Genomic DNA, 144,179 nt, shown 5'->3' on the forward strand with positions numbered 1-144,179 from the left:
GTATTTTGAACAAGAGACTAGCACAAATTAGTGCGTTAGAAGTATAGGCTGGGAATATGATGGAGATAATGGTGTTTCAGTAGGAGAGGAATCCTGAAGGAGAAATGAAGTATTAATCTGACTGCTAGCTGAACGTCAAATACAAATAGAAACGAGTTCGACTGCCGGTCGGAGAGAGGGTGATGGGTTGAAGGGGTTAGGAAACAAGATAAATGCATAAAAAGGCCAAATACAATTCGCTTCGAATGGCCTGGAGCAGAGGTGCTCAGATGAGTGCCCGTTGAGGCTAGCTCAGTGCGACCGGGCTGGCCTGACGTAAATGCGGGCAGCTCACGTAGCAAGTATACCTCACCATAAAGGGAGAAAATGACCACACTTTACAGGGATGAGAGCAGTAACGTTCGATTGTGACAACGAAGCTCTGCTCCATTACTCAGCGAAATGCTGATTGGGGTACAGTACTTAAAATAAGCTACAGTCGCAAGAAAACCGACCTTCCAAGATATTCCAGTATGATTTATACTGCGCTCAATATAAACAGTCAGTTTAATTTTGTCATATTTATACATTCAAAGAAAACTAACACATTATAATATTTGTGTTACTATTTTGATGGTACGATTTACAATTTCTTGGATTTGATTCCATTTGTATGAAAGTAAAATCCCTGTTATTCATTCAGAAAAATGTAATATTTTTACCTAATTCAACACGTTTATTGCTTGATTTTGCTCAGTGTTGTAGTGTTCGTGTTCACTGAATTTCCGGAAGTAGTATTTAAAACGTATTAGGCGTCCGATGATAATAACTAGCCTTTCAATGGCGAGAGAGTTTGATCAAGACTGAGGACATAGATATTTACTATCTAAGATTAAAGTACAACAACAGAGTAAATGTATCAACCAAATACATATACAGTATGCCTTGAAATAAATAATCTAACTGGTGTTATTCCCGGCAAGCATGATCCAATCATCGCCTGCCTGCCCGCCCGAGGGACGAAATGCCGAGCGTGAGCACCTCTGGCCTACAGTAATTCTGGTATGCCTACCGAAAATAATGACAGAATTTGTTTTCTCCCCTCGATGCTGCCATGCAAGCACTCGATGGACAACTATGGTAATTTAGAACCGAATTCATCGGCGTGAAGATGATACGACGTCACTCGTCATTAGTCTATATTTTCTGTCTACGGTACTACTCCAAAATCTGCACTCTCTGCTCAGGTGTCAACGGCAGCATAAGTATGGGTCGGTGAGCCCATAACCCAGCTGATACTAATTTCCAACAAAGTAAATGAAATGGCGTATGGCTTTAAGTGCCAGAAGTGTCCGAGGACATGTTCGGCTCGCCAGGTGCAGGTCTTTTGATTTGACTCCCGTAGGTGACCTTCGCGTCGTGATGAGGATGAAATGATGATGAAGACGATACATACACCCAGCCCCCGTGCCAGCGAAATTAGCCAATGATGGTTAAAATTCCCGACCCTGCCGGAAATCGAACCCGGGACCCCTGTGGCCGAAGGTCAGCACACTAATCATTTAGCCACGGAGCCGGACTCCAACACAGTAACCATTCTGATGACAACGCACGGTAGTGCTTTTTGCACAATGTGGCGATTCTCCTTTGATTTGTTCTGTCTTGATCGAGCGGAACCTTCAGGGCGTGATTGGGTGACCACAGGTACACATTACTAATCTGACATCCGAATACCCTACCATCGCAAGATACGATCACTTGACCGCATGGAGACCCAAATCGTGTTCCCTCTCCCTTAGGTAGGTGCTATGCACGTTGCATTACCTAGTTACACAGTGACTCCGCACACGATCACAATTTCGCCAGGACTGCTCTAGAATAGTAATATGGGGAGTCATTGGCTAGACTTCAGTTCATCTTTTGTAGTGACTTAGGGGATCCTGATGGTACAGCAGTGCTTAAGTAACATCCTGCTGCCTCATGACTTACTCCGTCATCAAGACAGCGTTCGTTCACACCCGCCGTGTGTCATGATGAGGCATTCCCATGGCCGGTAAGTTCCCTTGATCTGTCCCTAATAAAACACGTGTGGGATCAACACATACGTCAATCAGATCCAGCGCTGAAGATAGAATGAAATGGCTCCAAGACTCCTTTAAAAACTGAATACTTCCAAACGGATGCTTCATTCCACTAACATAGGATTATCAGTTTGCCCTATGCCATTTCCGTTGAATGTCTAATCTATGTATGTTGGGTATTCAGCCCGAAGACTGGTTTGATCATCTGCAGCTCCGCCAACAGCTGTCATAAATAGCCTAGGCGGCACTGAAGAGGCGTACTAGGGAAATGAGGAGTGAGGTAGTTTCCCGTTGCTTTCCTCACCGAGCCAGCCGCTGCTATTACATATCAGTCTGCCAAGCCCACTGAAATGCATGCACCAACCGACCCTATGAGCGATATCTTCACACCATTCAAAACAGGGACTGGCTGCATAAGCAATGGTATTACTAGCATCACTCATACCTCAGTCACTTTCATATTGTCCAAGCCAAGGATGAGACTGAGACAGGTCAATGAAAGTAACAAATTTGATATAGCCAATACCAGAAGACATAGTGCACTGTAAACACTACATTTCGCCAGCAAAGGCATATGTTTGATCTAATAGTTCAATAATTGCAATACAGTTACATAACCTTTCAGCATGTGCAATTCCATTTCATTTCCGCATCTTATCGTATGTAATTACATTTTTTAGACAGAGAGTGTATTTGCAAATTATGTTACTTTGTTCAAAACTTGTAGTTTGAAATCGCACCTAGTCGGGCAGGTTCCTTGGTGATGATGCAATTGAAAAGGGGGAGGAATGGGAAGGAATCAACCATGGCCTTAATTAAGGCATAGTCACAGAATTATCCCTGTATGAAAATGGGAAATCACCGAAAATCATCTTCACGGCTGCCTACAGTAGATTTCGAACCCACCGTCTCCAGAATTCAATCGCACAGCCAAACTTGCTCGGTTTTGTTCAAAGCATCTCTCAAATGTATGACAAGAAAAGAAATCAAAACTAAATTTTCAACTGTTTCCTGTCGCTGCATCAGTTTTGTACCTACCGAGCTCGATAGCTGCAGTCGCTTAAGTGCAGCCAGTATCCAGTATTCGGGAGATAGTAGGTTAGAACCCCACTGTCGGCAGCCCTGAAAATGGTTTTCCGTGGATTCCCATTTTCACACCAGGCAAATGCTGGGGCTGTACCTTAATTAAGGCCACGGCCGCTTCCTTCGCACTCCTAGCCCTTCCCTGTTCCATCGTCGGCATAAGACCTATCTGTGTCGGTGCGACGTAAAGCAACTAGTAATAAAAAGAAAGTTTTGTACCGCCTACGTCCGCATTAACTGAAATGTGCTAAGTAACAAAATTGTGATAATCTCACTGATAAGTCAATAAAAGCATTTTTTTGTGAAGTGGAACAAAAACAGTATGTAAAGGACTGTGGTCTCCACCAAAGCTACTGGTACTTATTCGATTTGTAAGTGGAACCTTCACTGGCTTCCCAAGACAACCATGCTTCGAAACCATGCCAATCCATGTGAGACTTTTGAAATAATAAGTTACGTGCCTATGAATCAGATTCCACGTAAAACTCGAAGTACAATGCCAATAACTGCTTAGAACTGCAAGCTTGCTCTGGTATTGAAACCTATTTCACTAAAATTGTATGAGAAATTGCTGCTGAAATATTACATAGCTCGTTTATGGAAGATGTCAATAATTAAGATGGGGTCCATGAGACGCTAATCTTATCACAGCTTGCCCTCGTTAATTACTTGAGTTATCTCATCTGTCGCATGCCATCATATATTAATGTGACGATGCATAATTAGTCGAGCTTGCCATCTTATACCCTTTTACGGCCCTGTAAGATCCCTTTATCTCGGAGTGGTCTGCATTGTTAAGAATGACAAGAAAACAATCTGAAGGCTCCGCTATTCAAGAAAATGAGTATACCAGTTATTGTAAGGAATATTTGTGTACAGTGCTTCAAATGAGAAAATTATAAGCGCGTTCTTAGATGAGGTCACCCTTATTAGCAACCTTTAGTTCTTTTAAGAAAATGATGGCCATTTATTAAGAAAAAATGTGAGCTTTTGTATCTGAATCAGTGCTACTTAAACAAATTCAGTAACCAAATTTTAAACTAAAGCAAATACTGTAAGCCAAATAATAAATAAATAAATAAATAAATAAATAAATAAATAAATAAATAAGTATCCAGCCATAAATGTTGAAATATCAATGCCACCAAAAGACAAGTTTTCGTATAGTGATGTATATTCAATTCTCAGCCCGAAGGCTGGTTGGATCCTCAACAGCTCCACCATTAGATGTCATAGATGGCCTAGGCATCACTGAAGAGACGTGCTAGGGAAACTAAGAATGGAGTAGTTTCCCCGTTGCTTTCTTCACTGAGTCCGAAGTTGCTATTACATACCAGCCTGCCAATCCCCCTGAAATGCATGCATCAAATGACTCTATGAGCAACATTTTCACACCATTCACAGCAGGAATTGGCTGAATAAGGAATGAGCATCGCTCACAACTCAGTCGTTTTCATATTGTCAAGGCCAAGGATAAGACTGAGACAGATCAATGAAAGTAACAAATTTACTCTAGCCCATACCAGAAAACACAGTGCACTGTAAACACTAGATCTCGCTAGCAAAGGCATAGTATAGTAGATTTAGTGGTTAAAATTACGTAAGATCATTCAAATGGTGCGAATGCAAATCAGTCGGTAAACAATAAAATTCATGTGCGTTTGTGTAAGGGCGTCAGATAGATTGATAGACCAATCTATCAGCTAAACTCTATTAAGTACTAGTATTTCCATTCAGTTGTAAACTGCTTAATATTCAATACACTACAAACTAACTAAACTTGGGTAATATTATTCTATGAAGTATTGCAGGTTTCATAGACTAACTCTGCAAGTATATTTTTAATAAGCTTGTGAATCTATTTTTAAGCAATATTGGGGACAGTTAAATATATTGAGAGCTGCGTATTTGGCAGTATTTCACTATGAAATTCACAGTCTTTGCCTTTTATTTGCTTTGCATCGATAATCGTTTTCATTGGTAAATGACACCATTTTTATATGTATACACATTTTTGCTAAAATAGGATTGTATTACGTTGCCCATGTATTTAAGTCATTAGTTGCTTCGCTCGTGTGTGTGTGTGTGTGTGTGTGTGTGTGTGTGTGTTCCTTTCAGCACCGGTCGCCAGAAGACAGTTAGTATAGAGTTAATGGTTTCACTGCTAGTTGTGGTAGACACAGTATTGACTACAATGATTAAATTACATGACAGAAATAATCACGAAACTTGTGATGCACGTTGTCCAGGTAGATTCAGCCCAATACACTTGCTTTTTTTAAAGCCCGAATAGATATTTTTTATTTAATGCTCCCTTGACTAGTTAGATTTAAAGTCATATCCATACAGGTCAGGAAGAAAGTTGAGGGGAAAGACAGGGTGAAAGTTTCAACTACCTATAGGTGGCACCAGGTGGAACAGTGTAGCTGGCTATATATCCAGCCACCTGCGTTCCAAGGGGCTCTTTCCTTTTTTCGCTTTTGATTGATCTTCACAGTAACACATGAAAGTTGGTTTCCGTGAATTTGGGATGCAGGACCTGAATGTAGGGTACCTACCCTGGACTTAATTAAGGGGCACATACAGCTTAAACCTATCTAAAATAGGTAATATTCAATTTCAATTTTTACAGCTCCCACAGGACCTTCTTAATTAAACTTTTGCATGCATGACTACAAGATCCTTATAAATCTAAATATTTATCAATATTTATAAAATTAAAATTTTTAAAGATGTTTTCGTACATTTCAAATTGTGCAACTTTTTTCACACAAGAGTAGCCTTTCCCTCATATCACCCACAATTACTGATTATAATAATTTTCGATTTTATATAGCCTATTCCTAAATAATTGAGGAACAAACTAAATTAACTTCTCTAAAACATTTTGTATTTAAGTTGTATTTTTAAAGCAATACTTCTTCTCATTAAATTTAGGTAATTTTTTCAAGAAATATTTTTTAAAAAAAGGTCTGGCCATGACATTACTACAAAATTAATTCACGTTTTAGAACTATAGAAAGTGATGTAAAGTACAAACTTTCGTGCTCATATCTTGAAAAATGTTCATGTTATAAGGAAAAACGTTTTGAAAAATTCAAGTTGCGGTAAATGAGCATTAAAGTTACAACTGAAATGAATGAACTATAGAACATCCCTGATGCATACATGATTCCCTCTTGTGAGTTTCTCCGAGATGCTTCTTCCATCCTTAGTCTTCTCCTTACTTTCCTTTCCTCCTTTGTCGATTGTTGAGCTCTTTTAAGGCTGTAAGTGACTCGTTGAGCACTGATATAGCTGAAAGCCTGGAGGCAATACTCTCCAGGAACAAGTTGTAGCTCTTCAAGAACTTTCAATCTACTCTGCATACCATCATTGAAGGTCATAACAGCATCATTTACTGCTATACCTACCACTTTATGCCCTGAAAAACCATTTTTTTTGGCAAATTCTCCAAATTTTGGAGTGTAAGGATTCATAATTGTTCTGGGTGTGGCTTCCTACGCACCTCTTCAGGAGATCTGTTTTAACTAAATCTTTAAACACAGGTTTGACAATCTCCATTATAGAAAGGGGTATGTTATTTTTGTGTTTGTAAGCCTGAACTTGTCCTTCCAATACGGCATTTTGGTAAGAGCACCAAGAATTAGATCCCTTTGGGCAGAAATAATGGTATGGCTTGCCATCTGAGGATGCTTTGTGGTACCATACAGCCCAAATAGCCTTCCTCCTCATCTCATTTACAGAATTGAAGTTTTCCCTGATAGCATTTCCATAGTAAACAGTCAAGGTATTTATTCTAGCATCTGTCAGACGATTCCTTCCTGAAAGGGGCTTCCCATCATTCAAATTTTCCCCCTTCCAATCCTGCTGAATGAGCCTGTAACAAGAGTTTGAAACCAGAAGAAAACAATATGAAAGAGACAAATGCTGATAATACGAAATGGGATACAATCAGTAGTGGAGGAAATCTTGGAAAAACAAACAACTCAAACCGCACACACCATGGATAAAGAAAGAAATATTGGATCGTATAATGGAAAGAAACAAATATAGGTGCATAAATTCAGAACAAGAGAATAAACAATCTAATCACACATAAGTCCAGAGAAGCAAAAGGTCAATGCACGGATAATGTTTGCCAAGAAACAGATGCTTATCTGAGAAATTAATAGTAGGACGGAAAGAGCCTACAGACATATTAATTTTCTGCAGTTCACAATTTAAGAACAAAGTCGAACATGATAAACAGTAGAGAAGGAAATATTTTGACTGATAACAATCAAGTGGGTGACAGATGGAAAGAAAGCGTCGGGAGACGAGTGGGTTTGAAATCCACTGTCGGCTGTCCTTAGAATGGTTTTCTGTGGTTTCCCATTTTCACTTCCAGCCAAATAACGTGACAGTTCACCCAATATTCTTCATCATCATTCAACCGGGCGAGTTGGCCTTGCGGTTAGGAGCGCGCGGCTGTGAGCTTGCATCCGGGAGATAGTGGGTTCGAATCCCCCTGTTGGCAGCCCTGAAGATAGTTTTCCGTGTTTTCCCATTTTCACACCAGGCAAATGCTGGGGCTGTACCTTAATTAAGGCCACAGCCGCTTCCTTCCAACGCATAGACCTTTACTATCCCATCGTCGCCATAAGACCTATCTATGTAGGTGCGACGTAAAGCCAATAGCATCATCATTCATTTCATCTTCCATCAACTCCTCATCTGAGATTGGAGTCAGGAAGGGCATCCGACTGTAAAAAGACATGCCATAAAATTTCATCTCACCTCACCACCGACTTCGTATCAGGAAAAGAAGACTAACGGGTAGACATAATAACTGGCTCAAAAATTGATTGTTCTTGGGCGGAGGAATGAGCGTCAAACATTGACCATAAATCTCCTTGTGTTAACTATCCAGAGCCCGCCTCGCAGTTTAAGGGTAGCAAGCCTACCTGTTACCAGGAGACCCCGGATGCGATTTCCGGCCAGATATTACTTTCACTCGGATTGGAGGTGGTGGTGATTACGGTTTAAAGAGGAAGTAAAGTTGACCATGCTCCCTTAACTCTAAACGGAAGGAAAATCGAAGAGGTGCGACACTTTATTCTTCGAAGTTATAAGCAAAAGGAGGAAAATGGCCTTGAAGGTCGTGAAAATTTAAGACTAGCTAGTCCTCGTAAAACTAGTAACCAACCATTGAGGTCGGAAGACAACAAGAATTGGCCAAGGGGGTTCTGATAGGAATGATCAAATTGACACAATTAAGTGAAAACAATTTCAAGGAAAAATGGGGTTGCCTGCCCACAGTTCCAAGCTGAAAGGCTCTGGCTCCCCTTCAAGTCACCTCTTACGACAAACAGGGAATACCGTGGGTGTATTCTACCGTCCGAATCCACAGGAGAATTGTATCTGAGGGCTGGTTCGAAATTTACTCAGCGTACGTGATAACAGTAGATGGACTATTGGCAGAGAGGTAGTGGCCCCGGACTAAAAAGCCAATAATAACGAACGAGATTATACGTCACGCTGAACATATGTCACCTCGTAATCTGCAGGCCTTCGGGCTGAGCAGCGGTCGCTTGATAGACCATGGCCATCAGGACCATACCACCCTGGGATTTGCTTTTTATACAGCCAAAAATCTCTGTGATTATGTTCTGCTCTCCTTCGGTAATTGTAAAGTTAAAATGCCTTACCTGGTTCATTTTTGAGTGTTTTATGAATAATATTATTAATAATAATGCTATTTATTTTAGGTCACACTAACAGATTTTATGCTTTGTGATGGCGTCGGATTTTTGCCCCGCAAAAGTTATTTTACTTGCCGGTAAATATACCGATATGTGGGCGGTATATTTGAGTACTCACTTCAGCAGGTATATCAAACTCAGCATGTGTATAGGGCCCATTCGGCTGATAAATTTAGCTCCAAGGACTGCACAGCAAAATGAGAAGACTAAATATTAGAGTTTTCTGTATTTCTTTACTGGACATAAACATTGGATAATTTTTTGTTTTGATTTTCAAATTGAGCCTCCGTGGACTGAGTGTTTACAACCAATCTCATTTTCAGTGTCTGTGTCTTGTTCGTCTGCCGGCTTTGACATCCTGCCAATATCTCTTGAGCCCATCGATCAGCGCTTTCTTCCGCTCCTATGATAGAAGGCTTCTACGTCTCCTGGGTTCTGTCTCCACCATAAAAACTGATAGCTTTTTACCATCCTTCTGAATCTATCCCTGTAATTGATGTTATCCTCAATGGATATTTAATTTATTATATGGATAAACATTTTCGCACAGTAGGAATAAAATATTACAGTTACATAATTATCACAATTCCTCTCTAAAGAACCAGAGAAACAAGGAAATGGCCGTGAAATCCTGACATTCACCTCCCCGCGGTAGAGAGGGGGCAACGACTGCATATAAAATAATATTTTATATGCAGGCGGCTAACGAATGAAGGGACCGATTATCTCCCGGTATAAGGAGATCCCCTATACCAAGTGCCAACAGTCTCTTTGAGAGTGGATGAGCGGGTATGGGTAAGGGCACTCTATTGTCCTGGGGACAAGAAATTGTTCCCAAAGGTGGAGGAACCAGTTTGGTCAACGGCATTATGATGCAGAAGGCAACGGGAAACCACTGCATTTAAAGATCCTGAGAGATATTCCAATAAAGTCACATGGCATGGCTGCAACGTTAAGATCAGAGCTGGCCGTGTGGATCGTCTACCTCCATTTGGAGACGACGTCGTAAGAAGAAGAATTATAATAATGATTATAAGGAGGACATGACATGCAGACTAGCACAAGCAAGGAAGGTCATTCCAAAGAAAAGAAATTTGCTTGCTTCGAAAATTGCTATAGGAATTAGAAATATGTTTTTAAGACTTTCATCTGGACTGTGGCATTGCATGGAAGTGAAACGTGGAAGATAACTAGCTCAGAAAGAAAGAAAATAGAAGCTTTTGAAATGTGGCGTTACAGTAGAATGCGGAAGCTGGGATGGGTAGATTGAATTACGAATGAAAAGCTACTGAATCGAATTGGTGAATGGAGATCGATGTGGCTAAATTTGACGAGAAGATACTTGCTTGTTGTTTAAAGGGGCCTAACATCTAGGTCGTCTGCCCTTGACGAGAAGAGCAAGTTGCTTTACGTCGCACCGACAATGGCGACAATGGGACAGGAAAGGGATAGAAGTGGGAAGGAAGCGGCTGTGGCCTTAATTGCCTGGTGTGAAAATGGGAAACCACGGAAAACCATATTCAGCGCTGACGACAGTGGGGTTCGAACCCACTATCTCCCGAATACTATATAGTGGCCGCAATTAAGCGACTGTAGCTTTCGAGCTCGGTTTCAACGAGAAGAAGAGATAGAATGGTAGAATACATCTTAAGACACCCAGGATTTGTTCAGTTGGTTTTTGAGGGAAGTGTAGTGGGTAAGAACGGTAGGGGTAGACCAATGTATGAATATGATAAGCAGATTAGAGCAGATGTAGGATGTAGTAGTTACGTGGAAATGAAAAGATTAGCACAATATAGGGAAGCATGGAGAGCTCCATCAAACTAGTCTATAGACTGATAACACAAACATAACAATTTCACTATAGACCTATAACAAACTACACATTGTATATAAATATGAATAGCCCGGATGACAGAGTAAACACTATTTGTTACTCTATACTTGAGATTTGACTTTTTTTTTTTTTTTTTTGCTAGGAACCCTAGTTTCAATGTCAGCCACTTGATTTTGTGATGATGCCACTTTCAGGGTGGAGGATAAATGTGTTCTGCTGTCAGTCATGAATAATGGACAGTTTTGTTTGACTTCATAAGTAAAAGTAACTATTCACAGAGATACGTAGATCCAAACACTGCTAGTATTCTCGCTGCGAACTTATCCATTTAAAGATATTGGCTTGGCGAATAAGAACAAAACATAGGGATCCCAACTTCAGTAAACTTGTTTTTCAAAACGGTGTCACACTAGTTGGTGCCGGTCCCGTGGTGTATGGGTAGCCTGCCTGCCTCTTAGCCGGAGGTCCTGGATTCGATTTCCGGCCAGGACAGAGATGTTTACCTGGACCGAGGGCTGGTCCGAGTTCCACTCAGCCTACGTCTAGGTCTAGGAAGCCAAAAATACTTACCGAGAGGATTCGTCGTGCTGACCACACGACACATCATAATCTGCTGGCCTTCGGGCTGGGCAGCTGTCGCTTGGTAGGCCATGGCCCTTCGGGGCTATTATGCCATGGGGTTGGGTTTGGTTTAGTTTAGTTTAGTTTAGTTTGGTTTGGTTTGGTTTGGTCACAGTACTTGTAAGTTCCGTTTGGATGTTACTATAGGTCTTGCGAACATCAACGGAAAATGGATCACTGAGAAAGAGAAACCATCTTCAGAAATTTTGAAATCTACAAACCTACTTTCAATCTTGTTAATTAGTTCCTTCATAAGTATAATGACTGATATAAAGAAGAGCTACGGGACCTTTTGAAATGGTGACAGGTATGAAAATAAAGTAAATTGTCACTTTTAATTTGCCCATTCCAAAGCTATAGCTTTAAATTAAAAGCCATAATATGGTCATACATTGAAAATGCTTATCTTTTAACTTTAGATTCATGACTTCAATTGTATTTCGTGGTAAGAAATGTTTCTGAAAGTTTGAACTTTATCGTCACACATAATGTCTGCATTTTTCACAACACACTGCTTTCAAAATTCACAGTCACTAAATTATTTTGGGATATTTTGCTATCACATTATTCACTTGAACAGCGGCTTCACTGTCCCTTTTAGAAAGCAGACTGTTGCTTACAAAGTAAAGCCTCCAAGGCTCGTAATTTATCTTCTCTTGATTTTCTTGTTACCGATCATATTTTTAGCAACGGGTTTCTAAGTGGTTTCCCTAGACCTTTTCCTTTGGGGCTTGTATAATTTGATATAAAATCAACACATGATTTAAACTCCAATTTCAGAGCAGAAGTAAGCAAGTTCCCATCTTTCTTGCGATGCCCAGTGCTTTCTTGTAAAGAGAACGAATACCTAGTTCCTGAGCCACGGAATGGTGACCTGGACGATGATCGCTCAGTGGTTTAAACTTAGCTGATATCACTGCGATTTTACGATACTGATACATACAATAATCAGTATCCTTGACTTCAATCAAGCTAGAAAATCCTCCCTCGCTACTGGCATGAGTCTCCTCTTCTTCTTCTTCTTCTTCTTCTTCTTCTTCTTATTCTTCTCCTTCGTCTTCTTCTTCTTCTTCCAGCCCAACTTCGCAGGTTCGATCCTGGCTCAGTCAAGTGGTATTTTAAGGCCTTGTGTCGGTAGATTTACTGCCACGTAAAAGAACTGCGAAATTAATTCCGGCACCTCGGCGTCTCCGAAAACCGTAAAAGAGTAGTTAGTGGGACGTAAAGCCAATAACATTATTATTATTATTATTATTATTATTATTATTATTATTATTATTATTATTATTATTATTATTATTATTATTATTATTATTCTACTACCACTTTTCCCACTTCGGGAGTCGCATATGCGAATTGTGTTGCACACGTGCATTTGGCCCTATTTAACGGGTGGATGTCATTTCGGACGCCAAATCTGTCTGGTAGAAATTTATTCACTATTTCATGTTTCTGTTGTGCTGGGTAGTGTGGTATGTTATGTGAATATGAAGATCACGGACAAACGATCATAAACCCAGTCTCCGAGCCAGAGGAATTAACCAGACGCAATTAAAATCTCTGACCCCCACGAATCGAACCCGAGACCCTCTGAACCGAAACCTCAACGCTGGATATTCAGGCAAGGGCACCGAGTCACTTATTATCCACTATACCAATCGAAGATGATGGAAAAAATAAATAATAAGCATCATCATTAGCAGCATCTTTGTCTTACATCCCACTAACTACTTTTATGGTTTTCGGAGACGCCAAGGTGCTAGATTTTTTCCTGCAGAAAATATTTTACGTGCTAGTAAATCTACCGATACAAGGCTGATGTATCTGAGCACTTTCAAATACCACAGGAACGAGTCTAAATCGAAGCCGCTAACTTGTAGCATCTGAGCTACTCGTCTCAACACCAACTGAAGGGAAATTAAATAAATAAAGCTACATTAATCGGAGTTAAAATGTATAGTAGAAAATCTTTTACATTCCCTAACGCTCCTCTGATACTTTCCTCGAATCTACACGCACTACTTGCGTGCCCACTCTACTACATACTGTACAGTTTCTCTTTGTAGAAGTCAAGTGTTAGCACTGAAACAATTAGCCACCGATCAAACAATGTCCCTAGAGTTGACTCACCGTATGATTTATCTTTCCTAGGGAATTAGTCCCGTATTTGCTCATTAAAATTTTGCAGAATGTACTCAGGAGTTCTCATTTCTTTGCCATTGATAATTCCTCGCTAAAAGTGCACATAATACGAAGACAGAAAGATGAAGTCTTACCTATTCAAATCTCTAGAGAACTCTTTATGGAACTGTACGACCCTTGATGTGTGTATTAGGCAGTGCTGGTGTCAAAGCTAAAGGTACGATACGAGGTTTGTTCAAAAAGCAACACATACTGCCTTTGGTTCTTGAAAACTATTATTTCACACGATTTAAATTCATATACATGTTTTCTTTACTCACATCATTGTTGAACACAGGTCTCCATTAATTTCTACAGTCAATTGTCAAATTGAAATTAATCCGTTGTCACTACTTCTGTTGATATACAGTAACCATGATCTTACTGCGTTAATAATGGCATCCCTACATCCGAACTTTGTCACAGCACTACTGTTACTACCTTTCCTTCCCTGGTCATTTACCCTATTACCTGGGGGCGTCAGTAATGTGGATTAAGCCCAATTTTATGGCAGGATACCCTTCCGGACGCCAACGCTACATGGAGGAATGTGTTTACTACTGCGCATTTTGGAGTGGTTAATAATGTCCTGTGTTGTATATGGACGAAGAGATGTGTATTAAGACGCTGGCAATACCAAGGCCCGGAACAAGTCAAATTAACGAAACTCAGCTGAAGTTCCTGACCCGGTTTGGAAAAGAACCCAGGTACTATCAGCCGAAAACCGCAACGCTCACCATGCGGCCAAAGAGGCGGAATAGTATTAGCGTTAAATGTGACCCGAAATTGATTTAAATCCGGAGAAAGTAAATCAATATTTTAGGGCGGATGGTTAAGCCCAATGTTATAGCAGGATACCCTTCTGGACGCTAACGCTGTATGAAGGAGTGTGTTTAATACTGCGCATTTTTGAAGTGGTTAGTAATGTCAACTACTTCCTTACTGTTCCTTATTGTATGTACTTCACAAGTGTATTGTTTTTCGCTTAGTATTAAAATCGTATGGAATAGAATTAAACTTATTTCCGTTTTTAGAAATGTACTCTGATTTACAGAGGTGTCAGAAGGTTCTGGTGTGAATGGGTTGACAAAGGAAAGATCGGAGCATAAGTTAAAAACACTAAATTTTATTTCTTTATCTTAGTTACCCCATAGCAAGTTGAGCGGAAATTAATAGACGGTGAACACTCCTAATTCCCTAAATTACATATTTCCCAGCAGGGACTTGAACACAGTTTTTAGTCTTGCCGAAAATTTACATTTAAATGGTGATATTAAACTTAAGAATTTTACATTAAGAAAGAAGTTTGAAACCTTCCCTTCAATTTAACTGCCTGGAGCGATTACATGTTAAGAGACGTCTGCCATTACCTTGAGTTGTTGGGCCTTCCGACGACAGCAAGGCTGCCCCTGCCTCTTATTACGCCGTGCACACACTTTAGACAGGACCAATGAAGATGACAATGAGGCCCTAAAGCGCCCAGCTTTTATAGCAACTCAGAGGGTAAAGTTTCAGAACTCTCTTGACCTAGGCAGGATGCCTGTACAACACCCCCCCCCCCCCCATTGTAACTGGCTAGAGAAATATACACAAAAATTCCTGATTGGTTAATAACTTAAGGGTGAAGGAAGCCGTAGAAGTGCACATAAAATAAACTATCTACAAACACTTAAGGTTTACCAATATTGAAACTTGAAAATTCTATTAAAAATTAATTGTCCGTCCTCTATTGGGCACATAGGCCGATAATAGAGACATCTAAAGATTAAAGGTCCAAGTATCTTCAGATACATAATTTAGGATTCCCAGCACGATGGGCTTCTACAAGGCGCGCAGTTCAACTGGACGGACGGAGAAGGCACACGCCGGTTCACTCCTCATTGACCAGTTCATTTTCAATGCGAGCTTTTTTTTTACTAGGGCCATAATAAAGCATAGTAAAAAAGTAGGCCTTCCTTTCATCATTAATGTTGTCAAACCACATTTTATCGCAATAAAGTTTCTGTTTATACTCCTTTGACATCGCGTAGACATTTTGACAAGGAACGTCAGTAGTGGGAGACTCTCCGCCTACTGTAAAAAGATTTAGGTTAAAAAAACAGTATCGATATTGCCTCTTTCAAAAGATGTTTAAGGAACACTATACAACAGCATAATACTACCATATATTTGTGTCATACCAAACTATCGACACCAACGCGTGACAACGTTCAGCATGTCTCTGAGACGTGGTCTGACTCTTCGGTCTGGGCGGCTGATCACGTCTCTGAGACGATATTAGATGGCAATGGGTTAAAACTGATAGTGGAGCTCAGATGTGACGCAGGCTCCATTTAATTATCAAGAAGGCATGGAATAGGTTGGTGGTGGTTCCGTAATTATGTGGGAGGTGTTTACATGGCATGAGTTGATTCAGCTGCTCCACCTGAATAGGTCGTTGACCGGTGACAACTACGTTGAAGAGCTTGATGACAATTTGCAGACTTTCATGGACTTCACACATCCAACGAGGATGGGATAGTCCAGCAGGACTGTGTTATTGGGCCCAAGTTGCCCAGAATTTTACTAGGAGTGTTCTGGAGAGTTTCAGCAACTGCTTTGACTACCTCCCTCGCCCGATATGAATCTCATCGAGCTTTTATAGAATGTGGTGAAGAGGTCCATTTGCACCCCTTATTTTGTACTTAGAGATAGCGGAGAGCTGTGGGTAGCTTTCCACATGGCACGGGACAACATCTCCCTCCTTTCTTTTGCTACTTCCTTCACGTCGCGCCGACACAGATAGGTCTTATGGCGACGATGGAATGGGAAAGGCCTAGGAGTTGGAAGGAAGAGACTGTGGCCTTAATTAAGGTACATCCCCAGCATTTGCCTGGTGTTAAAATGGGAAACTACGGAAAACCATCTTCAAGGCTGCCGACAGTGGGATGCGAACCCACTATCTCCCGGATGTAAGCTCACAGCCGCGTGCCCCTAACCGCACGGCCAACTCGCCCGGTCAACATCTCTCCACGTATGCCTTGTCCACTTGTGAAATCGGTGCCACAATGTGTTGCTGCGGCAGAATAGAGGTGGCCCTACACTATAATAGATACCCATTCCGTGACATTTGGCACGCGAGTGTGCTGTTGAAATAAAATTTCAGGCTGTAGTTATGGTTATTTAAGCAATAATCATTTTAAAATTGTAGCTTTTGTACCAGGTATTAACTCTCTATTGCTCCTATTCTCTTACTCGTGTTTTGGACGTTAGGACACTTGGCGTTAATGTTGTTTCTCCTAAGTCACCACGTTGAAACCTTGTTAGAGCGCGAAAGAAATGACAATAGACAAACGTTTATGCTGCAAAGAAATGAGCTTCTAAATAACGAGAATGAAATCCGAGCCACTGTTCTGCTTTCTGCCGGAGATCTTCAAGCTCAAATAAGGCCTAGGAGTGGGAGGGAAGCGGCCGTGTCCTTAATAAAGATACAGCCCCAGCTTTGCCTGGTGTGAAAATGGGGAAACAACGGAAAATCACCTTCAGTGTTGCCGACAGTAGGGTCCGAACCCACTATCTCCCGGATGCATGCTTACAGCTGCGCGCCCCTAACCGCAAGGCCAACTCGCCCGGTGATTGCAGGAAGAGTCAGGAATACAAATATGCCTAATCTATGAACTGAGTTGTGTTTGACATGCGTATATGATAAACTATGAACCACTTGAAGAAGGAAAAGAAAAACACTGTATATTATCCATACTTAAACGAGAATCGTAACAGTCACTGCGTGTCACTGCAACTGAAGAACGGGCTACTCATGTTTGACTTCCTCCTAATTTAAACATAATTATGTAGCTAATCGAACCTGCCATCATCCAAATCGAAGATACTACCAACGGCGGTACATATAAAAATGGACGTATGTACTGTATGTGTGTGTGTAAATGACACATCTCCTTCTAAACCACTGGAGTATTAAAATAATAAAAAATAGTGTCGAATCCATAGTTTTCGGGGTCGCTGAGGTTAATAGTGACAGTTCATTTTTTTTAAAAACTCCCCCTTTGTGGTGGAGGGCGAGGGAGCAGTGAGATATAAAAATAATCGGAAATAGTGTCGAATCCATACTTTTCGGGGTCGCTGAGATGAATAGTGACACTCCGGAATTTTTATAGCCCAAGTTTAGCCCCCTTCGGGATGTGGGGCGATGGGAGAGTGATATATAACAATAATCGAAAATAGTGTCGAATCCATAGTTTTTGGGGTCGCCGAGGTGAATTGTACACTCCAGACATTTGTAAGACACCCCAAGAACCCTTAGGGGCGGGGGACTGAGGGGGGTGAGATATAAACATCATCTAAAGTAGTGTCGAATCCATACTTTTCGGGCACGCTGAAATGAATAGTGACACTTCGGAAATTTTTTATGTCCACGTTCAGCCCCCTTCGGGGTGGGATCGATGGGGGTGCAATATATAAAAATAATAGAAAGTAGTTCCCAATCCATAGTTTACGCAGTCGCTGAGAAGAAAAGTGATACTCCGGATTTTCAGTATCAGGAGACAAACCATATCGGGGTAATACACCCAAGGTACCCTTAGGGGGGCGAGGAGGCTGAGATATAAAAATCATCGAAAGTTGTGTCGAATCCATAGCTTTCAGGGTCGCTGAGATGAATAGTGACACTCCAGAATTTTTTAATGTCCAAGTTCAGCCCCCTTCGGGGTGTGGGGCGATGGGAGAGTGATATATAACAATAATATAAAACAATAATCGAAAATAGTGTCAAATCCATAGTTTTCGGGGTCGCTGAGATAAACAGTGAGACTCCGGATATTTCATAAGTCCAAGTTCATCCCCCTTTGGGGGTGGGGGCGACGGAGAGTGATTTATAAAATTAATCGAAAATAGTGTCGAATAGGTAGTTTTGAGGGTCGCCGAGGTGAATTGTATACTACGGATTTTTAGTATCTGGAGACAAACCACGTGGGGTTAAGACACACCAGGATCTCTTAGGGGGGAGTGGAGAGGGGGTGAGATATAAAAATCATCGAAAGTAGTGTCGAATCCATTCTTTTTGGGGTCGCTGAGATGAATAATGACACTCCGGAATAAATTTTAAAGTATGTTCAGCCCCTTTCGGGGTGGGGAGCGATGAGAGAGTGAGACATAACAATAATCGAAAATAGTGTCGAATCCATAGTTTTTGGGATCGCTGAGATGAATAGTGACTATCCGGATATTTTATAATTCCACGTTCATTCCCCTTTGGGGTGGGGGGCGAGGGGGGGTTGATACATAAAAATAATCGAAAATAGTGTCGAATCCATAGTTTCCCTGGTCGCTGAGATGAATAGTAACATTTCGGAATAGTAACATTTGGCATAAGGGCTGAGAAAGGCTGAAAAAATAAATTGTCAACAATGACCGAGGTAATGGACATGTGTATGTTACAGTATGACTTACAAGTATGACTTACTACCTGAAAAATATACTGTGGGAGTAACAAGCCCCTAGAACCACTAGGGAAGGGGGTTAAATGTAATCCATATTAATAAATGGATGTCAGTATGTAGCGATCTATATATACTGTATATATATAATATTATAAAAGAAAGTGTCTGTCTGTCTGTCTGTCTGTCTGTCTGTCTGTCTGTCTGTCTGTCTGTCTGTCTGTCTGTCTGTCTGTCTGTCTGTCTGTCTGTCTGTCTGTCTGTCTGTCTGTCTGTCTGTCTGTCTGTCTGTCTGTCTGTCTGTCTGTCTGTCTGTCTGTCTGTCTGTCTGTCTGTCTGTCTGTCTGTCTGTCTGTCTGTCTGTCTGTCTGTCTGTCTGTCTGTCTGTCTGTCTGTCTGTCTGTCTGTCTGTCTGTCTGTCTGTCTGTCTGTCTGTCTGACTGTCTGTCTGTCTGTCTGTCTGTCTGTCTGTCTGTCTGTCTGTCTGTCTGTCTGTCTGTCTGTCTGTCTGTCTGTCTGTCTGTCTGTCTGTCTGTCTGTCTGTCTGTCTGTCTGTCTGTCTGTCTGTCTGTCTGTCTGTCTGTCTGTCTGTCTGTCTGTCTGTCTGTCTGTCTGTCTGTCTGTCTGTCTGTCTGTCTGTCTGTCTGTCTGTCTGTCTGTCTGTCTGTCTGTCTGTCTGTCTGTCTGTCTGTCTGTCTGTCTGTCTGTCTGTCTGTCTGTCTGTCTGTCTGTCTGTCTGTCTGTCTGTCTGTCTGTCTGTCTGTCTGTCTGTCTGTCTGTCTGTCTGTCTGTCTGTCTGTCTGTCTGTCTGTCTGTCTGTCTGTCTGTCTGTCTGTCTGTCTGTCTGTCTGTCTGTCTGTCTGTCTGTCTGTCTGTCTGTCTGTCTGTCTGTCTGTCTGTCTGTCTGTCTGTCTGTCTGTCTGTCTGTCTGTCTGTCTGTCTGTCTGTCTGTCTGTCTGTCTGTCTGTCTGTCTGTCTGTCTGTCTGTCTGTCTGTCTGTCTGTCTGTCTGTCTGTCTGTCTGTCTGTCTGTCTGTCTGTCTGTCTGTCTGTCTGTCTGTCTGTCTGTCTGTCTGTCTGTCTGTCTGTCTGTCTGTCTGTCTGTCTGTCTGTCTGTCTGTCTGTCTGTCTGTCTGTCTGTCTGTCTGTCTGTCTGTCTGTCTGTCTGTCTGTCTGTGAGCGATGCCCAGCAAAATCTACAGCACGCAGAGATCTGAAATTTTGAACATAGGTAGATGGAAAGGGGTCCGAATGCACCTCGAAGCCGGAATTTTCATTTTCGCTTTCGTTGGTGAGTTATGAACGAAAAACCATCGGAAAACGTGCATTGGGATATGACAATCCAACGTGCTGTCACCAAGATTACATGCATCGAGTCGCTGTCGCTAGGCAACGTACATAAGATAGGTAGAGAACACAATATTCAAGGAGCCATTTTACGTCCAGGGCGTAGGAAGCTGTTTTTGGTCTTATATGGTGTGAGGGCATATGACGGTGTTGATGATGATTCGTCCGTCGGATCAGGACGTTAAATTTTGAGCTATTCGAGAGGAGTGGCATATGTGCCGGCGCCGGGTTTCATCCTCTTTATTCTTGCTATCATATATCATGACATTCTTTTCTTTCAAAAAGCAACTTTTACAAGAATTACCCGATGTTCTACACATTTACAAGTCAATCGACTACACGGCAGAGCTTCGAAAGACTTGGAGTCACCTGGAGTACCCTCGAACATCTTAGAGCGGACGATTGTGGCACCAATTATCCTTCTTAAGAATAAAAATCCTGCCCTCTGCAATGAACACGACTCTGAAACTGATGACTAATATTATTAAAGCCATTCTCATGATTGGGCATGCCGCGAGCGAAGTATTATTCATTCCTCGGATTCGAATAATTTCTTCGGATATACAGTTTAAGTTTAGATCTCTGCAGTGTTCAAAATAAAATATCTCTGTGTAATAATAAAGCAAGCATAATCTTATTCTTCTACTTACTAAATATAAAAATGGATGTATGCATGTGTGTGTGTGTGTGTGTGTGTGTGTGTGTGTGTGTGTGTGTGTGTGTGTGTGTGTGTGTAAATGACACATCTCCTCCTAAACCACTGGAGCAATTTCATCCAAACTTGGTACACTTATGACTTTTTATCTGGAGACGAACACTGTGGGGGTAAGCCATCCGTAGCTCCCTTAGGGGTGGGGGATCAGGGGGGGCAAGGTATAAAAATAATCGAAAAAAGTGCCGAATCCACAGTTTTCGGGGTCGCTGAGATGAACAGTGACACTCCCCATTTTTCAAATGTCAAAGTTCAGCTCCCTTTCGCATGGGGGCGGGGGGGAGTGATATATAAAATTAAACGAAAATAGTGTCGAATACATAGTTTTCGGGGTCGCCGAGGAGAATTGTACACTGCGGATTTTTAGTATCAGGAGACAAACCACGTGGGGGTAAGACAGCCCAAGAACCCTTAGGCGCAGGGGGGGGGGGCGAGGGGCTGAGATATAAAAATCATCGAAAATAGTGTCGAATCCATACTTTTCGGGGTCGCTGAGATGAACAGTGACACTCCGGAATTTTTTAAAGCCCAAGTTCAGCTCCCTTTCGCATGGGGGCGAGGGGGAGTGATATATAAAATTAAACGAAAATAGTGTCGAATACATAGTTTTCGGGGTCGCCGAGGTGAATTGTACACTCCGGATTTTTAGTATTACGAGACAAACCACGTGGGGTAAGACAGCCCAGGAACCCTTAGGGGCAGGGGGGGGGGGGCGAGGGGCTGAGATATAAAAATCATCGAAAATAGTGTCGAATCCATACTTTTCGGGGTCGCTGAGATGAACAGTGACACTCCGGAATTTTTTTAAGTCCAATTTCAGCCCCCTTCGTGGTGGGGGGCGTTGGGAGAGTTATATATAGAAATAATAATGATATATAGAAATAATAGTGTCGGATACATAGTCGCTGAGATGAATAGTAACATTCCGATTTTTTTAAAACTCAAAGTTTAGCCCCCTTTAGTGTAGGGGAAGAGGGAGTGAGATATAATAGTAATCGAATATACTGCCGAATCCATAGTTTCCCGGGTCGTTGAGATGAATAGTAACATTCCGGATGTTTAAAGTCTAACTTCAGCCCCCTTTGGCATAGGGGGTGAGAAAGGGTGAAAAAATAAATTGTTAGAAATGACCGAGATAATGGACGTGTGTATGTTCCAGTATGACTTTCAAGTATGACTTACTACCTGGAAAACGTACTGTGGGAGTAAGACGCCCCTAGAACCACTAGGGAAGCGGGTAAAATATTATCCACACTAATAAATGGAAGTCTGTTTGGCGCGATCTATATATACTGTACTATATATATATATATATACATAAATTAAGGCATAAAAATGAAACCAGACGTAAATTAGTGAGACCATTCTAGGCATCTTAGAAATTTAAAACTTGGTACCAGACAATCTGATGACTTCAGGATCCCTAGAAAAATCTCAAATTCTCATAATTCTCTGAGGGGTACATGCTGGGAGTTTCAAACCTGCATAAGAACACAGTCGGTGATATTTATCCAGAACCTACAGGTTTCATGGGCTTAAAAGCTTCCTTAAAGTCCTGATTTTTAACCCACTCCCCCATATCAAGATAGCAGCACAATCTCCCAGACAAGTTAGAAAATTGAAATTTGGCAAAATTATAGCTTTTAGCATGTAACCGACGGAAAATTTACGAGATGTTTAAAAATTTTATTTTTTACCCCCGAAAAAATTTCGAAATATGGAGGCAATTTTAATGACGGTGCAGTCCTTTCTTTCGATGTATTTCGTGGCTAAGTGGTAAGTCGTATCACAAAACGGATGGCACAATCTTCGTTCAATTTAGAGTGAACTACAACTTCGGTCCTAGGACCTTTTGTCGTATGTCTATCCCTTATACATTAAATTTTTCTCTATTTCTGGATTTACCGAAATTTTGCACTTTGTACACGTACAACTGATGGCTTGATTCACTTATAGGAAACATGGGATCATCAAATTGTACACGAATATTGGCCCACCCAGTAGCCATATGTGAGCCAAATTCTATGTTTGAAGCTGTCGCATAAGTATCTGAAAAGTAATGCACTGTGTGAAAATCTTACACAAATTTCACCCTATTCAACGTTTCTAAAACATAATGAATTGTGGTAGACAAGTGCACCTGTCCTTATCATCACAACTCCACAACTCGCACTTCACATTGGAAACATCGTCTGCGGACCTCCTTATGCTTTTTCTCGGATAACGCCAATTTACATGCAATTTATAAATTATTATTCACTTCATGTACAGTAATTTACTTCGATATCCGTATACAATCTGGAATACCGTAGCGAAGCACCGGTACAATTGCTAGTATATATATATATATATATATATATAGACTATGGCATGAAAATGAAAATAGACGTGAATTAATGAGAAACTTCAGGCATCATAGAAACTTAATACATAGTACTTGGTACCAGACAAGCTGATTACTTCAGAATCCCTAGAAAAATCGTCAATTCTCAGCATTCTCTGAGGGGGCACGCTGGGAGTTTCAAATTTACATAAGAACACAGCCAGATATAGTTATCCAAAACAATAAGTTATAGGTTTCATGGGCTCAAACGTTTCCTGAAAGTCATAATTTTAACCCCCTCCCCCATTTCAAGAAGGCGGCACAATCTGCCAGGTGAGCTAGAAAATTGAAATTTGGCAGAATTATATCGTTTAGCCTGTAACCGACGGGAAATTTACGAGATGTTTAAAAATTTTATTTTTAACCTCGATAAATATCGAAATATGGAGGCAATTTTAATGACGGTGCAGACCTTCCTTTTGAGGTATTTGGTGGCTAAACCTTAAGTCGTATGACAAACCTGATGGCACAATCTCGGTTCAATTTGGAGTGATCTACAACTTTGGTCCTATGACATTTTGTAATATCTCTATCCCTTTTACGTTAAATTTGGCTCTATTTCTGGATTTAACTAAATTTTGCACTTTGTACACGTATAATTGGTGGTTTGCATCACTTATAGGAAAGGTAGGATCATAAAATTCTACACGAATATTGGCCCACCCAGTAGCCATGTGTGAGCCTAATTTTATGTTTGAAGCTGTCACATAAGTATCTGAAAAGTAAATCAATATCTGAACACTTTACACAAATTTCACCCTATTCAACGTTTCTAAAACAATCTTACCTTTAAGTAGGTGAGATACGAAGAAATATCATAGGACCAGCCATTTAGATCGCCAAATGAGGTCAGAGGCGTCTTATCGTACAATCCGTATTTCGATATGATGCATCGTTTAGCAGCAGTTATTCTGTAAATGAAGGTGAACATTCATATACTTCCATATGTCGATCTATATTTATTCAATGAAGTCGATTTATAGCGATCTAGAAGGAGTTTGCCTGCCATTGCAATTAATAATTTACAAATCAATAGTGACTGTCAGCAGGAGGGCGTAGCTATTGTAATCAGTACCTTCCATATCGACAGTAGGAAGTAGGAAAGGGGTCCTCCTCCAACTCCTGTGTTCCATTGTAATGAATAATTCCCCTCTCAATTCGATTACCAGAAGGCAAGGGCACGTGCAATGTTTTTCAAAACTACTTCACCGATTCTGTTTGTCAGTAGGCAAAGGTGCTCCCTTGCAAGGGTACCCGAATTATAAACAAATTTACCCGTCCAAAGTGACTGACGTTACGCATAGTGAACTGCAGTGTACAAGTGGACCTGTAGTTATTATCACAACTCCGCAACTCGCACTTTACATTGGAAATAACGTCTGCAGACCTCCCGATGCTGTTTCTCGGATAACGCCAAGAGGCAGGCAATTTAAAAAATCTTATTTACTTCGTGTACAGTAATTTACTTCGATATCTGTATACAATGTAGAATACTGTAACGAAGCACGGGTCCATTTGCTAGTTCAGTTATAAAATATTTCTAATTCGTGAGTTCGTCAGCTACATGAAATTATTTACCCTACACTTAACATCAATTATGAGTAGTGAGAGGAAAACACACAACGTCGGTGAGGTCACGAATTGGAATAACGGAACTGCATGTCCGTTTAACGATGCTTTTTATAGCCCTTGTATCTTCGTAACCGTCTGCTCTCCAGTCCAGAATGCCCATTAGATGAAATAATTCCAACTCCCTCGTGTATTTTATCCCGAGCCAGATGACCCTTTATTGTATTCAAACTTGATGACTAATAAAGTATATGTATTATGTAGTTTTCTCCCAAGTCAGAAAAGTATTCCTTTGTCCTACGATGTGCATTTGACACAAAATAGTCCATTTAATTGCATTTTTATTTTACAGGAATTAGCATATGAGGATATTCAGTGATATAATAACTGTTCGTTATATTTCTTTTCCAGTGCCATAATACTCCGAAAGCATGAAGATTTTCTCCCTTTTTTAGTCCTTTCAGAGATACGGAGGGATGATAAACCTCGTTGTATTTTCTTTGAAAACCATATCATTAAAAACAATGTAGAACCTTACTGCATACTAGCTTCAAATAGTTACCGTAATCTACTGTATACTGTTAATAAAAATAAGATGATGTTTGTTTGTTTGGTTTTTGTTTGTTTGTTTGTTTGTTTGTTTGTTTGTTTGCTTGTTTGCTTGCTTGTATGTTTGCTCCGGATAGATTCAAAAAGTACTTGACCGACTGAGCTGAAATTGGTAAGGAGTTGAAATCCCTAGTCATGCAATGGATTGTTTTAATTTTGAAGTATTTCACAGTTTCGAATTAATGGGAAATTTTGCAAGGGTAGAGGGTGTTTATGGGTTGTAGTAAGTATGTAAAGGAGAGGGCATATAAGTCTCTGGTAATACCCCAACTATAGTATGGATCCACTGTATGGGTCCCTCACCAGGATTACTTGATTCAAGAACTGGAAAAAATCCAAAGAAAAGCAGCTCGATTTGTTCTGTGTGATTTCCGACAAAAGAGTAGCGTTACAAAAATGTTGGAAATTTTGGGCTGGGAAGAACTGAGAGAAAGAAGACGAGCTGTTCGACTAAGTGCTTTGTTCCGAGCTGTCAGCGGGGAAATGGCGTGGATGTGACATTAGTAGACGAATAAGTTTGACTGTCGTCTTTAAAAGTAGGAAAGAACACAATATGAAGGTAATGGAATTCAAGAGGACAAATTGGCGTAAATATTCATTTATAGGAAGGGAAGTTAGGGATTGGAATAACTTACCAAGGGAGATGTTTAATAAATTTCCATTGTCATTAAAATAATTTAAGAAAAATCTAGGAAGACAACAGATAGGGAAAATGCCACCTGGGCGACTGCCCTAAATGCAGATCAGGATTGATTGATTGATTGATTGATTGATTGAAAATAGGGAAATTTGGAAATTTTTGCTGTACATCAACTAAAATAACAGGTAAACGGTTGTCTCTGTCGAAAAGTGAAGTGTACCTTGTGGTCCTGAAATGACGTTTTCTAAAATGAACGCATTTTATTTGTAGCAATAACGGTTTTCGAGAACATTCAGCTTTATTGTGTTTTTGTCTGGGTTGAGTTCAGTAATCAATAGGCTACTCATTTCGTGCGTACGTAGGTGTCACGTGAAAACATGTTTGATACATTCGTGTTAAGTCTTCGGCCCTTTGTTAAAAGGCCAGCTGAAGAATGAGCGCACAATTCTGGGGAAAGCATTTGGAGGCTACAGTTGTACTGTTGAGTGTGTTAAGCGTGCTTAGCCATATTTGAGAACAGCTGTGGGCTGCGGTTTATTTATTAAATCATTTTGTTACCACCGTCATCGTACTATATGTATATTCCGTGCTTTTGTCTTTTAAATAACGTGTAGGGTTAGAATTCACATTTAGTAAGTTTGATGATGATGATGGTGATGATGATGAACATGTTTGTTGTTTAAAGGAGCCTATCAGCTAGGTCATCGTCCCCTTATGTTACGAGGTGCAACGAAATGAAACGATAATTAAAAAACTTCAAAATGTATCCACTGACTAAAATATAAAACGAATAATGATGAAAAAATGACCATGAATCCAAAACAATCAGTGGATACAGTTCAAAATACCTTCTTTTCTGATATGATGCTTCTTATAAAAAGTGGTCTAAAATCCAGGTCTCCGGTCCCTCAAATAGTACTAATCACTGGTAAAGCAGAACCATGGTATTCCTCTTATAGTGGTAACTAATCACAGGTAACGTAAACTCACAAATTCAAAAATTCCACCCAAAGAACCAAAAGAAGCCTGTGATAGGCTGAAAAATAATTATAGAAAATTAGTGATTGGTCACATTCAAAGACTGCGGAATGAGAGGGAAGTGTTGCAAATCTTGAAATATATATAAAAAAATAAATGAAAGTTGATTTACTTGAGAAAACCTATAAACACAAAATTTCTTTCAATAACAAATAGCTCTTCCTTGCACCAGAGTGCGTGACCTTAGTTTTTGTACTGCCATCTATGGAGAAAAGTTCAACTACTTGAAGTAAACAAACACAAGGCGAATAAATTCTGTCAGTTTAGGCAGCTTCACAATAACACAATTACGCAATACTTGAATGGTGACATTGAATGAGCGGGGTTGAGGTGTACCTCCCGGTACAATTATTATTATTATTATTATTATTATTATTATTATTATTATTATTATTATTATTATTATTATTATTATTTCTTGTCCCAAATCCACAAGATATTTTATAACAAGAAGTAAATAACTTTTAACCTTTTCGATCAGTAACATTATAACGTATTTAGTTAAATCACTTCGACCTAGTGAGGTCATATATGATAGATGACAGTGAGGAGCCTGGCACAAGTAAGTGGAAGCAATGTCAGGACTCAGGTCCGGGCCCCGTGGTCGCCAACACACGCTCCAGAGTTCAGAGGCCCTGGGGCCTCTCTTAGTCACCTCTTACGACAGGCAGGGTGAACCGTGGGTGTTATTCTACCGCTCCCACCCACAGGGGTCACTGCTCCCTAGTCCGATAAAATTTAGAGATTTTCATCAAGGGACAATATGTGCTGTAAGTTCATGTTCAGAAAATATAAGAGTAAATCAGAGAATACCTCCAAATAAAACGTAACTCGTTAGACTCGTAATATGTGGCTGCGAAGTCTGTATCCATACTGTGTCTCAAAGGATGAAGGCAGCATGATTCAAGTTTGAGATAATTTTAGTATCACTGTGACTATTTAGCTTATGTCTATCGCCACATGTATATCGTTTTCGTGTTACCACTTCCAATATATAGTACCAACGTGTGCTTGTTTTTACATAACATCATTAGAATAGCGCGATAATTCATTTGACCATAGGAAGCACTATTTAGCTTATGTCTATCGCCACATGTATATCGTTTTCGTGTTACCACTTCCAATGTATAGTACCAACGTGTGCTTGTTTTTACATAACATCATTAGAATAGCGCGATAATTCATTCGACCATAGGCAGCACTATTTAGCTTATGTCTATCGCCACATGTATATCGTTTTCGTGTTACCACTTCCAATGTATAGTACCAACGTGTGCTTGTTTTTACATAACATCATTAGAATAGCGCGATAATTCATTCGACCATAGGCAGCACTATTTAGCTTATGTCTATCGCCACATGTATATCGTTTTCGTGTTACCACTTCCAATGTATAGTATCAACGTGTGCTTATTTTTACATAACTTCATTAGAATAGCGCGATAAGTCATTTGTCCATAGGCAGCACAATTAACAGGGCATAACATTCTCATTCCGATGGAGCCAACAGCTGCCATGTTGGGACACTGCATCCTAAGGAGTTAAAATACAATAATAAAACGGTATATTTGTCTTGGAATTCAAGTAACTATGCTCTCTCCAGGGTGTATCCGTGATGATGTTACAATCTTTCAGAGATGGAGGACGGCAAATGGATCAGTGTGAGATAAGGAACCGTAGTCCGGAAACGTTTGAGTCAAACGTTATTAATGGTTACGTAGTAGGGCCGTTTCTTCTTCCTCCGCGCTTAAATGCAGCAGTGTACACAGTGGTGCTCAGAGATGTACTACCAACATTCATAGAACATATTCCACTTACACTTCGTCAAAGAATGTGGTCCCAACATGATGGAGCCCCACCTCACTTTGTAATGAGGGCTCGTGAACACCTGGATCAGACATTCCCTGCCAAGTGGATAGGAAGAGGAGGTCCTGTTTTGTGGCCCGCTCGTTCACCTGATCTCAACCCACTTGATTCCTTTTTGGGCGGCTGTGTGAAAAGCCATGTGTACGAGACACATGTCGAAATATAAGAGGATCTCTTGGAAAGAATTCTCCCTGCTTGCAACGGTGTTCAAACGATACCGGGGATATTCGAGCGGGTACGACAGTACCGTGACGATGCCATGCCTGCATTAACGCAGGGGGACGTCATTTCAAACATTTGTTGTAAATGGAGCTTCTGGAATATGGTTCCTTATCGCAAACTGATCCATTTGCCGTCCTCTATCATCTCTGAAAGTTTGTAACATCATTACGGATATGTATATTTCATATCTAACTGAATATTCTTTCATTACCACTTCCTCTTTTCCCAGCGCTTTCTATTATAATGTACACTCCCTGCCACAAAAATTGTGCGAACTCATATACCATATGCAGGCCAGAGAATGAAAATACTGGATGAACCCTCAAATTGCGTAGGCCTAACATCACCGGTGACTTCCAGCTGTCTGTCGAGTGAGAGGTATGTTCCAGATGTTTCAAAATGCCCCCGTAGCTTGCGGTAATTCACGTGGAGGGGAGACTGTTTAAGGTGAGGCATGGTGACCGGAGATGATGGAAATATTAGTAAGTGTAGCCCTCGAATGGACCAGTGATGGGAACTAGACCCTGGGCACGACCTCAAGACTTAAGAATCCTCTTCTGCAATGCCGACTCTATCCTTCACAAGACAGCTTGAACTTGGTGAGAGAGCTCACACACACCACGCAGACCTGATCTTAGTTGGGGAATCTCAACTTAAATCTCATCTAAAACAAAACTACATTCTGTATAGAAACGACTGCCCCGTTGATCGAGCCGGCGGAGGTACGTGCATTCTCATTAAAAATACACTCAAATACACTCGCTTACCAACCCCAGGAGGCCTTACACACCTAGAGGCCACTATAGTGGAGGTACAGGCCAGTCGAGGACCTTTAGCAGTTGCTTCGTGCTACTTATCCCCTCACGCTGAGCTTAACACGGACGAGTTTCACTCCATACAACAAATCAAACCAAGAGTAATCCTCGCGGGAGATTTAAACTGTAAAAACACGAGATGGAAGAGCAGCCTCACCACGCAGCGGGGCCGTATTCTCGCCACGTACTGCGATAAAAACAACGTATTAGTTCACCCCTCCGATAATCCCACCTACTACACCTAAAACCCTAAATTTCTTTCCGACCACCTCGATATAGCCCTCTCACGTAACCTTAATCTATGCCCATATCTCACCACTCAAGACTTCTTAGACTCCGACCATACACCCGTCCTTCTCATACTTGACGCCGCCCCTCAACACGAACCTGATACTGTCCCGCTTCACATGTGCACTATAAACTGGGAACGATAACGCAGTACACTGAGCGAGTCTATCACTGGCAATCCTAGCATTCGCTCAGCCGAGGATATCGACCTCCAAGCAGATGTAATTACGACAGCCATAAGGAATACAGGTGAAACTTCCGCCGTGGAACCTTCTACCAGGAAACCTATGGCTACCTCGCTGCCTGACGAGATACATCAAGTACTCAAGCTGAAGAACCGGGTTCGAGCCTTATGGATGAACACCAGGGACATTCGAATGAAGGCGCTCTGGAACAGACACAAGCGCAACCTATGTGTACTATTAGAACACCACCGTAGAGCTGCATTCCAGTCTAAACTCTCCGAATTAAGCTCAGCGGACGGCTCCGTCTATCGCATGGCACGTAAATTTACGGATGAAAGGACAGGCATACCCGCGTTACACGGTCAGAAAGGGTTAGCCTACACTGATGAGGAAAAGGCAGAAGCACTGGCGGACACGTTGGAAACTACGTGTTCTCCTAATGCTGAACCTGCGAATGAGGATTTCATAGACGAGGAGGAGGAAGATCTACGACCCCCACCCGCCCCTGGAATTCAAATTCGTCTCTACCGCTGAAGTCATGTCCCACATTGAAAGGCTAAAGAACAGGAAAACCCTCGGCCTGGACGGGATTTCAGCGGTATTCCTAAATCACCTCCCCAAGAAGTCTATGACCTTTCTCACTAAGTTATTTAACGTCATATTTCATTTTGCTCATTTTCCAGCCTGCTGGAAAACAGTGAAAGTAGTTATGCTCCCCAAACTTCAATATGACCGGACGTTCCCACAGAACTGCAGGCCTATTTCTCTGCTATCTATCATCTCCAAACTATTCGAAATGATCCTCCTATCCCGTCTCCAAACGACTACAGACGACCTCAATCTGGAGTTAAATGAGCAGTTTGGCTTCCGGAAAGACCACTCTACGACTCACCAGCTACTCAGACTGACCGAAGACATAACCAAAAACTTTAACGACAACAGATACACAAGAGTCTGTTTTCTGGATATTTCTAGAGCCTTCGACAAGGTCTGGCGTGAAGGGCTTTCCTATGAAATGAAACATTTCGGCTTCCCGCCTCATTTGACCGCTCTAATTACGAGCTACCTCTCAGAGAGGGAATTCCAAATTCTCCGTTAAACAGGCGCTATCATCCGCACGTGTTATCACGGCGGGCGTGTCTCAAGGCAGCGTGATCGGCCCCTGCCTGTTCAAATTATTTATCTCCGACATGCCTAAAGTTCCGAAGGCTAAAATCTACTTATATGCTGACGACCCGGCGATCCCTGCGGTCTCATGGCAGTCCCCCAGAGTAGAAACCTACCTTCAGGACAGCCTCTCCCGGTTCGAAAAGTGGAGAATCGAAATCAACGTCACTAAGAGTCACGTTACTCTCTCTACTACCCGAACTTCCAGACTTGAGGGCGGTCTGGATTCCTTTGGCGAAGTTATCCGATGGTCTCCAACCTCGAAGTACCTGGGGGTAATCCTAGATCGAGGACTGACGTTTCGCCAGCATATATATCAAATTTAGGCCATCGCCCACAGAAGGGTATCACAATTATCCCCCCTACTTAACGCTAATAATAGCCTCTCTACAGAAAACAGACTCCTACTGTTTGTCACTATGATTAGGTCACTGCTCGAGTATGCCTGTCCATTATAAGGTATTGCCGCCAACAGCAACCAATATAAGATGTAAGTCGTCCAGAACCGGGCACTTCGCCTTATTACAGGGGCTGATCGGTACACAAAGAATACCGACATTCATGGTGAATGTCAAATCATCACGCTGGAGGAAAGACGGAGTCTCATGGCTAGCAAGCTCTACAAGCGGCTACCCAATGTAGGCAACCCGCTTATAAACCAGCTAGAGAACTACGAGACCGATGGCCTCAAGTATAAGAGGCCAAAGGTCATCCTGCTCTAAAACCCGCACTTAACGCCAGGCCACACACACTGGCCAGCCATGACCTCACATCAGAAATGAACCCATACTCCACACACAATTAAAGCAAGCAGGGGAATTCACTTATTAGACAGGGCTCTCAAAACCGGCAGCGGTTGACAGGCCACAACTTACGTCGCAAAGTCGACGAAGGAACTGGGTGGGTGGAGGCACCTTCGCAGTTGATATAAACTGCCTGGGGAAATGATTACCTTGGATCGAGCAGGGATACTTCACTCACATTGATAAATAATACTTCAATGTATTCTAAACGTCGGCAACTTGTACATAAGGCACAATAAGGCGGTTTAAATTAGAAAATTGAAAAATATGTTTTCTCTGTCGTTTTTATCCAATTCCATTTTACTCGCTCCTAATTAATTGCAACATAAACGAATTTACACAAGCGTAAGTGCTAAAATGATTAGTGGAGGACACCTTTACTTACAACCCACCATCGGTATTTGTTGAGGTTAGATCTTACACGTGAGGTGCAGGAAATCCAGCTAAGTCATCCACTAACAAACATTCAGTGAGTCCATATCTGAAATGCATGTTTTCTTTATATGAGTAGGCCTACATACTTAATTATTAGATGCTACTCACTGCACAGTACCAATTGTCTGTATTTAGGGTGTCCCACGGGTGATATTAGTGGCTGCCTGGCCGAGAAATATTTTTATAAATACAGGCTGAACAATATGAAAAATATGGGGATCATTTTAGTTCCATTGTCATCTTACCATGTTTGCAGTTATTCTACTGGATGTAGTCTGCAAGAACGTACCATCAAATCTGAAAAAAAAAGAGAGAATATGTAAATTTCTTATAAACAATTGATCTTTTTTCGGTAATAGTAAATAAAAATATCCGATGTTGAAGTTCTGAAAAGTAGGCTTTAAGATTCACTTTCTGCTGTTATTAAATCAGTGGTAGGAAATGATTTAATCAGTTAGTTTTATGAGCAAGTATAGCTGTAGTGTTCCCAGGTTAGTGAAAATTAAAAATTATGATTTCTTAACAGTTATCACAAATGTTACTGTTACCTATTACGACAGGCGGGAGTTACCGTGAATGTATTCTACCAGCCCCACCCACAAGGGGATATGTTTTATGAGACGACTGGGTATCGGACTATTTTCCCATATGAGTTTCTTTATATCCTGGAAGCCAATGATAGTCAATTGTCACATTTAAACATAAAGCGGTTCTTAGGAGGAGGACGACAAACTCACAGCTCTCCTGAGGTCAGTGGCAAGCCTGAAACATTTTCGGGTCAAATCGTACTATTTATTAACTTTATTTTTCCAGGTAAAGAAAGTAATTGTTTTGTCTTCCGTATCCATAAAGTAACCCGAAAGTGCAGTCAGACGTGTTTTGCTGAGAAATATATACAATACACATGTATTTACAAGTATTTTACAGTATTTCCTTATCATACAAAATCTGCTCATTGGCAGTTCAGATACTTACCGGTATCGGTCCGATATAAGCTTTCCTGTATCTCACAGGCATTCCTGTAATCACTGGAATGTTTTCTTCTATGAATGTTAACAATGGCGACGAAGTTCGCGCCTCCTTGTCTCCTTAGCGACAACAATGCAGTGGGTGGCGGGAAACATTTGCGCCTTGTCCGTTAGCACGTGACTCAGTGAAATCGTCACACTAGTCATTTCTATTTATTTTCAGCCTACACAAAATCCTCCATAAACACAGTAATTATCTCCCTACATCTGAGGTACTGGAATCACGTTCCACACTGGACAACAATAATTATTTCCCATATGAATATCGTCTAAAGGGAAATGGATTTAAACTGAGATTTTAATATTTATTACATTTGAGTATCAGCTGTGCTACATGTCCACCAATCCCACCGTCGGCAGCCCTATAGGTGTGAGGTGGGTTTTTTTTATGGTTCCCCTTTTAAACAACAGGCAAATATTGGTGGCTATACCATAATCAAGGCCAAAGTCGCTACCTTACCAATATTAGCCCTTTTCCACACTTACGTCGCTGAAAACTTTCCATGTGTTAGTATGACGTAAAACCACTAGCAAAAAAAAATCATATTTCTCTTTTATTTTTATTTCAATGCTATCTCTATTTTGAATACTGAAAAAAATTAGGAGAATGAATATAAGTAACGTAGAGTTACAGTACGTCTGAATTAGTTCTACTGCCCGTGCTTACGTTTACAGGCAGGGGATGGAAATTTCGCAAGGGAGAATAAGTCGTCTTACTGCCTGCAACCCAACTTTTGGTTTCATTTAATCTTTCAATGATCTTCATTCGAAGTCCCAGTAACAATTTACGATTGCAAGAGTTATGGCAGTGGCAGACTTGTGAGCTGTAAAGTGATTACTTTACGTTCCTGTAAATCTACTGGGGCCATTTCTGTCTCATTCAAGGGAGATTATAAATTATCACGAAGGGTAGGCGAGGTGTTAGCCGAAGTGAAATTTATTACTAGCATAACGTTGCGATCTTATGCAAAAAATTGTATATCTCTACGACCACAGCGATAATGCAGACGAGGAGAATTTTTGTGGACATATTTATTGCAATGAAAGTTGTCAGTATATTATCTCAGGTTTCCTTCAAACTACACATGGTTAACCTTACTTGAAATTAATCTTCTCCTACCTTTTTTCCCACGCTGTGGGGTCGAGGGTGAGAACTACGTCGTATATGTGAATTCGGTCCTGTTTTACAGTCGGATGCCCTTCCTATGTGTAGGAATGTAATCACTATTGTGTGTTTCTGTGGTGACTGGTAGTGTGGTGTGTTTTCTTAATATGAAGAGGAGAGTGTTGGCGCGAACACAAACACCCAGTCCCCGAGCCAAAAGACCCGGCCGGAATTCCAACCCGGATTCTTTGAACGAAACTTTATTTGAAACTAGCAAATGTACCCGTGCTTCGCTACGGTATTCTACATTGTATACGGATTTCTCCGTAAATTACTGGAAAGGCAGTGATTAAGATTATATTAAATTGTTCCTACAAACTAACCTCACCATCAGACGACTCGTTCAGTGTTCTACATGATTGGTACTATGGCATTTTCCCGTATCTCCTATATTTATGCGTTAGATTCAATTAGTCATTGAATGGGGTGAAATCTGGAACATGTTTTCACATACTACTTTATTTTTTTGATACTCATGTGACCCTGGAATCATGAAATTTTGCGAACATATGGCCACTGGCCATGTCAATATGCTTGCCGAATGCCATGACTGCATCTTTCCTATTAGTGTACCAAACGATAACATACACGTGTAAAAAGTACAAAATTAACTTGAACTCGAGAAATGCAATGCTATTTAACGAATAAGGGATAGAGATACGACAAAGTGTCATAGGCCCAAATTGAAACGCGATCTTTTGTGATACGACTTACGGTTTAGCCACCAATTATTCCGAAAGGAAGGTCTGCACCGTCGTTAAAATTGCATCCATATTCCGACATTTTCCGGGGCCAAAAGTTATACATTTACATAGCCTGGAAGTTGTATTTCCTCAAAGAAAAGATTGTACAGGTTTCGGGATTACCACTCGCATATATACGGAGTAATTAAGGAAGAAAGTAATGCAGTTCAGAAAGTTGAAATTAATAGAAAATAGGACAGCAGGATGAGTACAAATATGTAAATTCTAGGAATGTATTGGAAAATCAAATGTCCCTCAATAAATTATGCTGGTGTGAGTTATGGATATAAGAAAGCGGTAAGAGATTAGAATTTTAGGCGCAGGGAGTCTTAGACAAACAGATAAGATGGCTAATGGTGTTATTACTTGAGCTATTCGGGGACGGTTATAACCTCCAACGATATTCCGCCAATATCCCGCAGAATGGCCGATTGACGTCTCTCTTGCCTTATACCCAAGGAACAACCATGAATTTAAAGGCATGATGAGGAAAATGGCAATACGTTACTTCCCTGCTGGCAAGCAGTCAGAGACGTTGCCGTGGTAACCTGTAGGTTCGTTGTCGGTCTGTCGGTCACTCAATGCAGAGCATGATACCCGCAGAAAATAGTAAATTTCTCCGTCATTTGAAGAGTAAGGTAAATTATGAACATAACGAAAGTTGTTTATAATGAAAATGTGTTTCACATACGGTCCACGGAGTTTACAGCAAATCAATAGTATAAGAGAAAATGGAGGAAAACCGTTTGGTTGAGATCTATCCAGCCGTTTCGCCGTGATGGTGGAAGAAACAAACAGACGAACAGACACGAAAAATAAAAACCACCGATTCGGTCTTGAGTTGACCATAACGGATAAATAATTGAAAATTTGGCAGAACAAACGAAATTACAGACAGCGAACCCCCTACGACTTTATTTATATAGATAATGGTAGTAAATAGATTTATTCTACTTGCATTTTTCTAAGTTATCTGGGGTCGGCAGTAAAGTAAATTAGGTCAAATTTTACCAACAGATATCTTTCCTGATGCCAACCTATGCGGAAGAATGAATTCACTACTGCCGTATACAGCTAAAATGCTCAGCCCTGTCAGCAATCGAACCCGTGACTGTTTGAAGCGAAGGTCACTACGTTGACCATTCAGCCAAGGAACTGGCAGTAAATAGTGACAGTTCTAAATATAAGATATCATGTTCTGATATATTAAAGGTGAGCAAGTGTTGAATTATTAACAATCTAGTGAACTTTTTCTTTCTAGACTTTTCTAGACTTTACATGATTTATTTCTTATAACTTACTATCTGTTGTACCCCCGTCGTTGACGGAATTAAACACTTGTCATGTGCATGATTACATTTATATCGACCCGTCATGTTGTTGCTGACATTCTGAGGCACGTCTGTGGACAGCCTCTTCATGTCAGTGGCGTGTCATGACGTAGTCCTGACTCTATCTAGCCCTGTGCAGGTTTTTAGTTTTCATTCTTTTTTACATTTGATCCCTTCATTCTTGTATAAATACTCTACTCGGCCTTATCATAAACTTCCTACCAAGTTTTGTGAAAATCCAGTGTTATTATTCCCGTGTTGCTGTAACAGACAGAGACAGGTTAACATTCCAAGAATACAGAGACGAGTACATAGCAAATCTCAATAGAGGTAGTTATCGGCTCGTGGAGAAACTTTCACACGACTTCCAGTGATATTTACCTGTATCGAAACAAATAGTGTCGAATTTCCCCTTGTTATAAACAAATTATCATGAATTTGTCCTTCAATATACACATCACAGCCTGCAAGATAAAAATGACCATCTGTACTCTAACGCCCCTCTTTGAAGATACGTTTCTCAGTCATGGCCATCCATCAATACTTCACATCACAGCCTGCACGGTTGCTAGGCAACATCGCGTCACACATTTTGCATCTCTAAATTCGTGATGGAAATTTTCAAATAACTCCCAGCCTTAAGCAGTATTTATGTCAAATGTATAGAAGAAACAAATTATTTGTAATATTTTCTCTAAGGCAATGATCCTGTAAAGGCAACCTTAAGAAGGCTCCACCGAGTTTTATGTTTCAGGTTCCCACTGTAGCCCGTTTCTAGTGAATGTTATAACAAAATCATAGCTAAAACTCTACTCGGCCTTATCATAAACTTAAATACCAAGTTTTGTGAAAATCCAGTGTCATTATTCCCTTTTGCTGTAGCAGACAGAGACACAGATAGACAGACAATGAATTGAACAAGTCGTAAGCCATTTGTCTTATCTGGTGTAAAAAATGTATCAGATTGATATTAAAAAAGTACAACCAGAAAATTGGTTTTATATACTGTACTAGCTACGGAATACTATATTGTGTACAGAATTCTAGGTTAAGTAGTGTACACGTTGTGAGTAAGATTATATTAAATTGCATAGCTCTTAAGGTTAACCCAGAAACGCGACGAGAAAGTCACCATACGTCTTTTCTCATGTGAAGAATGGGTTAGGGAATTTTCAGTGTAATGGCAGGCCTTCTTGTCTACACTCAGTCACAGTCAAGTTAGTGAGTTTTCATTATAATGGTAGACCCACTTGCGAACTGCCAATTAGAATCGAGTTGGACAGTTTTCCTTATGATGGAATGTCGTGATTAAAAGTAATGCTCTCATATGAAATACTCGGTCAAATAAAAAATCGCACATTTTCTCACTTTTAACGAACAGTATTACCCTGGTGATCAACAAGTCCAGAGTTCTCGAGCTGCAATGACCAGGCCGCAGACAGCCGTGATCACTCTTCTACCATTATTCCGTTAAGTGTGCACACTGCTCATTCCAATCAGTGCCTCAGAGTAAGGATCGAATAGCTGGAATACTATGATGAACCAGTGCGCTACGTACCAGTAGTATTACAAAATTTATGAACCAGAGGAATGGTATGTTGAAGAAGAGTTGTATCTAACTCACCAGTTCCTTCTCGCCGATATTCCAGCCACCTGTCATACTCGGTACGCAGCAGTAATCCCATCTATCGGAGATGAGTGGCACCAGAAGAGACGGTGCACATCACAACATACAATAGTAAATGTAATGTTTTTGTTGATAAATTTCCTGAGCATTCTATATTGTAGGCCTCTCATTTAGTTTTCTTCCGACTCTGTAATATCAGGATATCTAATGTAAAGTGAATCCTCTTTTCTTTCATTATTCTCTCCCTCTTGCCTTATTATTCAAACGATCGTTCCGTAACGATTTTTTCTCATTTTTATAATAATTTTCGCAATTTCCCTTGTCAATATGGACGATGACCAAGTGGTTTTACACCTTAAGACAATCACGACAAAATCCATCGCCAGTTAACATTGAACAATTTTTCCATGCCAGCAATGCTCGGCGTTGATATGGACTAACCAACTGAAGTCTAAATGCATCTAAATTCATGAATTCTCGTATTACAGTCGTCCCCCCGTGGGTCCATCCCGTCTTCTAACCGCCCTCTTATGCGGCACGAGCAGTTACAAAACAGCAACAGAGTTGTAAGATGGTGTCATACCGGCGAGCTATGGTTCGGTGAGAGTTCTGATACGAAGTGCAGCACAGTGTGGAGATTAACTTTACACCATTCTCTTGACTACTAGGTGTATGCATAAGTTTTTGTCGGTTTTCGTGGTAAAGAAAACACGTAATTTTCAAGGGAAATTCATTTGTTTATTCAAAATATTGGCCATCAGTTTCTACACACTTCGCCCATCTTGCAGGTAAGTTATGAATACAATGCCAGATAAACTGCTTGTCTTTTGCGGCAATCCATTCACCGAGCCTTTTTCCAACTTCCTCGAAATTGCTGAAGTGCTGCTCTGCGAGCGCATGCCCCATTGGTGCGAAGACGTGACAGTCAGATGGCGTCACGTCGGGACAGTACGGTGGGTGTGGAAGGATGTACCATCCAAGCGATTTCAAAGTGTCCTTCACTGATTTTGCGGTGAGACGGTGCATTCTCGTGTAAAATAAATCGGCTTGCCATGTCTTCTGGCCCATTCCAGTCGTCTTTCGATCAATACGGGATTTAAATTAATCATTTGTTGGCGGTAGCGATGTGCATTAACGGTTTCGCCTGCAATTACTCGTCTTCGCACTTTTGTGGTCTACCAGAGCGCACACTGTCTTTCACATTGAAATCATCACGTTTAAATCGTCGAAACTATATCTCGTATGTTCCAATCGATGGAGTATGTTCACCATATATTTCTACCAGCAAACGACGACTTTCCCCAGCCTCTCTATTTTGTTTAAACCGGGCGAGTTGGCCATGCGGTTAGGTGCGCGCAGCTGTGAGATTGCATCCCGGAGATAGTGAGTTCGAACACCACTGTCGGCAGCCCTGAAGATCGTTTACCGTGGTTACCTATTTTCACAACAGGCAAATTTCTGTACCTTAATTAAGGCCGCGGCCACTTCCTTTCCACCCCTAGGCCCTTCCTATCCCATTATCGCCATAAGACCTATCTGTGTCGAAGCGATGTAAAACAAATTTTAAAAGAAAAATCATTTCATTAAATAACTAAACGAATGCCTGCCGCAAATGTTCTTTTTCAGGCACAAACGTCGATATGATCACTGAACGATACAATATAGATGCTAGTGTTTGTTGGACTCAACTTGTGTGTGTTAGTAGGTCAATATCGGACGAACAAACTGCGTACTGTTCGCTGGCGCCATCCCTTAGTGAAACCGGAAAAGACTTATGCATATACCTGGTATCTGTTCCGTGCTTTCTTGCAGATACTGCGTAGAAAGTAATTAAAAGAAAGTAGGATGGAGAGATTTGAGATGTAGGTTTACCAACGCATGCTCCGAATTTCTTGCACTGTGCACCGAGCTAATGCGTCCGTAGTGGAACAACTAGGTATCCAGACTAGGCTTCTCAAGCGCATCAGCCGGGCTTACTTCCGGTACTTCGGTCACATCCCCTGAAGAACAGACACCCTGGAGAAGCTTATGGTAGAGGGAAAGATTAATGGCAAGAGACTACGACGAAGTCATCCAATCATATGTGTGGACCAGCTGCAACCTCTGGAGGGAAAACTTTTCCACGAGTTAAACATTATAGTTACAGCCCGCCGGACTTAGAGAAAGAAAATCAGAACAGTAAAATTATGAACGCCGTCATGCCCTGACAAGGGTAGAAGATTGAGGAGAAGGATTTATTACTCTGGTCTACCGGTTCGTTGTATTATAATTCTGCATGCCCTTTGATACTGAACCCATGACCTTTGTGCCCTAAGAATATTATGCATAAATTGTCAATTTAATAAGAAGTTCGATTCTTGATAGCACGTGTCAACGGCGGAAGAATCTTAAGTCATTTTTGTGAACTATTTCAAAGCGCGTGTATATGGCGTGCCCAAGCCAAGTCAAAAATATAGTGCCTATCAAAGGAGGTCATTTATCCCACAAATCGAACACGTTTACATTTTACATGTCCATGAACACTACTGCTGGAAATGTACCGAATATGTAGTCACCTTCAAAACTCTTGTAATTACAGTTTAGTTAAGTCAGAAAATTTACAGAAATTTTCTTGGCGGCAAAGGGAGATGCCCGAAGAGAGGGGGTAGCTGCTATATATAAGAATTGACGCCATGACGAACTCTCCTTCCCCTGCGTTTTGTGTTACGAAGTGGACGATAAAGTGTTGAGCTGCTCTGTGAAATCGAACGACAAAAGTAGACTAAGTTCAACCGTAGATTTTAGCCATTGTGGCTGGGGCCTTGACTCCATGTGGAGATAGTTTCTTGAGTGGAAATAATTGTACCAGATAGGACGGTCAAAGTACCGAATAAACTTTTATGTGATAAATAAAGAAATCCGTGTGCGGAAGTAATTACAGTCCATCGTGTGCGCTCAACAAAACAAGTTAAGGGTATTTTCTTTTTTTAATGCTTTATTTCCAGGAAACCTGAAGAAATATAATGATATGTAAAGCCAAAAAGTTAAAAATGGCTAAATAAAAATGCGAGGGTCGCTAGTGAGTTCGAGGATGACCGATGGCGTAACATAAGGTATGTGACTTGCCATCTTACTACCTATTATATCTTGTTTCATGATCTCTAAAAAATGTGTATTTAAATGGGGATATACGACGCAGTGGTCACCCCTATGTGGTTTTTGTAAATGTTATAATACGACTAAAAAAGGAGTCATTTGTTTTATTTTCCACTTGGATAAAATTTTTGAAGTCTTGCGAGTGCCGTATGATGTTGTAAAAAGTTATTGAATAGGGTTTTGAAGTGATATCACGTCCAATGTAGATCGTCATTTCCGTGTGTTTACTGCCTATATTCTGTGATGTCAAATTATGATGTTCATTCGACGTAAAATTTTTCGGTCTGAAATTTTGACGTAAATAATATAAGAAATCCATAGTTACCCATTTTCAATCGAGTGGAAGCGCGCTGTCGGGTGAGAGTCTAGTGTGATGAATTTGGTCACGGAGTGAGACTTTTTCTAGGCCCATTTTAAACTGTGTCTGACTGACAATAAAAAGATCTAGTAGAAATTTTCAGTCATTTTTCGTGAAAATCAAGTTATTAAAAATACGATATCATTTTATGCGAAGTTATTCATTATTAAAGCATTGAGTGTTATTAGACGTTGTGGATTCCAGTAAGGATTTATTTCCAGTTCTTTGTCGGTGATAGTTGTGAGTTGGGAAACAGAGGTTAGTTTGTCGTGTGAGTCGAGATGAGATTTGTGAATCAGGTTAGAGACCTGTCAATGAAGCCGGGACTTGTGGAAGCCCGAGGAATATTTTATAATGGTGGGAATGGAAAGCAATATACAAGGAATCCGCGCTGGTATTAATTTGCGACGTGTATAATTATTGTGGGCATTTTGAAGTATAATCTACGTGCGTTTGTTGGTTAGAATATCGTATTTGTTTAATTATGTCGGCAGAGATTAAAGATTTAAAGAGAGAGGCCAGTTAGGTAGAACGACAGATGTCTCGTGTAACTGCGAAGCGGACTAGGGTGAAAGGCCTCAGCTGATAGGGGAACACACAGCGGGGATATAACGGGACACGCGTGGAATTGAGATTGTATTTCTCGGCCGGGGAGAACGTTATATGTTGGATTTAGTTGAAATTTTCTTCCGGTAATAACCTGAGTGTTATTAGATACTGTAAAATATATTTAATTGGGGACGTAATGTGCATTTGATACGACGGACTTCGAGTATAATGAACAAGACAAGCCAAATTCAGGGTTGTCCAAAATATAGAGCGATGGTAGTGATGATTGTTTGTCTGTGAGGGGTGCGCAAACTTTATAAAAAGTTATGACGAGATATGACATCGTAATTATATGGCGAGTTGCTTTTGGTTTGTACGTAGATTATTAGGGTATCCAAGTGTTAATAATGGCTAGGGTTAGATTAGATTTAAAGTGTGAGGTTATGAAACAAGATATATAAACTGGACATGAATGATGTAATCGTTCTTTTCCAGCAATAGGAAGCAACAGATAAACATCAAAGGATTTAAAAATTGTGAGAACACAATTGCGTAGGAATTTGTGAAGAAACCAGAGTCCGCGGAGATAGAATTTGTTGTCCTTTAAGATTTCATTAAATCATTTAAATTTATTTAATTATTAAATTCAGTGAAATCGCACTTTGAAATAACTTTAAATCAAGCGAATAACTTGGAGATGCATTCTGGAAATCTTAGTTTGTTTTCTGGGGATGTGTAAATATTAACGTAACGATTAAGGGGACATATCCGAAGGTAATGGATATTACTGCCACAAAGTTTGTGAGCATTGCTATTGTTGTATTATTTAACTTTGATTGATTGAGCAGTGAATGTGCTGGGGATAGTAAAGTGGAAACTTTGGTCATCAACCGATGTAACTTAATTGTGTTTAGCCTTCAGCTTAGAAACTTGGATGATCAGAGGGCCATCAACCTCAGTGACTTACATTAGGGCCATATGCCACTGTAGCATCATTTTCCATGCGGTCATCATCCACAATGACTTTAAAGTAACTTAGAAGTTTAGATGTCGGTCCATGATATAGACTCAGGTCACATCGATTCAATTAAAGGTCCATGCCGTAGAACCACTGTGTGGCACACACCGGTTGGACTGCCTTAATTATACCCAGAGTCCAGAGTTCGTGTTACGAGGGCTGGACCATAACGAATTACTATGATGGTACATGTGGTCTCACATGGAAGCCGAATTTAAGGATTTCCAGACTTTCCTTTCTTTAATAAAAAATGAGACAATGGTTTCTAGTAAGAATGCCCATCAGGCAGTTACGTCAAAGGCTCACACCAGTGTTCTAACCTTCTATGTAATAAAAATGATTGTGGTGTCCAGTGGACACGATGGATTTCAGTGATACCGTTGACATATCAGAATGCTTCAGAATTTCCTGAATAAATAGGAATCTTTTAAACAGACCTTTCATTTAGTAGATAGATTAGAATTACTAAACCCTACCTTTACCTCAGCAAGTGACGAAGAACCCGATGCGACCCAAGAGAGAGATCTCATGAGCTTTGCTGATAGGTAAGAAAGGTAGGTATCCCTCAATATGGACCAAAAGGGTTCAATACATAAGAAACGAATTATGATTACTTGAAGTCTTGAATTTCCAACTTGCTGCAATTTTTTAAATACGTACTTGTTACCCTTAATGGTTCATTCTGCGCGTCTTAGAATACTGAGTCAGTTCGTCATGGTGGGTTGTTACATTCATAAAAATACAATTCTCTTGGTATAATATATCGAGTAGGGATGTAGACGGCTGGCTATTTACCGGGGCGCCTTAAACAATATTTCTGTGTTTTTACTACTCTCTTGGTTCTCAAAACGTGTTATCGAAGGGTCAATACAGTAGAATGTATCAAGACGAACTATTCGATTCGTCTGGAGGCAATTGTGTTACGTGGACGTTTTATCAGAAGTACATCGCAGTTCGTGAGATGGAGCACTTAACGCTTTGTGCTCCCACAATCACTGAGGATATGTCTCCTGAGGACTACTTTATGATGGAATTGACCCCGTTTCCTTCCGGAAGACTGCAGCCAGAAATTCTTAGCGGATGGAAACGTTAGAGAGAAATAACCTTCATACAGAGATCGCTTCTTAAATCATCTTCTGTGGAGGATAATTCAAAAACATGAGTGTCAGTTACGGGAATTCACGTAATATTATCTCTAAATTCAAAAGTTGAACTAGGAATAGTATATGATAAACTATCTACCAATCAGTGGTTACAATCTCTCAGCCACTCGTTATATTTTTTGGGAGGACAAAATTAAATTCATTAAAAGCAGGCTTGGATTGCGGGCGAAAATTTATTTTCCCTCGTATGGAAATACCACTTTATGATGCCTTAAATATAATTTTGAACAGCAGTGATGTAAGAGAGGTCCGACTACTCGGCTGAATGGTCAACGTTGAAGCATTAGGTTCAAAGGACCCCGAATTCGATTCCCGGCCTGGTCGGGGATTTTAATCGCATCTGATTAATGTTGTATGTCCTCCGCTCTCTTCGCTCAGCGCCAGCCAGCCGCACGCACGCAAGCGTGGATCATTCTAGACTCGACGCGCAGTCTTCAGTGCGCGTGTCTGTTATTTATTTATTTATTTATTTAATTTATTTATTTATTGACTTGTGGCATCGCTCAGGCTATGAAGCCTGCTGTTATGCCAAACCATCTCATATGTGCTACATTGTACATACTACAGAGTATTAGGATTTCTAGTTACATATAATTAATTATAAAATTAAACTTAAGTAATAGTTATAAACAAAAGGAAAATTTCTGAGAGTCACTTTTTAAAAAAACATTAGATACTAATTTCTTAAGTCTATGTACCATTTATAACATGTTTTTTAAATACATTTCTACTATGTATGTCTCTAATTACAGCCGGAATGGAATTCCAAGAGCGTATGGTTGCAGGTATGAATGAGTTGCCGTACCCGGTCGTGCGGTAAATTGGGAAGCTCAGTAGCGAAGAGGTTTCTGACCTTGTAGGTATACTGTTTGGAGATGACAAGTATTTAAGATCCATTCTCGTATGCAGTATATAAGGAGCTCCCTGTCTGTCACTCATGAGGATTCTCCCCAGTGTCCTGCTCCAGAATACACTGAACGTCGAACACGGAGGCTACTCCTCTTAAAAATGTGTCTCGACCAGGTGGACGGAATTCTGGTAGTATGAGGTTTCACCTCAGGTCACTACTCCACTTTCCCGTTCCTTCATCCATGTCGAGCCCCGATGTTGTATGCCACACACCCCCAAACTCCCTTAAGCTCCGACACACACATTAGATTCTCTAATTGTGAACATAGCTTTCATTTAATACAAGCTTATGAACTCAGACACTTCAAGTTAGAAGGAACTCTCTTAGCTAATCTAGGCTAGTGCAAATGTTAGTTTTCAACTATCACGAACTATATCTTTCCCAAGAACTATCTTTTCAAGATAGCAGTGAGTGTAAATACATTCAGAGTGTATATAGTGTATAGAAACAGAAACTCTCTCAAGATTAATCATCTACTTTGCTTCAAGACAATTTTATGTTTTATTCCTGTACATACTGTAGAATTCTGTGTGAAGCAAATAAATAAGTTGTGTTCTTGTAAACCTTATCTTGTTTACAACACAACTCATTGGCGACGAGGTAAAAAACTACGTGCCATCTGCCACCAACACATTGGCGACGAAGTCAAACAGTGGTCAGTGTGTCGCCCACTCATTAGAAACGAGGTACAAAACTGATTACATTCTGTCGTCAACTCATTCGCGACAGCGTAACAAACTCTTACAGCATATCGTCCACTCATTGGCACAGTGACACTATACTCCGTAACTATCACCACTCCACAATGGAACCTGTACGGCCTCTATCAGCAATTAGCCTTTTCTACAGTGCAACTATTAGCCTCCGTCGAACAACGGACAGTCAGCCGTCATGCCAAGGATCTCTCTCGCTCGCAGCACCTGTTCGGCACGCTTCAGCTTGCTTGCTCTCTCACACACTCCCAGCTGTTCCGGTGAAGGTCTCGCCTACAGCATCTCAACATGGCTACAGCCGAGCAGCTAGCTGCCGTATTGCAAGCTCTACAGCACCAACAACAGCATTTCATGCAGCAACAACAAGCGGCATTGCTCACTGCTATGCAAACTCTTTCTGTTTCTACACAGCCCTCAGCAATTCCTCCGTTCTCTGCTTTTGATCCGGCTCAGAAAGAATGGTCAGTCTATTTCGCCCGCCTACAGCAACATTTCATATGCCATTCCGTCACGGATGACAAGCGCCAACGTGCACTATTTCTCAGTTCGGTTGGCTATGCTACGTGTGAATTTTTTTTTTTGCTAGGGGCTTTACGTCGCACCGACACAAATAGGTCTTATGGCGACGATGGGATAGGAAAGGACTAGGAGTTGGAAGGAAGCGGCCGTGGCCTTAATTAAGGTACAGCCCCAGCATTTGCCTGGTGTGAAAATGGGAAACCACGGAAAACCATCTTCAGGGCTGCCGATAGTGGGATTCGAACCTACTATCTCCCGGATGCAAGCTCACAGCCGCGCGCCTCTACGCGCACGGCCAACTCGCCCGGTACGTGTGAATTACTACAAAAATTAAGTCCAGAAGAGCAACACTCTGAAGTGCCGTTCGCACAGCTCTTGGCCCGTATCACTGAACACTATGCTAAAGCCCCGCACATAGTGGCCGCTCGCTACAAATTTTTTTCAGGGCAGGAAGCAACTGCATCAGACTCATGCTGAATGGATAGCGGAATTGCGAGGTCTAGCTAAACCCTGCCAGTTTATATGTTCCAAGGACGGTTGTGGTACGCCCTATACCGATTCCCTCATTCGCGATATGGTCATTCTGCATACTCCTGAGGACAAAGTTCGTTTTGACGCTGTCAAGAAGAGTAACCCTTCTTTAGAAGCCGTCCAGCATATTGCTACGGTATACGAACTTACTACCAAGACTGCGGCAGAAATAGCTTCTAAACACGAAGTCGTTCAAGTCTCTACTCCAGCCCGCCAGACCTCTGCTACCTTGAACCGCGCAGCCAAGTCGCTCTCTGCCAAGCATTCTCGCCCGGTTCCCTCTCGTTCTTCTCCAAGGACGCCCACTTCTAAGAGTAAGTCGCAACTCCTGCCTTCCTGCAGAGGATGTTTCAAACATCATGAACGTCGTGACTGTCGTTTTTTTCAAAAGCCACTTGTGAACGATGTAATAAAGTAGGACACATCAAGACTGTATGTCAGAGTTCGCTCCGCCCTGTTAAGACTCCTGCAGCGCGCCCGAAGCATATACAGCCCCGACAGGACATGGAAGTTGATCAGATAAATCTTATTCTTCCCACCAATAATTCTCACAAGATCATCGTTCCTCTATCATTCTCTGATCGCTCTGTCGATTTTCAGTTAGACACTGGATCACCTGTCTCTATCATTAACCTGGCTACATATCACGACTTAGGTTCACCTTCATGTTCTCCAGCTGACATCCAGCTTGTTACATTTAACAAACTGAAGATTGACACAAAGGCCAAATCACGCTTCCCGCCAGTTATAAAGGAATTCGGAAGGTCATTCCACTACTCGTAGCCAACAACTACACCGCATCGAACATTATGGGCATGGATCTCTTTAATTTATTCGGCTTCCAGATTCATGACAACATCAACGTAGTAACTACGTTGCAACCTACTTCTGATATTACGGCTTTCCTCGAGCAGTTTCCTGAAGTCTTCGACTCTACGCTCGGAACCGCCAAAAACTATACAGCTCACATACAGCTGAAATCAGGAGCTACGCCGCGCTTTTTCAAAGCACGTCCAGTACCCCTGGCACTTCAAGACCAAGTCACTAAGGAGTTAGAAAGATGGGTAGAAGCTGGAATAGTGGTACCAGTCAATTCCAGTCAATGGGCCACTCCACTAGTTGTAATCAAGAAACCTGATGGCAATGTACGACTTTGTGGTGATTTCCGAGCTACGCTCAACGCACAAATCGACACAGATGTATTCCCAATTCCCCGTCCAGAGGACTTATTCCGTCGTCTAGCTGGTGGACAATTCTTCTCTAGAGTGGATCTTAAAGAAGCCTATCTACAGCTACTTTTAGACGAAGAATCCAAGCAATTTCTCACACTCGACACTCCTATCGGACTGCTCCAGCTCCAGCGTCTCCCGTTCGGCGTCTCTTCCTTAGCGGCTATTTTCCAGCGCTATTTAGCTCAACTCACCGCCTCCATTCCCGGTTGTGCTAACTACCTTGATGATATTATTGTGACCGGCGCAGATCATCAGGAACATCTCCATAATCTGCGCCTCCTTCTCACGAAGTTGAAAGACAATGGCCTACGAGCGAATCTCGCTAAATGCACTTTCTTTCAGCCGAAAGTTCACTACCTGGGACACATCCTCGATAAAAACGGCATTCAACCTAGTGAACGGAATGTCTCGGCGATTGTAAACAAGCCTGTACCACAGAACATCAAGCAGCTCCAATCCTTCCTAGGCAAAGTGAACTACTATAACAAGTTCATTCTCCGCTTCGCTTCAGTTGCAGCTCCATTAAACGCCTTACGCCAAAAAGGTGTTAAATTTCAGTGGTCTCCGCAATGCCAACAGGCCTGGTAAACGATCAACAAAGCCCTTGTTCAAGCTGTTAAACTCACTCATTTTCAGCCTGGCAAGCTCATCACGCTAGCTACTGACGCATCAGATTACGGCGTCGGTGCCGTTCTCTCCCAGAAGGATCGTCACTGACAAGAACGACCCATCGCCTTTGCTTCGAAGACACTTAATGAGCATCAACGTCGGTACTCCCAGATAGAAAAAGAAGCTTTAGCAATCATCTTTGGCATTCGCCGTTTCAATTAATATCTCTATGGCAACCATTTCCTGATCATTACTGATCACAAGCCTCTAGTACACTTATTCCATCCTGGTAATAAGATCCCTGAGCATTCCCTCAGAAAGCTTCAAAGATGGTCCATGTTCCTTTCTGATTATTCCTATCAGATCGCCTATCGTGCCACATCCCAGCATTGTAATGCTGATGCCCTCTCTCGCTTACCAGTCGGTCCTGACACCGCCTTCGATTCTCAGGAATCCGAATGTCTTCAGTTAGACATAGAACTAGAAGACACCGTATACACATTTCCTATTGACGCTACCTGCATTGCTAAAGCTACGGATAAGGACAGTACACTGGCTACGGTACGTACTTACATCCGCAATGGTTGGCCCCATCAGAACAAACTTCCTGCCCACCTTGCGCCTTATCATCGTATTCAGCATCGTCTTACGACTCGTGCCGGAGTTATACTCCTCGAAACCGGCACCACCTTCCGAGTGGTTATCCAACCTAGTCTACAGACACAAGTTCTCGACTTGTTACACCAAAGTCATTGGGGTATATCCCGCACTAAGCAACTGGCACGTCAACGCTGCTACTGGCCTGGTATTGATGCCGCCATCGAAAAGCTCATCCGCCATTGTGAACAATGTCAAATTAATCAGAATGCCCCGTCTTCTGATCTAGCTTCATGGCCTCCTGCTACTTTTCCATGGGAACGAGTTCACATCGATTTCGCAGGTCCTTTCCTCAATTCCATGTGGCTCATCGTCATAGATTCTCTATCGAACTTTCCCTATGTAGTGGATATGCATTCGACTACTACTACAGATGCTACCATTCGTGCTCTTCAGAAAATATTTACAACTGAAGGCTTACCTCAAGTCCTAATTTCTGACAATGGACCGCAATTTACAGCTACTGCTTTTAAGAACTTCTGTACATATAATGGCATTCGCCATATCCTAGCACCGCCTTTTCATCCTCAATCTAATGGTGAAGCTGAACGCTTTGTACAAACTTTAAAAAGAAAGATATAAAAAAGCTGTCTCTTCAGGCTTGTTACAACTCTTAAGCAACTACAGAACTCTGCCCGCCGCTGATAATGTCACTCCCGCACAAAAGCTCCATGGACGAACTCACAGAACTTTACTTTCTCTGTTGCAGCCTCTTCCGGCCCAGCCTAAGACCTTGCCAACTAAGTTCACCGTCAACGACAGAGTCTACATAAGGACATTCAAGTCAAATCCGCTCTGGTTACCTGGTGCCATCCGCAGATCTTTGGGCCATCGTCTCTACGAGATTCAGACTGCTGAGAAACGCATTTGCCGCCACCAGGACCAGATACGCCTGCGCTACCGTCCATATTCGGCTATTGATTCTCTTATTAAGCCAGATAAATCTATTGCTGAACGAGCTTTAGACCATTTAATAACCATGGGTTCCTTTCAGGTCGATGCAGCGCCACTCCGCCCAGTCACAGCTCCGGACAATACAACAGAGACGTCAGAAGCTCCTGCCCAGCATCGTAGCCGCCGCCAGCGCCGCCGCCGCTTCACGCCGTATCGGCGTATTTAGGAGGGGAGGGTGTTGTATGTCCTCCGCTCTCTTCGCTCAGCGCCAGCCAGCCGCACGCACGCAAGCGTGGATCATTCGAGACTCGACGCGCAGTCTTCAGTGCGCGTGTCTGTTACGTCGTGTGCAGTATATAAGGAGCTCCCTGTCTGTCACTCATGAGGATTCTCCCCAGTGTCCTGCTCCAGAATACGCTGAACGTCGAACACGGAGGCTACTCCTCTTAAAAATGTGTCTCGACCAGGTGGACGGAATTCTGGTAGTATGAGGTTTCACCTCAGTCACTACTCCACTTTCCCGTTCCTTCATCCATGTCGAGCCCCGATGTTGTATGCCACACATCCCCAAACTCACTTAAGGTCCGACACACACATTAGATTCTCTAATTGTGAACATAGCTTTCATTTAATACAAGCTTATGAACTCAGACACTTCAAGTTAGAAGGAACTCTCTTCATGAACTATATCTTTCCCAAGAACTATCTTTTCAAGATAGCAGTGAGTGTAAATACATTCAGAGTGTACATAGTGTATAGAAACAGAAACTCTCTCAAGATTAATCATCTACTTTGCTTCAAGACAATTTCATGTTTTATTCCTGTACATACTGTAGAATTCTGTGTGAAGCAAATAAATAAGTTGTGTTCTTGTAAACCTTATCTTGTTTACAACAATTAATTCTTCTGACTCGGGGACTGGGTGTTTCTTCCAATACATTCATCTTCATATTCAGACAAGGCATTTCACCACCAACCACCTCACCCCTCCACATACAGTTGGTGTCAGAAAGGACATCCGGCTGCAAAACAGGGCCAAATCTACATGTCAGGCACAGTTCGCACCCGCGATCTCACAAGTGTGGAACAAGCGGAATAAGTAGAATAAGAAGAAGAGTGATGTAAGAGATATTTCACAATAACATATTTCCTGAGTAAGCATTATTTGAACTGAATGTAGACCTATTACTATGTACGAACAATCGAAGTACCTCCAGTATCCTAGGCTTTGAACTTGTAGTCTCGTTCACTTCTTGAACAACTTCGATACTTCTGTTTTCTATGGTTTGGGCGTTTATATTTTTTCGCAGCAATTAATTAATGTATATATGTATGTGTGTATGTTTATGTATGCATTTACTGTACCCGTGTGAGCATTATGGGTGCAGTACGTATGTATGTATGTATGTCCGTTACAACTTGGTTTACGTCACACCGGGGTGCCTCCGGGGGTGGCAACTAATCACAATAACCACTAAACCACAGGGGCAGACTAGTACTATAATGCCACCTATACGTTTATATTAGCGCTGAAATCCGATTTGTTACTTCAGTAATGCTGAAAGCCCGAAAATGTAATGTTATTCTCTAATATGGGAATCAGTCTAGAAGGAAATGTTGAAAGTGATGTGATTTCTATCCAGCTCGTTGTTATCCTAAAACTATGTGTTATAGTATATTACACGTATATAAAAGATGCCACTTACCAATTTGCTTTTGATCCGCGAATTTCTGCGGCCACCAAAGTCACTATTTTTCAAGAATGATGACATCTACACATGGTAGATGTCGGACTGTGCTGTTTTGAACCCTTCTTCTGTCATTTTGAAAATATTCGCAATCACGAATAATAAGCAATCGGCTGTTAGTAACAGCTGATACACAATGGCTGGTAGAGCTTCATGCGGTACCGGATCGTGACATCACAGCGCGCCGCTTACGTCAGAGGACGTTTTATTCGCCTTGCGGAAAGGGACTTATAAATATTTTTAATGGTAGAAAACAAGGCAACATACCACAATATAATACGTTTACGTACTATTTCATTGGTGTACTTTTCAAAAAAATATTTTTGAAAATTATGCATGTTCCCTATTCATATTATTTTTTGATACATGCATGCTTTTCTTGTTACAATTAATTTATCTGCCACTACCTTAAAAATTACAATTGTGCCTAATCACTATTTAATATCAAATAATTACTGTATGTTCTTTTCCAGTCTGAAAAGCCACGAATAACGGCCGATAGGATTCATCGTGCTGACTACACGACACCTAATAATCTACAGGCCTTCGGACTGAGTTGCGATGCTTGGTAGACCATGGCCCTTCGGGGCTGTTGCACCATAGGGTTGGGTTGGATTGGGTTGGGCTTGGTTTGGTTTGATATTTTAATGACCTATACTGTACCACCACTAACAACATTGAAGACTACTACAGTACTATTCCTTGGGATTAAATAGAGGCAAACAGACTTCTATCGAAACAAGCCTACAGAGTACGAGTTTTGTAACCCTTGCTTGCTCAGATGAGAGATCTGTAACAGAATGTACACGTGTTATAATTATAACATTGCTATTACAAATCCCCTAGTGAGATTTACTTTTCCAGTACTGAGTGTTATATGGATTGAATTTTGTTTTATCCCGGTTGGAATGCTCTGCAAATTGTGCTGGTTCCCAGGGGGTGTGGTTGCACCAGATTCACGTTCCTAATTGCTACGTTAATTAATGCTCGATAAGCTTTCTCATGTTAGAAATACATATATACCCCTCTTCTTCCCATGCATTAATATCGAAGTTACGTTGTTGTGATCTGAGAAGGTACAAAAGTGCTTATATTAAGTGTGACCATTGTGATATAAAGATTAATATAGTAGCTTCCCTATGTAGAGTGAGAAACGATAGACACGGTCACTAAGGTGACCGAAGTTCAAATCCCGGTCAAGGTGTTCAGATTTTAATATGAATAAGAACCGGGTTCCAATCAAAACTGTAGAGTTTGTTGTGACAACATCTCGTAACACTACAGTTTTATTCTTCTCTAAATCTTCGGCATGGAAATTAATTTTTAAATGATTCTAACGTAAGAATTCTATAACACGTTGGAACTCGTAATGTTGCCTTCTAATATTAAAATCATTTTCTGTTATTTTCCATCGTATTTTTCCAAAGAAAATAATAATAATAATATTAATAATAATAATAATAATAATAATGATAATAATAATAATAATAATAATAATAATAATAATAATAATAATAATAATAATAATAATAATAATAATAATAATAATAATAATTGGGCCTGATTAACTCAGTGGCTTAGCTGCTGGCTTCGCACCCTGAGGACTAAGGTTTGAATCCCGGTCGATTCTGACGAGGGAACACATACATGTGTTCCACTCGGATTCGGTTGAAATTTGGTAGGAATATTCGTGGGAGGCAGTAGAAGGCTAAGGTTAAAACTGCATGTCCCCAGCGCAAATTAAATGCCAAAATAGAACAAATAAATAGTCGTAAAATTAGAAGTGCCGCGGGAGTATCGGGGTTTGGCGGAGAGGTAGGGAGGGAAGCAGCGGACGTGAGCCAACCGGGCTTAGAGGTGTACAAACTCCGCATTTAACTTGCCCATGCTTGCCTAGAGAGCAGGCAAGCAAGCTAGCCTCACGTAAACAACAGTACAGGCAGGCTGCTGCACTCCTGGCCAGGTCAAGCTCAGCCCAACTTGGGCAGGCCTCAGGTTAGCTTGCTTGCTTGCTTTCTTCTTCCTGCTGCGTTAATTTATGTTTGCTCGTTCATTGTGCTGATGTGAGACTCGCGTGAATGCAGACAGGAAAGGGGTTGTTACATGCCAGAATTTATATAGGATTCGTCAACACAGATATTATTTTATCTGGTTATTTAGTATTATGTTAGTCATTACAAAGTTTATTTCGTAATTCAGACGCCTTATGTAACTAATTAACAAATAATATTTATTTCTGTCAAAAATAGTTACTTAATAAAACGTACGTTCCTTGAACAAAAATATTTGAATATTTAAATAAACACAATGAAAGTTGATGGAAATATGACCATAAATATAATGTATTATTTATAATTCGAGAAAATTAGAAGCAAAGATATACATAATGCAGGCACAGGTCATAAATATCTTTAAAATATTAATTTTATAGATAACTTTTTGAAATACATTTCATAATTTAGAAACACCTTCCCCACAAAACCAAAAGAAATAATTACAAAACTAATCAGTTTAGAAGTGTAATTTGCTCTCTTACTTTGTGGTCGCCTCATATTGTGCATACTGCATACCACTATTTAATACATGGACACATGATAATGTGTGTATTACTATGAGGTCATTAAGTCTTTGCGTATCAAGACGGGAACGTTTTTCGCTGATTAAATTTCCGGAGCAGCTGAAGGCCCTCTCGCTGGAGGCACTCGTAGCGGGTATGTTAAGAACTCTTTTCGCTACACAAGCAAGTCGGGGCAGCCTGTGCGAATTACTCTTCCACCACCGCAGTATATTTTCGTCACTAATAAACCCTTCTTGCAAGTACCTACTGACCTCATCATGTATCATTGGCGAATTTTCTGCCCAATCGTCAAATTTCGCTTTCTTACGTTGCACTGAATTTTCTTCATTTGAAGAAAATGTGACTTCTTGTCTATTTTGATTGGGTAGCTGCTCTGAAAATATATATGCCCAAATATTTAATGCTAATGTTAGAATATTAAAAATATCCTATTTTCATAGGTATAATAATAATAATAATAATAATAATAATAATGAAGAAATAACCACAGAATCTTACCTTCAGCACACATTTGTCGAGCTGCCTCAAAATCAGACATTTGTTCTACTGCATTTAGTTTCTTTAATGTGCGATATTTAGGCACCAAAAGTGTTGCAATTTTGTGCTCCAGGAAGACACCACCGGTTTGTTTCAAAAGCTTCAAGTACTGAAAATTCATTTAGTATGAAAACATTTTTTTATTGATATATCAGGAGACTCGTATTAAAATTTAAAAGAAAAGAAATATTACCTGTTCATCGTCATCCTGTGGAGTACAATGGGCTTTTAAGGCATAAAACCACGGAAGGACCAGATGTAAAGTCGGCTCCTCATCACCCTCAAGATCAATTGTGGCTTCCTTAAATGGCTTAAGAAATGTTATAAGCAGGCCAGTAATGTCCTGATCATAACCGAGCATTTTATCAGAGGCGCCCTCCTTCTCTAAAACAGTTCTCACAGCATCTATCTGGGAGTGAACTGATTGCAGCATGTCAAAATAACTGTTCCACCGAGCAGATACGGTTTCAAAGATGATTGTAACCTCACACATAGGCCTCTTCTCCTAAAGTACGAAACCAGAGATTTCACTGAATGGATAACAGCTAACACATTAGGAACACTTTCTTTCAAAAAGAGTTCGCTCAGAACATGCTTCAAGACCGTATTAATAATATGAGCCATGCATGGAAGACGTTTGTATATGCTGAGGGCCTTAACAATATTGCTTCCCTGGTCTGTTACAAATGTAATTTTGCAAATATCTTCATGAGAAACGCCATGTCCTTCCAAAAGATCTTCCAATTCACTGCGAATATTTTCACCAGTTTTTGGACAGTCAGGGATGGCCGAACACATTAATACATACTTATTGAGAGACCAATCTGCATTTATATAGTGCATTGTGACAGACATATAGTACACACCCTTGTAATTATCTGTCCACAGGTCAGTGGTACTCGCACAGATACCAGATTTAATAGCATGTACTATGTCGGGAAGCGTTTTACTGCGCACTTTGTCCGCGAAAGTTTGTACCTTCCTAGCAACTGTGACTCGAGAGGGTATAATATTTTTAATATCCACTGAGCCATACTTTTTGCCCATTTCTATCAGCGTTTGCTCTAAATTTAAAAATCCTTCGCCCTCAATAGTTGTAAACGGTCTCAAGTCCTTGGCGCACATTTCCACGCACTTGACAGTCACCAAGTCCTTGTCCTCTTTCAAAATATTTTTAGACTGTGGAACATTTGGGTCAAATTTGCAGACATGTCGCAACATACTTGAGGTCCCTGAATGTGTGCTGAGTAGCTTTTGGCAAAAATTGCATTGCGAGTAACCTACTGGCTTATTTGATACCTGTTCATAAACACATGAAGTTTTTTCCCATGCTAGACTTGAGCCCTGTTTTGTTGCTAGAATAAATTCACCACTTTTTAAATTTTTCTTCGATTTCCTTTACGGTTGACTTGTTCATTTTCCTGCTGGTTGCACCTCGAACTACAACAGAGCTGCACTCGACGGAATATGTAGCTACAATAACATATAACGGCACATTCACGTCGCATCGATAGCAAACTTCACGTTCGCTCTCCTCAAGTCCGGCAGTCCGAACGGGTCCCAGGCAACCTGTCAGGCTTAGGGAAACCCAGGTTTTGGTTTGCTATGACTAACGCGCTCAGTACGCGTGCACTCTTGCTTCGCTGACTCTCAAGCTAAGCTGCTTTGCTTGTTGCAGAGCAGCTTGGAGCAGGCAAGCCTGAAGTACAATTTGTACACCTTTAACCGGGCTGTGTCGAGCTGCGCCGGCAGCCAGGCAGCGCATAGTTAGCGCGTTCCCCTTAACTTCCCGATTCGATGTGCAAAACCTAAATATGAAAACAGCACAAGAAACAAGTGTACAAAGGACGATGTTTGAACATCGATGCCAATAAGGTTTGAAGAATTCACGCCCGAATTCTTGTTACTCGTTGTAATTAGTGCAATAGTGATTGTTTACAAAAAAGTGTACAAGGCACAGATATTGTGTGCACCATGCACATCTTACAGCGCTGTCGCTTTCACAAGTATTACATTTATTATAGGAAGGCTCTTCTTTGAAACAATAATCGACTGGATTAACAAATTGTGAAGGTTTCTTGTTAACATAGCCACATTTGTACCAACTGTACTGCCACATGCTACGAAAACGCGGAGAGGAGAACTGGTTGTGCGTCAAAGATTGCACTTTTAAAATGTTGTTCCTTCAATGTACCTTCATGTCTAACGAGTTTAACAAATTTAAATCGTACAAAATACGTATAAATTGCTTCCAAATGCGGAAGCCCAAAACATCTAACGGCTGTTTAAGTCTAGTGGACCCTTTCGGAATTGTTTGAACATTAATTATTTTCTTACTCCCAATTTTAGCATTTAAAATATTTTCTTCTTTCTGTCGGTCCAGAAATCGAGAACTAAAACACTGTACTCTGGTACTAGCTCACAATAACCATTCCGTAACCATTTCTGTACAAGTTCTTTGGTCAGTTTTCCAGACTTTGAAGGCAAAGTGTACACATTTGGTGCGGTAAATAGTTTTTTTTTCTATATTAGGACCAAATTTGCCATTTTTTTCTTTCAACACCACTAGCAACTTCGGCAGGAGTTGTCCATCTGCCGAAATTATTGGCTGTATTGCGTAGCTATGAGTTAGTGAATTCATAGATTGTGCTTCCGCTAATACGACTTTTTCTCCTCGTTCCTTATGGGTCCTGCCAGAAAGGAACTCTTCATGAAAACCAGACTGATCAGTATTTTTTTTTTGCTGGGGGCTTTACGTCGCACCGACACAGATAGGTCTTATGGCGACGATGGGATAGGAAAGGCCTAGGAGTTGGAAGGAAGCGGCCGTGGCCTTAATTAAGGTACAGCCCAAGCATTTGCCTGGTGTGAAAAGGGGAAACCACGGAAAACCATTTTCAGGGCTGCTGATAGTGGGATTCGAACCTACTATCTCCCGGATGCAAGCTCACAGCCGCGCGCCTCTACGCGCACGGCCAACTCGCCCGGTGATCAGTATTAAACACGCACTCTGGGCCGTGACTTTCTATTAATTGCGACACTTCTTCAACAAACAGTGTCGCGTTACAATTAGTATCTTCTTGTTCAAATTGGTACTTTTTAGATACGAATTTGCAAATTTTTCTTGATCCAATTTTAAATTTCTTTTTTAAAACTCATTACCCAGGAATGAGACGCTCGAAACGTGTCGTAGTTAACTAGACGAGCGTACCTTAAGGCCCATTTTTTATATTTATATCGTGAACAATTTTGTTTCGTTGTCTACTTTCTTTGAACTTTTGATAAGTCTTCTTCGAAACAATTTTTTTTTCTCCCATTGTGCCACCGTTTTCCAGTTGTTGCTCCCACCTGTAAAGCTCTTGCCGGAACTTTAATTTACCAAACCTGTATTTCACTGATGCGAAGCTCCTCTGTTTCCCACCTTTGTTTCGCCAATATTCGACGACCTTCTTCTTATAAGTTATTGGGATTAGGCATCGTTCAGCCGTTGTTGTGGATGCATGGTTAGGAGCAACATTCTTGGAGACGAGGTCAAATAACGGTCTTTCAATATTGTCTTCCTAGAAATCAAAGTCATCATCTGACATATCCAATGTGCCATCTAGTTCCACTGTCATATCGGTATCCAAAATCCTGTCGGCAATTAGACCTGTAAAACGGAGAAAAGAACGCAATTCCTGTGAACACTTGTTTTTCTTGTAAAAGTAAATATATATAAATACATTGATCTACTTACGATATAATTCCAATCCCAAATTCCTTTCATCTTCAGAAAATGAGGTGTCTTTTTTGTCACACTCTGCAAAACAATTCTGAAGGCACACTACTACATTCCACGGATTGAATGACTTCTATAGTGGGTGTCTTTTTGTATCTAGGTGTAAAAACTCAATTGTTACCATACATGGTTAAAGTAAATATACAGTCACCATTCATAAAAATGACTATAAGAACGTCAGATTTTACCTGTCATTGTAAGAACGTCGTCTCATCGGACGACTAATCAATTTGCACCTCTTGATCTGCTTTGACGTTTCTAATCGGGAAGATACGAGGTATATGCGAAGTGCGGTGTAGTAAAGAAGAGTGACCGGGAGGGTGGGGGTGGGTGGTCATTCATTCGACACGAGCGAGCAGCCCGACTATACGCTGCTCATGTGCGCTGCTTCGCTCCTCCCTCCCTCTCCGCCACACTCAGATACTCCCGCGGCACTTCTAATTTTACGACAATTTATTTGTTCTATTTTGGCATTTAAACTTGCGCTGGCGACATGAAATTTTTACCTTAGCATTCTACTGCCTCCCACGAATATTCCTACCAAATTTCAACCGAATCCAAGTGAAACACATATATGTGTTCCCTCGTGAGTTAAGATTTTCATCTCATTAATCACGTTGCGTCAGGAAGGTCATCCGGTTTTAAATTCCTGACCAAAACCAAAATAGGCCTGGATGGCTGCAGCGACTCCAAAAATACCAGAGATAAGCTGAAGGAAGCTTGTAAATTTAATGCAGACTTTCTTAAGTGGTATCATCTAGGGACTCTGTCTATCAATTTCTATAACCTGATTGTGCTGGCTATTTAGCAAAGAAAGCGGAATCCTACTGGAATGGATACCTTACTGAACCCTTGAACTTACCGTTCCACCGTTGGTCGTCTGCTACAGCTGCTTCAATAGAGCAATATCGAAATCTTGGATCTTGGGGTCGTAGCGGATTTATTTCTGTCACTACATTGACCAAACGATGGGGTCCAGAAGAGAGCCTAACTATTTTAAATGAGGAGCAAAAAATGCGCTTGCTAAAGTTTTATTAAATTAAATCACGAAAAAATATTTATTAAAATCAGCCATAAAAATCACTTAATAATTTATAATGTTTTAACGCAGTCACAATACATAACGTGAGTGTTATCTTCTTATTATAGTCTAAAATTATGTTTCAAAGAATTAAAATATATTATAAAATTCGTGGACAGCAGAAACTAGAAACGAGAATAAAACCTGAAAATCGGCCACCATTTATCCAAACGATAACTGAGAGTTAATCCACACGATGCGTGGAAAATCTGACCTTCAACAAGTAAAATTCCAGATTAATAATAACAATAATAATAATCGTATGGCCTCAGCTACCGTGTGCGGACATTTCAATTTGACGCCATCTGGCTGTCTGCTCGTCAATTTCGACGTTCCGTTTTACTCTAGGCCCACTAGATGGCAGACCGAGTAAATCAAATCTCTCTTGGGCGTCTATGGCTGAGATTTAATGAATTTTGTCGGGTAAACACCAAATGTATCACCAGAGATCTTTTACATGCTGACATCGTACGACATGGAGTGTCGAATGGACTTTTTTTCGCCCTTCCGACAATCTCTGCCGGGTTTGAACCCGTTATCTTGGGATCCGGAGGTCGACACTCTACCACTGATCCACAGAAGCAGCTAATTCCAGATTTACATTTAATTAAGGTTATCCACCAGTCTGGTATCCTATCGGATATTGGAACATCCCCCGAATGGACCCTTAATCGAGCCAAATCGACTATCAGTTGCTTTGGATAGGTTGCAAAATATTACTAGAAAGCATGGTGTTCATTACAAGTTAACAGCAGTGGTCACAATCAAAAATAAAATTCCACCATGTATTGTCATCTCATGACACCCTTATGTTACAGAATAATCCCGATGCTGAAACATGCATCACCGAAGCAGGTGTTCAGAACGAACCAACAACGACTTTTTCGAGAGGATGTTACGTTACGTCGTCCTGAAGGAACAAAACTGCGAAATGCAGGAAAACACTAATTCATTATGCGTTTAGAAGAAATGCCAAACACTTAAGTTACAGAAAAGTGATAAGCCACTTGAAAATATTCTTAATAAACCGACTTTCAGGTTGCCAAATAATAATGTCGTTAAGTTTGTTGAATTACGAGTCCACACTACAAAACAAATGAAAGAAATCTTTCTAATTTTCCATAACTACGACTATCATTACAAATTTGTCTACCTACACTTGTCCCATTAAACCAAACTACAAGTAATCGTAGACCAGCGTCTCACCTAATATAAAATGAAATGACGGAAGTTGAAAATGAAGTATATTAACAGCTGACGACTCGAAACCGCGTTCGTAGCGTAAATCCAACTTAAATAAATTAAGTATCAACACACGTCACTATCAATAGATACCGGATATCCGAATAATAAATTTAAAAGTAAAGAAAAAAAGTAGAAAAACGAAAGTTCATCGAATTTGAACCCGTGTGACTAAGCAGTAATGATCAATCTCCATTAGCTAGGATCCCATGTGGGACAACCCTCACATTCATGCCACTTCTGATGCAACGCTATTATGGGATCACCTTCTGGCTAGTAAGAATCATATCGAAACATGGCCTGAATAATACCTGCGAACATCCTTCACATCCGCATTCACTACTGCAGACACTAACATCGTTCGAGACGATTCGCAAAAATGACTAATCTATGACTTGACTACATACAGACGACGCCCTAATCCTGTCGTTGAGCCTACACAATGCCCACTCATCCGTATATTCATATAATACACGCAGCATCCTAATCTATCGTTGAACCTATATTACGATATCTACACATCGTTTATACTGTCTGGCGAAATAAAAACTTCAAACACAATCCCAGATATTTAAATCTAATCCTCGCTGAAACACTAACGCAATGAAATGAAACTCGCCACAGAATGAACTCGAAACTGGAAATAAAACTATGTCCATTTTTTACAATAAAACGTGCAATCGAAATTAAACAACATGTCCGAATAGCCGTTCCTCAATACAATCTCAGCACATTCAGTGAAGTTCGCTAAATAAAAATAAAATAAACTCTCGTTTAATTTTACGTAATACCGCTGAATAACTCAAGTGTGAGGCTCCAAATGGCCTTTCGTCTCACCGTTCCAAACACGTATTGCCGTAAACTAACCAGTGAATCAACTTTCCATCAATCTACTCAAGCTAGACTATCACTCTATTAACATTCAATTTTCCCACCCGCAATGTTTCTAGTCAACGATAATTTCGTCTCGTAAAAATACAGAATAGAATTCAGTTTATAATAATCAAGTATTACTTTGACCGTGTGTCAGAATGTATTTTGTTCGTGAGGTCGTCTATCACAAAAATGCATTATGCTGGCTCTACATAGAATCGTCACTTGGACTTCATTGTCAAGACCTACAGTCTCATAAAAATTGTAACCATGGGAGAACATCGACTTGTAATTAAAATAGGCGTTACAACATGCTCACTTGGGTTCTGACCACTATTAAATTAGTCAACTGTACTGGATTGCTTACAGGACATCGTTATGTTACACACGCTGTCTCGGAAATATTACATCTTAACATACAGCCGGTCACAAAATTCCTCTCCATCGACAAACAGAGCCTCTTATCCTCGGCTTCCTGTTTATTATACATCACTCATAAAATACAGATTTACTCTGCCTTTAACAATCGTAACTATTCTCACAATATTTCATTTCCATTACAATCCATCTCTTCCTGTTCGAAACTTTCAAATATATACAATCTCCTGATCAACACCTTTATAAGAATATCACAATTAACTTCTTTATGTTTTTCCGACCTCAAGAACAAAATAACATACCGTGATTTTCTGTATCACAAATACACGTTGTCACAAAGTTAAGTTTCCAAAAATAACTGCTAACTTTATCAGACTTCACTGGATTTCGGTATAAATCTCAAATCTCACTCGACATTACTGTTGAATACATAATTTATCATCTCGAATATATCCTGACGTAAATATTAATTTTATTATTATTAATTTGATATTTGACTTTACCACGCTCACGACAACTATTTTATCGTTGTCATTATTGTAACTTTTATTAGCCTGAATATATTTCATTGATTTTTAGACAATATTTAAAAACTTCGCATATTACATTTTTCTAAAGAAGTTTTCAACGCATTTTAGAGTTTCGCACACTGGCATGAATAATATTTCGCCTCAACATTTTCCTATACATTTAATTTACACACGACACATAGTAATTTAATGGGACAAGCATGTACATTTCTAACTACCAGGCATGAAATTCAAATTAGACAGACCTGATACTGCGTCGTAGACATAGGGCTCCTGGCTACATTTTAGCCAGCTCGTCTCAATCTCAGCCACACATGATTGAAAAGTACATTATTTTCTTATATACTTATTATAATTACACTGATTCTACACTTTAATGGGTACAAAACACGTAAATAATTACTTATTCTGGATAAACACTATATGTACGACTTCACCGTTCCACGGAGAAGAATCGACGATCCGTGAGAGCTCCCCTCGCTCTCGCCTGTCGCCAGGAGGTCACAATATATGAGACCCGAAGCTTATCTTGGCCTGTTTATGTTTCCCTTCACTGACTGCAAAGACACACAGTAATTTAATGAAAGCTACTATGCACTCGCGGTTTTTCAATTGCAGAAGTTTAAGAATTCTATGTCATTTCCACTAAACATTTAATCTCTAACCAAATAAATCAATAAATGGCACAAGTTTATTTGAAGAAACAGTTCAAGACCTCTACCTGATATTAACGCGATGCGGATCCACTCTCGCCACAACCGACCAAGTGAGTGTGGCTACTGTCCAGAGGTAGGGATATTTATAGCTTTTCTAACGATGCTATGAAAGCTGGTCTCTGGATCCAATCATAGAAAAACGTATTGATGCCTTCGAAATGTTCTTGCGGATACCCTGGGTAATGAAAATCTCAAATGCGATGTCCTTCGTCGGATGAAAAAGCTAAAAGAACTACTGCTCACCATAAAACAGAGGAAAACACAATACCTAGGACATATCATGAGAGGTGAGAGATATCAGTTATTACAGCTTACTATCGAAGGAAAGATACAGGGGAAGAGATATGTTGGGAGAAGAAGAAATTCATGGCTAAAAGACCTTCGAAGATGGCACTGCTGTACTTCAGAAGTGGCATTCCATTCCGCGCTGTCAAGATCAGAGCTAGTTACGTGGATCGCCAACCTCCGCTCGGAGACGGCGTCTTAGGAAGAATGACGCTTTCCTGGTCATGATGTCTTGTGGTGTAATCATACAATCTGACAACCACTGGACCGATTTCTTTGAGATTCACAATAAAATTCCGCCAAAATTCCAAGTCATGATGGTGTTGATTACTGATTTTTTCGCGCTTTTCACGGGCGTAATTAATTAACTTCGTGTAGGGGATTTCGCGCGCTTTCTGATTGCTTGACCTTGGCACGTGCTGCTAGGCGAGCGGTATGGATGCCAACATTTCTCCAGGTTTAATTAAGCACTTCCAACCTGTGGATTTTAGCTTCATTACATATTTCTTACAATTCTTAATTATTTATTTCTTGGTTAATGATATTGCCGAAATATCTTGCAATGAAGGTTTATTATATGGAAATTAATTATTTATTACTCGAAGTCGGCCGAAGTATTCCGAGCTGGCTCGAATGGGTGGGCCGCTTGCCACGGTGAGTTCTCATGCTACGGACGTAAGATAAGCTTGCAATAAAGAATTATGGTTACGCTTGTAGTTTCATTTGTAGTGGTAATTTTCTGGTTGCAGTATTTAGCAGGATGGAATTATGAGTTCAGTACTATGGTTGAGTAAAAGCCGACTTGATGCTTTCGCTGTAGCTAGCCCCATTACCGGTTGTGAAGCCTAGAATTGAGTATATATTTTTCATAATGCCGCTGGGGCGCTGGCAACCCATGGTGCAGGCAGGAAGCTGTGCATCGTAATTATCGTATTTCCAGTTTCATGTGCATTGTTTTGTTGCTTTTACTGTTGCTAATGGGTTCACAACCAGGTGTTTGTTATAGAGAATTGATAGTTATGCGCTAATTTGATTTTTCTCTTGTGTAGTGTAGAGATTTGGTTCATAATTGTGTTTACGAATCTTTGAATATATCGTCCCTGGAAACGCAAAATACCGTAAGCGACAAAATTTGAATTTTACAGGAGGCGATAGAAACGGTTAACAAGTCGAATAACAGTTTAGGCAGTTTATGTTTTTGTTCTACTCCAGAAATGAATTTTTTGCCGTATTTTTATATATTAGGTTACATATTTATTCAGTCGTAGTGAAATGGAACTTATTTTAAAGCCATGAATGTCACTTACGATTGCTTGCCGTTCGTTGTCGAGTGCATATATGATAGTGACGTGCCCATGCTCGAAAAACTCGTGGTGCCTGTGGTCGTTCAATCATTTTAACCACTTCTTCATCTTCACTTAGTATTTCTAGAAAACACCTCAACAATATCTTCGAGATCCAGTCGTTCTGCCATGTTGTAAGGTTATGCATCCTTAAATTTCAGTTTAAACGGTAGTTGAGTGGCAGTAAAATTAATCTCTAGTTTAACTTATGATTAAGTTCTGTACAAGACTTTTGTTTGTATCTGCTATTTTTTTTGTACTTTCAACTCCCTTCTTGTGTTTTATTCTTTCTGTCCTCAGCTTCCTTATTCATAAAACTATGGTCACTGAACAATCCCTCGAGTTTCTCCATTTGACCGCAAACTTCAGTTTAGAATTTTCAGCGACATAATTCACTTGCGCCACGAACGGTAGGAATATGTACTGACATTCAACCGCTTTGTCAGGCCTGTCACAAGAAGCATCCCCTTCTCTTCTCTTCCCACCCCTCTTTTACTGTATCAGCAGAATTTGCCTTACGTTTCAAGTGAAAAATTGATTTGAGGCAGTTATAAAATGTGTACTGCAGCAATGACCGACAACACTCATGGACAATGAAACTGACGCATCTCACGTTCCCTGCAGAATTTAAACTTGTCGCGTATGATGATCTGTACGCAAATTACAAGATTCTAACTCAGGCGCTGAAGATTTAATGACTGGCGCCTACGATAACCCGGTGTTCTTTATATTACTGGTGGTGGTTATGACCATTTCTTTTTACTTTGTTTTTACTCTCTAGATTCATTTAACGCTTACCATACTTTGTCAGCATGTGCAGTGGGGTCCGATTGACGTATAAACATCGTAACCTCAATTTTGATATAAAATGTCCCTTACGATAAACTGCCTTTCATTGGACGATATGATATCGATTTGTGACTTTTCTTGTACTTCGAGCAGAAAAAGAAGCAAAAGGGACATTATCTTTTCACAAATTTCCTGCAGACAAGGACAAATATAAAGAGTAGCTCAAAGCAATTTCTCGTGATAATTTTGCCTCAAAGATTAATTCTGCTTCTTCTCTTGTCTGTAGCCTTCGAGTCAACGAAGACATTCATCTACATAAAAAATTAGGATACTAAATAATTATAAAATTCTGCACCATCAGTCAATTTTGAATCTAAAATAAAATTCATATAGGGGTAAGCATTACATCCACCTATAATAATAATAATAATAATAATAATAATAATACTAATATATAATCGTGCGTAGCCTCCGGAGAGGCTTGGTGAAGGTCTTTCGATTGACGCCTTAAAGGAAACCTGCGCGTTTGTGAGAATGGGGACCTGTCTACGATGAATTCTAATGCTGATGACGGCATATACACCCAGCCCGTGAGCCATCGGAATTATACAATGAAGGGTAAAATCTAAAATACCCGACCTGGTTGGAAACTGACCCCAAGACCCCTTGGACCAATTGCCAGCAAGCTAACCATTTAGCCATTGAGTCGGACACACAAATACTGAGGATATGAGAATAACTATCAACCGGTTGTGTGTCAAAGTAACTCAACTGAACAGTGCTTAACAAGAGAAGCAGGAAGAACTGGCAACAGTAAAAATAAAAATTACATTGAAAACGAAAATTTCTACTGGGAATAAGAGGTTCTGTATAAATAACAGCTTACCAAGTTTTCGCTCGAAATATTTTTCTTTCGGTGAAATTAGGACATGTAAAACTCTAGTACGAGATATTGATGAAATGTAACTGAAATTATATATTAAAATGTAAACAGGTTTGAGTAGAAATATTTCTGTTATACACACACCGTTTCGTTCAGGAAACTCTACTGAATATTTCAGAAAATAAGAAGAATTTCACTCTTGGACCACGCCATTTCCTGACAGCCGCACTTGAAGAACTTTAAAATCTAATTAAACAGTAACACTTCATCTCAAGAAAATGACTTTCCTGACATCAGAATACAAACGTATTGAACAATATCCTTGTGGTAAGTTCTAGAATGTATCTAAATACTGTGGATAAAAAAGTGATTACTATTATTACTTACAATTAATGAATATCAGCTGGAATGTTCCATCGCATAACAATTCTACACATTTACTCCCTGAGGGCGGGGTGGCAGAAAACCCCTGCCTGTCGTAATAGGCGACCGAAAAAGGCCTCAGGGGCTCTCAACTTGAGTGGCGTGGATTGGCGACCACAGGGTCCTTTGCTGAGCCATGGCATTGCTTTCATTTACTTGTGTCAGGCTCCTCACTTTATTCTGTCCAACCACCCTTGGTCAACTCTTCTTGTTTTCCGACGGTATTAGGTGTCGAGTGCTAGGGAGTCTTTCATTTTCACGCCCTTTGTGACCCTTGTCTTTCTCTGGGCGGCTCCTTAATTTTTTGAAGTGCCTTCCATTTTTCCCTCTGACAACAGTAATCAACACCACTCACATATTATCTAGGCAAATATCAACGGAACTAGCCTTTAGGATTATTAATTTTAACAATACAGTAAAACCTATCTTCAAAGGAATCGCAAGGGACCGGAGAAAATTTCCGCTAAAAACAATTATCCGCTTAATGAACGTGTACCAGAGAACAGTGTTCATTCATTTATATGCACCACACTTGAAAACACCTCAATTCACTTATCTTACTGGTACAGTACTATATATTCCTTAGCAGTTAAATACCCAGAGTTTTATCAATTGCAGTGGTCTTATTCTTGATTGCCTGATTCTTCGCTTGAACTTTATCCTCAGAAATTGCAACGAACATATTCGAATTATTCCGCCGTGAGGCGAATTCCTGTAGTATTTTTAAACTTCTGATGCTATCTTGGTAAGTCTTCAGTCTGCTCTTGATCGGTTCTACTCTTCATTTAGACCGACTGAACCTCCAGGTAGTGAAATCTATTTGTAGAGTACCAAACGGTCCAGTTTGTCGAAGGAAGTATCCATCAGCTAATAGCGCCCCGCCCCCTCCCGGAAAAAAGAGGGTGGGAAAGAAGAAATATCTGCAATACATGTCCTTGAATCACATACCATCTAGAACTTATAGAACGGTTAAAATATGTCTAAACGATCCACTAGGAGGATCGGAAATTTTCTACGCCCAGGTCAAGGAACCGGGGTAATTTTCCGCTGAAGGAAAGTTTTCGCTTAATAGAGGGTCCGTTTAAGACAGAGTTTACTGTAATAATCTATGTAACAATCTCTATATATTCAAATTAAGATAAATTGGTAATCAAAGTCGATACCTTGTCCACAGAGAAGAATTAATTTCCACCGCTCAATCCTAGGCATCCAGCGCCACGTGTCGAGCTATGAAAGTACTCTGATTACAGTGCGTGGATCCGGTTATCATTGCGGTATAACGAGCACAGCATACATCAAGTTGGACGTGGCTAAATTTAATTTTGTCGGGTGGCAATGAGTGCGCCACCAGAAATCTTGAACATGCCAAGATCTTTGATCTTCCTTTAAACAACGTCTACCTCAGCCGGGATCGAACCCGCAAACTTGATATCATGAGTCGGATACACTACCACAGATAATTTGAGGCAGCAACAAATAATATTAATCGCTAGCAGTCATAAATATTACAACCATAAAAACACGGGATGATAAGCAACATTATATCAACATGTACTCGGATAATGTAAGCCAAACTGTAATCCTAATGAAAGCAGAATACGTTTTGGACATTCTAAAATAACTAAAGGATATGGTGAATAATATATTTTCAATACTAATGTTACAGAAATTAATCAGGAAATGTTATGGAAATCATACAGAACCTGCTCGTAGTAAGAACTTCGCGATTTCAAGTTAGTGATAAATTTACATAGATTTTCAGGAAAATCAAACGAAATAAATTTAGATTATATTTTTCCTGCGATTAAAAAGCGTACTCGTGCACAAATAACTCTGAACTAAAGTGGAGTTTTCCAGTTAATTACTTTTTATTGCAGAAACACGTTATAGCATTAAACCAAAAGGTTCACATTAATTTGGGTTCCGCACGAAGAATGCTTGAAACATGTCCATTTTATTAGGTAAATTCTACTGTTAATAAAATATTTTCAATATTTATTAGTCTGTAGAGATGTATAAAGGTAATTATTGTTTTAAGAGATAGTAAAACCCATTAATATGAATCACTCCCCGGACATTTGAGCAAAGGTCGTTATCAGGGCCCACGTATAGGCCTACGTGATCACTTTGATAAAAATATGCTTTTCCTGTTATCTGCCCATCCGTTATGGGACTAAGAAATGGTTACTAAATATGAGCATTCAGCATTATGAACTAAAACCGTCTACAATAGCTCAGACCGTAATATCAAAATTAAATGGCGGAAGTCATAGGGGATCAAGTTTCGACTGTTTAAGGTTAGGGCATCATCTACATAACATAACCTAATTTTAACATCAAACCTTCGACATTCGTATATTACTTTTCTCCACCAACGCCCAGAGTAATGTTAAAAACATTTACTTTGAGAAAAACACCAAATGAATATATAAGTAACACATACAATATATACAATTTCTGTAACAAACCGCCTTGTCTACATGAGTAGTTACAGAATTAGACAGAACTGCTTAAAAAAAAGTACAACGTCATCGGAGTACGTGGGTGCATCGATATTTATCCGCTATTTAAAGATTAAATTCTAAATTGGCTAGAGCCCTCATAAATAACACTATCCTGATTGTGTAATGCTACAATAATTTTATGACCAAAAATGCTCACAGCCGGATCGAATTTCTGATCCCCAATAGCCGTGTGATACAAGGATTCTCTCGTCAAATCTGGAGCTAGCTTTCATTACATTCTCTTCTGAGAATAGGAGGGTCTTTCAGGTCTGACAAATTAGCCTGAAGAGTAGTGAATCGGGATGTTGTCACCTTCAGTAATATTCAACATGTCATCAATGATGGTGAATGTCTGTTTAACATCCGATATAACAAATTTCGTTAGATCATCTTAACCAGTCATTTCGAACACATTTTTCTCGAAATGCACATTATCGAACTTAAGAAACAGATACTTGGAAGAATCAGCTGGATTAGTGACAGGTATTCAGGATGTTGCCAATTAATAGCTCAGATATTTTCCTTTTGATTCAGTGAAAGTAAATCATTATAAGGACATCTACTAATAACTTCAGTAGTGTCTCAGCATTCATGATTTTCACTAAGAAGAGGCCTACGACAATCTAATAACTTGGATTTACAAATGAACACAAGAAAACCATCATAATGGTGGCTGCTTCAAACTCCGGACCATTTTCAGCAACATTATTATCTTTCTCCCTTAGTATTGTCAGACTGAAGTTAACGTAAATTCATCCATCATGATTGTGATAAAATTGTTTATCTTCATCATGCAAAACCGAAACACCTTTCCTTGATTTTTTTATATTCTGTAAGAAAATAATAACTACAAAAGTTATACATAATGACTTACGTAGGGTCATGATGTTCTTTGTACTGACTGATATTCCTCTTCATGTGAGTAAGAAATTGTAGCTAGCAGCCCGTATCGAAAGCTCTGGTGAATACTGTCCGCAAGTTGAAACTGACAATTCTAATATTAATTAAGAAACATTTTCCTAAGTCTTATTTCATCCATATTACCATCAAGAATCAAGGCATTCTAAAATATTAACTAGGATGTAAATCCTATCGGAGATGTAAAGATTTTCGTCATTATAATTCGAAAGATGACTCGCCAAATATTACAGCTTACCCTGCCTGTTACACTTAATATCCCTGTTTACTTCTCATTGCAGTAGCTGCTTAAACGTCTCGGTATCAATACAATTATTTTTAGTTAAACACATTCACATCCGACACATTAAAACCCGCTTTCATTTGTGGATATGGCTGCCTCTGTGGATCCGTGGTAGAGTGTCGGCCTCCGGATCCCAAGATAGCGGGTTCAAACCCGGCAGAGGTAGTCGGATTTTTGAAGGGCGGAAAAAAGTCCAATCGACACTCCATGTCGTACGATGTCGGCATGTAAAAGATCTCTGGTAATACATTTGGTATTTACCCGACAAAATTAATTAAATCTCAGCCATAGACGCCCAAGAGAGATCCGGTTTACTCTAGGTCCGCTAGGTGGCAGACAGAGTAAACCGGAACGTCGAAATTGACGAGCAGACAGCCAGATGGCGTCAAATCGAAATGTCTGCAAACGGTAGCTGAGGCCATACGATTATTATTATTATTTGTGGATATCATCAAATCTATCCGTCATCAATCTTTAAAATGAAGGGACACTATCCTCTTTCATTACTACGGTAAATGGAACCAGCTGTTTATTCTGAAGCTATAAATAGTAGTTATAAAACTTTTTCATAGTTCTTATCAAAATTCATCTCGTCTCCATACCATAGAATACTCACCACCTATGGTTGGAAAGAGATCTTCCCTAACTACAAAGTTTGGTTGAAATGTTTAACTGTTTGGTCTTCGACTTCGAAATTTTCACGGTTAACTGTTTACTCCTTAAAGTGTTTTATTCAGAGAATTTAAAAGTTGGAGTACCCGCAATAGCATAATTTAATCTCCAAATCAGCACGCAGCATGGAAGACCAATTTTGAGAAATGCTACAACCGTTTCAGCTCAATAACATACAATATGATGCACATATTCCCAGAGGAGTGCGACAGGCTTCGACAGCCGGCATAATTCCTATCCTCGCCACTAGATGGGGGCTTCATTCATTCCAATCCTGACCCGGACGAATGACTGGAAATAGACTGTGGATTTTCATTATGCACATATTATATAGATTATGTAATTTAATATACACAATTCTAACACTAAATCATTTTAATAAAATGTTAACGAGTAAAAATTAACCCAGTATACACTATGCTAACATCTTGAAATGATATCTTCTATGCATAATGCGAACATTATTACCATCTGCGAACCGTATACGAATCGCGCCATTTTCCTCCCAGTCCATAGTCGATACTGGAGTTGGTCTATGCATTTGGAACATTTAGGACCGTATGTCTGCTGTTTCTACTGAACCGATTTACGTAATTCTCTTCTTAAATTCAAGATTTTTGTACAGACGCATCATCGCAGCTCAATCCTCACCCTTCTCCATTCTATCAGTCATCGTCATCTGCAGAATGCCGTTTCCTGCAACCTTCCACAATCTTTCTAGGCCATCAACCTATCCGCGCTCGCTCGATCTATTCTTAATCGGCAACTAACACCCACCACTAACCACCTTTTCACAACTCTAGCGTCTGCCCCTAGATAACAACTAACCACCGCCTGCTCGATATGCATCCGATGCAGCCAACGAGCAGGCATTGCAACTAACATAGAAGGTAACGCCAGGAGACTGCAGATCGCGCATGCTTGAGCAAAAGCTCCTTTCCGAACATCGCAGCCTTGGCAACACGCAACCTTTCGATTAATGATGATAATACCATGCTCGATTGAAGAGTTTAATATATTTCTGTTCGTACAACCACAGAAACATAAATTGTGCAACATCTTTCGTGTCCTATCACACACAACCTGAACACCTCTCACTGACACACTAACATGAAACTAAAGCTTAATATGAAAATTATATAGTTTTGTCAATCACATCAAATTAGACCAATATTCAATTTATGCATTTTCATGTAAAATATAATTTAAAATCTTGTACATAGCAAGATGAAAAATTCTAAGTTAAAGTCACAAATCTGATCAAAAATAACGACGCACTCTAAAAGAAGTAATACATGCAAATAATAATTTCATTACTTGTAATGATGCGACATCTTTTTAATGTTAAAATCTGATCTGTAATTATTATGTGTACATAAAATTGAAACAATAAACTGGGAATAGCAGCGTAAAATCCCGGCGGGTGTGGCGCAGGCCGCGCACTGGGTGACTCCTCCTTGTGACAATCCCACACGCCAGAAATCACAAGCAAAATTTCCAATACGTGTGACAAACACTGACTTATACTACATAAGACTCTGAAGAAACTTGAAAGAAGCTCCGCCATGTTATGTGTCGAGTGCGTAGCCGAAGTAAATTGTGTTAATTGTGAAGTCACTGTCTGCATCTGTTTCTCTAATTGTATTATAAATACGGCGAGGAAATAATAAAAAAATCACATGTTCAGACATTGATGATTATTATTTAAGCAACTAATTACGGTTTGACAGACATTTACAATTTGTAGGCCCTAATAGCCTAGGCTAATCTCACCGTCACATGCTACGGTACTATACAACATTCCTCAGCTTATCCCAGTTATTTTTGGGGTCACTGGAGCCTCCCAGGACCATTCTGATTTTGTCCGGGGATTTAAGACCGGATGCCCTTCCTGACACCACGTGAGTTTTGATATGAAAATCTCAAACCAGGATCGACCGGGATTCCAACCACAGCCTTCCGGGTGGGAAGCCAGCAGCTAATCACGATCTACGACGACTTGGCTATGAATATGAATATTCTCATGGTTTTCGATTTGGACAGTTGTTATTAGTAGGCTGTGTACCTCAAATTCTACTCATCTGTTATGTTTGTTATATTTCATATTGAAAGTTTACACTTGTTAATTAGTCCGTTGACAGTAGAAGTAAAATGTGCTCAGTGAACCTGTATCTGGTGCTTTGTCAATATATATATATATTTGCAAGTTGCTCTACGTCGCACCGACAGAGATGGGTCTTACGGCAACGATGGGACAGGAAGGGGCTAGGAGTGGAAAGGAAGCGGCCGTGGCCTTAATTAAGGTACAGCCCCAGCATTATCCTGGCGTGAAAATGGGAAACCATGGAAAACCAACTTCAGGGCTGCCGACAGTGGGGTTCGCACCCACTATCGCTCCAATACTAGACACTGGCCGCACTTAAACGACTGCAGCTATCGAGCTCGGTAAAATAAATAAACAAATAAATAAATAAATAAATAAATAAATAAATAAATAAATAAATAAATAAATAAATAAATAAATAAATACAAAAACCAAGGACAAGGTGCTGTACGCCTGTACGAAGTTAAACGGTGATTCGTTTCCACTCGGTTCTTATTGTGGTGCTAGTGGTGATTATTGTTTTAACAGGAAGCGTAACTAAGTAACCATCCTCTATATAACACTGCCGGGCTGAGTGGCTCAGACGGTTGAGGTGCTGGCCTTCTGACCCCACTTGGCAGGTTCGATCTTGGCTCACTCCGGTAGTATTTGAAGGTGATCAAATACGTGAGTCTCGTGTTGGTAGATTTACTGGCACGTAAAAGAACCCCTACTGGACTAAATTCCGGCACCTCGGCGTTTCCGAAAACCGTCAAAGGTATTTAGTGAGACGAGAAAACAATAACAATGCAAGGGATCCGACATTTCGGAAAATGAAGAGATCGGCCAAAGAAAGCTAAGGGCCACGGAGTCCTCGAATGCTCTAACAGCTTCGGGGACGAAAAAGAACAAGAGTTGACCAAGGGAGGTCCTGTAGCACAGATGAAAGTGAGGAGCCGGTCAAAGCAATACCAGGTATCAGCGAAGGGCCCCGTGGTCACCAACTTACGTTCTCAAGTTGAAAGCTCCTGGGGCACCCTTTAGTCACCTTTTATGACAGACAGGGGAGACCGTGGGTATTATTCTACCGCCCCTATGCACATAGGGAGCAGTTCTTATGGAAGGAAGTATAGATTATGTTCAGGTTGTCAAGTATGGATGGTATTCGTTGTCAAGGTGCTTACAATATCCCTGCTCGATCCAAGGTAAATAATGGGAAGACGGATAGTTTCTACAGTAGAATAATTCAGATTTGGAACTCTAGGTCAGTTCGTATCATCTGTGTGTTCCTTCACATGTTATGAAATACGTTTTTGAATGAAAACCTTAAAACTGTTTTCGGTGTAATTTCATGAAAAACAGAGCAGCATGTAACAAATTTTTGAGAAGAATAGTCGTAATATTCAAGTGATTCATGTTTCATCAAATGAGCTGTGCGGTTCGCTTCACATAGTTGTGAGCTGGAGATGGTGCATTTGAACCCCGATGATGGCAGCCCTGAAATAGTTTCCCAGTTTCACACAGGCAAACGCTGGGGCTGTATTTAATTATGGCCACGATCACTTCCTTCCAGTTCCAGCTCTTTCCTCGCCCATCACCATAAAGCCTGTCTGACTTGGTGCGCTGTGAAGCAAATAATAAAAAAATGCAGACATGCTTCGTCACCATTATTATTAGTTATTGTTGAAAATACGAACCTATTATTCGGTTCGTTCAAGTATACAAAGTGCCTGATTTGTAAGACAGGAATGGTACGACAATGACAAATATTTCAGAACAGTTCTTTAATGAATCTATTTGCTGATGCATGGATACAATAGTACAACTGTGTATTGGCATAGATTTGCCTGATATGATACCCCAGTCAATTGCAGTGAAGCTGTTCGTCACCACAGTTCGTGCCGAAATATAATTTTAGCTGTCATCTGTATGCAACATGTACGGAACATTCCCATGACCATTACTTTGGTTGTAAATTGCTCTGTAATAAAAATAATTGATTTGAATAGTGTAATGAAGATCCACTTGTGAACACAATTGAAACACTTGAGTTTACTCTACCTTGTGTTCCACGAATGGTATAAAATGGTTAAATGGGCATTAAACTCTCACATACACGTATTATTGACAATAAGGTAATTGCTACGTGGAGCTAAACCAGTTTGACCTCCTATGTTAATCAGGAAGAAAAAATAAATTTAAAATATTACTGAATTACTTCTTCTGATTTCCAATATTTTTCTTAATGTAAAAATCCATTTGGCCAATTATTATGAACTATACGATTCTCCACGTTAAGGAAATAGTTCGGAAAACTTTGCCTTGAAAGCTGCAAATGCCACTGCGGTGTCTGTATTTTGTCAGAATGATAATTATGAATCAATGATCAATTAGTGTTAATTGCCGGAAAGTTGAGATTATATCTACGTACAGGATGGCGCACGAAATGAGTCACCACTTTGTTGTTGAATGAAACATTTATTGTCATTACAAACTCAAAGAAACATACTACAATGAAGAGCACATTTTGGAGAATTCTTCTAATTGAGCACATGCTCAGTATGGCCACCATTTCGATTTTCTACTCCCTTCAAACGAGCATTAATGTTAGCTATTACCTACGGCACATGTCTTCCGTGATTTCACTGCAAGCTTGAAGGACAAGTCTTCTGAGCTCCATTAAATCACCTGGACGTTTCGGAAAAATATTTTCTTTTAGGTATCCTTCAAAATTAGTCACATAGGTTGACGTTTGTACGATTGGGAGGCCAAATTCAACACAATGTTTGCAGTATGTGGCCTTGCTCCTTCTTGCATGAACAACTGCATGTTGGAAGGTCAACGCAGTAGCTAGAAGCTGGGGAACGAAGTTATTAAGGAGCACGCTCAAACAAAGTTACCTATTCACAATTTCTTCAGAACAAAAAATTACAGTAACTCCGTGACTGGAAATTACGGACCACACTGTAATTCTCGGAGCATGATGTCGTCCATGAAACATTTCTGGATTTTCATTAGCCCAAAAGCTTTCATTTTGTTTGTTAACCTCACCGTCCAAACGAAAATGCGCCTCGTCAGAAAAACAAACGTTGTTAAGAGTTTGTTGCCTATCATCCTCCCAGCGAGCAAACAGTAGTCTCTGCTGCTTGAGTTCATCAGTCAGCTTCTGCGCAGAGATCCTCTTTTGAGGGTAAATATAGAAGTAATTTTAAGAACCCATTGAACGGAGCTTCTGGATATTCCCAGTTGAACTGCTGCCCTTCTACACGACTTGCCGGAGCTTCTCCATACATCAGCTCGTATTGCTTCAATATTACTTGGCGAACAAACCGGTTCGGTCACGACCAATAAGCGCCTACAGTCTGCCAGCAACCAAGTACCGACCTAGCACCGAAACCAAGACTCTATGCTACCACCACGTCAAGCCAAGTCCAGTAGCATAGAGACCTACCAAGACACGATACGAAGTTCATATAAGCTGGCAAACTCCAGCTCCAAGTAAGCTGGAATGGCAATTTGTCGCGACGGCCCTGTGTTCTGTGTTCGTGACTTAACTGTGGCGTTAACCACTCAAAAACTAGCCCTGTCACGACTCAGGCTACGGGTTGCCACTTACATTGGTTCCCCCACGTGCATTTGGTCCTTCTGGTGACGCAAACGCACCCCGTCCATTCCCCAGGTCCCCATGACACAGATTAAATCGTGGATTTTTCCGTGGATATTGCGGTCCACTGTCTGAATTCGCAGTACCCCGGACAGTTGATCCAGCCGATGCGTCGTGATCCGGATCACGGGAGGGATCTGCGTGGTCGGCTGTGAATATCCCCAGCCCCAGGACAGCATGACCCCTAAAACTCCCGACCCCCTAATATCCTCCCCATCAATTAAAAATCGCCCTAAGCAGACAAAAACCTCCACCTCCACCTCGCCTTTACAAGGCAACCTCGGCGGATCGAGTAGCCGAGACCCTGTAGCCGAGAAACAAATCCTACCAAGTAACCAAGTCATTAACCCCACGCCCTCGCTTCCAACAACCACCAAAGCATCGTCTTCAGAGCCAAATTAAATTCATCCTCAAACCTTGAAACACCAGAAAACAGGTAACCGAGGCAGGTGCATAGCCAAACACTACTTAAATAAACGCTGCTTCAAAATTATAATACCCGCACACACACATTAATGTAAACATATCAGTGACTGCGCAACGCCACCGGTACAGTCTCGTCGCTATACGAAAGCAACATTGGGCGTGGTCAGAACTTGGATGGGCGACCACCTAGGATTGCCACATACGGAAACGCACACCGCATAATTAATTACTGTGTCAACCAACACAACAAAGTAACCGTCGACCCTGGTTACACATACATGATACTAACACATACAATAACTTTAAAACACACGAATAAATAACTAAACAGATAAAAACTCATAACTTAATACACTCATAAATCACAACGGACCGACAGAGGAGCGCCGATGGGCGCACCGGTATCGGTACCTTAGACACCACCTATCTCATAGGTGGCTCAAAGGAATAACAAGGGCAGGCTCACACAGCCTGTGAATGGTTCTATTGCAAGGGCCCTATCCTGTGTTAAATTGTTGTCGGAAACGCTTGTGAGTCGCAACAAGGCTTTTTGTTTCGTGAAGGCGATGATTGCTGCTGCCCCGTCAGTCTTCCCTTATCGGCCATTGTTGTAAACACTAGTCTCCTAGCGACGGTATCGTGAAGTAGGATTCATTTCGTAACTCACTTTTTTCTCCGTGCTCGACCGCTACTGCTGTTGAGATACTCAGCGGGATATCTAGTCTGATAAATTATGTAAGAAATAAATGTTGACTTTGTTCGTCCGCCATCCTGTATTTGTTTTTGTTCCCGTCCTGGTCGTCTTTCAGAAGTCTAACTACAAACTTCGAAGGGACGTGTCTAATCCTGTCAGTCAGAAGGCGTTTAATAGTCTCGTGCAACAGGCCAACGAGTTCAGAAGCATCTTGTCTTAGCCACCTATGATGTACATACCATTACTGCCTCACACATTCTTGGAATGTTCCAGATGTTACGCACAGTATTTATAGATGGTCGCCCATCCACAAGGTTCATCATCCAATGATACAAGTCTCTACTGAAAACGCTTGTAGCAGTAGGCTAAATAATGTTGGTACCAATGTTACGCGAATGCAAGGCGTCATATGTTATATTAAGGCATCTTAACCACCTTCGTATGTTTTTTTGTTTCGGAGTTATTAATCACAGCCATGGGTCCGAATCCCACTGTCGGCAGCCCTGAAGAAGGTTTTCCGTGGTTTAACATTTTCACACCAGGCAAATGCTGGACTGTTCCATAATTAAGGTCACGGCCGCTACCTTCACAATCCTAGACCTTTCCTATCCCATCGTCGCCATAAGACCTATCTGTATCCGTGCGGCGTAAAGCAAATTGTAAAAAAGGACAAAAATATCGCAACTATACCTAAAACCTTCGCTTGTTTTCTCTCATGTCCATTATTTCCAATCAAACGGTACAACTATCATTCAGATTGGATCTTTTGTTCCAGGGCTACAGAATTTAATGTGAGCACAGGATTTCGGTACCGGTTTCTAAACTAGCCTCCTGGAAGAACAGGAATATAAGGGACGCTATGGCTAACAGAAGTGAAGAAACACATACAGGAAATGGGAGTGATTTAAAAAGAAATCACAAACCGAGCACCTCTCAGAAGAATTTACAAACAAAAGGCATTTCAGGATAGACCGCCCTGTACGGAAACAGGCGTCCTCTGGACAATGGAAAGATACCCAGAGTACTGGGAAAATATAAAGTACCTCTCTAAGAGGAAAAGTTTAACATCTTGGTCTTCAGGTGGCCCATTTGAATGAATAACAATAATCTTATGACCTCAACTACCGTACAGAAGCATTTTAATTTGACGCCCTCTGGCTGCTTGTTCGTCAATTTCGACGTTCCATTTTACTGTAGGCCAGAGTAAACTGAATCTCTCTTGAGTGTCGGGTAAACACCAAACGTCTTACCAGAAATGTTTTATATGCCGACATCGTACGACATGGAGTGTCGAATGGACTTTTCTCTACCCTACAAAAATCCGACTGCCTCTGCAATCGTTTGGATCCCGATCCTGACACTGCCATTGCTCCACATTTGGAGCTACCGTTTATATGAAACTGCATGTTAGTATGGTAGAAGGTGGTACTAAACGTGGAGAGTGCAGGAATGTTGAGGACAGCCCATAAACATAGTGCCCAAACCAAGGGTATTAATCCCCCATCACCTCAACAAATACACTGACTGACAGAGCAAATGCAACACCAAGAAGTAGTGGTCAGAACTTTATGCCAATTGCAGGGTAGACTGACGTCACTGAGGTATGCTCATGATGTGAAATGTGCCGCTGTGCTGCGCACGTAGCGAACGATAAATGGGACACGGCGTTGGCGAATGGCCCACTTCGTACCGTGATTTCTCAGCCGACAGTCATTGTAGAACGTGTTGTCGTGTGCCACAGGACACGTGTATAGCTAAGAATGCCAGGCCGCCGTCAACGGAGGCATTTCCAGCAGACAGACGACTTTACGAGGGGTATGGTGATCGGGCTGAGAAGGGCAGGTTGGTCGCTTCGTCAAATCGCAGCCGATACCCATAGAGATGTGTCCACGGTGCAGCGCCTGTGGCGAAGATGGTTGGCGCAGGGACATGTGGCACGTGCGAGGGGTCCAGGCGCAGCCCGAGTGACGTCAGCACGCGAGGGCGAGGATCGGCGCATCCGCCGCCAAGCGGTGGCAGCCCCGCACGCCACGTCAACCGCCATTCTTCAGCATGTGCAAGACACCCTGGCTGTTCCAATATCGACCAGAACAATTTCCCGTCGATTGGTTGAAGGAGGCCTGCACTCCCGGCGTCCGCTCAGAAGACTACCATTGACTCCACAGCATAGACGTGCACGCCTGGCATGGTGCCGGGTAGAGCGACTTGGATGAGGGAATGGCGGAACGTCGTGTTCTCCGATGAGTCACGCTTCTGTTCTGTCAGTGATAGTCACCGCAGACGAGTGTGGCGTCGGCGTGGAGAAAGGTCAAATCCGGCAGTAACTGTGGAGCGCCCTACCGCTAGACAACGCGGCATCATGGTTTGGGGCGCTATTGCGTATGATTCCACGTCACCTCTAGTGCGTATTCAAGGCACGTTAAATGCCCACCGCTACGTGCAGCATGTGCTGCGGCCGGTGGCACTCCCGTACCTTCAGGGGCTGCCCAATGCTCTGTTTCAGCAGGATAATGCCCGCCCACACACTGCTCGCATCTCCCAACAGGCTCTACGAGGTGTACAGATGCTTCCGTGGCCAGCGTACTCTCCGGATCACTCACCAATCGAACACGTGTGGGATCTCATTGGACGCCGTTTGCAAACTCTGCCCCAGCCTCGTACGGACGACCAACTGTGGCAAATGGTTGACAGAGAATGGAGAACCTTCCCTCAGGACACCATCCGCACTCTTATTGACTCTGTACCTCGACGTGTTTCTGCGTGCATCGCCGCTCGCGGTGGTCCTACATCCTACTGAGTCGATGCCGTGCGCATTGTGTAACCTGCATATCGGTTTGAAATAAACATCAATTATTCGTTCGTGCCGTCTCTGTTTTTTCCCCAACTTTCATCCCTTTCGAACCACTCCTTCTTGGTGTTGCATTTGCTCTGTCAGTCAGTGTATCACTCGCTTCTGTGACTAGCAAACAATATCTAAACGTTACAGGTTACAATGCAAAAAAAAAACAATGAATAGTGTGCTCTTTTGTGGATTAAACACTCTATGCTCACAGGCATGACAGAACTGTTTTGAATGAATCAATTAACTGACTCATCATGCATACTCTGATGAAAATGGTGTATTTACACAGGGACTGTGTTGCAATGCCCTTATCAGCTTACAGCACGTCTGTCCTGTCACCACAATGGACTTAGGATCGAAAATACAATGTGTATTTAATAAACAACACATAACAGTACACAACATACCCATGCCATTCATTTCGACTGTACAGCGCTTATTATTCAAACAATTATGCATTCAATTCTTCCAACTCGTCCGGTTTGCCAGATCTTTGCCTACGCCATTGGAGTATTATCTGAGTTGACAGTGATTATTGATTCGAAAAAATTATTCAAAGTTAAAAGCGTGCCCTCATCAATGCCGCACCAGTAATAATGCTGAGATTTCAAGCAGTATATGGTGTATACTAAAAGCTGGTAAGCGTCACTAATTTCGCACTCTGTCTCATGGGATGGCCGCTGAATATACAGGCCGGCCTGAGTAGCTCGGACAGTAGAGCGCTGGCCTTCTGAGCTCAGCTTGGCAGGTTTCATCCTAGCTCAGTCCAGTGGTATTTGAACATGCTAAAATACGTCAGCCTCGTGTCAGTAGATTTAATGGCACGTTAAAGAGCGCCTGCGGAACAAAATTCCGGCACCTCGGCGTCTTTGAAAACCATAAAAGTAATTAGTGGGACGTAATATCAGTAAAATTATCATGAATATACAGAGAGAGGCAGCGAAATGTCACCGCACTACGCAGGGGACGACGGAGAAGAGATTGCCCTCAAGCCATCACTAGACTCACAGATAAGCTGTGGCAGCGTGAGCGGGCGTTCAGTTTCATTACGGTAGGCCTGAGTTATTAGTTAAAAGTTAATGATGAATGAATTAGAAAACTAATGTAGATCTTAACTTTCATCAAAGCAGCTTTTGAAACATTATGTCCATAGTTTTCAATGCAAACGTTGATTGAGCGTAAAAAGTCCTATTTCTTCTTTAGGAGAAATGTTTCAACTTGAAATATCCGTTGTCCTATACCGTACGTCACCATACACAAGTAACGTTCAACAACAAGTGTAAAAAAGTGTAATAAAGCTAATAATGGCGTGTGGCCTCCGAAGAGGTCTGGTGCAGGTCTTTCGAGTTGACGTCGTATAGACAACCTGCGCGTCAATGAGGATGGGGCCCTACCTATGGTGAATTCTAATGATGGCAACGGTACACACACCCAGCCCCCGAGCCATCGGAATTAATCAAGGCAAGTTAAAATCCCCAAATAGGCCGAGAATCGAACCCGGACTCCATGGACTAAAGGCCAGCACGCTAACCATTTAGTCGCAGAGCCGGAAAACAGTGCTAATAACGAGCTTTCATTTAGCAAGAACTCCACTCGTACACTAAAGGACCGGGTAAACCAAGTGAAGAACAACGCTCTCATTGGAGACTCTCGGGACTGACGTCACAGATCTCGAGACCGGTTCTCCTGTACTGCGATCCATGCGACGCCCCAGTACATACGAGTGTAAACTTGATAGTATACCATAAGCATTTATTGCGTTAAATAACGGTCTTCTCAAATGTACTGCATGTACAACTACGAACCCCTTAATACCATTAACGCAAGTGAAAAAATAATGTCAGTGTCTTAAATTTTTCAGGACTATTTTAAGGTGGACATCTTAGTTAAATGACCCTGTAAAATTTGTTAATAACTGTAGATAGGATGTACTCATACCTGGATACTAGAGGTGTGCATTATTCGAACTTCAGACGGGGAAAGATGTGCTTTGTTGCATATGGAATCACCATTACACATGAGTGGAATGTGCAGTCTAAAAATGCCCGAATTTACTCCAATTCTTTCTACAGAGGTGATGGGCAACGCTCTCGAGACCGAGTCTCCTCTGCAGCGAGCTGTGCGACGTCCCATCAGAAGTTTTCATAAGGAAACGTGTGTGCCGATACATTTTTACAAACGCCTAGCAAAGCACTGCATGTTGAACTATGAGCTCCTTGATACAAATAACGAAAGTGAGAACAGAATGTCAGTATCTTTAACGGTCCACGTGTTATTTCAGGTGGACATCTTAGCTGAATAACCCTTATAATTTGTAAATAACTGTAGATAGGATGTAAACCTACCTGGATACCTCGCAATTGTCGACCTGGTAGCTTCTTGTGATTCAGACCGGACTGGAGGTGTTCTGTGACGATTCCTCTTCATTTATATTATGTGTTTTTAAGTGTCGTGTGATCCCAGATGTATTTCTGCCGACGTATTCTACTTCTTTCGAACAAACAACACAGCGGGCTGTGCTATGTGGCATCTCTTCAAAATAACAGACATCCATGACTTACTTTGCGTTTCGGACATCATGTTCAAGTTGTCGCGTACAATTAGACACAATTACACATTACACGGTCATATACCGAAGTACCTAATTTATAACGTGAGTACTCTATAAAAGTTTTAGGAATTATTTCCTTCGTCACCAAAATATCGGTAAACACAAGCAGTGATCATATGATACCTAATGTGGGGTTTGGTAACGATGTACACCTACCTGTTGAAAGAATTGGAGCAAAGGCAGGCATTTTAGATTACACGTTACACTAATGTGTAATGGTAGTTGCATATGGAGCAAGGCGCATCATGCCCCGTCTCGAGTTCGAATAATGCACGCGTGTAGTATCCACGTAGGTGTAACTAGAGTAGCCGTCAGTTTCTGTCCTTAGCCTACTCATTCGTATACTTACCGCTGCATTCAATGCCAGAATGCGTAGCCTATCTTTTATACTTATGTTATACTGTGGGAAAATAGATCTCGGTATAAATTAAAGAAATGAACGCCCTTGTCGCTCGTTGACATGTAGACACATGGAGAAGGCCCGTGGTTGGCTATTCGCATACGCGGCAAAAAACAACATTCAGCTCCAGCTACCTGTAGGCCTACGAAACGCTGTTCGCCACACAGCTCTCGAGATCTCTCGAAATTTTTAGCGAGAAATAGTGCCTGCGTTAGCCGCAGGAAATCTCGAGAAATCTGGAGACCTCTTCTCAGACTGCCCATCACTAGGTGCACCATTCTCGGTAAATATCAGGTGTTACGAAACCGTTGTAAAACTCTTACCATGATATGGTAATCCTTGGTTTCGAAACCGCGGTTCCTTGACGCGCGTTTTTTCTCGCGATTATTCCCCTCGAAAGTAACTCGATGCAGTGTTCATAAGGCAGTGATGAGTTCGACAGTCACTTGTCTTTAGTTTATCCAGAGGCCAGCAAGCCAGTGATGTGTCTCTAATTTATCCAGTTCCCAGTTGTTTACGTTTTGTCTAGAATCGTCAGCTGTGTTTTTTATTTCTACGTTGATTCTTATTTAAATTATTTGCAATTGAATTAAAAAATATTTCTAACCAGTTTTCTCCTTGTTAGATTCATTGTAGTCAGTTTGTCATATCTTCTGTTATAGCCCTTTATTAAGATTAATTCATTTTGTTTTGTTAGGTTAATTTAGGTTAGGTTATCATTATCAGCCAACGAGCTAGAAAAATCGACCGATATGGAAACGAAAGGTAGAACGCCAAATTTAAGTACATTTGAAACTGAGATGCTCACTGCCTTTTTTAGGTTACTTCTTGGTGAAACAAGATTATTTCTATGAGCTGGGAAATCGAGTTGGTCACCTATTAATTGTAACAAGGATGACACAGTCTCTTTCTCTCTGTTCAACATCCTCAAGGTACTGTATATATACGAGATGTGGTGTCCATTCGGATGCACGCAATGTGAGGTTATATAGCTCACTCACGACTGGTAAACTTTTAAATCGGTTCACGACACTTTTGATGCACGTAATACAAAACTTACTCGTGAGATTATGTAGCGTGCGTAGGCCTCAAAGCCTTGGTTAGATGGTTAACCACTCGCTCACGACCGATTAACCTTTAACTGCGGTAAAACGTCTCAAATTTTAAAACCGGGATTGATGTAACAGAAATTTAACTTAACCATGGTAAGTCGTAACCGAGGTTGACGCACCCGGGTATAAGCATTAATTCCGTATGTTTACAGCCAACCCCGCTAGGTGCGCTGGCCGATCAGGCACTCTCTCCCCTCCACTCAGGAATAAAGCAAGCATTTCCTCAGTCTACCTGCACGGCAGCAGCTGCTAAAGTGCCGGTAACTTTTCACTGCCTCTCTCTGTAGAATGGCAAGTCAGAAAACAAAATTCAGTGTTTTATTATACAGATATATTAGAAGATATTTTGGAAGAAAGTAAGTATAATTTTGGCCTTCCAATCTCGAAGGGAGAATTTGAAAATGCTCTGAAGTATCTAAAATATATAAAAGCAAGAGGGATAGATGACATACCAGCTGAATTGTTGAAAAACATTGCTGAAAATATAAAAAATCGTTTGTTTAACGTTAATTGTTACCAACAGGGAGAAATCCGTGAGGATTTTAGTAATACTATTTCCCTTGCACAGGAAAGGAAATGCTGTGAACTGCGGAATGGGAGGATCGGAAAGGATAGAAAAAGACGAGGGAAGGAAGTGGCCGTGGCATTTGCCTGGAAGACAAGTGGAAAACCACGGAAAACCACTTCGAGAATGGCTGAGGTCGGTATCGGACACTCCTCTCCTCAGTTGAGCTTTCAAGGCAGAGTGGACCACGTTCCAGCCCTCATACCACTTTTCAAATTTCGTGGCAGAGCCGGAATCAAACCCGGCCCTTTGGGATTGGTACTTCAAAAGTATTATTGAACATAATTAAGAAAAAGATAAAAGCAGGATTGACCAGTATGTGAAAGGAGGTCAGTTTGGTTTTAGATCAGGCAGAGGGAGCAAAGAGGCAATCCTGGCATTACGAATTGTCCTTAATGGAAGGTAGGAAATGAACAGGACCACAGTTGTGGCATTTATTGGAATAGAATAAGTCTTTCATATGATGAACTGGAAACTAATATTTCGAGCCTACTATCTCCCCCTGAGCTTGCTTTAGGGAGATAGTGGGTTCGTAATCTCAGCATCCCTGAAGATGGTTTTCCGTGGTTTCCCATTTCCGTACCAAGTAAATGCTAAGGCTGTACCTCAATTAAGGCCACGGCCACTTTTTTTCCACTCGTAGCCCTTTCCAATCCCATTGTCGCAGTAAAACACGTGTGTCGGCGCAACGTAAAGCAGCTTGTAAAGAAAATTAATATCTGAATGTATGAGAAAAGTAGAAATTGACTGAAAGAACAATCGACTGATCTGGAAGATTTATAAGAACAAATATACCCATATAACTGTGAATGGAAAAGAAAGAGCAGAAACAATAAAAAAAGGTGTGAAATAGTGGTGACCCATTTTACCTTACTTAAGATTTAGAAAGGGATTGATATTTTTAAAGAAAAAACTAAAGGAATATAAGCAAAGAGAAAACCAATCCTCTGTATCAGATTTGCTGATGACATTGCACTAGTTGCAGATTCAGTGGAAGGACATAAGTAAGATGCTGGAATTTTGGCAACTGCATTTAGATAGTACAAACGGAGATCAGTACTAAGAAAACTAAGAATCTAATAGTGAACAAGAATACTCCGAGAATTACTGCAAACTGGGTGAGTTGGCCGTAGGGTTAGGGTCGCGCAACTGCGGCTTGCATCCGGGAGATAGTGGATTCGAACCCCAATGTCGGCAGCCCTGAAGATGGTTTTTCGTGATTTACCATTTTCACAAATGGGTTGTACCGTAATTAAAATCACGGCCGCTTCCTTCCCACTCCTAGCCATTATCTATCCCCTCGTCGCTATAAGACCTCTCTGTGTCCGTGCGACATAAAGCACATTTAAAAAAACAAAGAATCATTGCAGATGTGAAGCTCTAGAAACATCTAAACCAGGACAAGTAAAACAATTCTATTACTATTGTCACGTACTTCAAAAAAATAATAATAAACGGATAGTATTGGCTAAACAAGCTTGCCAAGCCAAGAGAGAGATTTTAATTAGCAGGCTCATGAGCACCGAGACAAGAAAGGTGAAGGGGGAGTCCATTATCATTTAATAAAACAATAATATAAAATTTAGAGGAATAATGGCTCATTATACTAATTGCTGATACATATGCGGAGGCTCCCTTTCTCATACATTTCACCTTGACCTTTGCACTGTTCTTTATTACGTGTGTAAAAGCCCGATAGTTGAGGAAAAAGAGGGAACTCAGCTAGAGGCAATGGAGATGCGGAGGAGGATCATCCAATAAAAAATGGACTGATAAAAGAAATCAAACATTCCAAGTTTTTAAAAAATGTCATTCGAAACCGTATGCTCATCAAAAGAACTGTAATGAAGGAAAATAAAACTTAAAGGCCACATGTTGAGATACGATAAATTCCTCACAAACACTTTTGAAAGAGAATTGTACGGAAAGCGAGGCAGAGGAAGACCCTGAAAATCATACCTCGAAGACCTGAAGAAGATGGTGAAGATCAGGACCTACAAGGAAAAGAAGAAAGCGGCAGAAGAGAAAGGAGCATGGTTGAAGTGACAAGGCTTTGCCCTTGTCACATGATGATGATGATGATGATGATTATTATTATTGTTATTATGATTATGGTAGTGGTGGTGTTTTATTGCTCAGAAACAATGAACGGATCTCACTCAAACTTATGTGCCCAATTATTATTTTACTTAAGGAAACGGCAAAAATGTAGTGCACATATACAAAGACATATCCAAATTAATCTCTGTGAGTGTATATCATAACTGAAGTATCGAGTTCCTTAAGCCACCGTTATTCTACGTAATGAAATCAGTCCAGACATATGCAGAATGGTTTATCGTAGAGCGTCACTGTCACATATTGGTTTTTAAATGTTTTCTTACAACTTGTTTTACGTCGCTCCGACGCAGATAGGTCTTATGGCGACGATAGGATAAGAAAGGCCTAGGAGTGGGAAGGAATCGGCCGTGGCCCTAATTAAGGTACAGCCTCAGCATTTGCCTGGTGTGAAAATGGGAAACCACGGAAAACCATCTTCAAGACCGCCAACAGTGGGGCTCAAACCCACTATATCCCGGATGCAAGCTCACAGCTGCCCGCCCCTAACCGCACGGCCAACTCGCCCGGTGGTTTTTACATGTACTTTCACTTGTAAAGAGAGTCCTTCAATCTCCCATAGTTTGATCTGACTGTAATGAGTGTGATTCCAGTGGAATTCCGCTGTCTAGGTCCTCACTGGAGCAAATGTGTAGAGACACGTCTGTGACGATTGTACAACGATCAACACATTCCTTCAAAGTGTCTTAACTTGTTATTGACCCACTGGACACCATCACGTACGGGTGACTGGCAATGTAGTTTGAGAACAGGAATGTCCTCCAGGGCAGGCAATTGAGGGTTAGTGTAGACCTTCTCGTCTACTCTGGTATGGGCATTTGTTCCTCTTAAATCAAGTGAAATTACACCCGACAGAACTGAAAGTCTTTGGATCGGTGTGAACTCGATGGTACGAGATATTAGACGTAAACTTGCATTCATTTGTGTGTCAACTGATCATATACAGGGAGCGTCAAGCTAAACTATATCTGATGGCTTATATTCACACATATTGTACACAGAGGTGTAAGTAGTAAACCAGAACCTTCGAACAGCGAATGGTTCTTTTATTTTGGTATTGGCTTTACGTCGCACCAACACAGATAGGTCTTATGGCGACGATGGGACAGAAAAGGGCTAGGACTGGGAAGGAAGCGGCCGTGGCCTTAATTAAGGTACAGCCCCAGCATTTGCCTGGTGTGAAAATGGGAAACCACGGAAAACTATCTTCAGAACAGCGACTGTTGTAATGGTTTTAGTTTCAAAGGGAAACAGGCCCTACGACATTCCAACCATTTCCAATTAACATTTATCTGGAAGGAAAAGAAAGTTACCCTATCATTCCAAGCTGCGGTTGATAGTTACATACCTCTTTATATGGTTGTGGGGATATTTAGGAGTTGTAATAAGAATGTAAAGGGGAGGGCGAAAAATTCACTGGTAAGTCCCCAATGAGTGTATGGTTCCAGTGTACAGGACTTGATTCTAGAACTAGAAAAGATACAAAAGGAAAGCAGCACGACATCTAATGGTGATTTCCGACGAACGAGCAGTGTTACAAACATGCTACAACTTTTAGGCTGTGTGACGTATTTGTCAATGTGGGGTGCTAATAAATATTATGTTGATACAAATGGCTCTAAGGACGAAAATCTTGGCATAGATAATGATAGGATGGTCGACCCACAACATCAAAGATCGTCAAACGGTAATCATTAGGACACCATAACGCTAGAAGCAAGCAAATGTTATTTCACTGGTGGTGACTTGTCGGACCACGGAAAGGCTTATTATTCATCAATCCGCAGAGCCAGTGGACGCCACGGCGGGCTAACCGAGAGGTCTGTCCGTGGTAAGTACAATGTTCAAAAAAAAAAAAAAAAAAAGAGAAGGAAAAGGTAACGAGTGAGAGAGAACGTACAACGAACCAAATATAAGAAAAGTGAATTGATTTAAAACAAATTGTATTTAAACTTCAAATGACTAGAATAGGCAGTGTATAACAAACAAAGAATGGGAATTACAAACATTTAGCAAGGGCTCAGCCCGTTTGACAACCAAAATACAATCAATATGAATAATAATTAAGAATTCTTGGGAATAACGATTATGATTTTCAAGACAAGCCCAAGACCAGAGTTCGCAGAAAAAAACCAGAATTAGCACCTATTTAAATTTACTACTACCCTTTTTTTAAAAAAAACACATTGGTTAAGAATTAAAGGGGGGTACATTAGTATATCTGAAAATAATGATTTAAGGCCACCCTTACAATCTTCATTTGAAACCCAAAAGAGGGCAAGAGAATTAAAGCACGTCGGGAGGCAAAATTTTTACCACTCAATACCGGAAAAGAAAAAAGGGAAAGAAAAAGAAAACTGAGTGAGAAGGGAAGAAAAGAGGAAAAGGAGGGGGGGAAATCCTTCCAGGCTGCTTAAACGCTATCACGTTGGCAATGTAAGCGACCACTCGGGCCTGTAGAAAAGTCCAGGATGTGGCAACACTTCTATCACTTGTCCAAGCACAGTTTATTTTGGTGTATGAGATAGATAAAATCAGTCTGAAGGACTCAGTTAGAATGGAGACCATGAAGTCACCAAATAATTTAACATTCAAAGTTCAAATCTTGATATAAACCACGAAAGATATAAAAAGTTGTAACATTTTGCTCACCCAGTCTGTTGATAAACAATGCAGCTATTCACAAATTAAAAGTAGGTAAAACGTCGCAACGGGCCAGCCACTAGCGAACAGTTCCGCTCTCTCCACTCGTGTTGTTTCCCAACTCAATGTCTGACCGGGGAAACTAAGGAATAGCTTGCTTATATACGTGGTGAAGAGATTCGAGAAGTTACTCGATGAAAAATACGTAGGTGTGACGTCACAACGAGGGAGCAGCAACAGTGCCGGAGAACAGGCCAGTCAGTGAACAGCTGGGCGAGCAAGCAGATGGACGGTAGAATGCGACAGAAGGCAGAAGGTAAGATGTAGTAGAGCGGTCGTAACAGCTGTGAAGACTTGGGAGTACGGAGATAAGGTACTCAACTAAGCAAAATATTCCAAGCTATCTGTGGAGAGATGGCATTATTAGACGAATAAGATTGAGTGGCGTTTCTAAAAGTAGGAAAGATAATAATATTAAATTATAAGTAATGAGGACATATTATTAGGGCAAGTGTCTTACAGGAAAAGGAATTAGGATTTGGAGCAATTTACCAAGGAAGATATTCGATAAACTAGTACATAAGCCTGGCTTTGACAGCCGAAATTACTATCTATAAAGTAATTGGAAATTCTAAATGGACTTTAAATATGTATATCTTATGAATAAAAGTTAAAATTTCCAGGTTTTATGCCGCATTCGTATCGAATCAACACATGTACTGTAGCATTTATTTACGAACGATACTGTGTGCAGTTGTAGCTCGGAGTTGTACTTTGACATCTATGGATCTGCATACGCTTGGGAAAGCAACATACAACTGTCCAAAACATTGGAATAGAGTGATTTTATACTAGTGACTTATTCATTGTGAGAGAGAAGGCTAAATTTAGAAAAAATTGCCTCCATTTAAGAATTAATGTTATCACTGGATTCACAGGTGCTAAATCTATTCTTGGATTAAAGCACTTTCTTCCCTAAGCTGAGTTTGTCTGAATTTCTGCATGGACGATATTTTTGTCCAGCTTTTCAAAATTCAATCTCGTTCCATTGCACAAACCAGCTTTATTATCTTCATTAACATTATGGAGTCAGTGATAATGTACGCTATTTGGTCACCTATCAAACTATTCAGGACCTATCGGTTGCTAATTTCTTGGGGCAACAAAATTGCTAATTTGGAAGAAACTGTTCTCTGATTGGATGAAAAGGAGAACAAAGCGGATCTCGTAAAATATTTTTTTAAATAATGTTTCGTTCTACCTGAATATTTCCATTTGGTCGTGCTTCCCATTTTCGAATTTTGTAAGCCATTCAGTGAAGTTCATTCTTTACTTTGGGCAATAAAGTAGAATATTTAAAACTGGACTGAATAACACCTGTTCTGGGTAATAGTGCGAAGTCTACACAAAACAACTTCCCTTTTCTAGCAGAAAGTGATTTGCTTTTCATTGTAAGGAGCTGACCTAGTATTCAAATAGCGTGACAGGGAGTTATGGTTACCTCATCCCATACGATTAACTCAACCTGTCTCATTTACTCCGCGCCTTCTGATAAAACTTATGTTAGACGTAGAGGCCTGCGAACTCTCTTTACTGTGACTTAACTTTACTCAATTCATCTTTCTCCAAACGCACCCTTTTAGTTTCAATTATTGTTTGTCTCTGTAACTGCATATTTTGCCTTTGCCACTTTTGTCTTTGTTTACTCCTTTCGTCTTACTCGTGAAGCTTTAATACGTTGCATTTAAAAAATAGTTTAACACATTAATTTTTTAAATCTTTTAAGAAAAGACTAAGTACAGTTGATAGAAAATCTGGTACCTGGGCGACAGCCCTAAATGCAGATCAGAGGTAAATGCAATGAATGAAAAGAAACAAGTGGTGGGGGGGGGGGGGCTGAGGGGAGGAGATGGAAGGGGCACGAATGGCGTGAAAATCAACGTCACACTAGGCCTAGAACACACAATACAGTTGGAGTCGAATCTTATTTTATTATATCACTCGTGGGCTGCAATTGTGGCATAACTCAAAAAATACAAAATCGGAGTTAACGCAGACTCTAGAATTGTTCGTAAATTTGTTTCATTGTTATAAGCCCCAAACTCCCAATATACTCCAACATAATCTTTAAGAAAAACATCGCAGCAATAGTGACAAATCTCAAAACGTCTAGATCATGGTTTCGGCAAGGGGAATGAAGGAGCAAATTTTTAGTAACATTTTTATTAACTGAACTCCTGTCGAGGCATTTGGTACGGTTTAATCTTTTTTCCATATATTAATCGTATAATTTCTGCATTCCATTACTAAGGGAAAGTTTGTACTCAATTATCTCAGAACTTGACCTTTTGAGTCGTGCCACTATTGCAGTACACGAGCGATATATCATTACAACTCAGCCATTACGCCCAAGAGAGTTCCGGATTACTCTGTCATCTACTAGACCTAGAGTTAAACAGAACGTCGAAATTGACGAACAGGCGCCCATTTAAAATGCTTGAACACGATAGCTGAAGTCATAAGATTATTATTATTATTATAATCTTGTGTACTCTAAACCGAATCAGACTAATTGTGGCAGATGTTCAGACTCCCTTTATAAATGGAAGAAAATTCCATCTCCTGAGTGTAGTTGTGGTGCTGAAAGACAAACTGTTCAGCATGTTATCCAAGAATGCCTTCCAACAGCCTTCTCAGGAGATCCAGGCGAGTTTCTGATGGCTACTCAAAATGGTGTTAATTATTAAAGAGATACCAATCTGACATTTTGACTTTATGTGTTCAGACATGTAAATACTTTTAAAATACTTTTATTGTGATGTGATTTTAAACCACGCGATAAATAAATAAATAAATAAATAAATAAATAAATAAATAAATAAATAAATAAATAAATAAATTATTATTATTAACACTCACGTAATGTTCAAACCTCCAACGAGGCTGTGCCAGCGTCAGTGATGCAACTTTTTGTGTACGATGTTTAAGGCGCGATAAAATATTTTCCGAATAAAGTACCTAGTCAATATGAGTTTAAAATTTGATTCTGACATTTTATTTCTTAAATTCTAAATAAACTTAATTTTGGTCAGAACGAAGTGGATGTACAATATGGTCCGTGATATGAGAATTAACATGTACCGTATATGGAAAGAGATCGACGCCAATTTTTGCGGGTGGAAGTTAAATCTATTTGTGTACCATCCAGAGTAGTGAGGGCCACAATGGGCGCAGCATCACGATGATGAATAGCCACACCCACGAGTTCCGAATCATTTTCCATCATTGGTGCTGTAGGCGTGCTTTTCTAATGTTCCAGTAGCGCCGAACTCACCTCACGGCGCGGCACTCGGCCACCTTAAATTTCAGACGCATTTGAAGAGCCTTTTAACGCTCGGCATTGGTAATTCTTGGCTGTTTGGAATTGTGATAAGCTGCCCTGTCCTCTCGAATACGTTTTCGATCATTTTTAACCCATTTTCCACAAGTTGTGAATTTTGCGAAAATACATTTTTCTCACTTCTTCGCACCACAATTTTCTGAAATATTGTCGATTGGATTTTAGTTTGCCGAATCAACTCACTGAGACGAATAAAATGATACCTTACACGACCTGTCATCTTGCCGGAGTCCATAGCTACCCACGGCAATGTTAGTACCTCAAGACGGCGGTGCTATTCCATTACTCGATGTCAGACTCTTCTTAGTAGATACGCAGGTCCTTTCTCTTTAAAAGAGATATTTAATACTTTCGTATGTTTATCTAGAAATTATTTTGATTTTAAAACTTTCGTATTGACATAAGGAAGCCTCCGTGGCTCAGGCAGCAGTGCGAAGGCCTCCCACCGCTGGATTTCGTGGTTCAAATCCCGGTTACTCCATGTAAGATTTATGCTGGACAAAGCGGAGGTGGGACACGTTTCTCTATGGCTTTCCCTATCATCTTTCATTCCAGAAACACTCTCCAGTACAATTTAATTTCATAAGTCAAGTCATTAATCATAGGGGGAGTGTGGCAGGCTTCGGCAGCCGGCACAATTCCTATACTCGTCGCTAGATGGGGGCTTCATTCATACCATTCCTGACTCGGTCCTATGTCTGGAAAAAGGCCGTGGAGTGTCGTCTGAAATTATCAGCCGTTGACGGATGGCTATGACCGATATATATATATATATATATATATATATATATATAATCGTTTCATTTTCGAAAGGGAAAAGTGATTTTGTCTTTCCTTTTTTGCAACGCTAAATATAGGAACTATACTAACACTCGACATCAAAATTAAAACTACGTTTGAAAAGTAGCAATAATGTGATTCTAAGCATGGTTGAAGTCGATGTGCTGGCTACGAAATGTGAAAGAAACAACGTTATATCGCACTATATTTTAAGTTGTATGTAGTAGTATAGCACGATGATACAGAACGGTTGATCTTCAAAAAGATTTGAGTTTCATTTGACCTACATGACTTATTCAGAAGCTGAATGCTGCCTCCTAATTAATGAATTCCCTGAACTTGACACATCACAGCAAGTAACAAACTTCTATTTGCTATTTACTTCAAGATCTAATTACTGTCTCAATTCGAGTCTTAACATTATTTGCTGGTGCTCAGAGGTGCTTGAAAGACAAGCTGGCTAGATTCAGTTTCACTAATGTATTAAATTGTGATTTCTGTCTGGAAATGTCTACGCTGTAATTAGATTGTTTATTTGAGAGCGATGCTGTAAGGCAGTAAACAGTAACGATAATTATGTACGTGCTAAGTTAAGACGCTTCATGACTACCTTGATGAAACATAGGATCACATAAGAAATATCCCTTAGAATATTTCCAGGTCTGTTCACTATATTTTTGAATTATGTTAAGTCGTCAGTAACCTTATTCTGACAATTTCTTACATAATTCTGAAATACTTTTGATAGTCTTTCTCAGTCTATTTTTTCTAAGAAAAAAAGGTGGTGGTACTCACCCGAACTCTTTCGCAAACTCAGTTTCACACTTCGTACATATCTCCAGATGTACCGTCTTCTCCTCTTCCACAGGTACTGATTTTACTACTGGTCCACTCTGAAGAAATTTTCATTTCCATCTTTTCTTTGGTCCTAAGACTGTAAAATCTTGGCACACCTTACAGATACACACTTTATTTTTCGTATAAAGCTACTCGTTTCTCTGGAAGAAATCACTTTTTCTGAGTTAATGTCCAACAATCGTGTCCATTACGGTCAGAATCTTTTCCCTCTTCAGCTGCAGTATGAAATGAAATGGTGAATGGCTTTTAGTGCCGGGTGTGTCCGAGGACAATGTCCGGCTCGCCAGATGCAGGTCTTTCGATTTTACACCCGTAGGCGACCTCCACGTCGTGATGAGGATGAAATGATGATGAAGATGACACATACACCCAGCCCCCGTGCCAGCGAAATTAACCAATGATGGTTAAAATTCCCGACGCTGCCGAGAATCGAACCCAGGACCCCTGTGACCAAAGGCCCGCACGCTAACCATTTAGCCATGGAGCCGGACTTCAACTGCAGTAAATCGACTGGAACTCGCGATGTTTTCTCCACATTCACTTGATTCACTGTTTACAGGTTCAGGAGATACTTAAAAGGAATCCTCATGCTTTCTGTTATTGCACACCGTTACAAAATAATTAGTTATTTTATGCATTCTAAATTGTGAACCATGTGTAACCGGGCGAGTTGGCCGTGTGGTTAGGGGCGCGCAGTTATGAGCTTGCATCCGGGAGATAGTGGGTTCGAACCTCACTGTCAGCAACTCTGAAGATGGTTTTCTATGGTTTCCCATCTTCGCACCAATCAAATGCCGGGGATGTAACTTAATTAAAGCTACGACGGCTTCCTTCCCTCTCCTAGATATTTCCTTTCCCATCCGTCGCCATAAGACTTATCTCTATCCGTGCGATGTTAATAATTGTAAAAAAATAAACCATGTGTAACGCTTGCTCCTACCAAACAGAAAATGAAATCGCTTGCCTCGGCAGCACAAAACAAGTGTTTTATACTTTACAAATTAGTTAAAAACAACGAAAGCAATTAAATTTATATATTCATTGACCCCAGATTAACTGACGGTTGGGTATTTGTTAGTCGTTTACTTCTACGTTGGTACGAATATTATCGGCTCTTGTTGTATACCGTTAGATTATCCTTGGCAAGAACAGCTTTTTGCTGAAGGGTGATAAAACCAACCTCCTTACTCTATTATATTCCAGTAGCCAAAATATGGAAGGATAAGAAAATGGACCAAGATATATATTTGCAATTTGCCTTACATCGCACCGACACAGTTTGGTCTTATGGAGACGATGGGAACAGGAAGGGTCACAAGTGGGACGGAAGCGGCCGTGGCCTTAATTAAGGTACAGCCCCAGCATGTTCCTGGTGTGGAAATGGGAAACCACCGAAAACCATATTCAAGGCTGCCGACAGTGGGGTTCGAGCGCACTATCTCACGAATGCAAACTCACACCTGCACGGCCACTTGCTCCGTAGACTATCCCATTATTCTTTATTTGTTAACTCCTAAGTGACGACACAAAATGGTTAATAGAACAAAGATGATACTTTTCAGAACGGCAGTTTAAAAAATGCTCGTACGCCTTATACAGGGTGGTCGGAAACAACGTGAACCGGGTATATGTGCGTTCGTGGATTGGTTATGCTAATAAAAAATTTGAAAATTTAAATTCGATATCACGCACCGTTATATTATCAGCTTCTGAAGTTAGCCAATCAGATCGTTATGCGGGTAAATTCAAATGGGCTTTTGCGAGGCATGTTTCAAAATATGCACGAGGCTTAAGACCGGCTTGAAAGCCATCCGGAGAAATCAGCATCAAACACAAGAAAACCGTGATTTCAGCGGTTGTCGGAGTAGCGCACTTGCTATGGTGCGATCCAGTTAATTCGGAGGTCCGTGTTCAAATCACTCCCTGAGCGACGTGTTTTTTAGTAGTGCTTTCTAGCTTTCAGATTTAGCAATATCGCCTCGCAAAGTCCATTTCAACTCGCCCGTGAAGCGACCTGACTGGCTAACTTCAGCAGCTGATAAAACATCGACGGTGAGAGATACCGAATTACTTTCCTTTAAAATGATATATTAGTATGACTAGTCCTCTAATGCACTTTTGAATTCGACCGCGAAACTATGCGATTAGCTAACTTCAGCAGCTGATAAAATAAGAACGGATATCGAATTGTTTTAAAAATTATTCATCAGTATGACTGCACTCTAACCCTCATAAACCCGGGTAACGTTGTTTCCAACCACCCTGTATATTACTTGATTAAGCCACGGACCGAGCAAGTGGCTGCGCGGTTTGGGTCGTGAATCTATCAGCTTGTATTCGGGAGACAGTGGGTTCGAACCCCACCGTTGGCAGCCCTGAAGATAGTTTTCCGTAGTTTCTCTTTTAACACCAAATTAAAAATGCTGGGCCTATAATTTAATTAAGGCACGGTCACACTACCTTCCCATCATTCCATCGTCGAAAAACTTCGATGTGTTAGTGTGACGTTAAACAAGTAGATAAAATAGCGCGGTACAAAAGCTGATGATGAAACTATCCAACAAGCCTAGGTGTGAGGACTGAACACAACATTATACAACATAACATAGACAGTATATTGGCGATTTTTACTACTGCAGATTGTCATATTTCTCATAACCGATCACTTCATTGTTACTATTAGGCCTATCGGTATTGATATTTAATTTAATTATTAATTCTTCTTCTCATTGTATATACGTTGTACGACGGTTGGGGCATAACTCACTGCAACTATTTTTCCTCGCATTTGGACGGTGCTATCTTACAATGGTCATATGTCCTCGAAAGCGTGGTACTCAGAAAACGTGGACATAGCACGAGATGGCGGTGCATTGGACAGGTACCACGCACAGTAGCGAGTTATGCTACGTGCAAAATGGTTGTGACGAGGTAACTTCAGCGATGGGGGTGGAAAGTATTGGAACACCCGCCGTACTGGCCGGATCGATCAATCAATCAATCAATCAATCAATCAATCAATCAATCAATGAACCAATCAATCAATCAATCAGTACTGATCTGCATTTAGGGCAGTCGCCCAGGTGACAGATTCCCTATCTGTTGTTTTCCTAACCTTTTCTTACATGATTGCAAAGAAATTGGAAATTTATTGAACATCTCCCTTGGTAAGTTAATCCAATCCCTAATTCCCCTTCCTATTTGCTCCTATTTGTCCAGCTTTATTTTCATGTTGTGATCTTTCCTACTTTTAAAGATACCACTGAAAGTTATTCGTCTACTGATGTCATTCCACGCCATCTCTCCACTGACAGCTCGGAACATACCACTTAGTGGAGCAGCTCGTACCCTTTCTCCCAAGCCTTCCAAGCCCAAACTTTGCAACATTTTTGTAATGCTACTTTTTTGTCGGAAATCACCCAGAACAAAATCGAGTTGCTTTTCTTTGGATTTCTTCCACTTCTTGAATCAAGTAATCCTGGTGAGGGTCCCATCCACTAGTTGGGATCTTACCAGAGACTTATACGCCCTCTCCTTTACATCCTTACTGAAAATTAAAACCCACAACCTGTTCTCCAGTCTGTGACCGGGTCTGGGATGTTATGAATGACGCAGATATAGGCTATTAGTACGATGGGGTCGCCGCTCCCAAGGTGATTTATTAATGACTGATAGATGCTATGAAATGAGGATGGAGAGTGTTGCTGGAATGAAAGATGACAGGGAAATCTGAAGTATCCGGGAAAAAACCTGTCCCCCCTCCGCTTTATCCAGCACAAATCTCACATGGAATGACCGGGATTTGAACCACGGTATCCAGCGGTGAGAGGCCGGCGCGCTGCCGTATGAGCCACGGAGTCTCTTTACATCGTTACTACAACCCCTAAATACCCGCATATCCATGTGCAAAGATTTGTACCCTTTATTTACAATCATATTTACGTCATTACCCCAATGAAGATCTTTCTTTATATTAACACTTAGATACTTACAATAACTGAGAAGACTTTTCCTATTTGTGAAACTTATAACCTGACTTATCTCCGTTAATCACCATACCATTCCCTGCTGTCCATCTCACAACATTATCGAGGTCATTTTGCAGTTGCTCACGATCTTTTAACTTATTTTGACCTCATCCCCAAAGGGAACGAACTACAGCATGGGATGAGGTTTGATACACGAGAGGACATTGTCAACGCTGTGAAACATGAAATTGCAAAATTCACACATGGTGTGCCAACGGCGGTAGCCGTGTTGAAACACCGGATCCCGTGTGATCTCCGAAGTTAAGCGACATTGGGCGTGGTCAAGATTTGGATGGGTTGCCACGCGCTGTTGGTGGGGGGTAAGGGAATGGAGGAGCGGAAGGGAACTGGCCACCCTACCATACGTACTCTCCGGCTCAGGCACACTTCTGCAGAGGTTCGGACCTGCCTTCGGGCAGAATACATCCTTACCTTACACATGGTGTGGTGACTGGTATCCGACGTCTCCGCATCACTGTCAACGTGCAGTAGGCAATCTAGGGGACTACTTTGAAGATCTACTCTTTCGCGGTTATTTTACCCTCTGAGACTATTATGTATCACAAGGATTTCCTGATTGACAGTTTCCTCGCTCCATATCCTACACCTGGTAAACCTACTCGGCCTTATTCATACTTTCCACAGCACTTTACGCTCCCCATTCCCATCTGTATATATTTCAATATCGTCTGGTAAATCGCGCATTCATGCGAAATAAAGTAATGATTTTTGCCTCAACCCTGATATAAATCATAATCTGGTTAGATGCAAGACAGGGCAAAATGGTCCTAATCTTTCCAGAAAAAATATAATTTAATCTAACTACTTACATATCTCATCACCACCAAAACCGTACCTGTCACGATAACGCTGGCACTACAGTCAGTCCCATCGTGACGCACTGGAGCCAATGGCCAACAGCGACAGTGAAAATGTTTAAGAATTATGGAAATCGATACAATTGGACGTACAAACAAAAGTTAAACAAACTCCACCTTGAACACCCCTTGGATAGGTGACCGGTATATACCATGGGAGTTGTGTGATGCCTCACCCACACCCGCAATCCGGTCCGGTAAGAACTCCCACACTCACTAAAACATCAGTGGTAGTGTGAGAAGGTACCAAACCATACACCCACAGTTAAGCAACATAATCATCCATTGGATGATAGGCCATGAATTCACCTACATAAAGGTTCGGTGACTGCGACCCCTCTCACACACTATAAATATACAAATATGGTGAGAAAGTGCCAAACTCAAACAAATATCAACTTGTTACAAACCCGGCACTAAAAATGTAGCAACTTTAAGTAGCCAATTGCACTGTGTCGCTACTGTCAAGTCAGAGAGAGGCCCAAAGCTACTACTGCGGATACATAGGTCAATCACTACTCCGCAGGAATTCTTATGCCTCATGCACCGGTCCAGTAAACTACCCCTCACTCACGGGGATACGGACATTAATCTAGGTAGATTAGTGCCACAATATAAAACATAGAATATATAGGTACCGTAGTCCAAATGATAAAGTTATCTATGTCAACCAGAAAAATCCGTCGTGATTTCTCCTGGCCCTGTGTAGGACAATTTAACTGCACAAGATTAAAGCTCTTATTTACCATTAACATTTAAAACCCTAGTCATCATTCCAGCTGAAAAAATGGACTGTTTTAACGAGGAATTATTCAAGTTATTGACAAAATATTATATTTTCTAAAAATAACAAGCAGATGATCACAGAGAGCTGCCTGTTAAACTGATTGCTTGTTTGCGAGAAGCTAACAGCATTAACTAGCTTCAGAGAGCTTATAGAGCTAACGAGAGTCCTAGTTGTTTATTAAACATGGGAAGGTATTTACTGTGACATAACGCTGATTATATATAATAGATCAGAATACCCTAAATTTGCTAGTGATCATTTTAGTACAGCAATGCAATCCCTCAGAAGTACAGATGAAGAGAAAGGCCTACCATTCCTGTTATCTTCGGTTTCCAATGAACGTTGATTAAGGTTTAGTTCAAGGCTATTAAGATCAAGGTTGTCTACCTTTAAAGAACGAAAAATCAAACAGGTGTGTGTCCTGGACGGTCGCGAGTTTCTACGTACAATACATACCGCGTGGTGAATGTGTTCTTTACTCAACGACACTTCAAACCTCTAGAGGTCCTTCTCCAATAATTACAATAATCCCAACGTATATAGTACACTTTTCACTTTTCCTGTTCCTGAATATTAATAAGAATTTATTGCAGCCAAATGGGCATATAATGGGATACAACAATAGGTCTCAAGGTTACAAAGTAAGCATGAAATATTGTCACACAACATATTGCGATTTACAGATGCTCGAGGCGGTTTAGTCTTTGCTATAGTCAACTGTGCTCTTTTCCCTTTTACTACACAGTGTTATGTGGTATTTGTCGCATGGATTCTCACATAGAGAACATATACATTCTTTGTTCGGTTCATGATATTTTATGTTTTTGCAAATTTTGTGATGGAAGCCTGTATGGCGCGTCTAGTGATTACGTTTCTTAGTTCCTGATTTTCCTGTGTCCATCGTCTATCGGTCATTGCTTCCGTTGCGTAAAAATCCAGTGGTATGTCCTGTTGCTTCAGATGCTCCTGCTCAAATACCTTCTCCATTTGCAGGGTAGATGGCAGGTGTAGTTTGAATCGGAGGTCTCGTATATAGAAAGGTTCCCTTGCTAATTCATAGATTAGTCTGGACGGTGAAGATCTTGCCACGCCCAGTGCTCTCTTAAGGAATCGTGCTTTCACTTTTTCTATCGTGGTGAGGTCTGTCGTGGTTAGCCTTTCCCATATTACCTCTAGGCCGTATGAGATACTGGTAATTACTTTGGCATGGAAGAGTGTCATTGCTGTTCGTAGTGAGAGTTTGGTTATGTTCTTCAGATCGTATATTCCTCTGATGGCAGCTGTTGCTCGTTCCTTTATGTGGTCTGAAAGAGTGGCACGTTGTTTGCAGGGTGGCGCCGAGGTATTTGTAGGTATTGACCGACGTGAGTTCTTCTTCGCCGAGAGTCATTTTGTTTTCCGCTGTTACTTTTCCCCCTTTTCGGAAAGCCGTGTACACTGACTTTCTCAGGTTTATGTTGAGATCGTTATCAACTGCCCAATTGTGAAGGTTGTTCAGGACTTTCTGTAACTCTTGCCGGTTTGGGGAACCCAGGACCATGTTGTCTGCGTAAACATAGAGAGAAACTGAAGTTGCTTCCTCTAGAATCATTGTGATGTCTGCTGTCGCGACGTTAAACAGGATGGGACTCAGTGGGTCCCCTTGCAGAACTCCATTTGTCTGGATTTTTTTTTTTGAGGTCGATATTCCGTCATATACTTCCACTTTATTGTAGGCCAAAATGTTCCTTATTACCCGTGTGAATCCGTGGTCCTAGTTTCTGTTTCTAGTTTCTGAACAAGCTTTGATGTGGTCAATAAGTCGAAAGCTTTTGTAAAGTATACGAATACTGTGTGAAATATTCCTTTGGGATGTCTAAGAGCTTTCTCTATGTCGTTTAATAGATTCCTTACGGCATGAAAGGTGGACCTTCCTTTTCTAAACCCGAATTGCTGTTCAGGGATAATTGGATCTAGTGCCGGAGTGATTCTCTAGAGGATTAGGCTTGTAAAAGCTTTGAAAATGGTATTCTCCAGGGCAATGAGTGTGGGTCGTTGCTTTCACCTTTACCTTTACCTTTGTAGATGACTTTTATCGCTAATTTCCTCCATTCGTCTGGTATTTCCTCTGATGATAGGCATCTATTGAACAGGTCTGTCCATAGTTCATTTAGTGTTTCTGTTGAGTCTTTTAGCATCTCGTTGTACATCCCATCTGGGCCGGTCGCCTTCCTGTCTTTTGTCTCCTTTATTGCTGCTCTCACTTCCTCTGTTGTAAATTCAGAGACTGGGCTAGTTCCTGTGTAGTGGGTAGTGTTGTATACAGTTTGCGGTTGTGCTAGGTTCAGAATCTGTGACAAGTGCTTTTCCCATACTTCCATTTGGATTTCCGCTTGTTTTCTATTGGACTTTCTCCTGGTGGCTACAAAAGGGTCTTTCCTTCTGCCTCCCTAAAGGCTTGATTTTCTATATTTAGAGATTTTTTCGCTTTCGGCATGGCTTTGTACTTTTTACGTTTGACTGCGTATGTTTCCAGAACGGTCCTTTCTTTATGTAGTTTGGCCTCATGTAGGGCTTGCAGATCTTCGTTTCGCAGCACATAGCATTCTGTATAGAACCATGGTTTTTCTGTCCTTTGTATGACCGGGATGGTTGCCATTCTTAGGGCTTCTTGTATCATTACCAACGCACGGTTTATATTGTTGGCTTTTAGATGCTGTTTAGCTTCATATATTGTTCTAGTGTTGTTGTTTAAGGTATTGATGTCTATCTTTCTGGAATTTCTTTTGGTTATTTTGTTCGGCGCATTTTCTTTGGGTTATTTGAGTGTGATGGTTGTCTTGATGGGTATATGTTTGGTAAGTGGTGTAGAGGATGCCGTCCAAAGACCACTATGACTCCTTATGGAAATATTCCCTCTGTAGAAAACTAGATCGATCACACTTGTGCCGTTATGAGCGATGTAGGATATTTCGTCTGGTTTGTTGATCAGGGAGTATCCTTCTTCGTATAGCATATTCAGCATGGCCCTCGTTATATTGCTGGGCTTGTCGATTCTACAATTGAAATCTCCCTCCATGTTCCTGAATATTGCATCTCTGATGTTGTTACGCCGTCTGCAGAAGCCGGTCATCCTCTATTATTTTCAATTTTAAACAATATTTCAGAATTCTCTTAGGAATATAAGCTTGAATACTTTCTTCACATATTAAACTTTCTCAACAATTTGCTGTACAGCTTGGTAACCCCATTATAATTTTACAGAACTTACTCAGTACCTGATTCAGCATCTTACACTCTTCCTCTACCCTGCATCAAGAATTGATGGGGGAGGGCATAGTTCAGCTCCATATAACATTCAGCTTTTCGCTACAGCTTGTAGAACATCTTTTTAATGTTGTAACTTATATTTGGAAATTCATTTGCAAGAATTTTGATTACTGATAATGCAACAAGACCTTTTCATTTTGCTTGTTTTCCCATCATTTCCTACATAATATTCCCAAGTATTCTAATCTATTAGTGACCTCTTTCTTACACCCATCTATCATCCATTGTTCATTATTAACTCGTTTATTGCTCATTTTACAAATAAAAACTTTCGTCTCTGAAATTATAATTTTAATGACCATTTTCTAGAAAATTATGTCACTGCATTGGTACTCTTTTGCACGCCTCTGGTCGTTAACGTCATCAGCAGGACTTCCTTTTTATTCTTCTTTTTCTACCAATTCTCCCCACACCTGTGGGGTCACGGGTGCGAACTGTGTCGTACATGTGGATTTGGCCCTATTTTAAGGCCATATGCTCTTCATGACGCCAATCACTATTGCGTGTTTCTGTGGTGGTTGGTACTGTAGTGTGTTGTGTTGTGTGAATATGAAGAGGAAAGTGTTGAGAAAAACACAAACACCCAGTCTCCGGGGCAGAATAATTAATCAGAGGCGATTAAAATCCCCGACCCGGCCGAGAATCGAACCCGGGACACTCTGAACCGAAGGCCTCAACGCTGATCATTCAGCCAATGAGTCGGACCGTCATCAACAGGACATCGTCTGCAAATATTAGGCTTGTTACTTCATTATTTACTAAAACTAACACGCCCACTTATCTCTTCCGTGCCCATTTAATATATCATTGATGAATAACAAACATAAAATAGGAGATAGCTTACATCCTTGTACCCTGAGGGTACAGTGGACCCCTCCACAGATGGTCTCAACAGCTTGCATCATCCTTTTAGACACCCGCTAAGGTGTGGACGCACTTTTATCTGATAAGCGTATCTGTATCAAGAATAGATACGCGATCATGATACATCCGTCTTCTGACAAGGCTGCCCGATCTGCATTACGTATCTGTATCATCTATGCGTATCTGTTAGTTTTCTACACATCGGTCTTGTATCATCTGTTGAGTGTTGGTTCTCCAGGTACAATTGGCTGCAACCAGCTCTTCAAAGAGCCGCGATCAAATACTCAAGTTTTTCACGATTCGATAAGTATCCCAACATCTCTCCGCGATTTCCTCCTACGCATCATTCTTTTTCAACCGACTGCAATGGTTCGGATCTTTGGGTCCCACAAAACGGCATTTTCTTGATAATAACTTATCAGCTGTAGAACTTTTTCCATGGACCACTCTGAATCCATTTTCTTTTCAGATCGCAAAATCCCCAAACAGAGGTTCGGTTGATGCAAAACTGAACGAAGTCTTGAAGACGGAGGAGAGGGTAGGGGAGACTGTAACAGTGACGGAGGCTTGAGCATGCGCAGGACGCGAGGCGATTATACGGATTGCTGATCGGGGAAACGCTCCGTCCACACTGTCCGTATCTGTCAAGTATCTTCCCTTGGATGCGACGGCAAAAGACGAACTCTCGAAGGGAACATCCCCGATCCGATCATTGTATCATATTTGATACACTATCTTGATACAGAACTCTATTTTCACAAAGCCGATCATGATACAGATACAAGTGTGGACGCACCTTAACAGGTGCAATTTCTCGAACAACGTACCCTTGCTGACCGTGTCAAAGGCTTTTTTCACAATCTACAGCCGTTATATATAATTTTCCTCCATTGCTTTCTATATATTGTATTATTGTTTTTAGAATCATAACGTTATCTACTAGGCCCTATTCTTCTACCTTTCCTGAAAGCAATTTGATATCTCGAGAGGATAGAAAAATTATGTCACCACGCTGGATCTTCGAAGCATGTGGATTACTCTGATAAGGATATACAGCGCTGGCTTACTGAACCCAGCTTGGCAAGTGCGGTCCTGGCTCAGTCCGGCGATGTTTGAAGGTGTTCAATTTCGTCAGCCTGGTGTCGGTAGATTTACTGGCACTTAGGACAACTCCTGTGAAACATGCCAACCCGTAAAAGTAATTAGCGTGACGTAAAACAAATAACATTATTATTTATTAACCCTTTGTGACCATCACGTATAATGGAAGTATTATTTTTACATATTCTTGTGTATTTATACCAAAAACAATTCAAAGTAACAAAAGTTCTTTGCAGAAATTTTGGATCAACTTATTACTTGAAAATATTCACCGTGTCAAATTACGAATTCTTCCTCTAATGATTATTTAACAAATTTTCCTTCTTTCTTCTTCTTCTTGTTATTCTTCTTATTCTTCTTCTTCTTCTTCTTCTTCTTCTTCTTCTTCTTCTGCTGCTGCTGCTGCTGCTGGCGCCACTTTTCCCACACCTGTGGTCTCGCACATGTGTATTTGGCCCTATTCTACGGCCAGATACCCTTCCTGACGCCCAACTTTATATGGAGGGATGTAATCATTATTGCGTGTTTGTGTGGAGATTGGTGTGTTGTCTGAATATAAAGAGGAGAGTGTGGGGAAAACACAAATACCCAGTCCGCGAGTCAGACAAATTAATCAGAAGCGATTAAAATCCCCTACCCGCCCGGGAATCGAACTAGGGACCCTCTGAACCGAAGGTCTAAAAACTGACCATTCGGCCAAGGACTCAGACTCTAATATTTAACAACACTAATATAACAACACCGCTCATTTGTGAGGAATTATGTTAAGTAAGTTCAGTCACGTCCACCGAATGAGTTTCCAGTACTCACTACACTGGTTTGCATTCTGTTATTCGTTGAAGATCTTGTAATCTATACTAATATTATAAAGAGGAAAAATTTGCATATTTGTTTGTAACGGATAGACTCAAAAAATACTGAACCGATTTAAAAAATTACTTCACCTATAGAAAGATAAATTGTCAGTGAGTAACATGGGCTGTATTTTATTTTCAAAACAATTCGAGGGGAGGGTGATGGGGGAGATATAAATATATTAATATATTAGGCTAATATAGTCGAAATGGAATTTGTTGTACATGGACGAGACAAAGCTCATTTTAAGCCCCTTGACGCAAAGAACAAAACTAGGTAAACCTTTCGGGCCCGAAAACCATGTTTTAAGGCCGTAAAACCAACCGTTATGGAGATATTGGAAACACACTACCCCTGCTCTAGGAATCGGATAAAGAAACGAACGGCCGTAACCATGGCAACGTCAGCTCCAGGATTCTACAGCAGCTAGATTATGCATGTATCTTTGGGCATAGCTGCCAACCAAAATTGATACACATATGACTTACTATCTGGAACAAATAAACTGTTGTGTAAGACGCTCATAGCACTCCTTTGGGCGGAGATGGAAAGGGAGTGAAGTATAAAAATAATAGCCCCGGAGATCTCCGTAGTACGGCGACCAGCGGTTGCCCACGTGCCTCCGTTTTTACGTACTGGCTTAGGTTTCAGCATTTTGCGGAGTCTGTTACCTATAGTTTAAACTATTTTCTATCAAATCATGGAGTAGTAGGCTCACTGATGTTATTAGTGCTGATATTTTGGCCCACTTTTACGATCACTGTAACCATAAAAACAACCTATATACTGTACACAATTGTCAAGATGGTGCGCCCATGACTTGAAAAAATTACTCAACATTTATACTCAGATTCATTATTTATGATGTGCGACATGAGTGACAAGCCCTGAGAATTATAGTAGTTTCTTTTATCATCCCGTATTTCGTTTATCATTTGTAATAGTTACGAAATGTCGGATCAAACAAATACATTCAATAATATCTATACTTATTTGTGGTACTATCTAGCGGAAGTATACTTACACTAAACCTGCAGCTTTGTGAAGGGAACAGGTTTATCTAGGTGAGAATGAAGGGAAAACATGGTAGCAAAAGATCTTCGAGGTCGACGCTAATTAGGAACTAATATCTAGGGGCCCCCATGAAGAAAAGAAGATGATCCACTATAATTCCAAACATGACAAATAATTTCTACGTACTTAAGTAAACACACCAGTGATATAAATATCTAATGCAGTCACATCGATAGTATGAGTAACTATAGCCAGTTTCTGATAACCCGTAAGAAGAACGGGTACTTCTGCTAGTATGTATATTTAAAGAGGAAAAATGTGTATGTTTGTTTGTAACGAATACTCTCAAAAACTACTGAACCGATTTTAAAAATGTCTTCACCTATAGAAATCTACATTGCCAGTGAGTAACATAGGCTGTATTTTATCTTGAAAACAATTCAAGGTGGGGGGCACGAGGGGGAGATAAAAAATAATAGGCTAATACAGGCAAAATATCGAATTTGTCGTATAAGGACGAGACAAATCTCAATTTAATCTTCTTGACGCAAAGAACAAAACTCGGTAAGCCCTACGGGCCCGAAAACCATGTTTTAAGATCGTAAAACCAACCGTTACGGAGATATCGGCACCACACTACCCCTGCTCTAGGAATCGGATAAAAGAAATGAACTGCCGTAACCATGGCAACATCAGCTCCAGGATTCTAGAGCAGCGAAATTATGCATGTACGTTTGGGCATAGCTGCCAACCAAAATTGGTACACATAAGACTTACTATCTGTAAAAATATACTGTTGCGTAAGGCACTCATAGGACTCCTTTGGGTGGGGATGGAAAGGGGATGAAGTTTAAAAATCTTATCTTACTATATATAAAAATGGATGTGTGTGTGTGTGTGTGTGTGTGTGTGTGTGTGTGTGTGTGTGTGTGTGTGTGTGTGTGTGTGTGTAAATGACACATCTCCTCCTAAACCACTTGAGCAATTTCAACCAAACTTGGTACACGTATTACTATCGGGAGATGAGCACTGTGGGGGTAAGCCATACCTAGAGCCCTTAAGGGAGGGGGTGAGGGCGGTTAGTTACAAAAATAATCGAGAATAGTGTCGAACTCATAGTTTTCGGGGTCACTGATTTGAAAAGTAATACTCCAGAATTTTTGAAAGTCCAAGTTCAACCCCCTTTTAGGTGGAGAGCGAATGGAATGGGGGGTGAGACATAGAAATAATTAAAAGTTTCGAATCCATAGATTTCAGGGTCTCTGAGATGAATAGTAATACTTCGGATTTTTTACAGGTCCAAATGGCGGAAGAAGGGGGTGAGATATAAAAATAATCGAAAAACTATATATAAAATCGTGTATACTAGCAGTTTCCCGCTGGCTCCGCCCGCAATGTACAATGTATGGTGTTGTTCGTTACTATCCTCACGGATGTATTTGCAAAGTTCCGACTTAATGAAATAAAGCACATGATCTGCTGTAGTAATAGAATGTAATATTGTGTCAAGAAAACACTTGAAAATACATTACACAAAGAAATTGAATTAAACGTTCCTTGGAACAACACTACCGGTACGCGCCGAACTATTAAAAAGTCCTTCAAAGATCTTCGTCATGGAGACAAATGTACTCATAACTATTCTCATGATCTGCCAATGTAAGTAGTTATTACCTCAAAAGAAAGCGCTTGATCCACTGAGCGTTTTTAGATCAAAACGAACTGCGTACCTCAATTAGAACGAAAAATATGATTGGTTCAATGAGAAAAAATGTTGAAGAAATGAGACGTCAAATTTAATTTGCACTCATAACTTTGCTCAGAATGAACCAATTTGAATAGTTAAGGGCTGAAATTAAAGAACCTGATCCACTGAGTGTTCTTAGGCCAAACCGAGCTCCGTACCTCAATTAGAACCAAAGATATGATTGCTTCAAAGATACAAAAAATTGAAAAATGAAATAATTTGAGGAAGGTAGAAGTTAAGTGATTTATAGTGCCTGATGACAAATCGGCGCATGAATACCTTTCAGTTAAAAAATGAAGGAAATCGACCGGATAGAATGGCCGTACTGACTGACTTTAGTTTTCATCAATTTTTTTAATATATAGATTATATTATTTTCAATTCATGCTTTGTCAATAAACGGCATTTAGAACTATTTGTAGCTAAACACAAAATTTACCGCTTTTTATAGAGGAGATGAGATAAAGTGGTTGCGTGGTTGCGTATTATCACATTGTATCAAATAGCCAAGAAATCTCTATGATAATGTGTTCCTTCATTTCGGTCCTTCTTGTATTCGAAGATCAAGAAATGGTCAGACCATTACATTCTTTGTCACGATGTGTACAAGTTAACTACGTCTCTCTTCTGAGAGAGAATTGTCGAGGTAATAGAACGGAGATGAGTGTGATCCACTCAACAACATGCTTCGTTAGGCATAGAGCTGTTGAGGGAATAATTCTATTACGAACAATCTTCATTTATACCTTTTCTTTGTACTGGACGAGAAGACCACCGTTAACCTGAAAACTACAACGAACACCGTCCGTTAACGGGAATAGAGATTAGGGCTTTCCTATCAAGAAACAAATACATTCACTCATCTTTTGTAATTTACCGTGATTGCTCACACTCCTTTAAGGGAATATAAAGTGGATAGTTGAGAATCCAAGGACTAAATTATATCATAGCTTTTCTAAATCTAATAATAATCTATGTACTTAAACAGTAGGCTGATTTTTTTACATCTCTTCTAAGAGTACGGTTGAACCGACTGACATCGTAAAGAATTTTGACCAAAATTCTGAGTGTCTTGAAAATCATAACAATTTCTTCTTATTATTATTTACCTTTTTAACCCTCCAGGGTCGGTTTTCCCTCGGACTCAGCGAGGGATCCCACCTCTACCGCCTCAAGGGCAGTGTCCTGGAGCTTCGGACACTGGGCCTGGAATACAACTGGGGAGGATGACTAGTACCTCCCCCAGGCGGCCTCACCTGCTATGCTGGACAGGGACCTTGCAAGGGGATGGGAAGATTTGAAGTGATAGACAGGAAGAGGGAAGGAAGCGGCCGCGGCCTTAAGTTAGGTACCATCCCGGCATTTGCTTGGAGGACAAGTGGGAAACCACGGAAAGCCACTTCTAGGATGGCTGAAGTGAGAATCGAACTCACTCCTACTCAGTTGACCTCTCGAGGCTGAGTGGACCCCGTACCAGCCCTCGTGCTACTTTTCAAATTTCGTGGCAGAGGCGGAAATCGAACCCGGCCCTCCGGGGGTAGCAACTAATCACACTAACCACTACACCACAGAGGTGGACGCATAACAATTTCTTGCCGTATATTTTTAAATTATCAAAGGAAAACTTATCATTCTGATTGGTTAATGCGCTCTCCAGTGCTTCAAGGACGCCTGAACCGTAAGAGCGCTGAGCAGCAGGCACTATAGGGAAGATGGAAGGGAAACTGGCACGCATGCGCTGTAAGACGTCTTACTGGTCAGCTGTACTACATATGGTGACGGATCAAATACTGAAATACCAGCCAGAATTTTAGCACACGATGATATCGTGATTGAAATTTATAGCAAAACGTTCACTTCTGCGAAATATGTTACAATTTTCTCGAAAGTTCCCATTCCTAATTAATTCATTTGAAAGTCACAGGCTAATTCTCGGTAGTTCAAAACCATACACTAGCGTCAAAAAATTAATACTAAAGATGAAAGCAAGCTACTTCATTTTCCTACATAATTCTAGAATTCCTTGGATTTTTTTATTTTTTATTTTTTATGGGCTTTACGTCGCACCGACACAGATAGGTCTTACGGCGACGATGGGTTAGGAGAGGTCTAGGAGTTGGAAGGAAGCGGCCGTGGCCTTAATTAAGGTACAGCCCCAGCATTTGCCTGGTGTGAAAATGGGAAACCACGGAAAACCATTTTCAGGGCTGCCGATAGTGGGATTCGAACCTACTATCTCCCGGATGCAAGCTCACAGCCGCGCTCCTCTACGCGCACGGCCAACTCGCCCGGTATTCCTTGGATTTAATGGTTTGCCTCCACATATTCTTATTGTAAAAACTGGAGCCATAGTTATGCTCCTTAGAAACCGGAACGTTTCCCAACGGCTCCTAAACGGAACCAGATTAGGGTCTACTTGTAGGAAGTATTATTACGAAAATAATTTAGATTTGCAAATCATAATTGGAGATAAAGCTGGACAGAGAACTCTGACCCCTCGAATAGACTTAACAATATCCGATAAAACACTTCGATTTTCCTTCAGGAAGCATCAATTTCCAGTTCGCTTGGCACTTTGTATCACGATCAATAAACGTCAAGGAACGCGAATGTGTCCGTTTACCTCGGCCAGTTTACAGCCATGGCCAGTTATCTGTTGCGGTGTCAAGAGAGCAATATTTTAAAGTTGCAATAGTGGCGAAAGGTAACTGTTTGAGGTAAAAGGAATGCACCGAGCAAGTGACTGCGTGGTTTGGTTCACGTAGCTATCTGCTTGCATTTGGGAGATAGTGGGTTCGAACCCCACTGTCGGCAGATGAGAAGATGGTTTCTCCGTGTGTTCCCATTTTCACGTGAGGCAAATCTCAGGGTTTTGATTTCCTTCCCTAAATCCTCTTTGATTGCCTTTACTTTACATAAGGAAATCCTTCAATAAGTATCAATAAGTATTTACCCCATTGACCCTCATGACTTGACGAGTCTCAACTTATTATTATTATTATTATTATTATTATTATTATTATTATTATTATTATTATTATTATTATTATTATTATGTCAGCTTCGTTGTGAAAACGAACGTGAGGAGCGTGGTGGAATAACACCCCTAGATATTCTACAGTAGAAGTGTTTTTCATTTTCATCAGATCTCCTTAGATGAATCCCGGAACAACAGTTAGAAGAAGAATAAGAGCTACACAGGGTCGTCGGCCTTTTGAACAGGTGACATACAGGCGGCCTACAGTATGTATCAATTTTGACACTCTAACATTTTGCCATTTAGAAGGCAGTGAACCTCTACAGGACGGCTCAAATCGATTATGGTATTACTGTATATCTCTTTATTCCACCAGTAATCGTCGCTGAAGAAACAATACCGCGTATCTGACAATGCTCTTCCCATTCATTGTTTTCCGTAACACTTGCCACGCCTACCAGCCACCACATACGGATAATATGTAGTTCATCAGAATAATTTTCACCATTTGAGTTGGCCGTGCGTTTAGGGGCGCGGAGCTGTGAGCTTGCATTCGGGATATAGTTGGTTCGAACCCCACTGTAGGCAGCCCCGAAAATGGTCTTCCGTGGTTTCCCATTTTCACACCAGGAAAATGCTGGTGCTGTACCTTAATTAAGGCAACGGCCGATTCCTGTCCACTCCTAGCCCTTTCCTCTCCTGTCGTCGCCATAAGAGCTATCTGTGTCGGAGCGACTTAAAGCCAATTAAAAAAGTATAATTTTAGTTATATTCATTTTCCTGTGCTTATGAGCGAAATAAAATGAAGCTTACTGTACCGTACTTTATGAGTGTATGTTTGCATGACTCTTTTTTTCCAATTTGCCTTATGTCACATCGACACAGATAGGACTTATGGTGACGATGTGGTAGGAAAGGGAAGGAAGTGACCGTGGCCTTGATTAACGTACAGCCCTAGGATTTGCCTGGTAGGAAAATGCGAAACTACGGAATACCATCTTCAGAGCAACCGACAGTGGGGTTCGAGCCCACTATCTTCCGAATGTAAGCCGAGCGAAATCGCGCAGCCACATGCTCGGTATGATATGTATTTAAGGTTCATTTTTCGTTGCACACCAGCGGAGGAAAATGAACACAACGCAATTTCTGAACATCAGAGGTAAAGTATCGTAAATGCAAAATCGGCTGTGAGCTTGCATCCGGGAGATAGTAGGTTCGAATCCCACTATCGGCAGCCCTGAAGATGGTTTTCCGTGGTTTCCCATTTTCACACCAGGCAAATGCTGGGGCTGTACCTTAATTAAGGCCACGGCCGCTTCCTTCCAACTCCTAGGCCTTTCCCATCCCATCGTCGCCATAAGACCTATCTGTGTCGGTGCAACGTAAAGCCCCTAGCAAAAAAAAAAATGCAAAATCGACGATTTTGTGGTTTTCATCGTACGTGACTTGTTTTAGTCATGTCGTCTTATGGATACACTTGTATGTGCATGTTTCACAGGAATGAAGATAAGTTATGTGTATACCATCGCATGTTCAGTCCGAATCGTTGGCTGAATGGTCAGCGTACTGGCCTACGGTTCAGAGGGACCCGGGTTCGATTCCCGGCAGGGTCGGGGATTTTAACCTTCGTTGGTTAATTCCAATGGCCCGGGGCTGGGTGTTTGTGCTGTCTCCAACATCCCTGCAACTCACACACCACACATAACACTATCCTTCACCACAATAACACGCAGTTACCTACACATGGCAGATGCCGCCCACCCTCATCGGAGGGTCTGCCTTACGAGGGCTGCACTCGGCTAGAAATAGCCACACGAAATTAAAAACAGTCGCATGTTCAAGAAGAACGAATTGATAAGCAACGGTAAATGATCATACAACAGTTCAACCTTATGCCGTCCGCCGCACTCCTTATCGTATTGACTTTTACGATAGTTCACAACAGTCAGAACTGTCGATTGGACCTGTCTTAAAGGAGCTAAATATGCACCTCAGCAGCTTTTTTCTGCTCTCTATAAAGTAACTAAAATGTCACTTACGATACAACTAAGGTTTAGGTTGAAGGAAGGATCCCACCTTCCAAGACGTATTTGCTTTTTATGGCTAGCTTAAAGTCTAGTTAAATGAATGAAATTACACTATTGTTGCGGCCACCAAATTAGGCGGATGAGGAAAACTGCGCTGTCGTCAGATATGGGAACGGCGGAGCGGCAGATGGTCGAGAGTCGCTTACCTCCGAGTACGGATTGGCAACGCTGATCGTACTGTGCTGTCTAGCTGAAGCCCATCCGCTCCGGGCCACCTTACCCAATTCATTCCCAGTCATGCAGCTGTTCAGTTCGCACCGTAAGTGCAGTTAAAGATCGATAGCGAATGTGAATTGATTTGGGCTTAAGTCAAGAGAGAAGTGGCAGAGAGAAACAAGACATTCAAATTAAAGAACGTATAAAAACGTCAGAAGCCATCGACCGTGTGACTACTGCAGATTGGGAAAAGTGTTTCAATCGCGCGGAAAATCTTCAAACAGACGGTTGGGCCAAGAAAATAGTAAGGGACGAAGGAATGGAGCCATTCATCATCAGTGTAAAAGATGACTCGACAGATAGTGAGATGAGTGATGACAGTGACTAAGAAATCTTAGACTGCCTTGAAGCTAGAAACTGATTCTTAATTCATTATAAATTAATGTAAACCTATTCTTTAAAGTTGTTCATTTTTTATCATACTCAGTACAATATACAATATTCAAATATTTAAAGTTATAATGTACAAACTGATACAGACTAATATGTAATCCGAAAGTATTTACGGTGTCCTGCAGCCTATGCTGGCGCGCGCGCCCCGAACTGCCTCAGCTAGCGACATTTACGTGATCGCTTTCCGGGCCATTTCCCAGGAAAATTACAAGACTCACGGAAATATGTTTCAGATAAAAAATATAAGTCAGGCGATTTTTTTACATTTTTCCCGCAGACAAAATTTTATTGGCTGAAGAAATGTTTAATGGACCCCCATTAACTGGAGTGACAAATGGGGTGAATTTTTAGAAACACTATATCTACAGTATATCTCAGAAACGTAAAATGTTACAGACGTAAAAACTGGTATTTGGAATCTCCTGTAAATGTAAAGTAACATAGGTGATTTATTTTCGAAAACCCCACTTAAGGGGAACTAAAAAGGGAGTGAAATTTCAAATTTCAAAATGAGCATGTCTACAGTATATCTAAAAAGCTTAGTTACAGAAGTGAAAAATGGTAATTTGTATTCCGAATTAAAAATAAAGAAACATGTATTTTTTGTTTTCGCAAAAACCACTTACGTGGGGGTAAAAATGACTGAAAATGGGGTTGAATTCTTTTTTATTAGGATACTGATATCTCAAAAACTGAAGATGTTACAGACGTGAAGTTTGGTATTTGGAATCTCCTTTAAAAACAAACTAATACGTATTTTCTTGTTTTCGGAAATCCACTTAAAGGGGGGGGGGGGAATTGGAAAAATTAGTTGAATTATTTGTATGAAGATACTATTATCACAAAAAAGGAAAGATGTTGCAGACGTGCAATTTGGTATTGGGAATCTGCTTTAAAAGTAAAGAGACACGTATTCCTTGGATTTCGGAAAATCCAATGAATGCGGGGGGGGGGGGTTGGTAAGAATTAAAAAAATAATTGAATTAATTGTATGAGGACACTTACATCTAATAAAAACTAAAGTTGTTACAGACGTGAAAATTGGTATTTGGATCTCCATTAAAAACAAAGAAAAACGCATTTCTGGGGGAAAATCGTCTTGGGGGCGGGGGTGAAAAATTGAATTCCTTTTATGAGGACACATATCTCAAGAACTGAAGTTACAGTCGTGATAACTGGTATTTACAAGATCCTTTACTAATAAAGAAACAAGTATCTTTTCCCAGAAAATTAATTTAAGGGGGGTGTGAAAAGAAGTGAATTATCTTTATGGGGATACTTATATCTCAAACTGAAGGTAACAGACATGAACATTGGTATTTGGAATCTCCTTTAAACATAAAGAAACACGCCTTCTTTCCGGGGGGGGGGAATTCGACGGCGGTGGGGTGAAAAGGGAGTTGAGACGAATTGATTTTACTGTTCATAGTGTACTTGATTCTGATCACAAACCGATAATTTTTAATCCTTCCTGCGTTCGTTTTCAAGAGCCATCTTTTCCTTTGGAGAACTTACAGTTAGATTATAGTAGATTCTCCTGGCATATAAATAAAAATTTAAACATATTTGAAATAAACTATATGAATGATATTGACAGTGAAATTGTTCACCTCTATAATAATGTCAATAATGCGCGGAAGTATATCATTCGTATCGCCAGAAATCCCGAACACTTGCCTACGCGCGACAATGGTGCTGGTCACATTGTCAACAATGACAATGGCAGCAGATGTAATTTATCGCCAAGAAGCGGTCTTTCATCTTGCTGCAGGGTTCATAACATCAATAATAATAATAATAATAATAATAATAATAATAATAATAATAATAATAATAATAATTGTACCGGGCGGTACACCTCTACGACGCAAGTTCAAATCTTGCGCCAATTGAAACTTCTCTACTCGAGAAACCCGGAACTTTAAAAACTGAACTAACTCTACGGTTTATCAGAAGATGTCACTAAGTGTTTTTGATTTGCTTTTGTTTTTCAGTGATCAAGAAGTGTGGACATTCTCTAACAGATGTCTCTACTAAAAAACCATGGTAATGCACTCTGGCGCAATGGAATGAACTCTCAGGAAGAAATTTTTTATTCATAAGTTTTGTCTTTACTAAATTTTGTTCTGTCATTTGTGGGTTTGCAATATTAATCCTTTCTTTCCGCCTGTTTTGAATGTAGCCAATCAGGAATTTCTGTAATTAATTTTCCACCAATAAGGTGTTTCTTCCTCGAGTTGTATGTAGGTTTTGCTGTCAACCAATAAATATTGAGTGGGTGTGTCTACTCATTCCTGAAAGGTCTCGAATTTTCCACGAGGGTATAAAAACTGCTGATTTTCTGGTCTCCTGGCCACTTCAGTAACATCTAGCTTAGTGTGTGGATATGTAGCAGGGGCCGGGAAGCGCCCCGTTCTTCAGGCAGCAGTTCTTCATCAAGGTAATGGCCTCTTAACATCTTTATTTCTTGCTAGCTCAGGAGTTTAACTCTCGGGGAAGGTTCGAAACCTTTAATATGTAACCTACCACTTTAAAATGTAAATTCCTCTTCTGTCTATGTAAAAACTACAAATCTCTTTAACTGTAAAGCGGGGATAGAGAGTGTTTTTTCCTCTCGAGCTCCCCTTCAGTTTGAAATTGAGGTGACTACGTTTTCATAACCGTTTCTTCTCTTCCTTAATGTATTAAAGTTTTCTCATACGAGTCACCTCCCTAGCTTGGGATTAGCCCCTGTGTATCGGCCTAGAGCCACTTAGGTTTTAAAATGTGTATTTAGGAGTGCAAGTTCACGCCTCCAATCCTTTCTGTACTTTGGGCCAGTAACCTAACGTGATGTTTTGTTTTCTTCATGCGAAGGCCCTGTAGGTTGGGTATTAAATACCCCTGTTTCTTTGCGTGCCTTGAAGGCAGATAGAAGTGAAGTTTGTTGCGGCCTTTGATAGGCTTGTAAAATTGAGAGCAGGTACGCTCTTTCTGGTATTATCAAGCGGGAGCAAGAGCTCCAGGTAATTAAGGGTTTTCTGCCCTTTGGTATTTTGTGATTGTGAGCTGAGAGCTCAAGGGTTGATGAATTTGGGCCCGTAGCCCAGAATTTGTAAAGACCACTTACTGGTGCTTTTCTTGTAAAGCGGCATTGTACCTGATTTTCTTTGTTATTTCCCCTAGTGGATACTGGTAAAATGTTTCTCTAATCTTGGACTTCTTGAATGTGTACCTGATTTAACTTCTTGTTATTTGTTGTACACTCAAAATTCTATGTTACCATTGTTAAGTTTTGAAAATATAACCTTTATTGAAATTTTAATTCCTCTTTCGGACTTGTAGTTAGACCCATTCCAGCCCGCACCTTCTTTCACCTCTGACTTCCACGGGTAACTCCGTAATAATAATAATAATAATAATAATAATAATAATAATAATAATAATATTCTAGACTTTCGTCAAAATGTGCGGACCGCGCTAGAAACGGGTCCTGACCGAGTAATGACTACGAATGCAGTCCGACGACGGGTTCAGTACCGCCAAGGCACCAAAGATGACACCACGGATTTGATTCATATTAAAAATGCTTATAGGAAAAGATGGCAAAGATTTAGGGACCCAACTGACCGTTCGGAATACCTGGAGCTAGCCCGGGAATTACGAAATCGATTGCTGGAAATAAAGATTGAAAAATGGGAGGAACGTTTCCGTCAGATCGCGAATTTTGGCGGATTATATATCAGATGTTAAGCATTCAATTATAAATGTCAGTATAATACCGTAGCGACGAACGGGTATGGGATAAAAATCAGATTTATAAATTATCACTTACTAGAGTTTACCTCTACCGTCCGGAATTGTTCTGATGGCCTGCATACCCGTATGTGGCTGGGGAGCGTGACCAGTCTTTAGAAAAATAATGGATAGGAAGAGCAGTGTCAGATACGCGGTATTGTTCCTTCAGCAGCGATATATTGATTACTGGTGGACTGAAGAGCTATAACTTAGCTTTACTATACACTGATTTTTGGGACTATTGTAATCGCATATTTGGCAGAAGTGGCAATCAGATTGGAGTAGACATACGATGGAGAAGGGTCGTCATTTGTTTATGGCAGGGCCTCTCAAACGCCCAAAATCTCACGCGTGCAGAGCGAGGCGCAAGAGCTTCGTGCACTGTGCATCGGTGTCGCTCGGTGTCGCTCGGTATGGCTCGGATCAACGCTTCGTCTCTGGGCTACTCGGCTAAGCTCGGCTCTACTCGGCTATGCTCGGCTCAACTCAGCCCGGATTTGGAGCGCTACGGCGCAAGTGGGGCAGAGGGAGACAGGCGGAGCGAGCGAGAGGCGTGAGGAAAGAGAGAGTAAGCGCTATTGCTCCAAATCGAGGAGTGGGGGGTCTGCACTCTGGTCAACCAAACCAAGTCGTCTTTTGCACCGTGCACAGTGCATGCACCACGCGCATGCACCCTGAGAGGCCCTGGTTTATGGTACTACCAACGATTCCAGAAAAAGTTTGGTTTTTATTTCACTGTTACACTACACGTCATATCGCCAATCTGATGCACATGAGATTAAATCACTTCTTTCGAATAAAAATGGTGGATTCAAACGCATGTAAATGTGAAACAGAAATAGATACGATTAATCACATTATTTTTGCAATGTACCTTGCTCGAACGGATTCCCAAACGTATATTAAATCCACTCTTCGGTAAAAAATTCCCTCTTCCTATTCAAATCTCATGTCTGGTAACGGACACTACGCCTCATACTGCTGAATCTCTCTCTATACTTTTGTCGGAAGTTAATATTAGAATTTAAGGTCTCATTCCCTATAATATGTTGATCCGGTCTTGTTTTGTTGCTGTAGATAGCTGCCGTGATGGATCACATCAGCGTGAAGATTAAAACTATGTATTATAACCCCTAGGTTTTTGTCAGCTTTTCTTTGTTTACTTTTCTCGGTACAGTGTACAGTTGTCCATATTTATCTTATTTCACTGCTTATGTCTTTCACTCACAGTTACATAACATCCTGCATAGATTTGAATCCAAGTGATAGTACGATTAGTGGCTGGGTAATACGCACAAACGAAGCCCAACAAACATACTAAGAGGAGAAGAAGAAGAAGAAGAAGAAGAAGAAGAAGAAGAAAGACAAAACGATACCTTTGACCTCGAAAATAGCTTTCCCCAATGTGTAATGGGGTATATATTTTTGAAGTTGTCCATCTCCGAAATGTCGGTAGATGTGGTTATATTCGGGTAATGAAATCACCAGTTCACTGGCTGTGGGTTGGAGAGGTGCGGCGAGAGGGGAGGAGAATCAATGTGTCCAGCCGAGCTGCACTGTAACACATGGCGTGGCGGCATGAGGAAAGAGCGATTGAAATTCTACGACCACAAAGTACAGTTCACGGTCCAGTTATATTATCATCAGACAGGTTAAGAAATATTCTTATGAATTTAGATGTCCATATGTCCAGTAATTCCTAATTTTTAGGTAACAGTTTCATTTGAGTTTATTACAATATATTTGAGCATGGAACAATTTTACATGTTCGGATACATACTATGTATATTTCACAATTATATTTCCTGTACTTCCACTTACCGGAGGGACATGGAATTCATAAAATCGAATTATAAATTATCAAAGAACAGTGACAAAAAATAATGTAAGTATATAAAATAGCATGTCCTGACTGACTGACTGACTGACTGACTGACTGACTCATCATCGCCGAGCCAAAACTACGGGACATAAAGAAACGACACTTTGGGGATACATTTATATTACGGGGTAGGTGCTTGCTAAGGGAGGATTTTTGAATATTCCGTCGCTAAAGTGGTGAAAATGAGAGTGAATTTTTAAAATGATTATATCAATAACAAAAAAAACTGAACAGCTTAAAGACATGAACATTCGTATTTGAATTCTCTTTATGCATGTTTTTGTTTTCGAAAAATTCTCTTATTAGTGAAAAGGGGGCTGAATTATTTTTATGAGGATGCTTACATCTCAAACACTGAAGATGTTACAGACTTGAAAACTGGCACACATCATCTCCTTTAAAAATAAAGAGACACGTATTTTGGTTTTCGGAAAATTCACTTAAGTGGGTGAAGAGGACTGAAAATGGGGTTGAGTCCTTTAATTGGGTTACTTAAATCTCAAAAACTGAATATGTTACAGATGTAAAAGTTGTACTTTGAATCTCCTTTAAAAATAAAGAAACACGTACGTATGAACGTATAACAAGACCTAATAGATTGAAAGTCGATTTCGATTCCAATGCAGTTGTGAACATTCAATATTCACATATTCTTGTTTTCGGAAAATCCACTTCAGAGTGAGAAATGAATTGAAAAGGTGGGCGAATTTTGAAAATGACTGTATCTATAGTATATCTTATAAAATACGTTACAGACGTGAAAACTGGTATTTGGAATCTTCTTTAAAAATTAAGAAATGCATATTTTTTATTTTGGGAAGTCCGCTTAAGAGGGGGAGGCGGTGGAATGAAGTGAAGAAGGAGTTGGATTATTTTTATGAGGATACTTGTATATCAAAAACTGAAGATGTTAGAGACGTTAAAAGTGGTATTTGGAATCTCCTTTTTTAAAAATTGTAACAGGGGTACACATTCCCCGGCTATTTAAACTGTGTGTCTTCTCTACGGCCAAAATGCCAACGGACTAGATCTTGTGAACTCCCAAAGAATTATACAGTTAGATGGCTCTACCATCGATTTGTTAGCTCACTCTCTCGGAGTAAAAACTAACTACTTGATAGAGTAATATTTATTTTAGGAGTTGGTAAACCTTCTTCTGAGGATTGCTTTCTTAATGTATCGAAGTTGTGAACACTTCACCTGGTGCATTGTACTCCACCCATCAGGTGCTTAGAAATATTTTCTCTAGCCAATTAAACCCAGGGGTGTGTACAGGAATCCAGCCTATCAGGAAAGTGTTCTGGAAGCTTCCCCTTACGGAACTATAAAAGCAGGGCAGTTTAAGGCCGTCTTGTCTGAATTGCTCTACTGCCCGGGAGTGCGACTTGACGGAGGCCTAGGAGGCAGTGGCGCGGCCTGCTTGAAGAATATCCAGCGATACAACGTAAGGGCAGAATTTCTTTAACTTGTGATAGCGCCAGCGTGTAGTTTGAGGGGATGGTTTTAGCCGTTTTCTTTTAATGTAATTTTGTAAAATGGTGGTTTAAACGTACAATTTTCGGCGAAGTCTGAGGACTATTCCCTACTGGGAAATATGTAATGTAAGGGAACGAAGAGTGGTGACCCTCTGTCGTTTCCCATTCAACCTTGCATTAGGTGGCTAAGGTTTCACCTTAAAATGTTGTAAATCTTGCCTTGGCTTCAAATGTTCCTCCTTTAATCACCCCCTTGTGGTATGGGATTAGCCTCTGTATCATTTGGCCGTAAACCCACTTAGGTTTCTAGTAATTTCTACATGGATTGCTGGTGTTTCGGCTCCTTTCTTTTCGTTTATGACCGGTTATGTGCAACCCCCTTTTTTTTACTCCTAAGGCCATATAGTACGGGCAATTATGCTCCTGGTTATTCTGTAACTATTTCTTCGTTTTGGTTCCCTTTAGGACCAGTAATCAATCTTATTGTGAAGTAGTTGATAAGCCCAACATGGCTCAACTGTGTATGAACACTCTAGAGTGAGGTCACCCGATGGGTTACCAAGTGTAATTTGTGTATTAAAAGAAACGGATTGCTAGACTATGGTATAATGGACATCATACTCCTGTCTAATGTGCCTGCTCGGAGAAAATCTTGCTCTTGTAAAAAAATTTACTCGTCAAGAGCAATAATGGTCTTCTCTATGCAAATTAACAACTTGGTAATTATCTCAAGTTTTTGTACCTGGTTTGAGGACTTCTAAGTCCCCGATATTGTTAGAGCTGACGAGCTCATTAATAACCTGTTCTACTGTTTGGTATTCATTAAGATTCTCTGTCTCTCAATTTTAAAATAAAGTAAAGAAACAAAATTTCCAAATTTATGTTAAATGCTGCTCTAAGACATTTTTTGTCCAGCCATTCAACCCGGGCTCTTCCCATTCCTCTGTGAGCCACGGAATCCCCGTAGCAAAAATGAAGGAATACGTATATTTCTGAAGATGTGACAGACGAGGAAATAGGTATTTGGAATCTCCTTTAAAATAAGTAAACACTTTTTTTCGACTTGAGAGAGGACCCGCTTCTTACATGTAGATTTCCATGTCGCGTGCTTCAGAGTTAGCTCTGCCAGTAGCCTGGTCATCTTAGCCCCAAAAGACAATACCACAAATATGGTTTACAAAGAGTTTATGGGGTAAATGGAACGCAATTTTCCGATAAATTTTTATACTTTAGCGATTTCCAGATAATGTCTTAGTGCAGTACCGAGGAACAATCACTTTTATCAAATTATGAAATTCTCGCCAGCGAAGCCGCGGTAAAGACTTAGTACATAATACATTTGCTAATTATTCATACGTCATATCACTTACTATCAAGATATTTTGAAATAATTGCAATAAAAATGATTTTGACAGGTTGTGGTACACTTTACTGTACATAATTCATAAAATGCATAATGTTATAATCGCAGTTTTATAGCAAACTGCGTGGTTTATCCTCATAAAACGAATCCAACCCCTTGTTCACTTATTTTCACCCCCCTTTAAGTGGTTTAAAAAAAAGTACTGTACATAAGTTAGATGTCTGATGTTTGGGTTAGCGCTGCAAACCATGCAGTGTTATAGAAAACTGCGATTATAACAGTATGCATTTTAAGAAAAAACGTTCGCCAATTTTTTGTAACATGTCACATTTTCAGGAAAGTAACACACTCATTTTGTCAAGCTGTATGTTCGTGATATTTCAGAAAAAATTGAAGACAATTGGACAACTGTCTAATCTACTTGCACCAAACTCTCATAATGAATAAGTTAAAATTAATTGATGGCAAAGCAACAATTTGCTTTTCCTTTAGCTAAGGGGTTTGTGGTGGTGGTGGTGGTGGTGGTGGTGGTTGTGGTCGCGGTGGTGCGATTATTTTTTTTCTATTTGGTTTACTTCACACCGAAACAAATAGGTCTTACGGCGATGATGGTATAGAAAAGGCCTGGGAGTGGGAAGGAAGTGGCCAATTGCTTGGTGCGAAAATGGGAAAGCACGGAAAACCATCTTCAGAGTCGCCGACAGTGGAGTTCGAACCCACTATCTCCCAGATGCAAGTTCACAGCTGCGTGCCCCTAATCGCACAGCCAGCTCGCACGGTGATTACTGTTTTAAGAAGAGTTATAACTGGGCAACCATCCTCTCTTAATACTGATCAGAAGAAAGAGATGCGATCCTTCGAAAAATATAGATTCGGCGAAAGAAAGGCGTGAAGAAGGAAGACTCCCCTCGACCTCGCAAAGCTAAAACTGTCGGGGGCGAAAGAGAGTAAGAGTAGTTATAATAATAATAATAATAATAATAATAATAATAATAATAATAATAATAATAATAATAAATTTAATTTCGTGTGGCTATTTCTAGCCGAGTGCAGCCCTTGTAAGGCAGACCCTCCGATGAGGGTGGGCGGCATCTGCCATGTGTAGGTAACTGCGTGTTATTGTGGTAGAGGATAGTGTTATGTGTGGTGTGTGAGTTGCAGGGATGTTGGGGACAGCACAAACACCCAGCCCCCGAGCCACTGGAATCAACCAATGAAGGTTAAAATCCCCGACCCGGCCGGGAATTGAACCCGGGACCCTCTGAACCGAAGGTCAGTACGCTGGCCATTCAGCCAACGAGTCGGACATAATAATAATAATAATAATACATTAATAATAATAATAATAATAATAATAATGGATTCTAATCCCTACTAACGACTTGTACGGCTTTCCAAGACGCCAAGGTGCCGGAATTTTAACCCGCAGGACATCTTTTACGTGTAATTAAATCCACCGAACCGGGCGAGTTGGCCGTGCGTTTAGGGGCGCGCAGCTGTGAGCTTGCATCCGGGAGATAGTGGGTTCGAACCCCATTGTCGGCAGCTCTCAGGAGGGTTTTCCGTGGTTTCCCTTTTTCACACCAGGCAAATGCTGGGGCTGTACCTTGATTAAATCCACGGCCGCTTCCTTCGCACTCCTAGACCTTTCCCATCCCTTCGTTGCCATAAGACTTACCTGTGTCGGTGCGACGTAAAGCAAATTGCAAGAAACTGAAACTACCGACATGAGGCTGACATATTTGAGCACCTTCAAATACCACTGGACAGAGTCAGGATCGAACCTGCCAAGTTGGGCTCAGAAGTCCAACGCTCAACCGTCCGAGTTTCTCAACCCGGCAGAGTAAGAGTTGACCAAAGGAAGTCGGATGGGGAAGACGAAAGCAAGAATCTTAACACAAGCAAATGGGAGCAATTATCAGGCTCAGCTAGTGGCACCGCAGTGAGAATGAGATGAGAATTGCAACCTTGCATAATACACTGAAGAAAATAGAAATTGCAACACCCAGAAGGAGTGGCGCTACATTGCTGCAATTGAACATGCAGGACGAGTGTTCTGTTGTGATTCGATGATTATACTTTCAGGTCTCTCTGACCGCAAGTTTGGACGATAATAAATACAAGATGTGCCCACCACGAGCTGCAATACATTGGTGAATTCGTCGAGGCATGGAGTCAATAAGGCACTGGATCGCTTCCTGAGGAATTGTGGCCCATGCTTGCTTCACTGCACGGGTCAGTTGTTCCAGAGTTCTGGGTGGCTGAGGACGGTTGGCGAGTTCTCGACCCATCATGTCCCACACATGCTCAATAGGACTGAGGTCCGGGGATCTGGCGGGCCATTCTAAGGTTGTGATGTCGTGGAGAGCTTCTCTGGAGATGCGTGCAGTGTGAACCCGGGCATTGTCCTGCTGAAACATCCCATTAGCAATGTTCGCCATCATAGGGACAACCAGTGGATTGAGTACCTTATCAACGTACTGTCGAGCAGTCATAGTGCCCTCAACAACCACTAATTGTGATGTCAGATTAAAGCCAATAGCTCCCCAGACCATAATGCTTGGTGTTGGCCCTGTGTGCCTCTCGACAATAAGATCTGGGCGGCCCCTCTCCCCGGTACGTCGGCGCACACGATTCCGGCGATCACTGCGGGCAAGACAGAAGCGCGATTCATAACTAAAGACGACCCTGTACCATTCGTCGACCCACGTCGATCTTTCTCGACACCAGGCCAGCCTTACACGTCGCTGTTGTGGGGTCAATGGAACACCTGCAGGGACACGGGATCGTAAGCCAGCTGCACGCAGGCGATTACCAACTGTCTGTTGTGTAACGTGGGGTGCCACAGCTGCTCGAATTTGCGCTTCTGTTGCATGGGGTTCCATCCGGGCCATCCGAATGATGCGGCGATCCACTCTAACTGTTGTGTGTCGCGCTGGGCCTGTGCCAGGTCTACGAGTGTGGGTACCTTCATTTGACCACTGCTGCCATACACGTTGTACCATAAATGCCTGTCGGCCAACACGTGCAGCGACAGTCCTTAGCGATAATCCAGCCTCACACAGCCCAATTATCCGAGCCCTCTCAAAGGGCGACAGTTGTTGATAGCGTGCTCTTCTCTGTCGTCGGGGCATGTTTGACGGGGAACACTTCACTGCACAGACTGTAAGTCAACTACGCTACACCAGAGTCCGTATACTGGAGTTGATTCCTCCGCGACCAATCACGTGGGGAGACCTGTAGCAACAATACAATGGGTCTGAAACTTTGATCGTTTACATACCTACATGCAATCGTTCCATATCTTGAAAATCAAGACAAACTACCAATGCTTTCATGGTGTTGCAATTTCCATTTTCTTAAGTGTACTTCACAAGTCATTTGAGGACGATTCATATGTGGGTTACCTCACCCACGCTATATCGCAATCCAACTCCGAGCAGTCTTCACCCACACGACAGTCCAAAGCTAAAGAAACATTATAAATTGACATTGCTCCCCCAGGAATGTGGCGTAACCGGAGAAAGAAACAAAACTGTACAAATGAAGCAGGAAAGAAAAATCAAAAATGGAGGAAACTGAAAATAATATACCTTCACTCGGTTTTTGGCGTCGGCATAGGCCATAAACAAATATTAGGACGCAGAGTTAAATAAATGAACTAATATGAAATACCTAAATTAAACTTAAAAACGAAGAAAAGTGATTGATCCTGGCAGATATTACAAATTTCACACATTCAAGCAACCATTCATATACAAAAATGTGGTGAAAATATGGGGTAATAATATAGTCCCCATTCGCAAATCAAATCGACATTTCTCACAAGTAGGGCCTAAATCAAGGTAGATTTCATGGAACGAACCAGATCCCTAACACCATCAAGACTTAACCATAAGGCATCAACATCCGTATATAATATCACCGCCGACAAGCACATACCTATAGACTACATTTGAACCAATAACCGCTTGCAGCGCACCGCGAAAACTCAACAAAATTACTCGCGGTTTACGAAATCAAGACATCATTCTTTAATCATTTAGCTGCGTTACAAAACGGCGTCAGTAATAAATGAAACCTGCAAGGCCACATCTCCTCAAGCAAGCAGTAAACCATCAAATTCCCATATTAGATGCTTTGAAATATCTCAGGAGACCATCAAATGGCAACATTAAAACACTTTATTGTTCAAATAGCACACATACAATAAACGAAGGAAATTATAGGCCATTTCAAATACATAGATAGACAAACAAAACCAAGTTACGTATATTAGTTTGCACCCAGCAGAAATGGGAACACAAAAGAAGTCAACTAAATCTCCTCAGACGCCAATAGAGGATACAGGTGAAATACTGGTACCAAAGGGGAATAAAATTAATAATTATGCGAAATTTACCTAACTTACAAAATAAACCAGCTAAAACATCGATGTTTTCGTAATAAACGAACCCATCAAGCATGGTAAAACGGAGATCAGACTCGGTTCTGATCAATCTTCATCTCCGCCATGATCCTCTTCGGCGTGTGCTCAATCTCCCAGAAAAACAAAACAAACAAAAATAACTACTACTCCAAAGAACCCCAGACACCTATAGTGGTACGCGAAGATAGTAAACTGAGTGTTCGAATCTGGTAGGAAGACCAACAGACTGTCGTCTCAACAGAATATAAAATCAGGCGTCCGTATGTGGTAAAGTATACTGAAGATCAAACAAGGATTTCACAAGACCTGACAAGGGCAATCAAATATGAGCCTACCTGATACAAGGCAACCTTCTAAGAAGTTTATAACTTCTCGTAACAGGGTTTTCTCAAACCGCACGTTGGTGTCTCCGCAGCGAGAAGTTCCTAAATTGCTTGCTCTCTCCCTGTGTTAGCTCAAGTTTGCGTAACGTTTGAGAAACGCTCTGTACATAGAGTCCAAGACCTGCTTACTGGAGAAACCGAACGGAAAGTAAACGAACGTCAGGATGTGCGCGTTCCTCCAAAACGTCTACATCTCTCTCTATCAACAACAAACTAACCCCTTGTCAGTGTGCTTGGCAGCTGAAAATATTGTTTTGATTTGTGCCTCGCCATGATTGTTAAGATATCAAATTCCTGTACTTTTAATCCAGTGACATTGTTGCTAACTTCTCTGTGGTTTGAATTTAAGCACACCGTCTCCCGAATACAAGAACTAGGATGGTCTTTTGTTCGTTTCTCTGACTTCACATGCCTTCGGTAGAAAATGTGTTCCGGTGCACTGAACTCGAAGAACAGCCACTTAATAGCAAACCACAAATTATCAACACACTTTTGAATCAGACAAGCGACACATCTTCATCAATAAATACCACAGAAAAATCAACGAATAGATTCATATGGACTGAATGCAGATCACGTCTAGTAACTGTCTCAGTCTAATGGCTTTAGAAGGTGCTCAAAGACCGTGTCTGAAGACTCAACTCCACGTAGAAGAACATTCGATAGACAAAATTTAAGCTCCTCGGTGCTTCAGAAAACCATACAGATGCAGCTAGTAGATGTAGAGCTGATAACAATCTTTCTTCTTTCTTTCTTAATACGTTTACCGTCCAGGGTTGTTTTTTCCCCTCTGACTCAGCGGCAGAGTCCTAGAGCATAAGAGGTCGGGGATACAGGTGGGGTGGAGGACCAATACCTCGCCCAGGTGGCCTCACCTGCTATGCTGAACAGGGGTCTTGAGGGAGGATGGGAAGATTGGAACGGATAGACAAGGAAGAGGGAAGGAAGCGGCCCTGGCCTTAAGTGGTAAACCACGAAAAACCACTGCGAGGATGGCTGAGGTGAGAATTGAGCCCTCCTCAACTCAGTAGACCTCCCAAGGCTGAGTGGACCCCGTTCTAGTCCTCGTACCGCGTTTTCAAATTTCGTGGCAAAGCCCAGAATCGAACTCGGGTCTCCGAGTGGGTGGCAGCTAATCACACAAACCACTACACCACAGAGGCGAACACTTATAAGAAGAAGAAGAAGAAGAAGAAGGCAAGCTGAATGGCTTAGGCGGTAGAGTTCTGGCTTACTGAGCCCACGATAGCAGATTCAATTTAGGCTCAGTCGTGAGGTATTTGAAGGGACCCAATTACCCAGTCTCCGTGGGAAAAGATACACGCATATAAAAGAACCACTGTGGGACAAATGTCGAGCACCTCGGCTTTACAGGAAAAGATAAAAGATGGAGTTAATGGAACATAAAACCAATAATAATAATTGTAGAAGACGAAAATGTCCAGCTGAGTGACTCAAATGGTAAAGAGTTTGTTTTTCGAGTCCACAGTATGGGTTCGATCCCGGCTCAAGTTAGTGGTATTCGAAGGCGCTCAAATACTTCAACACCGTGTCATTAGATATACTTGAATGTAAAAAGGACTCCTACGGGAGAAACATTTTGGCAGCTCGGCGATTTCGGAAACCATAAAAATCAAACGGATTTAAAGGCTTTAATTGCTTATTCTTCGGCTTCTCACATAGGGATTGTCTTAGGAGGTTTGATAACACTAAGTATTTGAGGATTTAGAGGAAGTTACACACTTATAATTGCTCATGGATTATGTTCTTCTGGTCTGTTTGCATGAGCAAATATTACATAAACCAACTACTACTACTACTACTACTACTACTACTATACTTCACGTACTGTCAGTGCAGTAATAGTGCACTGGGTCGTCACCAGCGGTGGAATTTTCCCAGTGAAAGGAAGAATGACTGAATTTTCATGAGTGTACCAATCAATATACAGTACACGTACATGCAGTTGTTGCTCCAGGAAGTCACGCGAGAAGCTGACGTTCACCGTATCTCACGCACATCTCCTACTCTATAATAAATGCGTACTCGGTGCTGATGCGACTGTCTCCCTTGTCGTCCACTTAGCAGCCCTTTTGAGAGGATCCTCTTGTACTGGCAATCAATATCACTGGAAGGGTGAATATCTCAAACTGAGACCGTATTCTCCATACGAATGAAACAAAGGCAGGTCAATGGACTTTGAAAATAATCGCATCTCTTTCTACTATTACAGATAAGAACATTTCCTGGGCATCCACATAAATAAATTTTGAAGTTTGTTCATTATCAGATTGGTGAATTTCTTTGAATAATTCTCTTTCCATTGCTTCAATTTTTTATGTACCTACATTTGTTAGTTCATCTTGTGAAAACAGCCAGGCATACCTTTACGAAAGCTCCCTCTGTGGATAATTCGTTAGAGTGTCGACTTCTGGATCTCAAGATCGTGGGTTCAAACCCAGAAGAAGTAGAGGACATTTGTAAGGTGTAACAAGTCCATTTGACACTCCAAGTTGTACGATGTCGGTTTGTAAAATATCTAACGGGATATATTTGGTATTTACTTGAAAAGTTAATAAAAAACTCAGTGCCAAATCGTCCAAATCTTGTGCGGCCTACTTTGTCATCTGGTGGAGTAAAACGAAACGTCGAGGCCATACGATTATTATTATTATTATTATTATTATTATTATTATTATTATTATTGCGTACCTTTATGAATCTTAGAATATATTTTACAATTTTGCTAAGTTAGATATTGGGATGATTGTCACTACAGCACGAAGTGTTCAGTATTATCCAGTAACGCTGTTTATACCGCTAAGACCATGTCAATACAGTTATGGCAACTTCACAACGCGAAATGTCATTATAATATTAATTTATAGAACTCAGCCATGTTCCGAGCGCAAGCTAAAGCTGCATGAGGATTAGAAAACAACATTTAAACAATTGGAGAATACTCAACACAGTAAATTTTGTTCTCTCAATAGAACAAGGAAAATTTGAATGTAAAAGTGACTGTATCGGCAGTATTCATAAAGTTGCTCTCATTGACGTTCATGTTAAGCTATAAATTTTTCGCAAAATGTGGAGAAGTTGTCAACTCATACCATGTAAATTAAAAGGAAAAAAGGAACTGAAGATTAAACACATCGACCCCGTTATATTTTAAAAAGCGACAAACACGTTCAAAAATATTTCAGTTTCAATTTCTTTCAACTCGAAATCAAGGATGTAATTTGTTAAATTTCTTTTTGCTATTTGCTTAACGTCGCACCGACACAGATAGGTCTTATGGCGACGATGGAATAGGAAAGGACTAGGAGTGGGAAGGAAGCGGCCGTTGCCTTAAATAAGGTACAGCTCCAACATTTACCTGGTGTGAAAATAGGAAATCACGGAAAATCATCTTCGGGGTTGCCGACAGTGGGGTTCGAACCCACTCTCTCCCAGATGCGAGCTGACAGTTGCACGTCCCTAACCTCACGGCCAAGTCGCCCGGTATTTGTTAATTTTAGAAAGTCTTTCGTTTGTAAACGTAACTACATGTGTACCTACTGATTAAATGTCTGCGAATTTTCTCTCTTGTTTTTATGAATACGCATTGTATAGAAATCGCTCCATACTCGTTCATTTCTTCGAATCACTCTGTATGTCCAACACTTATCCCATTTCTCTACGGACGGGCTGAGACGGTTGAGGCGCTGGTTTTCTAACCCCAACTTGGCTGTTTAAATTCTGGCTCAGTCTGGTGGTATTTTAAGGTGCTCAAACACGTCAGCCTCGTGTCGTAAAAGAACTCCTGTGGTACGAAATTCTGGAACCTCGGCGTCTCTGAAATCCGTCAATAATAGTTAGTGGGACGTGAAAACAATAACATTATTAGTTTCTCTAAGGCTTCGGGCATGAAGTGGGATGAATCTGCGTAGCAAGGTTTTACGATCTGATGTCCTTCCTGACGTCAACCTCATCAGAGGAGTTAATGAGTTGAATATAATTACGTGATATTTGTTAGAAAGGGTGAGGGTGGAACTCAGTGCCGTCACATAGCTTACTCCTTTCGAACAGAGGGGATGAAATCACCATCAACATAGTCAAATGTTATCATTCCATACGAACACTGCAGAGAGATTTGGAACTGAATCCAGGCTTTTGGTTGGCATTCTAGTGATTAGAAATTATATGTACAATTTACGAACTTCATCGTGTAGATCCGTATTAATACAGTTGAAACTAAGGAACAATGTTAGGTTTTGGTGCACCCAATCAATACACATCACTTTACAAGTGAACTATTCAATGAAAAGCATATTTAAAATATTTAGGGATATGTTTCGTCTCTATTTCAGACTTCATCACGTGGTAGATAACAAAAATCAAAAATTAGATTAGAAACTGAAAAAATGTAAAAAAAAAAATGGAAGAACCCATTGTCTTTTCAGGACTATTTGAGAAAAGCAAAATATATAAATATATATATACATTATTTACACAAATTGACCTCACTTCTTGCAAAAACGTTTGTCTTCTACGTTAAAAATGAAATTATCTTGACAAACCTGCCATAACGTCTCGCACGGAATCAATGTCCATTGTTGCTGCCCGTATTTAAAAGGGAAGTTTCATTTTAACTATTGAGAAATCATATTAGAAATTATATACCATCACCTCTACTACTCCACCGGTCAACATTCTGATGATGAACACTTTCTTGACCAAAAGGACTAGAACCGGCTAACCATGGTGTCATACCATATATACGTGACACTTTAAAGATCATGGGTCACCAGGCGAGCTATTTCTTAATAACACTAAATGTAGCAAAGTTATAAACATTTTAAACGGTGCATTACTCCAAACGTTTTAGTTCAAGTTCATGTAAACTATAAGTCAAGTATCGTTCTATGAAGTTTTGAGATTAAAACAAAAACCAAAATTTCAGTTCAGTTTTATTTTCAGTTGGTCCTTTTCCCCAAGTATCTGAATGCGGTTACGTATGGTGGAATTCCCCTGCGAAAGGCCACACTCTGCTCTATTGGTGGAAAAATATCTAATTCCCTCCATGGGAACTTAGAATTTCCATCGGAATTGCTAGACGGGCAATAATTCCTTTGTGGAGATTTATCTCCCCTATGCAGTTATCAGACTGTGCCTCTTATAATGGGCTTTTGGTAACTTCACCTGCATACACCCCAGCGTCAGTGGGTAGGGTCTGACACATCCCACTCTGATGAGTCTGGCGTCAGATCTAAGACGAAACGCTGGTTGATAGAGCAAACGCCTGAAAAGCCTTACATCTGATTTTCGGTCTGATTTTTGACAATAGTGAGGTTTGAACCCACCAAGTGCCAAATACAAGCTTACAGCTACACTGACCGCAGCCAATGTGCTCGGTGTTATTATTATTATTATTATTATTATTATTATTATTATTATTATTATTATTATTATTATTGTACCGGGAGGTACACCTCAACCCCACACATTTAATAGAAGCACCTTAAGAAACACTATCTACCGAACAACTCTTGAAACCGCCAATGCATAAAGTTGGGACATTGACCAGATGATGTCACTACTGAATAACTGTGTAATATGTTATTTCAAAGTTTCTTAAACTGACTGTATTTATTTGTTTTGCTTTGGTGTACATCAAGAAGGTTGAACTTTCTTCATAGATGTTTGTACAAAAAACTGAGGTCATGCACTCTGGTGTAAGGTGCAAGAATGAGCGATTTAAAGAAGTTTTGTGTTTATAGGTTTTCGCAACTAAATTGACTTTCATTTATTTTGGTACTTCAAGGTTTGCAACAATTCTTTCTATTCCCGCCAGATTTTAAGTCTGGCCAATCAGAAATTTTCTGTATTTTTTTCAGCCAATTATAGGCTTCTTGTAGCTTTTTGTTCTGCCAATAAAAATGAGAGGGTGTGTCCGGATTTAATCCAGAGCCTTTAATGCAGTATTAAAGCTGCGGCTTTTCTAGCTACCTTGTCTTATTGATCGTCGGATTTCGGAGTGTGTGTGTGTGTGTTAAGACAGGAGGCGGGGTGCCTCATTCTTCGGCAGACATAACATCAGCCCAGATAATGGCCACCAGTTCTATATCTCTCTAGCTATCTCCGCAGACTTACCCGAGGTGGAAGTTCTAATTTCTAACTATGTAACCTTCCGTTTCCTAAGAATATAAACTACTACTTCTCATGTAAAATTTCATAACTTGAAATCGAGGATAGAGAGTGCGTTACCCTCTCGAGTTCCCCTTCAATTTATCTTGAGGTGACTACGATTTTATAACTGTTTATCTTCTGTAATAGGGGCTGCCTGGCTGAGGCGGTAAAGGCGTGCTCGGTTCGCCCGGAAGGACGTGATTTCGAATCCCCGTCAGGAAGTCGTAAAATTTAAGAAACGAGATTTCCACTTCCGAATGTGCATATGGCCCTGAGGTTCACTCAGCCTACACCAAATATGAGTACCAGTTTAATTCCTGGAGGTAAAGGCGGCCGGGCGTAGAGCCAACCACTCTACCCCATCACGTGCCGAGGTTAACAATGGTGGAAGCCTTACCTTACACTCACCCAAGGGCCTTCATGGCCTGTACGGAGGTGACTTTGCTTTGCTTTATCTTTAAAGCATTAATTAACCTTTCTTTCTAGTCACCTCAGTAGCTTGGGATTAGTCTCTGTATCATCGAACCGCGAGCTCAGGTAGGATTTTATTCTTGGTTTTCTAGGAGCGCAAGTGTACGCCTCCATACATTTTGAGTTTGGACCAGTAATGTTAACCTGTTCTTTTTTCACGAAGGCCCAGTGGTATGGGTACTGTGTAGAGATGAGAAGAATGCAAGAATGAGGAATGTGGCCTGCAAGCACGAACTTCCTGTTCTGCCCAGACAGATCGGCTCTTATCTGCTCGTATCTGCTACACGAAAACATTGACTGACACTTTGCAGTTTGCTGGATTACAACTGACAAGAGCGAAGAGCTGCCAGTAGAAGACAATATAAAGTCGCCTGGGTAGTAGCGGAGTTGCTATGGTAACCATTGCGTCACTGGCTCTGCTAGTGAAAACCCCTTCGTCCCGTGCCTCGCGGGCATGAGCATTCTTCTGATCTCCCAACAGTACTACATACCCCTGTATGAACTAAATTGTAAGCGGTAGGTTGTGCCTAGGGAGGCCAGAGATTATAAGATTTTTGTAAAGTTGCCTTGTGTAGGCTGTAAGAAATTGGGCGCCAGTCTCCTTTGTTGAATTCGGAGAGCATGTGAACTCTTTTCTGATTTTAGTGTAATATTGAGTGGTGCCTTTTGAAGGCCGTAAATTGTATCGGTTTGAGCAATGTGCTCTGGAATTTCGTGTCTAATTAAACGCTACTTTGGCGACATCGTAAACTTGTAAATTTGGGCCTTGAAGCCCAGAACTATTAAATTCCGTATTCTAGGGTTTTCTATTCTGGTACCAAAATATATTGTCATTGTACCTGATACATTGGTCACTAAGTGAAGAATTTTGTTAGGTTTGAGATCTGAAAAGAAATATAACCTTTATTTAAAGTTTTAAATTAATTTTTGATATCGTAGTTAGATCCATTCAAGTCCACATCTTCTTTCACCTCTCTGCGTTCCACAGATACCCCGGAACAATTATTATTATTAATATTATTATTATTATTATTACTTCATATAAGGTGCTTGGAATATCGTAATCGACAACCCTGTGAACTTAGTACGGTAACTTCTATGTTTGTGGTGATTGTACTGCTATGTGTAATAGTGAATTCTCGGAACTTAAGTTAGGCAAAAGGCTACCAAAAGTCCGTTAACATTTGACGAGGCAATATTTCACGGAATATTGGAGGTGGAGAGGTAATAATTGACAGACATGATTGGCATGACATGAGGTTTTATTGACATCAAAATAAAGTACACAAAATAACCTACAGATGGCACTTTAAACGACGATAATTAGCACAACAATCGAGGTTTAGCAACGACGATGTTCTTTATAACACATGCTCAACATGTCGGCCGTCATTCATCAACAATAGCTGTAGTGGAGGGAGAATCTTGCGAACAGCATTGTACAGCATATTCATAGGTATGGTGAGAAATTGCCGTCGGATGTTGTCTTTTAGCATCCCTAATGAGGTCGGACGATCGCGGTAGACTTTCGACATCAGGTACACCCACAACCAACAGTCATCCGAATTGAGGTTGGGGGACCTGGGAGGTCAAGCATTATATGCCAAGATCGCCGGCGTAATCTAACGCCTTCTCTCACGAGATCTCCTTTTATACCGAACACGGGCCTCATGCGACATCACTGCGCTATTTGCTGGCCTGTTTGTGCACTCGTTGGTGTCAATAAAACCCATGTCATGTCAAGCATGTGTGTCCATTTGTACCTGAGGTGTTGCTGTCCAGCACCATCTGTTGGTCATTTTTGTACTTTATTTTGGGGTCAATAAAAGCCCATGCCATGCCAAACATGCGTTTCAATTATTACCTATCTACCTCCAATATTCCATGAAGTATTATCTCGTCAAATGTTAACGAACTTCTTTTATCATATTTCAAGATGGACTGTAACGCACTATAGAAGTTCATTTCACCCCTTCCCATGACCTAACAAACATAATACTGCGTAGATTTTTCTATTCCTGTAATGAATGAGTGATCTTGAAGAAATCAACGTGATTGCAACATGCATTGTTTGTTTCATTTATTAAATCTACCAAGGACACAGGTAGTTGGCTGATACAACAGTAGTAATAAAGTATCTTCCAGAAGACACTTTTCTTTTTTAATGATATTTGTTTGTGGCGTCGACCTCTGAAGATCTTTTGCCACTACTTGCACCATATTATATGAACCTGCGTGTAATTGTAATTGCGGAAATGTTAAGTGTTGAATGTGAGGAAATGAACGTTATGGATGACACAAACACCCAGTCCCCAGGCCAAGGATATTAATCATTTACAATTTAAAACACCTGACCCGGGCGAGAATCGAACCCGGGGCCGCCGGGTGACAGGCGGACGCGCTCCCCCTTACACCGCGGCAGAAACCTCAGCTCTTACAGAGTTACGTGTACAGGTCGAGTAGGCGTAGAATAACCTATCCTAAGGTATTATTGGCCATCAGTATGACAGAGACACTGCCTGCATTGTGACCTGTGGAGGCTACAACGCGCAAGAGTATTGATGTTTCTGCATGGTACCTCGGAGGCGCTTCAGCTACTGGTCTGAAATTGTTATCATTTCATGTTTTCCAAATGGATTGTTTTTACAATAAATCTTGATTGAATTGGAAACCTCTTAAGCCCTGATTTTCTTTCCGGCAGTGTATTTCCAGGTCAATATTTTCAAATACAACATAGGATACGGCAGTTCCCTCTGTGAGTACTTTTGCAGAATTTCACGTATTTTCATTCTTTAGACATAATATCATTTCGGAATACAGTCAGACAGATGTCGTTTCACTTTTGTTTTGTTTTGCTATTTGCTTTACGTCGCTCCGACACAGATAGGTCTTAGGGCGACGATGGGATAAGAATCGGCTAGGAGTGGGAAGGAAACTGCCGCGGCCTTAATTAAGGCACAGTCCCAGTCTGGTGTAAAAATGGGGAAGCAGCGTAAAACAATATTCAGGGCTGCCGGCAATGGGTTCGAACCCACTATATACCGAATGAAAGCTCACAGCTGCGCGCCCCTAACCGCACGGTCAATTCGCTCGGCCGTTATGCGTCCAACCTGCTTACTAACCTAACAAAATTTCATTATATCAAATATCAATATCAAAGCAAGTGGCATATGGTGCGTTTACATTTCCACCAGTCCGATCACCTGTCAGAATGATTTATACTCTCCACTTCTGTTAATTTATATAAAAGCCAGAAAACTACTTTATCATCAATTTATATAAATGTATCATTTGTCAAGATTGAAATTATAACTTTTCACCATTAAACTAAGTGATATTATCAGATAAAATTTTTGTCTTTCCAGAAGTGCAAATAAGCCGTAAGAAAACGGAGTATGCCCTTATATGTTCTGTAACTTCGCCAAGCTAGAAGTTCAAGGTCCACCAGTGGCAATGACCAATAAATTCAAGTATCTGCGCTCAGCTACGACGATACGATGATTCATGACGACGTGAAGCATTGCATCAGCGTTGGATCGACCAAATGGCGTTTGCTAGCAGGCGTCTTATGAGACAGGCGGATGCCTCTAAAGCTCGAAGTCAAGATACACAAGACTGTTGTTAAACCTGCCCTCACTTACGGCTCTGAGTATTGGACAAGGCAAATGAAGTGTGATCAGCAAATGCATTTAACTGAAATGCGGATGCTTCGATGGTCAGCGGATGTCACCCTCTTGAGCCGAGTGCGCAATGAGCATATACGGCCCCTATCAGCGAGAAATTGGAGGAGCGGCAGTTGCGTTGATGCGGACACGTACAACGTCGAGATGAAGATCATCCCTTTAAGAAAGCTCTTGCAGTCGAGGAACCAAGAAGAGGATGCGGGCGTCCGTGAGCAACATGGTGGCATACAGCCGAAAAGGCCTTGAATTGAAACGGAATATCTGTGGTATAGACATCCAACCGCAGCGAGTACTCTCTAAGGGTCAGAAGAGCTGACCCTGAGTGACACTTGGCAGTGTGAGCACACAACATACGGCCAGGAAAGGAGAAAAAGAAGTGCAAATAATCACACGTACTTAAACAAGATTCGTTGAAAAAGAGTGAAGTAAATTGGATTATTTTAATTTTAGATTCTGTTATTCTAAATACTGTAATCTTAAATTCCAAAAATAACACAGACAGAGTACCAGAAACAGGGCACGCGAACTCAGTTTTCTTTCATTTAGTAAAACATTTGTGTTTTCTGGGAATCTGAAGTCAATCAATCAATACTGATCTGCATTTAGGGCACTCGCCCAGGTGGCAGATTTCATATCTGTTGTTTTCTTAGCCTTTTCTTAAATGATTTGAATAATGGAAATTTATTGAACATTTCCCTTGGTAGGTTATTCCATTCCCTAACTCCCCTTCCTATCAATGAATATTTGCCCCAATTTGTCCTCTTGAATTCCAAATTTATCTTCATATTTTGATCTTTCCTACTTTTAAAGATGCCACTCAAACTTATTCGTCAACTCAAGTCATTCCACGCCATCTCTCCACTGACAGCTCGGAACATACCACTTAATCGAGAAGCTCTTTCTCCCAGTTCTTCCCAGCCCAAAATTGCAACATTTTTGTAACGCTACTTTTTTGTCGGAAATCACCCAGTTCTTAAAAAAGTAATCCTGGTGAGGGTCCCATATACTGGAAACATACTCCAGTTGGAGTCTTATCAGAGACTTGTATACCCTCTCCTTTAGATCCTTACTACAATCCCTAAATACCCTCAAAACCATGTGCAGAGATCTGTACCCTTTATTTACAACCATATTTATGTGATTACCTCAATGAAGATCTTTCCTTATATTAATACCTAGGTACTTACAATGATCCCCAAAAGGAACTTTCACCTCTTCAATGCAGTAATTATAACTGAGAGGAATTTTCTTATTTGTGAAACTCACAACCTTACTTTCGACCCCGTTTATCATCATATTTCAATGCCTACTGTCCATCTCACAATATTATCGAGGTCATTCTGCAGTTGCTCACAACCTTGTAACTTATGTATAACTCTGTACAGAATAACATCATCGGAAAAAAGCCTTATCTCTCATTACACTTCTTTGTTCATATCATTGACATACATAATGAAAATAACGGTTCAGTAATACTGCCTTGAAGAATTCCCCTCTTAATCATTACAGGGTCAGATAAAGCTTCGCCTACTTTAATTTTCTGAATTCTATTTTCTAATAATATAGCCACCCATTTAGTCGCTCTTCTGTCTAGTCCAATTGTACTCATTTTTGCCAGTAGTCTCCCATGATCTACCCTGTCAAATGCCTTAGATAGGTCAATCGGGATGCAGTCCATTTGATCTCCTGAATCCAGGATATCTGCTATACCTTGCCGGAATGCTACAAGTTGAGCTTCAGTGGAATAACATTTTCTAAACCAGGACTGCCTTCTATCTAACCAGGTATTAATTTCGCAAACATGTCCAATATAATCAGAAAGAATGATTTGCCAAAGCTTATATGTAATGCATGTCAAACTGACTGGCCTCTAATTTTCAGCTTTCTGTCTATCACCCTTTCCTTTATACACAGGAGCTACTATAGCAACTCTCCATTAATTTCGTATAGCTCCTTCAACCAAACAATAATCATATAAGTACTTCAGATATCGTACTATATCCCAACCCATTGTCTTTAATATATCCCCCGAAACCTTATATATTCCTGCTGCTTTTCTAGTTCACAAGTTGTGTATCTTACTGTAAATATCATTGTTGTCATAAGTAAATTTTAATACTTCTTTATGTTAGTCACCTCCTCTGTCTGGACATTATTCTTATAACCAACAGTCTTTACATGCTGCTGACTGAATACTTCTGCCTTTTGAAGATCCTCGCATACACACTCCCCTTGTTCATTAATGATTCCTGTAATGTCCTTCTTGGAACCTTATTCTGCGTTAAAGTGCCCATATATATATCCTTCCATTTTTCATTAAAATGTGTATGAGTGCCAATTATTCTTGCCATCATGTTATCCTTAGCGGACTTCTTTGCTACATTCAATTTCCTAGTAAGTTCCTTCAATTTCTCCTTACTTCCACAGCCATTTCTAACTATTTCTTTCCAACCTGCACCTCCTTCTTAGTCTCTTTACTTCTCTGTTACAATATAGTGGGTCTTACCAACTTTAAAGGTACAAACCTGTTTTCACATTCCTCAACAAGTGCTTAAAACCCATTCCAGAGTCTGGTTACACTTTTATATACCGTTTTCCACCGATTATTTTTAATTTTTTTAAACTCTCTCATGCCTGTTTCATCAGCCATATGGTACTGCCTAATAGTCAAAATTTTAATACCTTCTTTTATATCACATTTGTTAACTACGACAAAAACAGCTTCGTGATCACTGTTACCATGTATTACTTCGGTTTCTCTATAGAGCTCATCTGGTTTTACCAGCACCACATCCAGAATATTCTTCCCTCTAGTTGGTTCCGTCTCTTTCTGAATCAGCTGCCCTTCCCCATTAACTTATTTTCCATTTGTTGGTCATGCTTCCTGTCGTTCGCAATACCTTCCCAGTTGACATTTGGTTAATTGAGATCACCCGCTACAATCACGTTCCTTTCCATATCATTTCCCACGTAGTTAATTATCTTATCAAATAATTCTGAATCAGCGTCAGAGGTACCCTTTCCCGGTCTGTACACTCCAAAGATATCAAGTTGCCTATTACTTTGAGAGATGAGCCTTACACCTAGAATTTCATGTTTGTCATCTTTAACTTTTTCGTAGCTTACAAATTCTTCTTTTACCAAAATGAATACTACCTCTCCTACCATTCCTATCCTATCTCCACCATACACACTCCAATTCCGTGAGAAAATGTCTGCATCCATTATATCATTTCTCACCCATGATTCAATTCCTATAACAATATCTGGTAAATATATCTATTAAAATACGAATTATATTCTTTTCTTTACAA

This window comes from Anabrus simplex, chromosome 8 (genome assembly GCF_040414725.1).
Source record: "Anabrus simplex isolate iqAnaSimp1 chromosome 8, ASM4041472v1, whole genome shotgun sequence".
Taxonomy (NCBI): domain Eukaryota; kingdom Metazoa; phylum Arthropoda; class Insecta; order Orthoptera; family Tettigoniidae; genus Anabrus; species Anabrus simplex.